Here is a 131,314-nt window from a genome sequence, read left to right as displayed (position 1 = left end):
GGCCATGGTCCCCTTCTCTCACAGGGACACTGCTCCCCAGGGCCCTGTCCCCTTCCCTCACAGGGACACTGCTCCCCTGGCCCCCGGTCCCCTTCCGTGGCAGGGACACTGCTCCCCAGGGCCATGGTCCCCTTCCCTCACAGGGACACTGCTCCCCAGGGCCATGGTCCCCTTCCCTCACAGGGACACTGCTCCCCAGGGCCCCGGTCCCCGTCTCTCACAGGGACACTGCTCCCCAGGGCCCTGTCCCCTGCTCTCACAGGGACACTGCTCCCCAGGGCCCCGTCCCCTTCCCTCACAGGGACACTGCTCCCCAGGGCCCTGTCCCCTTCTCTCACAGGGACACTGTCCCCTTCCCCTTCTCTCACAGGCCCTGTCCCCTTCCCTGGCAGGGACACTGCTCCCCAGGGCCCTGGTCCCCTTCTCTCACAGGGACACTGCTCCCCAGGGCCATGGTCTCCTTCCCTCACAGGGACACTGCTCCCCAGGGCCATGGTCCCCTTCCCTCACAGGGACACTGCTCCCCAGGGCCCCGGTCCCCGTCTCTCACAGGGACACTGCTCCCCAGGGCCCTGTCCCCTGCTCTCACAGGGACACTGCTCCCCAGGGCCCTGTCCCCTTCTCTCACAGGGACACTGCTCCCCAGGGCCCCGGTCCCCTTGTCTCACAGGGACACTGCTCCCCAGGGCCTGGTCCCCTTCTCTCACAGGGACACTGCTCCCCAGGGCCATGGTCCCCTTCCCTGGCAGGGACACTGCTCCCCCCAGGGCCCCGGTCCCCTGCTCTCACAGGGACACTGCTCCCCTGGCCCCCGGTCCCCTTCCCTGGCAGGGACACTGCTCCCCAGGGCCTGGTCCCCTTCTCTCACAGGGACACTGCTCCCCAGGGCCCGGTCCCCTTTCCTAGCAGGGACACTGCTCCCCAGGGCCCGGTCCCCTTCTCTCACAGGGACACTGCTCCCCAGGGCCCTGGTCCCCTGCTCTCACAGGGACACTGCTCCCCAGGGCCCTGTCCCCTTCCCTGGCAGGGACACTGCTCCCCAGGGCCCTGTCCCCTTCTCTCACAGGGACACTGCTCCCCAGGGCCATGGTTCCCTTCCCTGGCAGGGACACTGCTCCCCAGGGCCCCCGTCCCCTTCTCTCACAGGGACACTGCTCCCCTGGGCCCTGTCCCCTTCCCTGGCAGGGACACTGCTCCCCAGGGCCATGGTCCCCTGCTCTCACAGGGACACTGCTCCCCAGGGCCCTGTCCCCTTCCCTGGCAGGGACACTGCTCCCCTGGGCCATGGTCCCCTTCTCTCACAGGGACACTGCTCCCCAGTGCCCCGGTTCCCTCTCCCTGGCAGGGACACTGCTCCCCAGGGCCCTGTCCCCTTCCCTGGCAGGGACACTGCTCCCCAGGGCCCTGGTCCCCTTCCCTCACAGGAACACTGCTCCCCAGGGCCCTGTCCCCTTCTCTCACAGGGACACTGTCCCCTTCCCCTTCTCTCACAGGCCCTGTCCCCTTCCCTGGCAGGGACACTGCTCCCCAGGGCCCCAGTTCCCTTCCCTGGCAGGGACACTGCTCCCCAGGGCCCCAGTTCCCTTCCCTGGCAGGGACACTGCTCCCCAGGGCCCCGTCCCCTTCCCTGGCAGGGACACTGCTCCCCTGGGCCATGGTCCCCTTCTCTCACAGGGACACTGCTCCCCAGGGCCCTGTCCCCTTCCCTCACAGGGACACTGCTCCCCAGGGCCATGGTCCCCTTCCCTCACAGGGACACTGCTCCCCAGGGCCCCGGTCCCCGTCTCTCACAGGGACACTGCTCCCCAGGGCCCTGTCCCCTGCTCTCACAGGGACACTGCTCCCCAGGGCCCCGTCCCCTTCCCTCACAGGGACACTGCTCCCCAGGGCCCTGTCCCCTTCTCTCACAGGGACACTGTCCCCTTCCCCTTCTCTCACAGGCCCTGTCCCCTTCCCTGGCAGGGACACTGCTCCCCAGGGCCCTGGTCCCCTTCTCTCACAGGGACACTGCTCCCCAGGGCCATGGTCTCCTTCCCTCACAGGGACACTGCTCCCCAGGGCCATGGTCCCCTTCCCTCACAGGGACACTGCTCCCCAGGGCCCCGGTCCCCGTCTCTCACAGGGACACTGCTCCCCAGGGCCCTGTCCCCTGCTCTCACAGGGACACTGCTCCCCAGGGCCCCGGTCCCCTTGTCTCACAGGGACACTGCTCCCCAGGGCCTGGTCCCCTTCTCTCACAGGGACACTGCTCCCCAGGGCCATGGTCCCCTTCTCTCACAGGGACACTGCTCCCCAGGGCCCCAGTTCCCTTCCCTGGCAGGGACACTGCTCCCCCCAGGGCCCCGGTCCCCTGCTCTCACAGGGACACTGCTCCCCTGGCCCCCGGTCCCCTTCCCTGGCAGGGACACTGCTCCCCAGGGCCCCGGTCCCCGTCTCTCACAGGGACACTGCTCCCCAGGGCCCCGGTCCCCGTCTCTCACAGGGACACTGCTCCCCAGGGCCCTGTCCCCTGCTCTCACAGGGACACTGCTCCCCAGGGCCCCGTCCCCTTCCCTCACAGGGACACTGCTCCCCAGGGCCCGGTCCCCTTTCCTAGCAGGGACACTGCTCCCCAGGGCCCGGTCCCCTTCTCTCACAGGGACACTGCTCCCCAGGGCCCTGGTCCCCTGCTCTCACAGGGACACTGCTCCCCAGGGCCCTGTCCCCTTCCCTGGCAGGGACACTGCTCCCCAGGGCCCTGTCCCCTTCCCTCACAGGGACACTGCTCCCCAGGGCCCCATCCTCCGAGAGACCCCCCCTTCCCCAGGACTCGCTCCTCCTGGGCATCCCTTTCTGCTGCTGACCCCCTTGTCCGAGCACCTCCTCCTCATCCTCCCAGGGACCCCTTTCCCAGGGACCCCATCCTCCAGGTGACCCCACCCCTCCTGAGGACCCCTTTTTCCAGGGACCCCATTCTTCCTGAGGTCCTCTTTTCTAGGTGACCCCATTCCTCCTGAGGACCCCTTTCCCCGCACCCCATCCTGTAGGTGACCTCGCCCCTCCTGAGGACTCCACTCTCTGGCTGATCCATGATTCCCCTCCCAAGAACCCCAATCTCTGGATGATCCCCCTTCCCAGGAACCTCCATCCTGCAGGTGCCCCCCTTCAAGGGACACCCCCTTCAAAGGATTCTTTCCCCTGGGTGATCCCATCCCTCCTGAGGAACCCCTTCCCAGGATCCCATCCTCCAGGTGACCCCCATTCCTCCTGAGGACCCCATCCCTCTTGAGGACCCCTTTTCCAGGGACCCCATTCTTCCTGAGGACCTTTTTTCCAGGAACCCCATCCTCCAGGTGACCCCATTCCTCCTGAGGACCCTTTTCCCAGCACCTAGTCCTATAGATGACCCCACCCCTCCTGAGGACTCCATTCTGTGGGTGATCCATGATTCCCCTCCTGAGGACCCCAATCTCTGGATGATCCCCCCCTTCCCAGGAACCTCCATTATCCAGGTGCTCCATTTCCAAGGATTCTTTCCCCTGGGTAACCCCATCCCTCCTGAGGACGCCGTTTCCAGTGACCCCATCTCTCCCAAGGATCCCTTTTCCAGGGACCCCATCCTCCAGGTGACCCCATTCCTCCTGAGGACCCCAATCCTCCAACCTCTGCCTGATCCTCCCTACCAGGGACCTCCATCCCCCCCTTCAAGGAACCCTCCCTTCTAAGGATTCTCTCCTCTGACCCCATCCTGATGCCTCATCAGCCCTAAAATCATCAGCCAAAGGAGATGAAAATGAGGAAAAAAACCCAATTACCGTATATTGAAGGTCCTCTGGGCACACTGATGGCAGAATGCACACGTGGCACAGGGCTTTGACACTTTTATAAGTTTAGCAAATCAGCATCATTGACAAGAGTCCCCAATTAGAAGTACAGCTGATGAAGGAATTCCCCTCTTGTTCAGCCCCCTGCTGGAGCCTCCCCCTTGCTTCCAGCCCCACATTGTATCTAAATACATGGGAAAGTGAAATGGCCTTGGCTGGCTGAAGAAGCGAGATTAGAGCAGCATTCCAGGAATGTGTTTGTCTCCCAAAGCTTTGGAGTTAGCTAAGAAACTAAATAACTATACAATAGCCAACAGAGCCACAAATACCTGAAAAATACATTAAAAGCGAAAATCTTGGGGCATCAATCTCTCCTGAGGGCTTCACTTGCAGGGACCGCATCCTCCAGGTGACCACCCCTTCCAGGGACCTCATCTGTGTGTGACCACCTCTCCCAGGTACCCCCAATCCTTTATGTGACCACCTCTCCCAGGTACCCCCAATTCTTTGTGTGACCACCTCTCCCAGGTACCCCCAATCCTCTGTGTGACCACCTCTCCCAGTACCCCCAATCCTTTATGTGACCACCTCTCCCAGTACCCCCAATCCTTTGTGTGACCACCTCTCCCAGGTACCCCCAATCCTTTATGTGACCACCTCTCCCAGGTACCCCCAATCCTTTATGTGACCACCTCTCCCAGGTACCCCCATCCTTTATGTGACCACCTCTCACATCCTTTGTGTGGCCACCTCTCCCAGGGACTCCATCTTTGTGTAGCCACCCCTCCCAGGGACCCCCATCCTCCAGGTAACCCCCTCCTCCAAGGGATCCCCTCTTCCAAGGATTCTCTCCTCATGGGAACCCCATTCTCCAGGTGATCACCTCTCCTGAGAACCCCCACTCTGGGCACCCCATTCTCTGGGTGACCCCCTCCTCAAGTGGATTCTCTCTCCTGAGGACCACACCTTCTGGAAGAACCCCCCCTTCCAGGGACACCCCCCTTCCACCTCCAGCACAACCTCAGTTAATCATGCCCTGGGTTGGAAATATGTGCTGGGAGATTTGAGGCTGGGCAGGAGCTGCCTCGCTCCATCCACTGCTCCCAGCTCCTGCCTGCATCCACAAGGTCACCAGGATTTTATTCCATCCCCCAAAATGTAATTAAAGCATTGAAAAGGCTGCCCTGAATAGCAACACTGAATTCCTGCCATCTACAGAGGGGTGCTGGTTCCTGTGATGCTTCCCACAGAGTTATTCCCCCTCTGGAATCTCTGTCACCCTCTGGATGGACCTTTTGCTGCCTCTGGGATGTGATCAACCCCACGGAGCTGTTTGTTCATCACCCTGTTCCCATCATTGGGAGCACAATCTGAGCAAAGCCCCACCTGCTCTGATGTTCTAAGTGCCTCCTGTAAGCTGCAGGGAGAGGCTGAGCTGAGCAGGAATCCTGAATCCTGCTCATCCATGCTCAGGAAAACAGCCAGAAGCTGCAGGGAGAGGCTGAGCTGAGCAGGAATCCTGAATCCTGCTCATCCATGCTCAGGAAAACACCCAGCAGCTCCTGCTCCAGCAGGGATTCACTGCTCAGATCCCTGCAGGGCTTGGGAATTCCTTGTCTGGGTTGGTTTGTGCACGAGGATCAGGATCAGCACAGCAGTGACCAAGCTCGGTAAGCACAGCATGGACTCCACGTTTTTATCTTGGAAAATGGAGATCAGGACACTGTGTCCTCATTTGGAAAGAAGAAAAGGCTCTCACAGCACAGTATTAAGTGAAAAGCACTGTTTTCCCTAAGGAGGTCTCAGCCATGCAGAAGCATTTGCATCCCCTCCTTCCCCCACAGCAATGGTTGGGAATATCCAGGGTTGAAGGTCCCAGAGCCCTCATTAGGCCCAAGCCCCACAGTGATGCCTCAAGTTTGAGCTTTTCTACTTTTCACATTCTGTGCTGCTTTAGTGTGTAGCTCTGAGCTTCATTTTAAGTGTTGGTGAGCTCTGTGCACAGAGCAGGGACACAAAACAATTCCTGCTCCAGCTGGGCACCAAGGACAAATGATCCAAATCTCAGCCCAGGAGCACAAACCCCGTGGGCTGGAGAGAGAAAAACAAGGATGGGACTGGATGGGCTAAAGCTGGAATGGGACAATGAACTGCAAGATGCAAATGGAGCAGAAATCCAAGGGAGAGACCCTGTGAGCACTGGTGCATTTTGGGACCATCTTGGGTGCAGCCCTGGCTGGGCTCTGGTGCTGCCCAAGGTGGATCCATGGAGGAGATGCTTTGAATAAATCCCTGCTTTATTCTGGAACTCTGCCCAGCCTCTGCTCCAGCTCAGCCTTCACAAGGCACAAATCTCATGGAAACTTTCTTTATTTTCCTTAGTTTCCACCTTAACCAAGAATATTAGCTCAAAGGACTCTAATTAAATAATTGCCAACAGAATACTGAGTAAATACAATGACATAACTATAACTTGAATAAAAAAACCCCCAGAACTTTTTATCTTCACCCCCCCAAGCATTAAACACAAGAAAAGCCCATCTGGGGCTGAATTCCTCTGGTCACTTTGTTGTGGTCTCTGTTTATACTTCAAAAGTTGTAACTGCTCATATTCATGTTCTACTTCTTCCTGGCCGAGTGGAAATTGGAATGAGAGGGTCTCCAGGGTTCCCTCCTGATGCTGGTTTGGCTTTTCCCTTTTTATTCTTTTCTGTATTCTCTGTATTCTTCACACATATATTTGTAACTCAGTATTGTATTAGTGGCTCGTTTTCCCAGTACTTTTCCATGGCCTTTCCTTAGACAAAACAGATTCCAGAGCTCCAAGCTCCAGGGGGCACAAGGCCCCAGTCCTGTCTTGGTTCTTGGGAACCAAGGCTGAGAACAACTCTTGGGGGTCCAGAAGATCTGGGGGGACTCCAGAGAAGGGGCCTGACCTGGGGAGAATTGAATCACCACTTGTCCTGCTCATTGGTGCTTTTTAACAATCGTGCTAATTTCCTAAATCCTAGAAATGTGTGCTCATCCCTGTAGGGGTGGGCCATGGTGCACAGCTTTCCATGATTGCTCCTGAAGGCCTTCATTTAAGATTTGCTCTTTTATTACCTCCTTACTAAAATTATTAATCAAGTTTCATTTCCATGTTAGAGAAAGGCAACATCCAAGCCACTCTATGAATCTGTGATTTGATGCTCTACTTGCAAAGTTTGTAACTCCTTGGAGTTCAGGGTATTTTAGCCCTACAGCTCCTCCTCAAGAGGTTCAAGCTACAACCCCTCAGGACAATTCATAGCAACAAAATGTGAGGGGTCTGCACAGAGCACAGGAGGTGAGTGCCCCAAAACACCTGGCTGTGTAATTTGGGAGGAAAACATCCTCTAAAATATCCCTGGCAGGTGGGTGAGACCCCCCTGGCACTGGGTGCTGCTGCAGCCAGGGAAACACCAAACAGAACCAGCACCTGAGAGTCCAATCCAGCCTGCAGCACAGGGAGAGAACCTCCAGAGAGCCATTAAACCTAAAGCACTGCACTGCTTTTCATCTTCAAAGCACCTTCAAACCAGCACCTAATTAATTTTTACAGCAGCCCTGTTTGCTCAGGTGCCTCAAACATCATCTCTGTTTGTGGGTACAAAGAGCCAAAGGTGGTGGAATTTGTTCCAGACCAAAAGGAGTCTGTGCTGAGGTGGAGGTGGCTGCTGTGTTTGCACCACAAACCTGTCCAGGTTACGCTTCCAAGCAAAAGGAGTTAAAGACAAAGAGGAGAATTTAATCTCTTTAAGTGGAACAGGGATCTAAACAACTCCACCAGGCAGTGGCACCAAATGATGGCAACTTCCAGTGGCTACAAGAAGGCTGAGGGCGTTGGGGTTGGTCCTGCTGGAGCAGAGGGAAATTTCTCCAGTCCTCATCACTCTGGGCTGATGGACTCTGTGCATCCCACCAGGGTCACAGCAGCACAGGCAGAATTGGGCCATCTCTTCCCTTTCTCTTTAAAGGATCTCCTTCCAGGGGGATTTCATTGAAATGGAAAGTTGTGCTCAGGTGCTCACCTCAGGAACTGAGCAAACAGGATATCAGGGAAGCACAGCTCAGTGCACTGCAGAGGAAACATGACTGGCTGAATTTACTTTCTTTCCTTTCTTTTCTTTCTTTTTTTTCCTTTCTTTTCTTTCTCCTTTCTTTCTTTCTTTCTTTCTTTCTTTCTTTCTTTCTTTCTTTCTTTCTTTCTTTCTTTCTTTCTTTCTTTCTTTCTTTCTTTCTTTCTTTCTTTCTTTCTTTCTTTCTTTCTTTCTTTCTTTCTTTCTCTCTCTCTCTCTCTCTTTTTTCCTTTCCTTTCCTTTCCTTTCCTTTCCTTTCCTTTCCTTTCCTTTCCTTTCCTTTCCTTTCCTTTCCTTTCCTTTCCTTTCCTTTCCTTTCCTTTCCTTTCCTTCTTCATTTCTTTCTGTGACTCAGCATTTTGAAAGTACAGTGGAAAAAGAAAAAACAAAAAAAGGGCATTAAAATGACAAAGGACCATTCCCAAAATCTTTGGAGCATCCCTGCTCCTGATGTGGAAAACCTGTGCTGGATGTGGGGCAGAGCAGGAGGGAGGTGCCTCCATCCAGCGGGGCGGGCTCTGCTTCTTGCAGGGAAATCTGGGAGGTTCTGTGCTGTGCACAACAACTTCAGACACAAATAAATGGCCAGCAAGGGAACATTATCCTGGTGTTTCAGGCTGCTGGATGTGGCCCTTCCATCCCCTCTCTCTGCAAGAGCACACCTGCTCTGACTGCCCTTCCCAGCCCTTTCAGAAGCCCAGGAATGCTGGAATGATTTTGTGCAGTGGTGCAGAAGCTGCAGGTAAACTGCAGCTGCTCTTTCACAGCTTCTTTTTGCTTTTTTATCAAAGCTTCTTCAGGGCCCTTTGGGAGCCAGAGGCCCATCTGAATTTGGGTTCATTGCTTGGATTCAAATGCAGAGAAACCCAAATTATATTACATTTTCCTTTGGACTTATGAACCAACTTTAGCCCTGTTCCTGCCTGTATCTTGTGACTGTTTAGAGCTCTTTTTCTTGTGCACACAGCTGGCTCAGGCACTTGCTGAGATCTTCTCCACATTTACTGGAAGTGATGTGTTTGCATCAATAAACCTGTGGGTAAGCACAAGGACAATGCATTTGCATCCTCTCCAGCCCAGATTCCCAGCAGGAATTCAGAGCACCTCATTTAGAGGACTCCCTTTTTTCTGGGAGCTGGAAAGAGGCTGAAATAAACTGTGCAAAACCCAAATTGCTCCAGCATTTACTGCTCCAACTGCAGCTGCACCAAACTGCAAAGGGTCCTTGGCCACTGTCAAAGCCGCCAGCTCCTGGACACCAAAAATATCCTGATATTCAGGCCCAGGGCATCATTAACAAGTACAATTTATCCCTGGATTTAAAGGAAAGGGCTCAAAACCCAGCTGAGAATTGCAGCATTTTGCACCTCTAGGAGTGATTATGCAAAATTCAGTTCTTTAGGAGTCAGGTTTGCTCACACCATGCAGGACAGGGTTTTACTCCACGCCCTCACCCCCCTTCTGGAACAACATCCAGGCTGGCTCAGAATAAAATTTCATAAAAGAAATTTCAATCTTGGCCTAAGACTTGGCACAAGGAGTCCCAGCCCAGAATAGATTTTTATGGGAAGTTAAAAACCTCTGGGAGAAAAAAAAACCAACCAAAAAACAAGCTTTAAAGTGAAGCATCAAGAGAGCTCAACAAGAGCCAGGGCAGCAGTTCAGTGCACAATATATATACATTGTGTGCAATGCATATAGAATGCCATAATTACACCCAGATGGGTACAAACATAGATTCACTCTGGCCATGAGTAATACCTCATGATTGCAGAAAAAAGAAGCCAAATGCCTATTTTAAATCAGAAGAGTTTGAGAGGGGAAAATGTGACCTCTCCTTGATGGGGCTGTGACAGAAAATGAGTATTTTTTTGTCAGAACCACTGTTGAGTGTGGCACTATCCCCTGGTCCTGCAGCCACCTGCCCACCTCCAGCTGTGTTCCCTTCCCAGTGGTTTTCCTGGTTGGATTATTAAATATGATTTCCTGCTTTAAAAAAGCTCCTGGCTGGCTCTGCACTGCAGCACACTCCAGATATCCATGTCAGTTAAAGGAGGAGAAGTTTCCTGCTGTCATCCCAATAAAAAGATCCCTTCAGACAGAGGTGTCACCTGTCCTTGTTTAGCACTGGAGCTGCTCAGCCTCGTTCCACCATGTTTTAGAACTTTTTTGCAGTGGGGCAAAAGATGCCTTCAGTTTGAGCTTTTCTATTTTTCAGGTTCTGTGCTGCTTTCGTGTGTGGCTCTGGGCTCACACCAGGGGATGCTGAGCTCTGTGCACAGAGCAGGGACACAAAACAATTCCTGCTCCAGCCGGGCACCAAGGACAAATGATCCAAATCTCAGCCCAGGAGCACAAACCCCGTGGGCTGCAGAGAGAAAAACAAGCAGGGTGGGACTGCAGGGGCTAAAGCTGGAATGGGACAATGAACTGCAAGGTGCAAATGGAGCAGAACTGATCCCAGGGAGAGACCCCGTGCCCGGCCGTGCATTTTGGGACCATTTTGGTTCATCTTGGGTTCATTTTGGGACCATTTTGGTTCATCTTGGGTGCAGCCCTGGCTGGGCTCTGGTGCTGCCCAAGGTGGATCCATGGAGGAGATGCTTTGAATAAATCCCTGCTTTATTCTGGAACTCTGCCCAGCCTCTGCTCCAGCTCAGCCTCCTCAAGGTATCAGTTCCTGCTCTTTTTTCCTCTCCCTGGCTGCTGATGTGGCCTCTTTTTCTGTCCCTAAATATCCAGGTTTCTCCTTGCCTTGCACACTCCATACTGGGAATTTTGAGGCTGGCTGGGACCCCAGCATTGCATCCACACTCAAAAAAATCATTCTGCATCCCTGGGGATCCAGAGCAAAGAGTAGTTTAGGACTAAACCCTTGACTAAGTTGTTGAATGAACCTGCAGCTCATTTTGCTGAAGAAAGGGTGGCATGAAGGAGTTGGGGACAAACAGTGAGAAACTGAGTCCAGAGGGCAGAGCAGTGCCTTGAGGTGAAACCCTGCCCCAAATCCCAAATCCCAAATCCCAAATGCTGACATCTTGTAGGAGTGAGGGGTGCAGGGGACTTGGGGGATGGCTGAGGTCACATCTCCACCAGTGACCCATGCAGGGACCCATGCAGTGCCACCCAGCAGTGCCACTCATCAGTGACCCAGCAGTGTCACCCAGCAGTGTCACCCGCCAGTGACCCACACAGTGCCACCCACCCAGCAGTGTCACCCACACAGTGCCACCCAGCAGTGTCACCTACCAGTGTCACCCACCAGTGTCACCCACACAGTGTCACCCACACAGTGCCACCCAGCAGTGTCACCCAGCAGTGCCACCCACCAGTGTCACCCACCAGTGTCACCCACTAGCATCATCCAGCAGTGCCACCCACCAGTGTTACCCACCAGCGTCACCCAGCAGTGTCACGCAGCAGTGCCACCCAGCAGTGACCCACCAGTGTCACCCATCAGTGCCACCCAGCAGTGCCACCCATGTAGTGCCACCCACCGGTGCCACCCACACAGTGACCCACACAGTGCCACCCAGCAGTGCCACCCAGCAGTGACCCACACAGTGCCACCCAGCAGTGACCCACCCAGCAGTGCCATCCACCAGTGTCACCCACAGAGTGCCACCCAGCAGTGTCACCCAGCAGTGCCACCCAGCAGAGCCACCCACCAGTGACCCACCAGTGTCACCCACCAGTGCCACCCAACAGTGTCACCCACCAATGTCACCCAGCAGTGACCCACCAGTGTCACCCACCAGTGCCACCCACTAGCATCATCCAGCAGTGCCACCCACCAGTGTCACCCAGCAGTGCCACCCAGCAGTGCCACCCACCAGTGACCCACACAGTGCCACCCATGCAGTGCCACCCAGCAGTGACCCACCAGTGTCACCCACCAGTGATCCATGCAGTGCCACCCAGCAGTGCCACCCAGCAGTGCCACAGCTCCAGCTCCCCAGGCTGCTGCCCCACCTCTCTTGCCTGGGAAGGAGGGAAATCCCTCCCCAAGCAGGGCCAGGCAGCCTGGGGGCTCCTGAGTGGGAGTTAAAGATGTCTTGACTTCAGGGGAGCCTTGATGGGGTCATTTTACCCCCCTGGAGCTGCAGGGTGACAGGGCTGGGCTCTGGGGGACTGGGCAGAGTTTGAATTCCCTTTACTGCTCCTGGCTTTGGGATGGAGTCACTGGGCACTCAAACAATGCCTGCTGAGTGAGCTGCAAACGTTAAAGCCAGGGGGGCTGAGGGTGATGGATCTGACCCTAAAGATGGAGCAGCCAGCCAGGGGGCTGAGGGTGATGGATCTGACCCTAAAGATGGAGCAGCCAGCCAGGGGGCTGAGGGTGATGGATCTGACCCTAAAGATGGAGCAGCCAGCCAGGGGGCTGAGGGTGATGGATCTGACCCTAAAGATGGAGCAGCCAGCCAGGGGGCTGAGGGTGATGGATCTGACCCTAAAGATGCAGCAGCTGCTGTCCCTGCAGGGCTGAGCAGGCTCAGGGCACTGCACAGAGCCTGGAGCTCGGGATGTGACCCTGAGAATGCACAGACACAAAAGGGCTGGGGCTGAGGGCTGCTCTGAGTGCTCCCAGCTGCCCCAAGGGTGCATTTGGGTCCATTACTGCAGCAAGGCAAGCCCAGAGTGTGTTACACACAGAGAGGGCACAAAGGAGCAAATGCAAACGCTGAAACAACCCAGCAGTGTTTGCAGCATTAAAACCCACACCAGCAGCCAAGGAAAAACCACCACACTCAGCTCTGTCCCAAAGTGGGACAGGGGGATGGGACCTCTGACTTTCTGCAGCAACACAGAACAAGGTGACCACAAAAAGAGATGTAACTGGTAAAATTTCAGGTTTTTTCTAAGAAACAAAACCATGCCCAAGAACAGGAGTGCAAGGCTCAGAGGGAAGGACAAGCAGTTTAAGACAGGCCATGTAAAAACACCTTTTCCCCCAACCCCAAATCAATGATTTTAGAACGGTGAGGCTGCCTTAGTTCACCTGTGCATTCATTGCATATTTTTCTAAAAATTTAAAATTCCTACCTGGTTTTCCAGCTCTGTCCTTCCTCTTTAGGTTAACACACACAAACATCACCCTCACCCCTCCTGGAAGAGCATGCTGGACTCATCATTATTGCCCAGCCAGATTTATGGCTCTAAAACTTTCTTATTACTAAGCTGAAAGTCATTTTTATTTACTGGCCTCTGCCTCTTTTATGAGCTGCATGTGCTTCTTGGATCATTTTATCCTCTCAATTCAGCTCTTCAGCTAAAGAGAGATTTTACCAGGATATCACCCTGTGTGTGCTGGGGCAGCACAGTTTCTTTAACTCCTGAGAATCCCAAGTTCTCCTGGGTTTTCATCCATCAACTCAGGGAAAAACTGGGAGTTAAGGGCTGCAAGAGGAGGAGGAGGAGGAGACTGAGGAAATTCAGACAAAAGGTAAGATGGGGCTGAACTGCAGGGGCTGTGTTTGGCTTTAAATTCCTGCAGGCTGCAGCTCCCGGGGAACAAAGGAATGCAGGATATCAGCGGCAGCACTCAGACCCCGAGGAGCAGATGGTGCTGCTGCCATCAGCACAGCTCATTGTTTCTCACCTCCTCTCTCCCCCAGCCACATTCTCCTCCCCAGCATCTGCACCCTCTGTTTGCTTTGGTTTTGCTTCCAGCTCCTGGCCCAGACATCCCTTGGGAGGGTCTCTTTTCCCAGCTGGGAGAACTTCCTGCACTTTATTCATCCTCTGCAGCAGAGAGCCAGGGCCTTTAGGGTCATTATTCCAATTATTCTGAATTTCCAGCTTGTTCCTGTGCCTTAGGAGCATTGGGGAATAGTTGAATTCTCTTGTCCAGCTGCTCTGTGGGGACTGGCCCCTACCTGAGCTCAAAAATAATGAGAAATTTCATAAGGTTCTGTCCAGAGGATGGGATCACACTTGATATTCACTTTATATTCGAATAGACAAAGTTTTGGACAACTCTCTTTTACTTCATTCTAAAGAGTCTGCAGACCACTTTGCAAATCTGGAAAATAATGGGGATTGTTTTCTGTACTGGCACAGTTTCTCCTAGCAAGATATAGAAGAGAATAAATAATAAATAATATGTCATTGTCTCGTTGCCTCTCACAGTACAGACCAAGCCAAACTTCTCTACAGCTGTTCCAAATCATCCTTCCTTCCTCACAGCTCCCATTCCCATGAAGGAGGGGATGGCTGAGAGCAGAATAATCAAATAAAAACATAAACCAGAACCAGAGAAACTGAAATAGCCACTGGATCGTTCAGCACAGGAGCTGCTGGAGCCTGTCCCACCTCCTGCTCCATAAAGTTGGATCACCAAGCTCCTCTGCTTGGTTTCTCCATTTGCAAAGTGCATTGTTTTGGGAAAAAACAGGGCTTCTGTCTGTCCCTGCACAGGGCTGTCATCCAAAATACACAACAGCTTCAGAGCAAAACCTATGGCCCCTTCTCTCCCCATGACATGCTGGGAAAATCCTGATTTAAGCCTCAAAACCTGGTTTTGGTGTTCAAGCATGCACCAGGAGGTACCACAGGTGTTCTGGACACAGTTTTGCTCCTGTTTCCCACCACCTGTAACAGCTGAAAATCCCACGTGAGCAGCATCCGGATTTTCCAAAGAATTCCTTGTGAAGGGAGATGGAGCAGGGGAAAACACCCTCCTCCCCAGAGAGATGGGAGAGGGAAACAACCCCTGGCAAAGCTCCTGCAGGAGGGAAGCAGGAGAATTTGGGGGTGCTGGAGGTCACTGCTGTCATGGACAGAGCCCTGGGCTGAATTCCTGGCCCAGTGTTTGTGTTCACACAAACACTGACACTGAAGCCTCCAATTGTGTTTTCCTGGACAAACCCAGCTTGCCTCTCGAGCTCCCTGATCAAACCAAGGCTGGGAACAGCCTGGTGTCTAAAACAAACAACATTTTCGGGGCAAACCTCCTGTTTACAGACAGAGAGAGGAGATTTTTCAGCAGTGAAACCACAGAAATTGTTTGTCCAGTTTCTCAGCTGCAAATTAATTCCTCAGCAATGAAAGATTGAGTTAGGAGGGGGAATAAATAAATCAGAACTCATAGAAAATTCAAACTACAGCAGGCAGGGAGTCCTAAGGAAGAGAGTTATGGCCAGACCCAGATGTAAAAGTTTGAGTTCTTCAGTCAGCTGTGCAATAACTTTTTTCCTTTTTCCTTTTTCTCCTTTCCTTTCCTTTCCTTTCCTTTCCTTTCCTTTCCTTTCCTTTCCTTTCCTTTCCTTTCCTTTCCTTTCCTTTCCTTTCCTTTCCTTTCCTTTCCTTTCCTTTCCTTTCCTTTCCTTTCCTTTCCTTTCCTTTCCTTTCCTTTCCTTTCCTTTTCCCTTAATTATTAACTATTAATTAATTATTAATTATCTTCTTTTCATGGGCCATTGGATCATGCCAGTGCATGGCTGATCCAATCCCATCATCCCATGGGGGGATGCTGCGCCCAGGGGAGGAGCCAAGCATTCCTACCTGGATCCAATCTGAGCTTTGGGACAGCACAGCAGCCTTTGCCCAGTGCATTCCCAGAGGAGCAGCTTCTGCTGCCCTGCATTGCCAGAGGGAGCCCAGGCCCATCTCCAGCAGCCCTGGAGCTGCAGAGGAAAACTCCCCCCTTGTGCAGGATCCCTGCTCCAGCAGAGCCACAGCTGGCACTGCAGGAGGGCTGAGCCCCCATGGGATGGGGCTGTGCCACCACCCTGTTCTGACTCTGCATTTTTATTTTATTTTTATTTTTTCTAATAAAAGAACTGTTATTCCTGCTCCCACATCTTTGCATGAGAGCCCCCCCTTAATTGCAAAATTATAACAATTTAGAGGGAGGAGGTTTGCATTTTCCAGTTCAGGAGAGGCTTCTGCCTTCTTTAGCAGACACCTGTTTGTTCCAACCAAGACACTCGGGGTGAGCTCACTCCATCTGACCTGCCTGCAAAGAAAAAAATTAAAAAATATGGATTCAGAACTTGCTGATGGCAGGGATGCAGGCAGGGGTGCAGGGATGCAGGGATGGATGCAATAACGGATACGATTTTAAGAGGTTTGAAGTGGTTTGAAACAGTCTGAAGGGATTTGAAGCTATTTGCAGCAATTTGAAGCGATTTGAAGCAATCTGAAGAGGTCTGAAGCGGTTTGAAGGGATTTGAGGAGACTTTAGGCAGTTTGAAATGGTTTGAGGTGGCCTAAAGCGATTTCAAGTGATTTGAAGTGATTTGAAGAGATTCTAAGCAGTTTGAAACGGCTTGAAATGGCCTAAAGCGATTTTAAATGATTTGAAGAGGTTTGAAGTGATTTGAAGCCATTTGAAGCAATTTTAGAGCGGTTTGAGGTGATTTGAAGCGGTTTGAAGTGGTTTTAAGCACTTTGAAGCGACTTGAAGCCATTTTAAGCGGTTTCAAGCGGTTTGAAGCGACTTGAAGCGGTTTCAAGCAGTTTGAAGCGATTTCAAGCGGTTTCAAGCGGTTTGAAGCGACTTGAAGCGGTTTCAAGCGGTTTGAAGCGATTTCAAGCGGTTTCAAGCGGTTTGAAGCGACTTGAAGCGGTTTCAAGCGGTTTGAAGCGATTTTAATCGGTTCGAAGCGGGCGAACCCGGCCGCGCTCTCCGCGCCCCCTGCCGGCGCCTCAGCAGGGGGATGTGAGGCCTCAGGACTACAGCTCCCATGCGGCCCCGCGGCGGCCCCGCGCGTGCGCAGTGCGGTCCCCCAGCCCCCCCCCGTGCGCGCCGGAGGCCGGGGCGGCCGCCCCGGCCCATCATGTAGGTGCAGCCGCGCCGGCCCCGCGCCAGCCGCGCAGGGACCCCCCCCCCGCTCCCCCCGGCCCGGCCCGGCCCGGCGTGGCCCGGCACGGCGCGGCCCGGCGCGCCCCGAGCCCCGCGCCGCCCAGGCGGGAGCGCGCGCGGCGTTCCGGGGGGGGAGCGCGCGGCTCGCATCTTTTGTGTGTGTGTGTGTGTGTGTGTGAGCGCGCCGGGCGGCTCGCCCCTCGGCGGGGCCGCGCTCGGGGGACGGCTCTTTGTGCGCGCGCCCTGCCCCCAGCCCGCCGGGGGACAATGTCTCAGCCCCGAGGTGAGAGAGCGCGCGTGCACGTGCAGCCCGCGGGTGGGTGCGCGCGTGCAACGGCCGCGCGTGCATGCACGTGCACGCTCGTGCACGCGGCTGCGCGGGCGTGCACTCGCGCTCGTGCAACTTGCGGGGTTTGGGGAGCGGGGGGGGGGGGGGGGGGCGGCCGGTGCGCGCGCGCAATCGCTTGTGCAACTTGCGGGTGCACGCGCGCAACCGGGCACGCAGCCGCGCGTGCAAACGCGCGTGCACGGGCGCGCGTGCACGGGCATGCACGGGTGCGTGTGCGCGCGCGTGCACGGCTGCGGGTGCACGTGCGTGTGCATTCACGGGTGCGGGTGCATGTGCATGTGCATGCACGGGTGCGGGTGCCCGCGAGTTTGCACGCCCGCCTTGCCCGGGGGTCACCGCTCCCGGTGCAGCTCCCGGTGCAGCCCCCGTTGCACCCCCGGTGCAGCTCCCGGTGCAGCTCCTTTTACACCCCCGGTGCTCGCAGCCCCCGGTGCCCCTCGGCTGCCTTTGGCACGGCCCGGAACGAGCGGGGGGTGTCGCAGCAGCAGCTGCAGCCGGGGCTCGGGCGCGGGGTTAAAACAAACTTTTAAACAAGTCCGCGAGGGAGATGAAAGGTGAAACTGGAGTGGAGTTGCCGGGAATTAAATATATACCTATGTTTCCATGGGAAAGTATTGTTCTCGTGCCAGCGCTGAGATCATTTTCCACCCATTTCTCTCCCCCCCCCCCCCCCTTTTTTTTTTAATATTTGGTAACTTTTGGTCACACCAGCACGCCCCGAGCGTGCAAAAAAGGCAGGAATGGAGCGTTTGGAAGTGCAGGAATTGGGTATTTGGGAGCTTCAGAAAGGCAGGAATGGAGCAGTTTGGAACTCTGCAAGAACGGGAGCATTTTGGAGCTGCAGGAATTGTTTAGGAGCTGCAGAAGGGCAGAACTTGTGAATTTAGGAGTTGCAAAAGGGCAGGAATTGTGCATTTTGGAGCTGCAGAAGTTGAGAATTTAGGAGTTGCAAAAGGGCAGGAATGATGAGTTTTGGAGCTGCAGGAATTGTGCATTTTGGAGCTGCAGAAGTTGAGAATTTCGGAGTTGCAAAAGGGCAGGAATGATGAGTTTTGGAGCTGCAGGAATTGTGCATTTTGGAGCTGCAGAAGTTGAGAATTTAGGAGTTGCAAAAGGACGGAAATTGGGCATTTTGGAGCTGCTGGAATTAAGCATTTTGGGGCTGCAGAAAGGCAGGACTAGAGCATTTAAGAGCTGCAGGACTGAAGCATTTAGGGACTGCAGAAGGGCAGAAATTAATAATTTAATTGCAACAGGGCAGGAATTGGAGGTTTTGGAGCTGCAGGAGTTGAGTATTTTGGAGCTGCAGGAGCTGAGAACTCAGGATTTGTAAAGGGGGAGGAGTTATGCATTTTGGAGCTGCAGGAATTGAGCATTTTGGAGCTGCAGAAGTTGAGAATTTTGGAGTTGCAAAAGGGCAGAAATTTGGCATTTTGGAGCTGCAGGAGGTGAGTATTTTGGAGCTGCAGAAGTTGAGAATTCAGGATTTGCAAAGGGGAGGGGTTATGCATTTTGGAGCTGCAGAATTTGAGAATTTCGAAGTTGCAAAAGGGCAGGAATTGGACATTTTGGAGCTGCAGGAATTGAGAGTTTGGGAGTTGCAATAGGGCAGGAATTGAACTTTTTGGAGCTGCAGAAGTTGAGAATTTCAGAGTTGCAAAAGGGCAGGAATTATGAATTTTGGAGCTGCAGGAGTTGAGCATTTTGGAACTGCAGCTGAGAACTTAGGAGTTGCAAAAAGGCAGGAATTGGGCATTTGAGAGCTGTAGGAATTGTGCATTTTGGGGCTGCAGAAAGGCAGGACTAGAGCATTTAAGAACTGCAGGACTGAAGCATTTAGGAACTGCAGAAGGGCAGAAACTAATAATTTAATTGCAACAGGGCAGGAATTGGACGTTTTGGAGCTGCAGAAGTTGAGAATTCAGGATTTGCAAAAGGGCAGGAGTTGAGCATTTTGGAGCTGCAGAATTTCAGAGGTTAGGAGTTGCAAAAGGGCAGGAATTGGGCATTTGAGAGCTGCAGGAATTGAGCATTTTGGCGCTGCAGAAGTTGAGAGTTTGGGAGCTGCAAAAGGGCAAAGCTGAGCATTGAGGAGCTGCAAAAGGGCAGGAGTTGAGGCCTGAGGAGCAGCAGGAGGGGATTTGGGAAGGGGACAGCAGTGATTTATTTCTGCCAGCGTGGTGGTGGTGGTGGTGGCAAAGAGAGCTGGCTCTTTGCTTTTTAACTCGCTGCTTATTCCGGCCTGCCTCTGCCTTGTGCCCTTGCAAGGGCGGGGGGGCAGGCTGGGAGGAGGTGGAGAATTTAATATTGCAAAAATGCTGCGGGAATGCAACAGGGAGAGAGCTTTAAGGAGGAGTAGCTGTGGCCATTCATTGTGAAAATCCATGCCCATGACACAGATGCAGCTTTTGGAAGTGCTTGGGTTGGATGTTACAGCTTGGCTCTCCCTGCATCCTGCAGCCCTCACACATATTTGGGATTTTGGGGGTGAGAGGCAGCGTGTGGCACAGCAGGAGCAGGTCCCAAAGTGAGTTTGGAGCTCGTGTTGTGTTTATTTATTTATTTATTTATTTATTTATTTATTTATTTATTCATTTATTCATTTATTCAAACTAAGCCTTCCACAATAATCCTTGCAAGGGAGGACGTTGGGAATGAGGTGCCTGCACAGCTCTTGCCACACAGTTTTCCTTTGTAAAAGAAAAATGTAAAGTTGTTGTATAATTTATTCCTAATTTGGGTTTGCTGCAGTCATCTTTTCCAGCCGAGCAGGGAATTGTAAAAGTTTCCGATGCAGAGAGCCAAGGAAGTTTGATAATGCAGGATTGAACCCGGGGGTACCCAGAGCCCTCTGCCACTGCCGGGGGGGACAGGGGGTCCCCAAAAAGCCTGGGGGTGGCCAAGGCTGAGCGTGCAGAGCGGTGACAGGCAGGGAGCTGTGCTGGTGGCCCTGCAGGGGTGCTCAGTGTCCCCCAGCAGGGCCTTCTGCGTCCTCCCCAGTACCAGGAAAAGGGAGGATGGAAGTAGCCAACCCACAAAACATGATCTCAATGAATGGCATCATTCTTGACTCCCTTTGCCGTCCTCCTCGCTCTCTGCAGCACCAGTGCCTGCATTCCTGGCACAGATGACTTTTCCAAGCTCAGCTGTTCAGGCCCAGCTTTTGCTCAGGAAGGGGTTTCAGCTCTGGGCTTTGCAGCAGAGGTGTCGTTCTTTGGGATGATCTGAGTTTTGGGATCAGCTTTCATCGTGTTGCACGGGAGGTTCCTCAGCAGCTCTGTGGAAAGTACAGCCCAGAGCCTCAGCCAGCTGCTGAGCCCTCTCTCTGCTTTGAATCCTTTCCAGAGTTGTTCTGAGAATTTGCCAGAGATTAATTTTTTTTTTTTTGATGCAGCGTGGCAGGGGAACATGTGAGCAGCAGAGTTGTTCTTACTCCCTGCAAGGAATCTCACCTGGTTCAGGTTCAGGGAGACCCTACCTGTGCTGTGCAAAAAAATGGAGGGGGGGGGGGGATCTGCTTCCTGCACAGTCTGTAAAGGGTAAAACTCCCCCTGGAATTCAGAAATAACACTTTTCTTCTGGCCCTTTCTGCAGCAGGAATGAGCAGATGCCTCCAGCATTGTGCTCTCGTGGCTCTGAGCCACCTTACCTGCCCCTGAGGGTCCACCCAAGTACAAAACTCACCTGAAGTCAAAGACAGCCCTGCATTTCACCCTCTGCCTGTTCATTCCCTCTTTCAAGCTGCAGACTGGTATTATTTGTGGGATGTAGCAACCCACAGCAAATCAGCTTTTCCTGAGCACAGCAGGTTCCTGCAGCTTGTTCCTCACCTTCAGAGATGGGGCTGCTCTGGCCAGGAGGCCTTGGTGTTGATGGGAGCTCAGAAGTTGAATCCTTGCCCAAATCCAGCCCATTTGGCTGTCATGACTAATAGGATATTATTTTGGAAGAGGAGGGGGGAAAAAAAAAGAGGAAGTCCATATTCATTTCAAGCCAAGCACAGTTTGAGGCTGTAAATCTGGACTCTGGTGACAGCAGATATATTCAGGAGTCTCCCAAAATCCTTCCAACAGGGGGAATTATTCCCTGGCAAAGCCCACATGGGAGCAAACACCTGCAAATATGCAAATTTCTCCATTGCAATAAGAAAAGGGAAGGGGGAGCAGTACCCAGGAGAGAGCACTGATTCATAAATGCACTGAAATGATGTTTGAACTAAGTATTGCTGCCTGTTGATCTCACACCTAAACCCCAGGCTCTTGTTTCAAACACAATTTTCAGCGCTCCAGCTGCAGAGGGAAGCTGAGATTGTGAGCAGCACATCCCACGTGATGCTGGCTGAGCATGCACCCTATGGACTTTGACCAAAGGCCCTGCACCTAGTCCAAATACCAGAGTTTTATGTGAAACACTCATGTTTTCCCCAGCCAGAAGTCTCAGTGGAGCAGCTGTAAAGCTGAAATATTCCTTGTTGTTGGGTTTTTGGGTTTTTTTTTTTTGCAGCCCTAGGTAGGTGGCAGGTTGTTGCTGGTGTAGGATTAACCTGCAAGCAGCTCCTGTGGGTTGTGCAATGTGAATTTTGCCTCATCAGCACCACCTCAGCTTCTCCCCACTCACACTCTGCCATGACACAGGCACTTGGCAGGGGCACAGCAAAGCTGTGCCACGGTCAGCCAGGTGCAAGCCTAGCAAAGCCTGGACTAGCAGCAAATTTCAGCTGGAGTTGATGATTTATTCTTAATTAATTTTTTTAAGGGTGCCCTGTTGAATTAGTTTTAGTGCTGGAGGTGCCTGTGTGCCTGCTTTGGGTTAAGAGCGGGGCAAATATTTATAAAGAGGTTTAAAAATCTCATGCAATGCCAGGCTAGAGGAATTACCCAGCTTGGGAAGAGGAGAATGTGGCTGGGGCAGAAAAGTGGCTGGAGATGAACCAAAGCTGTGCCCAGGTGAGGGCTGAGACACCTGGGTGAGCCCCTGCTCTGCCCTCAGGATGTGCTTGTCCTGTCCCCATGTCCCAGCAGGTCCCAACATGTCCCAACACCACTGCTCAGGCCAGCAGCTCCCTGCTGCCACCCAGGAACGTATTTAATATTTAAAAGCTCCAGCTAGGAGCAGTTCTAGCAATAAAAGTGCAAAGTTGCAGGAAGAAGGGAGCAGAGAGCTGAGTGCTCCTGCCAGGCTCCTTTTTATTGTGGTGTTTAAGTCCCCAAAACCTGGGGGCTTCCTTAGGGCTGAATTCCCTCCCCTGACACATCCACAAGCTGCTCAGGTGGGGCAAATGATGCTCCATGAAAACCTCAGGAGTAATTTGGGGACATGAGACACTTCACATGGAACATGGTTACTGCAGGTTTGAGATTCTGGGCCCCCTGGTTGAAAATACACAAAGGGATTAAAAAGTTGCCTTTCCCCCCCCAGACAGTGCCTGTGTTTGTTGTCACTTGGCTTTTTCTCTTGCTGAAAAGAGCTGTGACAGCACCTCTAGGAGCCTCTCCAAAAAGGATTGAAAACCAACACACCTGAAAAAAGCAGGAAAAAGAAGAAGTGTGGGAGTTGTGTTGGCACAGGAGTGGGGATGCTTCTCCAGCCCTCTGCAAATGCTCTTGGAGGCCCAAAGCTCCTTAGCCTGGTTCTTGTGCTGGTTCCCAGCCCTGCCCCAAGGGATTCACCCCATGAACTTTCATTCCTGATGCTGCTCCAGCTCCAGAGGCAGAGCTCTGCCCTTCCCAGGGGGTGCAGGCACAGGGCAGGTCACAGCTGTGATGGCAGCAGTGGCACAAGCAGTTCTGGGCAAGAATTATTCACCAGGAGTCCCTTCCTGCTGTCTCTCACGTTTTTGGGGACCATTTTGGGGTGCATTTACAAGTTGGCAGCATCATTAGATGAAATCTTGAGTCAGCCTCCAGTAGCCAGAGGAATTGCAGGAGTGTTCTTTTGGTTTGAGACGTGGACAGAGCTATAATTAAAGAGAATAAAAATCTGTTTCATTACCTGTGGAGTTCCTTAGCTCCCTTCCTTAGGGCCTGTCTGGGAGCAGTTTAAGGGATTAGCATTATCAGCTGGAGCAGTGGTAGCAGGGAAGCAGATCCAGGAGGCTGGAGCTGTGCCACCTCAGATATTATTATGGTCTGTGGTGGCCAAATGGTGAAGGCCATTGGGTGCCATTTCCATAGCTGCTCATTGTGCAAAAACTGGGGGTTTTTTTGGATTTTTTTTTTTGGTTTTTTTTTTCTTTGCTTTTGTCTTCCAAATCCACAATATTCTGCACTTGACAAGTGTGAATGGAAAACTGTCTGCTGCTCAGTGGCCTTGGCTCAGTGAAAAGCAAGTTTGGAGAGGGGAAGTCTCAGCCTGGTGCTTGTAGGGCTTTCTCCTGCCTCAGAGCCAGAATTAAATCCATCCTTCCAATCTCCCCATCCTTTTGAAATGGGGATTCCAAACACAGAGGGTTCATCCCACCAGGACATGGGGTGCTGAAGCATTTCTGAGTCTCCTTTCCTTTGGCCATGGTGCATTGAGATGCTGCACATCCTCTGTGGGAGCGGCAGGAATCCTCTGGTGCTGTCAGAGCTGTGAAAAATCCCTCTGGATCTGCATCCCAAGCTCAATCAGGAGCCTGGATTTGGAGGGACAGGGTCAGAGATGGCATCAGGAGAGGCTCAGGGCTAGGAGCTGCTCTGGCTGCATCCCCTAGTTGATGTTGGAGCAGTGCCTGTGGCTTTTTGGGCTGCAGAATCCGAGTCCTGTGAAGCCCAATGCAAACAACCTCTGCAGCTGGGGTAGGGTTTCAGATTTGTAAGAGAAAAAGCATTTTTTTTTCCCCTACTCTAGCAGGAAAACTGCACAGAGCTGAGCTGATCCAGTTTCTTGCTGGTGCTGTTTTGTTAGCCTACTTAGCAATTTTATCATCAAGGCTGGGTTTTCTTAGCCTGCACCCAGGCAGATCAAAAATCGTGAGAAGAACTGAAGCCACTTTTACTGCATTCAGATTAAAAAAAAAAATATAAAGAAAAACCCCAGCAGAAGTTGCAGATGAGATGCCAAAGATAAGGCAGCAATAGAAAATCAGTGCAGGAGTCAACACTTGACTGTGTCTGCAAGAAGAGGCCTTTAATGAAGGCTGAATCAGCACGGACTTGGGAGCTGCTTTTGAAGGAGAATCTTTTTTTCTAAACAAAAATATGTAATTGCACTCCATGAAAAATGCTTATCAGTGCCAAATGGCCCCAGAGCGTGGTGTGGCTGCTGTGTGCAAGTCCCAGGCCTGGTGGTTTTTGTGCCTGTGCTCCTCCTGCAGTGGGGGCTGATCCCTGACTGCCTCACTCCTGGCTTTTCACAGGGCTTATTCCACACTCAAGCAACAAGTTATAAAAATTACAGCTCCTCTCTGTGGTATCATTCCTCCTATGAATGTTTATTGCTTCTGCAGTAGTTCAAGGTCAGATATAGAAAATGGCTCAAAAGTCTTTTGTTGTTCTGAGTGCTCTAAAGTGATGGAAGACCCAATCCAGCAAAGATAAACCTTTCCCAAAGAACCAAAAGGGAAGGGACAAAGACTGTTTTATAAAGGCAAACCCAGCATTGATTCCTGACCTTTTAAAGTAGGTTTGGATTAGATATTAAGAGAAAATTACTTCCTGTGAGGGTGGTGGGGCACAAGGACCTGTAGATATGATGGTTGTCTTGGCATATTCCATAGATCCTAAAAAACTTAGATTTTAACTCCGTTCACTATTTTATGCCTTATTTTAGCCAAGAACTCCTTGTCTCAGCCTGGTTTCTCCTGGTAGGTTGTTAAGGGATTGTGGTTTCCATCTCTTAGGAGTTAAAATGCAGAAAGCACACGGTGCCTACAGAGGCTGTGGCTGCCTGGAAGTGTCCAAGGCCAGGCTGGACAGGGCTTGGAGCAACCTGGGACAGTGGAAGGTGTGAGATGAGTTTTAAGGCCTCTTCCCATTCCATGATTGGGTGATTTTTCCCTGGATTTGCTCTGTTCTGTGTGCTCTCACACCTTTGCTGTGCAGCAGCCCCAGGCAGAGCCCGCTGCAGTCACTGCCTCGAGTCCCTGCAGGTAGGAGGGGAACAGTCCCTGCCACAATCCCTGCCACAATCCCTGCCAAAATCAGGGCACACAGGCTCAGAAGGTCCTTTTGGCAGCAGCTCTGCCCTCAGGGTTGGTTTGTGCAGCCCCAGGCACAGCCCTGGGCACGGCTCTTGCTCCTTGCAGGGCACCTCTCCAGCGCTGGAGTCAGAGCCACACTTCCCAGCTTGGATTTCAACCCCTTTCTCCTAGGGCTGCTTTAATTGCCTGCAATTAGGGTCTCCAGTGCTGCAAAAAAAAGTATGAAGAAATAAAAGCCAGTCTGGCTTTGTGAGGGCTGGGATTGATTTCTCCTCTCAAGCAGCTGATGCTGTGACCTTTTCGAAGGGAGCTGTCAGCCTGGGACTGTGGGGTTTGTGCATGTGACTGCCCAGGGTTAAAGCACAAATAGGGGATGTTTAGTTTTATCCCAAGGAGAGGAGCACCTGTAGGAGCTGAGAGCAGCTCAAGGAGGAGACAGGGACTTCACATGCTGTCATTGAAGTGCCAAAACCCCAAAAGTAGATTTGTTTAAGCACTTGACCAAAAGGCCTGGAGCAGAAGTCCAAGGCACAGCGCTGAGGGTTCAGGGGGTCACCCCAAACCCTGCAGAAGAAGGTCAGGGTCTGGCCAGAGGTGCAGACACAGCTCTGACCATGATTTCCTCACAGCTTTGGCAGCAGCAGCAGGACAGGGAAGCTGTTGCAGCAGAATCTGAGCAGCACTGAGGTTTGGGATGGGGAGATGAGGATAAATCCTGCACTCAGTCCCCTCTTGCAGGTTTGCTTCTCTGAAGAGAAGGATGCTGCTGGTTAATGCAGAAGTTCCCTCCCAAGCAGACCTTGGTACTTAACTGTGTTAATTAAATGCTTTCAAAAACCACAAGATTGACCTTCACTGCTTGCCCACAGATTTTTCTCTCATTTAACAAGCAGAGGGCTGTCAGAGTAGCCTATTAAAGGAGAAGAAAGGCAATGCTCTAATACTGTTGGGTTTTGACCTGTTCCAAAGTGTTTTTCTGCTTTTTAACTCCTAAGAGATGGAAACCCCAATCCCTTAACAACCTACCAGGAGAAACCATGCTGAGACAGGGCTGAAATAAGGCATAAAACAGTGAACAGAGTTAAAATCTCAGTAAGTTTTTTAGAATCTATGGAATATGCCAAGACAGCCATCATATCTACAGGTCCTTGTGCAGCAAGTGAGCTCTGTTCTGTGACATGGAATTGTCCTTTGGGAGAGACCCTCTGGAAAAAAATAAAGTCAAATAACAGAGGCTCTGACTTCCTTACCTTTCCCAAGGACACCAGCAATTTGCTCATTGCTAATAAAACTCTGGAACACATCTACAGAAATCTTTGGATCCCTGCCAAGCAATCAGTTTTATAAATGAAGCAAAAGAGCAGATTGTGCATTGCAGGGAAGGACATCCCACATCCCAAAGCAGCCCCCGACTGGAGGGAGAGCCCAGAATAGCCCCTGGCAGCTGGGGAGGGTGACACAGATGCTGCATTCAGAGATGATGAGAAACAAGTTGATTTCTGGAGGCAACAAATGAAGAAAACTCTTCACTGAGAGGGTGATTGGGCACTGGGATCACCTGCCCAGGGAGGTGGTGGGGCCACTGTCATGTCACATGTCGCTCAGGGCCATGGTTTAGTTGATGAGGAGGTGTTGGGTCATGGGTTGGGCTTGATGAGCTCAAAGGTCTTTTCCAGCCTGGTTCATTCTGTGATTCTGTGAAGTGAGACCGGGCTGAATTCACATGGTTTGGCAGAGGGAAGGAGCCCAGGGCTCGCACCTGTGCATGTCCCTGTGGGGGGACAGCAGGGGAATGCGCCCTGGCCATGTCCCCTTGCTCAGAGCCACCTGAGCTGGGCAGCGCCTCAGGCTTCCTCAGCTCCATTCGTGTCCTCAGGCCATTTATTGAGACAGGAAATGCTTAAGGTACCTTTGTGCAGTGAACAAATGGGTTGGTGAAAGAATTTTGGGAGGCTTTGAGGTCACTTAGTGCATGTTTTTGTTTTTGTCTATATGTGTAGAAGGTTGATGTAAAATGCTATCCAGAATACAATGTGAAGTTCACTTTAGGAGAGACAAATAAGCCTCTGGCCAAGGCAAGTTCAGCTTGAAATGCAGGAGAACACTGTGACAAAAATGTATCTTGGAAGTGGAGTTTTAATTTTTCAGCAGGATCTAAAATTCTAGAAAATAAATATGTCTTCTACACAGACATTTAAAATCAAGTAAATTCAGAAGAGACTTTCAAGGAGCCTGCCATTCCTTTTTTTTTCCTTTAGAGCCAGCCATGTCTTTCTTTTTTTCTTTTTTTTTTTTTTCCCTTTAGAGCCAGCCATGCCTTTTTTTTTCCCCTTTCTTTTTTTTTTTCCTTCCCCTCAAAAACATTTGGTGCTTCCCCCGCAAAAAATCAGGAGCTTTCTGTCTGATAAGGGGCTGGAACAGCTTCCTGCAGTAGGAGAGAATTTCTCCTCTGGCTCTTCCTGCACAGAGCCAGAACAATGCCAGCACTTCCAGCCTCTCTTTACCTCGGATAATCTCATTTAGGGTCCATCCTGTGCGAGCATCTCCTGCCAAGGGGGGCTGCTTTTCCAGCAGTTTGCTTTAAAAAAGGTTTTTAAAAAGGGTTTTTTAAAATGGCATTGCCACAGCAGAAAAGCAGGAGCAATCCTGAGGTTCACTCAGGGCTGATGCATAGCAGGGCCCTGTTTGGAACTGGAGGGGCTGAATAATTTTTTTCTTTTCTCTTAATGGAGAGGCTAAATAGGATTTTTTTTCATGTCTTCATCCTGAAAGTGCACGTGGTAAACTCAGAACATGTGAATCCTTCTGCAGGACTCAGTGGGACTGAATGTGCTTGGTTGGGGTTGAGCTCACCCATAAAAGAATTTACAAGGTTGGGATGTATTTTGTCCTGGTTGCTGAGTGGGATGGACATTATGGATTTGTGTTGATGATTTATTTCATCCTGCTTCTCTTGGTTCCTTTTTTCTCCCCGTTTCTGCTTTCCTTTTGCCCCAATTCTGCTTTATCTGCTCATGGGAAGCAGTCTCCTTTTTGGGAGTGTGTAAGTGAAACTACAGCCCCAGACCTCACATGGGGAGGAGTTCTGTGCAGGCTTTGGCAGAAAGGCTCCTAAAGGGAGGTTTGTATTTCCAGCTTCTGCTTCAGAGATGTGACCTGGTGGGCTTTGATCCCTGTGGACATATGCAGAGAGGAAAAAAACAAACCTGCCCACTTGTGTCACTTTATTGGGAGGACAAGAGTTGCTGTCACAAGTCTGTCACAGTGCTGTGCTGTCATGGATTTCTTCAGTGTGTTTTCCAAACTGAGATAAAACTGCATGATAAAACCTGGGGAAAGGCTTTTGTTCTTGATAAATGCCTCGTGTTCTTTATGTGCCAGACAAGCAAATGTGCCTTCCTCAGCCTGGAGGAGGATGAGGAGAGATCTCAGCACTTGCAGCTCCAGCCCTGGGTGCAGCTCCAGCCTCTGCTCTGTGGGACAGGGACAGGCAGTGCTGGGGCTGTGTCAGGGCATTGGGATGGATTTTTAGAACAGGTTCTTCCCCCAGGGAATGGGCACAGCTCGAGGCTGCCAGAGCTCTCAGGGACAGGGTGGGGTTTTGGGGTGTCTGTGCAGGGCCAGGAGCTGGACTGGATAATCCTGAAGGGTTCCTGCTGGGTCCCTTGCAGCTCAGGTTGTTTTTAGGATTTGAGGGCATTTGAGAGCGTGTGCTGGGAGGAGTGGAAGGCAGGATTGGGCCAAGCCGAGCTGCAGGGTGGAAAACCAGTGAAGGAGGTGGCTGGCAGGTCGTGCTCTCTGACCTCTGGCTTAAACAGGTTTGAACTTGAAAAAGCTTCCCTGGAAGCTGCATCCACCTTGCCCTGCTCAGCCTGGAGCTCCTGGAGCTCCCTCCTGTGCCAGCAGCACCCAGAGCTGCTGCTGCTGCTGCTGGAGCAGCTCCAGTCCTTGGCTCTCTGTGCCCCTGGGCTCCTGAGCAGCCCTGGTGGCTGCTGGCAGTGCCACAAACAGGAGGGAGATCCTTGCCAGGAGCTGGGCCAGTGCCCAGAGCTGCAGGGTGCGACACAGAGGGGTCACAGCTTTGGTTTCCTGCATTTCCCATGGCTTCCCCAGCAATGGTGCTCCTGGATGGTTTTAAAGTGCCCCACAGAGGGGTCACAGCTTTGGTTTCCTGCATTTCCTGTGGCTCCCCCAGCAATGGTGCTCCTGGATGGTTTTAAAGTGCCCCACAGAGGGGTCACAGCTTTGGTTTCCTGCATTTCCTGTGGCTCCCCCAGCAATGGTGCTCCTGGGTGTTTTAAAACAGGTCCCATAGAAGGGTCAGAGCTTTGGTTTCCTGCAGTTCCCCTGGCTCCCCCAGCAGTGGTTTTTTTAAAGTGCCCCACAGAGGGGTCACAGCTTTGTTTTTTCTGCAGTTCCCCTGGCTTCCCCCCAGCCATGGTGTTCCTGGGTGTTTTTAAATGTCCCACAGAGGAGTCACAGCTTTGATTTTCTGGGTTTTCTGCAGTTTCCCTGGTTTCCCCCAGCAATGGTGCTCCTGGCTGGTTTTAAAACAGGTCCCATAGAAGGGTCAGAGCTTTGGTTTCCTGCAGTTTCCCTGGTTTCCCCCAGCCATGGTGTTCCTGGGTGTTTTTAAATGTCCCACAGAGGAGTCACAGCTTTGATTTTCTGGGTTTTCTGTAGTTTCCCTGGTTTCCCCCAGCAGTGCTGTCCCTGGATGTTTTTAAGTGCCCCACAGAGGGGTCACAGCTTTGGTTTCCTGCAGTTCCCCTGGCTTCCCTCTGGCAATGGTGTTTTTAAAGTGCCCCATAGAGGGGTCACAGATTTGTTTTTTCTGCAGTTCCCCTGGCTTCCCCCCAGCCACGGTGTTCCTGGGTGTTTTTAAATGTCCCACAGAGGAGTCACAGCTTTGATTTTCTGGGTTTTCTGCAGTTTCCCTGGTTTCCCCCAGCAGTGGCGCTCCTGGCTGGTTTTAAAACAGGTCCCATAGAAGGGTCAGAGCTTTGGTTTCCTGCAGTTTCCCTGGTTTCCCCCAGCAGTGGTGCTCCTGGGTGGTTTTAAATGTCCCACAGAGGAGTCACAGCTTTGGTTTTCTGGGTTTTCTGCATTTCCCCTGGTTTCCCACAGCAATGGTGCTCCTGTGTGTTTCAAAGTGCCCACAGAGGGGTCACAGCTTTGGTTTTCTGGGATTTCTGCAGTTCCCCTGGCTTCCCACAGCAATGGTGCTCCTGGGTGGTTTTAAAGCAGGACCTCCAGGTTTGCTGGAGGCATTGCCAGCAGAGGGAGCTGGAGTTGGTTCCTCCCCTCTGTGCTGGTCAGAGCTATAAATTTGCTTAAAAAAAGGTTAAAATTGCTAACTGAAAAGTAAGAAAGAGCTTACTTGCTTATTTTTATATCTCAGTTATTAAATATGATTCTTTATGCAAGTAAGCTCTTGCATCCTTAAAGAATAGCAAGAGAGCTGTGTGATGGTGTGGCACAAAGGCAGGATAACCAAAGCTTTGACCTTCACATGTCGAAATTTAATCACAGTATTTGGCTGAAGCTTTGCCAGAATTCCCAATGACAGAATGCAAGGAGGCAGATCCTTTCCCACCATGCCAGAGCTGCTGGTCTTGTGGTGTTCCTCTCATGAAGGAAAACTCTGGGCAAAGTTGCCACCTAATTCCTGACCTGCACATGGATTAACCCAGCCCTCCTGCTCATCAGGGCCTTCTGCAGAAGGTGAAGATGCTCCATAAAGAAATAGCTTGTGGCACATCCCTCTGTTTCCATGAGTATTCCCATTTGGCTCTCAAAGTTATTGATATTTAATAAATCACAGAATGACCAAATCAATGGGCACTTTTCTCCCATTTTATCCCAAGGTATCTTTACTCATGAGCAGAAAATTTTAACACCCAAATTTTACATGCAGAGCATTAGCAGGAGATATCTGCTGGCAGAGCAATTGAAATGCCCAAATTTACAATATGCTGAACAAACCCAATCTGTGCTTGGTGAAACAAAGCTCCTGTGGCTGCCTGGATCCCCTGGGAACAGAAATAAAACTGCACCTCACATTACCCTGGTGGGATTTAATTCCAGCCTGCTGGGAGCGTGGTGGCACCAGGACAGGGATCCCACAGGGAATAAAAAAAAAAAGGGAATAAAAACCAGGGAAGGTGCTCAGTGAGCAGAAACATCCCTGGGGGGAATGGGGCTGCATGGAATTGTGGTGGTGTTCACAGGGGTCCCAGGCTGAGGGAAGAGATGAGAATTGTGACTCCATGTTTCAGAAGGCTGATTTATTCTTTTATGATATATATTATATTAAAAGAGAATTATATACTAAAACTATACTAAAAGAATAGAAGAAAGGATTTCATCAGAAGGCTTGAAAGGAAAGGAATGATAATAAAATCTTGTGACTGACCAGAGTCTGAGACAGCCGGACTGTGATTGGTCATTAATTAGAAACAACCACATGAGCCCAATCCCAGATGCACCTGTTGCATTCCACAGCAGCAGATAACCATTGGTTACATTTCATTTCTGAGGCCTCTCAGCTTCTCAGGAGGAAAAATCCTAAGGAAAGGATTTTTCATAAAAGATGTCTGTGACAATGGAGCATAAATCTCTGTGCAGGCTCCTCTGGGGACAGTGACAGCCCAGAGGGGCTCCCCAGGTGAGCCCTTCCTGACCCAATCACACCCTTGTGATATCCAAGCCCTGCTTTTCTGCTTTTCCCAGGTTTAAACCTCCTGACCCCTTTAGGCTCAGCACTTGCCTGTGGTGCTGTTCACAGGAGTCCCAGGACGAGGGAAGAGATGAGAATTGTGACTCCATGTGTCAGAAGGCTGATTTATTCTTTTATGATATATATTATATTAAAAGGAAATGATGTATTAAAACTATACTAAAGAATAGAAGAAAGGATTTCATCAGAAGGTTTGAAAGGAAAGGAATGATAATAAAATCTTGTGACTGACCAACGAGTCTGAGACAGCTGGATTTTAATTGGCCATTAATTAAAAACAACCACATGAGACCAATCCCAGATGCACCTGTTGCATTCTACAGCAGCAGATAACCATTGGTTACATTTGATAAAATGTGTCTGTGACAATGGAGCCTAAATCTGCTGCTTTGGCACTGCTGGAGGTGTGGGAGGTGTCCCCCGTGCCTGGCAGAGCCCGGCCCCTGCTGTGCCCATCTCCTGCCAGGTGCTCTTTGGCACAGGAAAACAGACACAGAGGTAGGGCAGCAAAAGCTGCCTCATCCTCCAAATCCTCCTGCACAAAAGCCCTTTTTGTTCCCAGGGTGAATTCCAAAAGCTTTTCTCCAGTTTTGATCCCAGCAAACTCCCACTGCAAGAAGACAGGCGAGGGCTGAAAACAAAGTGGCAGCAAAATGAAAAGTTCCTTCTAAAAAGAAAAAAGCCCAGCCAGGGCTGGAGGCTCTTTTCTGACAGCTTCCCTGGCCTGCAGCTCCTGTGGATTTCCTGGTTTGAGATGAGCAGGGAAGAAAGCAGGCTCTGGGATGGGGAGGCAGGGGTGCTCTCGGCAGAGGGAAAATGGGGATGTGATTGATGGTTTATGGTGTGCTGCTGCCTGGGGGAGTGCCTGCCCAGAGCTCCAGCGCTGGGATTTCTCCTGGTACAGGGGAAGGGGGAGGCCATGAGGCTCAGTGGCCTCTGTTGCTCTGTGGGATCTCCATCACCCTCACGTATTTCCCAGAGCAGCAGGAGGATGTGGCCATCCCAGTGCTGGAAGGCACCAGGGATGCAGCCCCAGCTCCTGTGACCCCGAGGAGCAGAAAACCAAGTCCTTTAGGAGGATACTTCTAGAATGAGCCTTGAACCTGATTCCTTGCAGCTTCCCTGTGGTGCAGCAGTGGGTGATTTTTAGGATTTGAGGGTGTTTGATGGGAGGAGTGGAAGGGAGGCTTTGGCCACCTGTGAAGTTAAGTTGCTGGAGGGGAAAGCAAATTTAAGCAGAGGAAGGTGAGAGGGATTGAGAAGCTTTGGTCCTGGTGCCTGTCAGGCTGTTGGAGATGGCCAAAGATGGAATTCTGCATTTTGTGGGCTGCATCCTTTGGCAGCTGCTGAAATGCTCATCCATGGAAGTCCCTTGCTCTGCTGGATGTGACTCAGAGCCCACAGCAGCAGAGGTGGATTAGCCTGAATTCCTCACTGCACACACCAGGCAGAGGGGACACACAGACAAGGCTTGTGCAGCTCTGGGAGTTGGTGAGATCCTTGTGGGTCCCTTCCCACGGGGGTGTTTGTGACTCTCCATGTCACCCATGGCCATGCATGGGGTTATTAGGGCTGAAATTTGTGGGTGCTCCATCCCTTGCAGCACCATCTCCTCCCATCTTCATCCCAGGGGTCTGAGGCTCTGCCTGCTCCTCACAGAGCCCCTTGAGCAGCTGGGGTGAATCAGGAGAGAGCTGAGCATTCCTCCTGAGCAGGAGGGTGTGTGGGATCCTGTGGGATCCCCAGGGCTGCTGCTGGGGTCGGCCTTGCCCCAGGTTTGGGTGGAATTCCCTGGGATCAGGTGCTGCTCCTGCAGGGTGGTGATGCCACTGGTGATCCCCTTCCCACGGGGATGTTTGTGGCTCTCCATGTCACCCATGGCCATGGATGGAGTTATTAGGGCTGAAATTGGTGTGTGCACCTCCAGGTGCTCCAACCCTTGCAGCAACACCTCCTCCCATCTTCATCTTCATCCCAGGGGTCTGAGGCTGTGCCTGCTCCTCACAGAGCCCCTTGAGCAGCTGGGGTGAATCAGGAGAGAGCTGAGCATTCCCACTTGTAGCAGCTGGGAGGAGGCTGTGTGGGATCCCCAGGGCTGCTGCTGGGGTCAGCCTTGCCCCAGCTTTGGGTGGAATTCCCTGGGATCAGGTGCTGCTCCTGCAGGGTGGTGATGCCACCCTGTGGTGTGCACAGGGGTTTGGGGGGAGCTGTGCCCTTTCCCCCAGGCCACTGGAGCTGGGTTCAGCACAGTGTTGCAAGAGGGATTTTCACATTCCCACCAACCATGGCCTGTGCTGAAAGCTGCAGGCAGCAGAGCACTCCTGTGTCCCATCAGCACCCATGGATTTGGGGCTACTCTGCAGCTGCTGGCTGGGTAAGGAGAAATAAACCCAGGGCACCCAGGGCAGGGTGGCAGGGCAGGGCTCTGGCTGCCCTTGGCACCTCTGCAGGTGCCAGCACCACTGCTGGCAGCAGCTCAGCAGCAACAGGACCAGGGGCTCCACACTGTTCCCTGCACAGACTGGAAGTGACTGGGCTGGGGAGGGACAGTCACTGGGGAGGGACAGTCACTGGGGAGGGACAGTAACTGGGAAGGGACAGTAACTGGGAGGGACATTCACTGGGGAGGGACATTCACTGGGAATGGACAGTCACTGGGAAGGGACAGTCACTGGGAAGGGACAGTCACTGGGGAGGGACAATAACTGTAAGGGACAGCAACTGGGGAGGGACAGTAACTGGGAGGGACAGTCACTGGGAAGGGACAGTAACTGGGAGGGACATTAACTGGGAAGGGACAGTAAGTGGGGAGGGCCATTGTCTGGCAAAGCTGTTTGTTGTCACCTCCCCATTAGCATCATGTGGCTGCTCTCTGCCGATCCCTGAGTGTACAAATGGGCACTCAGGGCCCCATTTCCTCTCCCCCCTTTCCTTTCTTGCAGGCCAGCACTGGAATGGGGTAGAGGAAATGGGACAGAGCCCAGTGGGAAGTGCAGTCCATGGTGCTGGGATGTCCAGGCCAGTGTGGGAGCCCATGAAACTGCTCAGTGAGGTGTCAGTGACTTCCCCAGGACACAGAGGATCCTAAACACCCATAGCTGTGGGATCATCTCCACCAGCCTTCATCTGCACACTGGCCCTGGCTGCTGGTGTCCCACAAAACCTGCTGGGTGGCTGCTCCAGCCTGTGATTATCCCAGAGCTCCCTGCAGGAGCTGTGAGGGGCTCAGGTCTGTTTGGTGGTGGGTTCCAGAGCTGCCTCAAAGCTGTATCAGCTGCCCGGGGTCCCTGCAGCCCCCTCCAGGGCATGTCTTGCACAGGGTCCCACCTCTGATCTCTATCTTTGCACTCAGCGGGTCTGAGCTCCTCTGAGATTTGGAAATGCACTCTTATCAGAGGGACAGACAGACCCTGGTAACCAAAATGTGCAGATAAACAAGGAGAAATGGCATCCTCTGGTTTCAGTATTGTCAGGAGTGACCCAGCAGCCTGCAGCCCTTTTGCAGGGTGTGTTAAGAGGAAAATGGGCAGAGTAAAAGAGATTAGCCCCAATCAGGAAATTACCTTCAAAATGGAATTACTGAAATACAGAGCTTGCTGAAAGGCAGGCAAATAGCTCCTGATATTTGCAGAGTTTGATGACATTTCTGTCCGTGTCTGCACCACAGGAGCCGCAGATTGAGTCTGCTGGAGTCCTTCTTGCAGAGCTCCCTGCTCTGCCTGTTCCAGCAAAACAGTTCCAGTTTTCTTCTGCTGCTCTTCAGAGCTTCTCCTGCTGGAGGCCGGGCTGAGGCAGGCACCAAGCCCTGACCTTGTGATTTTACCTGGCAGCAGAGCTGCAGATCTTTGTCTGGGCGGTGTGGGTGCCTCAGCAGGGACACAAATAACCCTGGCTCTGCTCAAGGCTGCCCCAGCTCAGCGGGTGCACCTCACCTCTCCCTGCACAGCCCTGCTATTTTGGTTTGGAGCCTCTCCTGCCCCGAGTTTATTACAGCTTGTGGGGCTGAGTCAGAGCAGCGAGTGCAGCCCTGAGGTGGAGAGAGCCTGGGGCAAGGGGTGGAGCTGGGACAGGGGTGGCTGCTGGGGCACATCTGGCTGTTAGGGACACGGATGGGTGCTGGGGCAGGGATGGGTGAGTGTTGGGGACATGGATAGGTGGGTGCTGGGACATGGATGGGTGCTGGGGACACGGAGGAGTGCTGAGGACATATAGGGCTGCTGGGGATGTGGGGGTGCTGGGGACGTGTGGGTGCTGGGGATATGTGGGTGCTGGGGATATGTGGGTGCTGGTGCATATCTGGATGCTGGGACAGGGATGGGTGCTGGGACACATCTGGGTGCTGGGACATGGATGGGTGCTGGGGCAGGGGTGGGTGCTGGGGACACAGGAGTGCTGAGGACATGGAGGGGTGCTGGGACACATCTGGGTGCTGGGACACATCTGGGTGCTGGGACAGGGGTGGGTGTTGGGTTCAGGGATGGGTGCTGGGGCACATCTGGATGCTGGGAGACATCTGGATCCTGGGGCACAGCTGGGTGTTGGTGCACAGACACATGCTGGGACACATCTGGGTGCTGGGGCACAGACAGGAGCTGGCCATGGCCACCCTCAGGACAGGACGGTGAGTTGCATCCCCACCATTGCCTGTGGGTGCTGATGGTGTCATGGGGAGTTTGGGATCAGCTGGTGCCTGGTGAGTGGGGTCGCTGTGCCAGGCCATGCCAGGCCATGCCAGGGATTAAGCTGGGATGCCAGTGCAGCATCCTCTGCTCCTGTGGTGTGCCAGGGTTTCAGGGTTTCCTGCTGTGCTCTCTTGGTACACGTTGTAAGAATTCACCACAGCCATGAAAGTGCTCCTGCCTTCCCTGCTGCCTGACCCAAACTATGACTCCTAAAGACAGAAAGGAAAATAAATAATGCTTTAATTCATGCACTAAGGTGTGAGTTGCAGTGTGGACCCCGTGGGGCTGGTGCTCAGGGCTGGATGTGCCAGCAGCTCCGTGGCACCCAGAGCAGAGGAGGAGAGGCTGGAGCTGGGAGCCACCTCAGCCCCAGGAGCGTGGCAGGTTCAGCTCCATTCCCCTGCAGCCCAGAAGTGTTGTTAAGGAAACACATCTCAGTTTTGCTGTTTCCAAGGAGCTGCTGCAAACAGCCACGAGGCAAGGCACAGATAAAGGAGGTGTGGGGAATGTCCCTGTCCTACACCACCATCCCTGGGCCATCTCCATTGGCTTCCAGCACATCCAGCTGCAGTGGTGGAGGAGCAGCCAGTGGCACTTGGCCACCTTCTGGCAGGGCTAAGGGAGAGCAGCTCCCTCAGGTTTCAAAGAGAAAAATAAAGCACAAATCCACCTCATCCCGTCCCTTGGCTTTTTGCTGGAAACTTCTACAGCTTTTAAATGTCTCTTACATATTAAATTCTTTTTGTGGCTTAATGAGGGGTCCTAAACCAGATTTTCAGACCCACTTTTCTGTATCATTGGTGCTTACATGAACACCTGGATTTTGGTTTTCTCCAGAAATTGGGGCTTGGCTAAAACTCTGCATTTACAAACTGGATGGTGGGCACAGCTCAGCCACTCACCCAGCCTGTCCCTGGCACAAAGGGCATTTAGGCACCTTTACCAGAATGTTGCCAAGGCACACAACCCAGCCAGAGGGGCAGAAGGGGTGAGGGAACTTTCTAATCTGAACCTTCCCAGGCACAGCTTGGGGCTGTTTCCTCTCATCCTGAGATGGAACCTGCAGGAAAGGCTTTGTAAAGGTGGCACCTTCTTCAGCACCAGTTCAGTATTTACTGTGGGGTTTTGGGGTTTTCTTTGCTAAAAGAAAGTGGATTTTAAGCTTGTGCCTCCCCACCACGGTCACCAAACCACTGTCACCAGCACCCCCCTCCCTGTCACCTGCAGCTCCATCCCAAAGGCATTTAAATCCAAAATCCATCCACAAATTTCAGCGGGTTTCACCTCTTTGGAGCCTGTGGGAGGAAGGTGGTGGTGCAGAAATCACTGTGGAGGTGACACGTGGGGATGTGGCCACCAGGGTTTTGTAGCCCAAAACCCACCACAAGTGGCTGCTTGAGGGATGTTCCCCTTCTTTGTTCTCTGGGAGGGCTGGGTTTCCATTTCAGCTGGAGTGGAGCCAGCAGGAGCCCTGGTACAGCTCCAGCAGCAGGGCTTCTCCTCAGGCCCACTCACTGAGAGGAGACTTTGTCATCTCTGTGTGTGTTTTCATTTTTCAGCTCGCAGGGAGCCCCGGGCTGTGCTCGTGGCCCTTGTTTAGTCAGGAGTGGGCAGGGTCTGACCCTGGGGACACCAGGAATGCTCCTCTCACACTGGCCTGGGATGTCCCCACGTGTGGGGGAAGAATTGGATTCCTTGGGGGAGAGACCTGGGCAGGATTGAAGGCTTCAAGCCTTGAGCACTGGGCAGTGGTGATGAGCTGGGGCAGGTGACAGACAGGACATCCCCAGCCCTCAGCTGTGCCAGGATGCTCTGAGAAACAGCCACAAGAACTCACAAATATAAACAATGAACCCACGAGATGATTTGTAATACTTGCTAAAAATATTTTTTTCACTTCTTTGTTCGTTTTGTCAAAATATATTTAAATACAAGGTTGCTACACCTACAGCAGCAGTTGCTCATGGTGACCCTGCTCTGTCCTGGGTGCTGCTTTGAGATATCTCAGTGTTTGTGTCCAGGAGGGTTCACAAGTGAATTTCTCAGAGATTTGGGTATTTCCAGGTGTCCTGCAAGGCTTAAAGTTCTCTTTGGCAGCACCAAACCCACCATTGTTGTTGAAATGTGGGCTGGAGCAGAGCTGTGGATAAAAGAAGCCCCTTGCACTTGCACACCAAGGCTTTGCATGAGGAACTTCCTCCTGCTCAGCATCTCCAGGGTGGCTGGGACACAAATGAAATATTCTTAATTCCTTGGTTTTGCCAGAACCATCTGGGTTGGGAGTTTTGCACCTCAGCCATGGCCGTGGGTCCTGTCCCTCTGCAAAGTGGCGCTTCAGGATCAGGTCAGACTTGGGTTGTGGAGCCTTGGGAGCTGCCAAAATTCACTTTTCTTCCATGGGAACCCACCAAACATTCCCAGTTTGCCCTCGTTTTTGAGGTGGGAGTTTGCTCACACAGAGACTGCAGCTGATAGGGGAAAAGCAGATCATTTAGCTTTCAAAACCTTCCAAGAAATCACACAAAAAATCCTTGGGAGAGACAGGAATCATAAATGAGCCACTTTTATCTCCTAAAAAATGGGAGAAAGAGGCATTTCCTGCCTGTGAAATTTTACCAGCAAGTTCTATGACTAAGAGTGTTGCTTGAAAGGAAATGTTGCTACATGGCTATTGAACACATTTTTAATAATAAATTGTGGTGAAGACAGAACTAGTTAATATCCTTTGAAGGAAATAGGAGCTTTTTGTGGCAAGGAACCATTTATTTTGGATTATATCATAAAAAGTTTTTGACTGCAGTGAAAAGTCTGGAGACTGGGATTTTCCTTCAGAAGTCAAAGTTTATTTTCTGTTACAGCCCATGTGGGCAGCAAATTCTTCTGTCCTCCCTTTCTTTGTTATTCTCTGCTCTTTTCACTGAAATTCTGAAGTTTCCTTTTTCAATTAAATATTGCTGTTTAATTGAGGGGGGTTAAAGCACCCATCCCTGTGCTCTGTCAGTGGGAAGAGGTTAAGGAGCCCCTTGGAAAATGTGCTTTCCTCCCCTCCCTCAGGAACTGGCTTTGAGACCTTCACAGGGAAGTGTTTAATGTGTTCTCATTGAGTCAGGGTTTTTTTTCCTGTCCCAATTTTGCTCTCAGGTCTGGTTTGGTTCTTGGGGTTGGTTGGGCCCTGCAGGAGCAGTCGGGGTCGGTTCTGGGGCACAGGAGCTTCCAGGGGTGCTGCAGCCAAGTGCTGCCATCAGAACCCCAAAATCAGGGAATCATCGAGGGTGGAAAAGCTCTCCAAGCTCATGGAATCCAAACAAGAACCCCAAAATCAGGGAAGGAAAAGCTCTCCAAACTCATGGAGAGCTTGGAATCCAAACAAGAACATGGAATCCAAACAAGAACTTCATGGAGAACTTGGAATCCAAACAAGAACATGGAATCCAAACAAGAATCCCAAAATCAGGGAATCATTGAGGGTGGAAAAGCTCTCCAAGCTCATGGAGAGCTTGGAATCCAAACAAGAACCTCATGGAGAGCTTGGAATCCAAACAAGAACATGGAATCCAAACAAGAACCCCAAAATCAGGGAAGGAAAAGCTCTCCAAGCTCATGGAATCCCAACAAGAACCCCAAAATCAGGGAATCATTGAGGGTGGAAAAGCTCTCCAAGCTCATGGAGAGCTTGGAATCCAAACAAGAACCTCATGGAGAGCTTGGAATCCAAACAAGAACATGGAATCCAAACAAGAACCCCAAAATCAGGGAAGGAAAAGCTCTCCAAGCTCATGGAGAGCTTGGAATCCAAACAAGAACCTCATGGAGAGCTTGGAATCCAAACAAGAACATGGAATCCAAACAAGAACCCCAAAATCAGGGAAGGAAAAGCTCTCCAAGCTCATGGAATCCAAACAAGAACCCCAAAATCAGGGAATCATCGAGGGTGGAGAAGCTCTCCAAGCTCATGGAGAGCTTGGAATCCAAACAAGAACATGGAATCCAAACAAGAACTCCAAAATCAGGGAATCATCGAGGGTGGAGAAGCTCTCCAAGCTCATGGAATCCAAACATTAACCCAGCATTCCAAGGTCACCACTAAACCACGTCCCCGTGTCTGTTCAGGAGTGGTGATGCCACCACTGCCCTGGCCACTCTTCTGGAGAAATTCCTCCTTATTTCTAATCTGAACCTCCCCAGGCACAACTTGGGGAAAAACCCCTCAATTCTCTGCTCCCAGGAGCTCCCAGTCCCACACAGGAAAAGCAAAATAAAAGCAGCAAGGTCATGGAGAGCACAGAGCACAGCTTGAGGCTGTTTCCTCTCATCCTGAGAGGGAGCTTGCAGGAAAGAATTTCCAGGAAACTTGCTTTGTAAAGGTGACACCTTCTGCAGCACCAGTTCAGTGTTTACTGTGAGGTTTTGGGGTTTTCTTTGCTAAAAGCAAGTAGATTTAAGCTTCTGCTTAATGTCACAGATACCCTGGAAGTTTCGTTTATCAAGACTGCATTCTGGAGATGTCTCTCAGCATCACTCCAAACCAGGCTTGGTTCTTTCTCCCTCAATTATTCTTCAAACTTGGCTTTGGAGTCAAGTGCTTGTGGATGTCTCCATGTGCCAAATTGCAGGGAGAGCTCTCAAATGAGCTTTAGCTCGAAGGCTCAGGGACCAGCAAAGCTCCAGGGCTTGTTTACACAGAAAATTCATGTTTTTCTGGGTGCTGGGGAGCAGATGCACCATCCCATCTGCTGAGCCACCAGCAGAGCCCTCTGCAGAAGGAGCCACATTTAGACTTGGAGCTGTGTGTGGTGGTTCACCAGGGCTTTCCTTATTGCAGATCCCCAGGGATTGCAGGAAAACCCCTCTGCGCTGCTGGGATGTGCCCCAGGCTGGAGCCCTGTGCTGCTGTTTGGTGTCTGAAGCACCTGTGTGGATTCCTGGTGCCTGCCATGGGTGGCTTTTGTCTTTCAGTCCCTGACTCTGTTATTGAACCACCTGCTTTGCCCAGATTTGCAATCTCCAAAAGCTCAGTTTCTGTGTCAGGTGGGGCTGAGAGGGGCCACAGGCAGCACAGATAAACACACATGGTGGTTTTGTCCAGGAAACAAAGCTAAAAATAGTCATGATTCACAAAAACACTCTGGAAAATACTGGTTTTCTGGTGCATGGAACAGGTACCATCCCATTTTGTGTGTTATTAAGCTGCCCCCGCATTTGGAGCTCCTGTGCAGATGATTTTAATGCTCCCCAAGCTGAGTCTGCTCTGGCAAACTGGAGGATTTTATTTTGACACAGAGACACTTGCTTGGCAGTTCCTGTTGAACAGAACTGATCTTCAGACTTCCAAATATTCTTTTCCTTTTTTTTTTTTTTTTTTTTTTTAAAGCCTTTTAAGTGTGTTTGTGTTGGGGGAGAAAGTCATTGGTGTGAGCTGGACTCCTGAGTTCTGGAGTGAAGGGGGATCCAGGTTCCTGCATCCCCTGCAGCCTGCTGGGGTGGCTCTGCTGCTGATTTTGGGTTTAAAGCAGTGACATGCTCAGGATTGCTGGTGCTTCCTGCAAACCACTCACAGACCTTGGCCCCAGAGGCTTGGAGGGACCAGTGCTTTGCATGTTGGAACAAAAGGAGCTCAGAAATTTGGCCTGATCCAGTTAAAAGCCATGAAATCGCCTGATTTCAGCCCAGGATTCATTCAATAACCATAAAGTCAGCACAGCCCCCACCATCCACACACCTCTGGCTGCTGCAGGTGCAGATCCTGGCCATGGCAATTCCCATTTCCCATCCCTCCTCCTGCTGCCATCATGAAATCCACGTCTTACTCGAGCTGCTGTTGTTGCTTTCTTCTTTCTTGAAAAGAAAACCCCAAAGAATGGTAAATTCTGCCTGTGCCTTGGCAGCTCCGAGGCACGGACAGATTGTGCTTCAAAAAAATGGCAAAGTCTCAAAATATTGTATTCTGTGAAGAAGAGACAAGGAAAATAAACTCCCCAAGATGCAGATTTTATTTCCCTAGGAGGAAAGGCTTTTGGTGTTTATTTGGGTTTGGCTTTTTGCTCCCTGGTTCTGCTGACACCACCCGTGAACCAAGATAAGATTCAACACTGCACAACCTGTTCTGGGTGCAGTTCAAGTCAAAATTCCCAGTGGATTCATTTTCTCCCTCCCTCCCACAGCAGGTTCCTGAGCCTGGGGACAGCACACAGGGTAGTGCAAGCAAAGCCTTGAAGGATAAATGGAACAAAGTGAATAACAGAGCAAATTTGTGCCCGTTTCTTGTTTGATTTCGGTCGTGCCAGTGTGACTGCAGCAGAGTGAATCCTTGGGGTTTGCCAGGAGGAGCTGCTGAGTGTTCACAGGGACAGTTCAGCCCTAAAAGAAGCAGTTAGTTCCTCCACAGGCAGTTTGGTGGATTTTTTGTGTCTTCTTTTCCTCTGCAAAATCAGTTTGAAGATGCTTTTCCTGTGCCTGTCTCATTTCCTTGAGGATGCAGAGAGAGGCTGGGATGGCAGCTTGGGAAAGGCCGGAGGAGCAGGGAATTTGTTTGCAGGGAATTTGTTTGCAGGGAATTTGTTTTCCTGCACTGCCAGACCTGTATTTTTGAGATTCCTTTTTTAGGATAACATACCAGCATCCAGAACAGCTCTCCCATTGAACATCCCACAGATCTGAGGTGCTCCTGGCACAGCTTGGGTAGGAGAGGGAATCTGGAGCACCCAGCACCAGAGAACTCTAGAAATCAATGTGGGTCCCCAACAATGCTTTGGCCTCCCAACCCTAAATTCCAACACAACCCAAGAAGGGCAAAAAATCCCAAATTTTCCACCCAGAGTCCCATTCCAAAGAGTCCCATTCCAAAGAGAATTCATCCTGAAATGAAAACTCAACAGAATAAAAATTTGCTGAAGATCTTCAATGTTCAAACCACAGATGGAGGAGAACTCTACAACCCAAAATGGTTCCTCGATCCCCACCATGACCCAGGAAGGGCCAAACCCCAAGATGCCCCCTCAAAGAGCCCAAATCACCCCAAAATCCCCACTAAAATTTGGTCTTTGCAGGATTTCACTCCTGGGCTATGCTCCTCAGCACGTCCGTGACTGTGTAGGTGAAGGTGGTGAAGCCCAGAATGAGCAGAACCCAAAACCCCACCAGAAGCCAGGAAGGGCAAAAAACCCCAAATTTTCCAGCCAGAGTCCCATTCCAAAGAGTCCCACTCATCCTGAATGGAAAACTCAACAGAATAAAACTTTGCTGAAAATCTTCAGTGTTGAAACCACATTGGCCTGCACTGCCAGACCTTTATTTTTGAGATTCCTTTTTTTGGATAAGGTGACAGCATCCAGAACAGCTCTCCCATGAAATGTCCCACAGATCTGAGGTGCTCCTGGCACAGCTTGGGCAGGAGAGGGAATCTGGAGCACCCAGCACCAGAGAACTCTGCAAATCAACGTGGCTCCCCAACAGTGCTTTGGCTTCCCAACCCTAAATTCCAACACAACCCAAGGAGGGCAAAAAATCCCAAATTTTCTACCCAGAGTCCCATTCCAAAGAGTCCCATTCCAAAGAGTCTCATTTCAAAGAGTCCCATTCCAAAGAGTCCCACTCATCCTGAATGGAAAACTCAACAGAATAAAAATTTGCTGCAGATCTTCAATGTTCAAACCACATTGGCCTGCACTGCCAGACCTTTATTTTTGAGATTCCTCTTTCAGGATAACATACCAGCATCCAGAACAGCTCTGCCATTGAAATATCCCACAGATCTGAGGTGCTCCTGGCACAGCTTGGGCAGGAGAGGGAATCTGGAGCACCAGCACAGCAGAGTTTGCTCCTCACTTCTGCCTCTTGGATACAACCAAAAAACTGGAAGGAAAGGGGTCAAAGAGCAGCTCTGCTCACTGTAGGAATTCCCTCACTGGTTTTTAGAGCAGTTTTTGCTTCCTTACACACCAGCTTTTACTTTTTGGGAAAGCTCAAGAGCTGTGCTTTGTGCTCTCCATGACCTTGCTGCTTTTATTTTGCTTTTCCTGGGTGAGCGTGGGAGCTCCTGGGAGCAGAGAATTGAGGGGTTTTTCCCCATTTTTTCCCCTGTGTGCATTTACAGCTCTGTTGATTTTTAGTCCCAGCAGTGAGTGTGCGTAGGGGTTTCCAATAAATGCTGTTCCCACGAGGTGTCAGCTGGGTTCTTGCAGCCTGCCCCATCCTGGAATGACTTTGTCAAATTTCGTCCATTTTTTGGAGCAGATGAAGAAAAAAAATACTAAAAAACACCAAAAAACCCACTAAAATTGAAAAAAAAACCAAAACCCTCCACCAAAACCCCAAACCCAAACAACAACAAAAAATCTTTAAAAAAACCCCAAACAAAAACAAAATAAAAAAACCCGCAACAACGGCAACAGCAACAAAACAACCCAAAACCAAAACTCTAAAAAAAAAAAAAGCTAATCTGAATTGATTAATTGATTCATACAGGTCATTTTCCATCCTGGTTGCTGCCCTTTGATCCAGCACCCCTCTGGCACTGGGATGCACAGGCATCTATTGATGTGTCAAAAGGAAAAACAAATTCAGACATGTATAGGTGAACTTTGAGAGAGAGGATTGGGAACAGAGAGGGAAAATCCTGCTTAAATAAAAGAGTAATTAATAGAAATGGTTAGATTAAAGTGCTGCATACCTCAATTAGATGCTTGTGCCATTTTTGGGGGGGGTGGAACAAATTATAGGTCGAGTATATGGATGGACCAAATTATAGGTGAAGTTTGAGAGAGAGGGTTGGGAACAGAGTGGAAATCCTGCTTAAAAAAAAGATTAATTAATAGAAATGGTTGGATTAAAAATGCTGAATACCTCAATTAAATTGTGCCTTTTTGGGGGGGGATAGGCCAAATTATAGGTGAAGTTTGAGAGGGAGGGTTGGGACAGAGAGTAAAACTCGTGCTTAAAAAAAAATAAGAGTAATTAATAGAAATGGTTAGATTAAAAATCCTGAATACCTCAGTAAGATGCTTGTGCTTTTTGGGGGATTTTATCACCCAGGCAAGCAGGCAGATGTTTCCCTTGGGGTTTGGTGCCATGAGTGATGTTTCCAGGTTGTTTTCTCCCAGGGGCTGGATCTGTGCAGTCATAAAAGGCTTCTTGTGTTTCTCAGCTCAGAAAACTTGGCTGGTCAGTGGGAATAGAAACAAATGGCTTTGAAGCCTCCAAACTTGAATTCTCCTTTATTTTTGCTGGGTTTGCATAACTGTAGTGACCAGGAGATGAAAGGTGCAGTTAAACAGAATCACAATCTGCACTTTCAGATGCAATTTTCAGAAGATGTTTCATCCTGCCAGGGTTTGAAGTTCTGTATCTGGAATGGTTTTAAATCTGAGAAGTGTTTGAAGGGTTCCTCTGTGGGTAGGAGCAGAAATACCTTTCCCTTTGCATGTTCTCCTGGCCTGCCTTTGCCAGAGCTCTTGCCTGTTTTCTGGACCAAGTTGGCAGGCAGAGCTCACAGGTTTTAATGAAACCCTGCTGAACAAAGGCACTTTCTGTTTGAACTCTGTGCCCTGAGTCTGCCCCACCAGCCTGGCTGGGCATTTCTGTTAAATGAGCTCAACAAATACAGACAAGCTGTGTTTTGCAAATTAACCCCAAACAAATCATCCCAAACAACAACAACCACCAAAAAGTGCCTTTCTTTAACTCTGCCTCTTTCTTGTTTTACAGGCAAGAAGAGAAACCCTGGGCTGAAAATTCCTAAAGAAGCATTTGAGCAACCACAGACAAGCTCCACGTAAGTCTGCAAGCGCTGGGGCAGAATGAAAAGCAAACCACGAAGCCCAGCTGCCCTCCAGCCTTGGCTGGCACTTGGATGGAGCTTGGAGCACCCTGGGATGGTGGAAGTTGTCCCTACCCATGGCAGGGAGTGGAATTAAATGACATTTAAGGTCCCTTCCAACCCAAACCATTCTGGGATTCTGTGACAATTTCTCAGCCCTTGCATTTCCCAGCGGGTCTCAGCCCCATCATTCAGTCTCTTGTGCTGCTGGACGAGGCAGTAAAAGATAAAAAGATAAAGAGCAGAGGAAAAAGATAAAAAAAGAAAAAGTTAAAAGCCAGAATGAGCCCCCAGTTTCCACTGGTGTGGCTCTTTGGCACCAGTTTGAGCAGCAGGCATTTGGTCAAGGCATGAAACTCATGCCCTTCCCTGCTCAGCCTTGCAGAGGGAATCCCTCTGGTTTTAGTGCCCCTCGTGCATCCCCAGCCTGCCTGGCTTTCTTTGCTTCTGTGGTTTGAGTGCTTTTAGCCTGTCAGCCCGTGCTGTGTGACTGAGGCGATGATTTACAGCAGCTTTGGATGCTCCTGCCCATTTAATGCACTTTTCATACAGGCTGGCAGGGATTTGGTGCTTGCCTGGATTTCACAGTGAATCCCTCTGGGATCCTGCGGGGGCAGGCTGGGTGTGAGAAATGCCAACTCCAGTTGCTTTTTTCCCCTTTTTTTGGGGTGACTTTGGGGATCTGCTGATCCTGCAGAGCCAGGAGGCTGCTCAGGGCTGCAGGGAAGATGTGAGGGGATGGTTTGGGGGCTGGATTTAGTCACTGAGGGAAAATTGATCTTTGTAGGGAATATTTCAAATCTTTTTCCTTTCTTTTTCATGCAGGCCACCCAGAGATCTGGACTCCAAAGCCTGCATCTCTATTGGTGAGGAGGTAAGAGTGAGAGACCTCTGGGACCAGAGACCATCCTGGGCTGGCTGCTTGTGCTTTGCTTCACTTCAACCCCGCAGAAAGGGCAGAAAATTATAATTAACGTTATAATTTATATATGTTAACATATTTTATATATATATATATATATATATATATATATATATATATATATATATATATAATATTTATATATATAATAAAATATTTATATTTATATATAATTTATTTATATATAATTAACATTATAATTTATCTATGTTAACATATATTTTTATATATATCATATTTATATTTTATATAATTTATTCATATATATAATTAACATTATAATTTATATATTTTAACATATAACTTATATATAATATTTATATTTATATTTATATTTATATTTATATTTATATTTATATTTATATTTATATTATATCTAATTAAAATTATGATTTATATATTTTGACATATAATTTATATATAAAACATTATAATATTATAATATTATAATTAACATTATAATGTTAATAATTGTTATAATTAACATTATAATGTTATAATTAGCATTAAAAGCCCATTTTACCTGAAAAAAAAAGCAGCTGCTGGAGGAATAAAAGCTGAGAAGCTCCAGCCTGGGAGCTCCTGAGCTCTGGGGGTTTGTGAGCCACGTGCAGGCAGAAATACCAAAGTGACCCCTGGTTTTTGTGCTCCTCAGGCAGGGCTGTGTGGGTGGGAGCTGGAGCTTGGCACTGCCCAGCATCACCCTCTGCCTCCCCTGGCACGTGGGCTCCCTGCATATTTTCCACCATGGAAATTCCTTCCTTGCTGCACTGAGGTGCAGCTAATCCCCTGGAAATGACCATTATCCAGCAAGGGGGTTGCTAACAGGGTTGTTTTACTCTCCTCTGCAGTTCCTTTGCTGGTTGAAAGCCTTCACCCAAAATATTTCTCTTTGCTGATGTTGAAGGTCATCTCCTCCAGGAGTTGAGCTCAGGGTGGATGTTCCTGCCCTGGAAGGAAATTATTCTGGCAGCATGGAAACCAATCCACCTGGATTAAAAAATATATCAGGGAAAAAAACAAGCCCCAGGACAGTGATTTTGATAGGAGGAAAAGGCAGAGCAGAATTCAAAAAAAAAAAAGCACTTTTAAAGCTGGACAATAAATATGCAAAAGATAGGCCTTGGTGTCAGTGGGGTAATTTATGCAGTGAAATTCTAACCTAGTAACGGTTTGAAATGCCTGATTTTGGAGGCTTTCCTTTCATTTTAGGTTTTGTGTTTGGAGCAGAGGCTGGGAGGTGGAAACAGGGTGCAGCAGAGGGGCAGAGCCAATTCCTGCTCCAACAGGAAGGAATGGCCCTGCCGTGCCAGCCCTGCCCAGGATGCTCCGCAGCACTGAGGGACCAGGGGGCCCCAGCGAGGTCCCTCCCACCCTTCCCCTGCTGGGACTGGGGTGTTGTGACACCGGCCCATCAGCAATTTCCCTCAGAGCTCTGTGGCCACCATGGTGCTGGCTGATTGCCCTGCATTATCTTTTTAATTATATAAATATACATATACAGATATATACAAATATAAATATAAATATAAATATAAATATAAATATAAATATAAATATAAATATTTATTTATATTTCTTTATTTATTTGTTAATTGTATATTTAAAAAAATATCTTTATATGTATGATATACAATTTATCTATTAAATCTATTATTTAAGATATAGAAATATAGTATTTTATTATTTATATAATATCTATCTAGTCTATATACTATAATTTATCTATTTAATATCATATTATTTAAAATGTGTAAATATAAAATAAATAAAATATAAAATTATAACAAAAATATATAAATGATATATAATGATAATGAATATTATTTTTATTTTATTATTTATAAACTATATGTAATATATATAATTTATCTATTAAATATTATATTATTTAAGAGATATAAATATAATATCAATATAAAATATATAGATATATAAATTATATAACTATATTGAATATTTTATTATTTATATAATATCTATGTAATCTATATACTATAATTTATATATCTAATACTATAATAATATTTAAAATATATAAATATAAAATAAATAAATAAAATATAAAGTTATATAAAAATATTGTATACTATATGTTATACTTAACTATAATGAATATTATTTTTTATTATTTCATTATTTATAATCTGTATGTAAAATATATAATTTATCTATTAAATATTATTTAAACTATATAGGTATAAAATAAATAAATATGAATATAAATATGAATATAAATATAAATATAAAGTATAAATGTATATTATATAAATTATATAACTATATTGAATATTATTTACTATTTTATTATTTATTTAATATATATATTTATTTATTTTTATTTTTATTTATATATAATATATATAATTTATATCTGTAGAAACTCCCAAGCTGGGGAGGGGATGCACAGCAGGGGGAGGATGTGCCAGGCAGGGCTGCACTGGGGGGGCTGCAGGGCTGCACTGGGGGGGCTGCAGGGCTGCACTGGGGGGGCTGCAGGGCTGCACTGGGGGACAGCAGGGCTGCACTGGGGGTCAGAGCACAGCACAAACCCTCAGGGCTCTGCTGCCTTGTGTCCCCCAGAACTTTGAGGTGAAGGCCGATGACCTGGAGCCCATCTCGGAGCTGGGCCGGGGCGCGTACGGCGTGGTGGAGAAGATGCGGCACATGCCCAGCGGGCAGATCATGGCAGTGAAGGTACCCTGAGCTGGGGCATTCTGCCCTTCTGGGGGCTGGGGTGATGGGCAAGATGAAACAGGAAAGCCTTATCAATATGATTGTCTGGCAAAAGATTTTGAGAATATGGAATTATAAGCGAGATTGAAATGAAAGCAAGCTTTGAGATCCCTCAGTTACTGAACAACAGGAAAACAATGGTGTGGCCAGCTGAAGGTGATCCCCTTTTGATGGAACAACACCCTCTGCTTGCAGACAGGCCCAAGGGTCAGAGCAGACCCTACAGCTTGGCAGAAGGGGCCCAAAGAGGAGTTTTTAGGGTTTAAAATGTAACACAGTATGGTAATGGAATGATTCTTATAGGCTGTATGGAAATGCTGTAGGATTTGTATCTTGGACTAGATTGGTTAGTGAGAATTGGAATATTCAACACAGAAGATGATTTATTGTATTGTAATGGGAACCTCGCTCTCTTACCCTCTTATCCTCTCATCCTCTCTCCCCCTCTCTTCTCTCAGGCCTGCTCTGAGCTGTGCTGGCAGCTCCCAGCAGGGCCCTGCACTTGGGCCATTGCAATAAACCCCCAGTTCCACAACCAGAAGAAGATTTATTGTATTGTAACAGGAACCTCGCTCTCTCATCCTCTTTACCACTCTCTTTACCTCTCTCTCCCTCTCTCTTTACTGCTCTGAGCTGTGCTGGCAGCTCCCAGCAGGGCCCTGCACCCAGGCCCTTTGCAATAAATCCCAAATTCCATGACCTGGCTGCAGAGATCTCTCATCTCCGTCCATCCTGACCATCCTAGATACAGAAAAAAATAAAAGTAGCTACAAAGGTGAACAAGGAGTTTAGAATGCAGTACTGTAGGGTGGTGTCTCATAACATGATTGGCTAAGAAAGCTCACACTGCAGCATGAGTCCATAAGACAAAATGTTGAAGGATTGGGTCAATATTGTATTTGCAGGGACCCTCATGGCAGGAAGGAATCATTAGTCTGACTTTATGTTCTGAGAAGGTTAATTTGTTATTTTATGATGCTATGTTATATTAAAGAATACTATACTGAACTATACTAAAGAATACAGAAAGGATACAGACAGAATGCTAAAAAGATAATAATGAAAACTCCTGACTCTCTCCAGAGTCCTGACACAGCTTGGCCCTGATTGGCCAAAGAGTGAAAACAACTCCCAGCAGAATGCAATGGAACAATCACCTGTGGGTAAACAATCTCCAAACACATTCCAAAGGAGCAAAACACAGGAGAATCAAATGAGTTCAGAATTGGTTTCCTTTTGCTCCGAGGAGTTTCCCAGGATAAAAATCCTGGGCGAAGGGATTTTTCAGAAAATGTGAATGTGACAGATCAGACCCATAAACGTCCTTGTGAACACCTCATGGGTGCTGGGCTGGGGACGTGCCTGTGACAAAGTGGTGGCAGAGGGGCGGCACAAGGGGTGCTGGGGGTGTTCAGGTGTGGTGCCAGGCCCTGGGGCAGCCAGCCTGAGCTGCTGTGTCCTGCAGCGCATCCGAGCCACGGTGAACAGCCAGGAGCAGAAGAGGCTGCTGATGGACCTGGACATCTCCATGAGGACAGTGGATTGTCCCTTCACTGTCACCTTTTACGGGGCACTCTTCAGAGAGGTGAGGCTTCCTGGGGCTCAACTCCCACTTCTCTGCACTTCCTGCAGCTCCCAGGGGTTTAATCTCCACCTAGACATGGAGGTTTTAGTCCCGGCCTAAGGATGTGGCACTGTGGTTTTGGGACAGCCTGGTCCCATAGTGTTAAAATTGCCCTGGCTTGGTTTCATCCACGTGAAAAGGAGGATTTATTGAAGAGCTTGAAGCACAGCTCTGCAGAGCTGAGCTTTTCCTGGCTGGGCATTGGGAACCTCAGTTCCTGATAATTTTCTGGGCTCCTAAATCACCGTGGCTCTGCTTTGGGAAGGGGATGCCCTAAATGGTAGGGAATGTGCACGGCAGCACTGAATTCCAGAGCAGGGAAAAGAGAGCCCAGGACAGCTTTGAATGGGTTTAAAAAAACAAAAAAAAAAAAAGGGAAAGGGGAAAGGAGAAGGGAAGGGAATTTCAAGGAAAGGGAAGGAAATTTCAAGGAAAGGGAAAGAAAGGAAGGAATAGGAAAGGAAAGATGTTTTGTTCAAATCTCTGGGTATCTGCTTGCTTTACTCTGCAGGGAGATGTGTGGATTTGCATGGAGCTCATGGATACCTCACTGGACAAATTCTACAAACACGTCATTGACAAAGGCCTGACGATCCCCGAGGACATCCTGGGGAAAATCGCAGTCTCTGTGAGTAGCAGCAGGGTGAGGAGGGCAGGGAAAGGGGTTTCTCCTCTAAGCCAGGCCCTGCCTGAGCTGAGCTCCCTGCTCTGTGGGCACCAGGAGGAGGCTGGTCCATGTGCCAGCCCATGTGGCCATTCCCATGCCTGGTCTGATGTTATTTGTAAGCCATAAATGTGCCCATCCACACCCAGGATGGAGAGCTGTGCCAGTGTGAGGTGTGGGGAGGCTCCTGCAGCTCCTTCATGGTTTATAATCCATAAATGTGCTCATCCACACCCAGGATGGAGAGCTGGCCCAGTGTGAGGTGTGGGGAGGCTCCTGAAGCTCCTTTATGGTTTACAAGCCATGAATGTGCCCATCCACACAAATAATGGAGAGCTGTGCCAGTGTGAGGTTTGGGGAAGCTCCTGCAGCTCCTTCATGGTTTATAATCCATAAATGTGCTCATCCACCCAAATGATGGAGAGCTGAACCAGTGTGAGATTTGGGGGAGCTCCTGCAGCTCCTTTATGGTTTATAAGCCATGAATGTGCCCAGTGTGAGGTTTGGGGAGGCTCCTGCAGCTCTGAATGTGCCCATCCACAGACATGATGGAGAGCTGGCCCAGTGTGAGGTGTGGGGAAGCTCCTGCAGCTCCTTTATGGATTATAATCCATAAATGTGCTCATCCACACACATGTTGGAGGTTTATAATCCATAAATGTGCTCATCCACACACAGGATGGAGAGCTGAACCAGTGTGAGGTTTGGGGGAGCTCCTGCAGCTCCTTTATGGTTTATAAGCCATGAATGTGCCCAGTGTGAAGTGTGGGGAGGCTCCTGCAGCTCCTTTATGGTTTATAATCCATAAATGTGCCCATCCACACACATGTTGGAGGTTTACAAGCCATGAATGTGCCCATCCACTCCCAGGATGGAGAGCTGGCCCAGTGGGAGGTGTGGGGAGGCTCCTGCAGCTCCTTTCCCTTCTCACTGAGGTCCTGGAGCCCTCAGGAAGGTCCTGGGCACCCACCAACCCTCAGGCTGCTGGCAGGGTGCAGGACTCCTGGGGGATGTGGTTTTCCTGCCCTCCTGGCAGGTCTGGGGGTGAAGCCAGGTATCATTTCCTCCTCCTCGTGGTGCTGCCAGCTGGGACTGACTCTGGGTTTGTTGTTTCAGATTGTAAAAGCACTAGAACATCTCCACAGCAAGCTCTCTGTGATCCACCGAGGTGAGTGCCAGGCACACCCTGCCCTGCTCTCAGCCTGGCAAGGGCTCCCAAAATACCCCAGATAAAGTCAGCTTTTGACAGCAGAAATGCTCCCCAGCATCTCATGACTTCAGCAAAACCCAGGCAGAGGAGATGGCTGCTGTTTGCTCCTTAAAGTCTGCCTGCTGCTCCCAGTGTTTCCCTAAACCCATGGTGTGCTCCATCACCTGGGTGAAATTCAGCCTTTTTCCCTGACCTTGGAAAGCCTTGGAGCAGGCTGTGCCCAGGTTTGTGCCCCTTCTCCATGGCTCTGTGCTGGTGTGCAGTGGGAGGGGATGTTGGAGGCCTGGTTGCTGCTGAGAATTTGAGATTTTCTGTGCTGCCAGGCTCTGACGCCCAAGAGAAAACTGCATTGATGTGAGGCCTTGGAGCAGGCTTCCAAAATTAAATTATAGCACTGGGATTGTGGGTGTGGAGTTTGAATAGAAGTGTGTAACATCACAGGGTGGAAAATTAGAGTTTAAGCTTTTAGAATATAGTAATATATATAAAGTTTTATATATATACGTGTGTAAGTTTTATATATAAAACTCCACAAGGGATCTCCCTGCCAGCCTCATCCTCCCATCCTCAGCCCTTCCATGAGCTTCCCTTTGCAGCAGAGCAGTCTGACACCTAAACCAGCCTCAAATCAAATCATAAATCCCCTCCTTAAACCCTTCTTATGCTTTCCCCTCTGGAGGGTCTCAAAGCTGCTGTGCACACTCTCAGAAACAAACCTGCAGTGGCTGCTTGACACCTTTATTTTTAAAGGGTGCTTTTCAATTTGTCCTGAGGAGGAGGGAGTGTGTGAGTGCCTGGGAAGCAGCAGAGTTCAGCTGGAGCTGGCAGTGGCACTGCCTCTGTTCTTCCTGTGGCTGGGGCAGAGTTTCTGCCTTCTGTCTCACTCCCAGGAGGTGGAAATCCCTCCTGGCTGCTGGGTTTCTGTGTGCACTGGTTTGATTTCCAGAGAAAATTGTCTTATTTCAGCCTAGTGACAGATGGGTGGGGATTTTGGATACCTGGTTGCAGGATGCTGATTAGAGAGCAGATGTTAACGAGCTGTAAAGCCACGGTTCTAATAAGCAGGGCTCAAACACAGCTCCTGGCATCCTTCAAAGGGTGTTGCAGCTCTTCCATTGAATTCTTTATCATGTGGAGACACAGGATCTTCAGCACAGATCTTCAGGATCTTTTGCTCCCTTTGGAGCATCCCAGAGAAAGCAGGGTCACCTGTGCTGGAATTCCATTTGGGATTAGCCTCAGAGAGAGCTCCCTGCTCTGCAGGAGAACACCTCTGTGCTCCCCTGGCTGTCACCTCCTGCCATCTCTGGGTGCCTCAGTTCCCCTTTTGCTGGGGATTGGAGCTGCCCTCAGGAGCCTGAACACGCAGGGATTTGTGTGGCCACGATGGGAAGAGACAAATCTGGCAGCAACAGGGAGAGGAGAATCTGGCCTGATTTCCATGGGGTGGGGAGCTCCCACTCTCCTGCTGCTGCTCACGCTGCAGTCAGGCTTTGTGTCCTTAAAACCAGAGCCCAAAGGTGTCTGAGCCTTTGATCCTTGTCTCAGTTTGCTGCTCTCTCCTGCCCCTGCAGCCCTTTCACCCTTTCCTGCCCCACATCCTTCCCCCGTGGGTTTTTCCTTTTGCTGGCATGACTCCAGACCTACAGGGCATTGCCAGAGCTCCAGCCCTTTGCAGACACCCCATGGAATCACCTCACAGGATCACCTCACAGGATCACCTCACAGGATCACCTCACAGGACCAGCCCATAGGTTCATCCCACAGAATTACCACATAGATCACCCCACAGAATGACCCTATAGAATGACCCCACAGGATGACCCCACGGGATCACCCCATAGAATCACTGCACAGAATCACCCCTATGATCACCCCACAGGATCACCCTATAGAATGACCCCACGGGATCACCCCACGGGATCACCCCGCAGGATCACCCCATAGAATCACCCCACAGGATTACCCTATAGAATGACCCCACAGGATCACCCCATAGAATCACTGCATAGAATCACCCCTATGATCACCCCACAGAAACACCCATAGAATCACCCCCCAGGATCACCTCACAGAATTACCCTATAGAATGATCCCACAGAATCACCCCATGGGATCACCCCATAGAATCACTGGCACAGAATCACCCCTGTGATCACCCCATAGAACCACCCTATAGAACCTCCCCCCCAGGATCCCCCCCAGCCCCTTGGAGCTGCTCCCTGTGAGCTCCCTGCTGTCCGTGACCATTCCCTGAGCACTGGGATGTGCTGGTGGCACTCAGAGTCACCTCCTGCTGCCCTGGCTCAGGGATGGGGTGTGTGGGTGCAGGGACACTGCCAGGACGCTGCCAGCCCCACGGGGCTGTCACTGCACACCCCACAGCACAGCCAGTGGCTTTTGGCACACCTGGCCCTGCTGGGCCCTGCTGGGCTCTGCTGGGCTCCTCGTGCCCTCTGTGGCTGCTGTGCCTTGGCCCAGCACCCCCAGGTGACAGTGACTGTGCTCTGTGTTCCTTCTTGCAGATGTAAAGCCCTCTAACGTGTTGATCAATACGCAGGGGCAGGTGAAAATGTGCGATTTTGGGATCAGCGGGTACCTCGTTGACTCTGTGGCTAAAACCATGGATGCAGGATGCAAACCCTACATGGCTGTAAGTGCAGCAGCTGCCTGGGGAGCAGCCAGAGGAGCAGGAGCCTGGGGGGAAGGAGCAGCAGCACCTACCCTGGGGATGCCTTTGGGGAGCCTGTGTTTGTGTTTTCAGGGACCCCTGTGGCAGGGAGGAGTGATGAATCTGACTCCATGTGCTCAGAAGGCTCATTTATTATTTTATAATACTATAATATATTAAAGAATCCTATACTAAAGAATACAGAAAGGATACAGACAGAAGGCTGAAAAGATAATAATGAAAACTCCTGACTCTCTCCAGAGTCCTGACACAGCTTGGCCCTGATTGGCCAAAGAGTGGAAACAACTCACAGCAGAATCCAATGGAACAATCACCTGTGGGTAAACAATCTCCAAACACATTCCACATGTGAGCACAACACAGGAGATGGAATCAGATAATTATTGTTTTCCTTTTTCTCTGAGGCTTCTCAGCTTCCCAGGAGAAGAATCCTGGGTGAGGGGATTTTTCCAGAAAGTGTGAATGCCACAGTAGCCCTGAATTCAAGGGATACAATTCCCTTGGGAGGGGAGGCAGATCTGATCTGATGGCTCATGGCTCAGGTCACATCTCCTGGGCATGCCCTCCTGCTGCCCTCTGGCCTGCCTGTGACCTTGGGGAAGGTTCTGGAATTGCTCCCCAGTGCCTGGTTGCCCCATGGGGACAGCAGTGCTTAGCATGGGGAGGAAAAACACCCAGGGCTGGGTGCCTTGGGCTGCTCCTGGGAGCTGCTGTGCAGGATTCACCCTTTGTGGGGCACTTGACCTCAGCAGAACTGAGGCTTGTCAGCCCTCGGTGCCAGCTGTGTAGGGCAGCTCCACCAGCCCAGCCCTCGGTGCCAGCTGTGCAGGGCAGCTCCACCAGCCCAGCCCTCGGTGCCAGCTGTGCCAGGGCAGCTCCACCAGCCCAGCCCTTGGTGCCAGCTGTGCCAGGGCAGCTCCACCAGCCCAGCCCTCGGTGCCAGCTGTGCCACTTTCTGTGCCCCATTTCACTGCCTGCCCTCCCTGTGAGGATGGGAACCAGCACCACCAGGAGGGTGAAGGGGCTGTGTGGGCCAAGGGGGCTGGGCTGGCCCCTGAGAGACCCTCCCTGGGCATGGGCAGGGCACTGGGCACATCCCTGCTGCTCCTCACCCCCCTTTGTGTCTGTTGGCAGCCAGAGAGAATCAACCCAGAGCTGAACCAGAAAGGATACAGCGTCAAATCTGACATCTGGAGCCTGGGCATCACCATGGTACGGTCACCTGGGGCTGCCAGGGTCACCTGGGGGTCACCTGGGTCACCTGGGGCTGCCATCACCATGGCAGGGTCACCTGGGGATCACCAGGGTCACCACTGCTGTCACCTGAGGATCATCATGGTGGGGTCACCTGGGGATCACCATGGTACAGTCACCTGGGGCTGCCAGGGCTGTCACCTGGGGGTCACGAGGGTCACCTGGGGCTGCCAGGGCTGTCACCTGGGGATCACCATGGTTGGGTTACCTGGGTCTGCCAGGGCCACCAGGAGTGCTCGGTGTGGCTCATGGGTTCATTCTCCTGCCCACAGCGGCACTGGTGGCACAGGGTGAGAAGGGGAGGAGCTCAGGCGGGTGGCACAGGGTGGCAGGGGAGGAGCTCAGGCGGGTGGCACAGGGTGAGAAGGGGAGGAGCTCAGGCAGGTGGCACAGGGTGAGAAGGGGAGGAGCTCAGGCAGGTGGCACAGGGTGGCAGGGGAGGAGCTCAGGCAGGTGATCCAGGGTGGCACAGGGTGGCAGGGGAGGAGTTCAGGCAGGTGATCCAGGGTGGCACAGGGTGGCAGGGGAGGAGCTCAGGCGGGTGGCCCAGGGTGAGAAGGGAAGGAGCTCAGGCAGGTGGCCCAGGCTGGAGGGGAGGAGGAGGAGGGAGGAGCCGCTGTGTCAGCCCTGCAGGCGCGGAGCTGCCGGGAGATGGCAGCATGGGCTAAGGCAGGATGGGTGCACAGCCCGCACTCCCTGCGCTCACAGAGGGAGCAGGGACAGGGGGGATCCCAGGCGGTGTTTTGGGGAACCCATCTGCTCCCAAAGCCCAGTTAGCTGTGCAGGGTGGGGCTGGTCGAGCTGGCAGCCTTTCGCAGGGATTGTGGCAGGGGTGACAGGGGTGGCCTGTGGAGCTGCCTGGGGTTCCTCCTGTTTGCTGGGCGGGGATGAGCAATGTGCTGTGCTGAGGAAATCACGGAATCCCACAATGGTTTGGGTTGGAAGGGGCCTTAAAGATCATCCCATTCCACCCCCTGTCATGGACAGCAACAGCTTCTACTACCCCAGGCTGCTCCAAGTCCTGTCCAGCCTGGCCTTGGGCACTTCCAGAGATCCAGGGGCAGCCACAGCTGCTCTGGGCACCCTGTGCCTCACCACCCTCACAGGAAACAATCCCCTCCTAATATTTTCTGCTCCCCTTCTGATCTATATCTCTCTTCTTTTAGTTCCAAACCAATCCCCCTTGCTCCATCACTGTTTGCCCATGTAAAAAGTCCCTCTCCCACCTTTCTGGAATCGCCCTTTAGGCACTGCAAGGGGGTCTAAAATCTCCTTGCAACGTTCCCATCTCCAGGCTGAACAACCCCATTTGTGTGGAGCTACAAAACCACACCCAGGGTGGGCATGGGGCCATTCCAAACCCCTGGGGTGGGTGGGTGGGTGGCTGTGGGGTGTCCCCCTCCTGACAGAGCCATCCCAAACCTGTGGGGTGAGTGGCTGTGGGGTGTTCAAGGGGCTCTAAGATCTCCTTGCAATGTTCCCATCTTCAGGCTGACCAACCCCATTTGTGTGGAGCCACAAAACCACACCCAGGGTGGGCATGGGGTCATCCCAAACCCCTGGGGTGGTGGCAGGGGGGTGTCCCCTCTCCTGACAGGGCCATCCCAGGCCCCTGGGCTGGTGGCAGGGGGGTGTCCCCTCTCCTGACAGGGCCATCCCAGACCCCTGGTGTGGTGGCAGGGGGTGTCCCCTCCTGAGTCCCCTGTGTGTTGCAGATCGAGCTGGCCATCCTGCGCTTCCCCTACGACTCCTGGGGCACCCCCTTCCAGCAGCTCAAGCAGGTGGTGGAGGAGCCCTCACCACAGCTCCCAGCAGAGAGGTTCTCAGCAGAGTTCGTCGATTTTACCTCGCAATGGTAACAATTCCCCTCTTCCCCCTCTCTTTGCTTGGCCCTGCTCACCCTCAGCACGTCCCCACAGGCAGCTCTGAGCCCCAGTTCTGGGCAGAACCTTCCCTGTGCCCTCGTGCCTGGCACACAGCAGTGTGGGGAGTCTGTCTGAGGGGGTTTAGGAGGGGGCACAGGGGGTTCAGGAGGGGACACAGGGGGTTCAGGAGGCTTCTGGCTCTGAGTGTGGAGGGACAGCAGGGTGTGGAATGGCTGTGTCCTGTCTGGGGGGATGTCACAGGAGGGACAGCCACAATACACAGAGTGCCACCATACAACTTCAGAAAGCTTCAACCCATGCAGAGAAACACCAGAAGGCTTCAAGCATCCACACACCCGTCCTTGTTGTTGTTTAGCCCAAGCTTTTGCACCCCTGATGTTCCTGCACTGCCCCTGTGCCCTCTGCTCCCTTGGGTGGTTGCTCAGCACACCTGGGCACTCCATGGCTCATTGCTGTCAGTGCTGCTCACCTGCTGCTCACAGCTGCACCCACTGGGGATGAGGCTGGGCCACAGCCCCACTGCCAATGACCCCAAATTGTGCCACGCACAGCCCAGTGACCCCAAACTGTGCCACACACAGCCCCATTGCCAATGACCCCAAACTGTGCCACGCACAGCCCAGTGACCCCAAACTGTGCCACGTACAGCCCCATCCCAATGACCCCAAACTGTGCCACACACAGCCCCACTGCCAATGACCCCAACCTGTGCCACACACAGCCCAGTGACCCCAAACTGTGCCACACACAGCCCAATGACCCCAAATTGTGCCACACACACCCCAGTGACCCCAAACTGTGCCACACACAGCCCAATAACCCCAAACTGTGCCACACACAGCCCAATGACCCCAAACTGTGCCACACACAGCCCCATCCCAATGACCCCAAACTGTGCCACACACAGCCCAATAACCCCAAACTGTGCCACACACAGCCCCATCCCAATGACCCCAAACTGTGCCACACACAGCCCCATCCCAATGACCCCAAACTGTGCCACACACACCCAGTGACCCCAAACTGTGCCACACACAGCCCAGTGACCCCAAACTGTGCCACGCACAGCCCAGTGACCCCAAACTGTGCCACACACAGCCCAATAACCCCAAACTGTGCCACACACAGCCCAGTGACCCCAAACTGTGCCACACACAGCCCCACTGCCAATGACCCCAAACTGTGCCACACACAGCCCCATCCCAATGACCCCAAACTGTGCCACACACAGCCCCAGCCCCAATTAACACAGTGTGGCACACACAGCCCCAGCCCCAATTAGCACAGTGTGGCACACACAGCCCCACTCCCAGTTATCACAAACTGTGTGCACAGCCCCATCCCCATCCCCCCAGACTGTTCCTGCAGGGACACAGCTCTGAGGGCAGGTTTTGCCCCGTGCTGGCCCCCTCTGCCCAGTCTCTGTCCCTCTCTTCATGCCCTGGGGCTGCTGCTGTGCTTTCCCCAGCCCTGGCAGCAGCAGCAGCAGCAGGAGGAGGATTTGGCTGTGCTGTAGGACAGGGCTGGAGCAGCCCTGCACAGGGAACTCAGCCCCTGCCCTCACTGTGGCTCCCTGCAGGGCTGGGTGTTCCAGGAAAGCCCTAAAATGCCACCCAGCCCAGTGCCAGGCTCTGCCACAAAGGATGGCAGAGGGACAAACAGAAATGTGAGACTGTTCTGAGCTGCCAGCACCAGGGCCAGGGCTCTGCTGTGCCCCAGGGAGGAGCTGTCAGCTGCTGCTGCCTGGGGACTCTCAGTACCCGTGTTTAGATTCTTCAGAGTCGTGTTCCAGCCTGTTCCCATGTCCCTGAGCCCAGCTGCTCAGCTCCTGCCCCACGCTGGGACCGTGCTCGCAGGGCTCTGAGGATGAGGGAAGAGAGGAGGATCTGGCTCCATGTTTCAGAAGGCTTGGTTTATTATTTTAAGATATATATTACATTAAAACTATACTAAATGAATAGAAGAAAGGATTTCATCAGAAGGCTGGCTAAGAATAGAACAGCAAAGAATGATAACAAAGGATTGTGGCTCAGACTCTCTGTCTGAGCCAGCTGGGCTGTGATTGGCCATTAATTAGAAACAACCACACGAGACCAATCCCAGATGCACCTGTTGCATTCCACAGCAGCAGATAACCATTGGTTACATTTTGTTCCTGAGGCCTCTCAGCTTCTCAGGAGGAGAAATCCTAAGGAAAGGATTTTTCATGAAAGATGCCAGTGACACCACGCTGGGGACACCTGCCCTGCCCACTGTGCCCTGGCTCTGGGGGAGCTGCCTTGGAAAATCCCTCCCACAAGGTGCCCCCCGTTCTTGCCAAGCCCACGCTGAGGATTTGGAGCAGCTGCTGTTGCTCCAACAGTGCTGCTGGCTCTGCTGCTTCCCTGTTGTGCCAGGCAGGCTGCTCTTCTCTGGGGATTTGCTTTTCCAAGCTCTGTGTCCTGCAGCTCGGGCTGTGGCTGCTTCAGGATTTACATCCACAGCCACTCTGGTGATTCCTGTCTTTGCAAATCCTGTCCTCCAGGGTCACTGGAGATCCCTCACTGCCAGCAGAGTGGCATGGGCTTGGAATGGTGAACTTGGCACCAGTTTTGTGCAAAGGGCTTGGAATGGTGAACTTGGCACCAGTTTTGTGCAAAGGGCTTGGAATGGTGAACTTTGCACCAGTTCTGTGTAAAGGACTTGGAATGGTGAACTTTGCACCAGTTTTGTGTTGTTGGGGTCTGGGAATTCCTTCTGACACCAAACCAGGTCACAGCCACTCTGTATCAAGGCTGGCTTAGGACTGTGTTTATTCATCTTCTGCCTGAAGTCTGATCAGCTGTAGGCACTGCAGGAAGGTCCTGGGATATCTGAGTCAGGATCACATCCCAATATAACTCTTCATTCCTGAAAATTTACATTGATTTCAGTAACTTATCACCAGATTTCCTGCTATTAGTAACCTGGGCATGAATTGGTTTTGTAGAGGGTCTAAATTAAGAGAATTGCACCAAATCTGGACACAGCTAACCTTCAAATTCACCTTGTCTTGGCTGGGGCTGCTCCTGAGCTGGGAGGATGTGACACATCCCGAACCTTCGGGCCGGCGATATTGGCACGTACGGGCCCCGGGTTCCTCTGTTCATTCACAACATGACACTAAACACGAGCCCTCTACACACAGCAAGCAGGAAATATCTATTCAGTGTGTGTCCTCTGCTTCCTCTGGGCCCCAGCAAATCCTAGCAGAGGTTCTCACTTTTGTTTTGCTCAGTGTGACACCTTTTCCCCGCCACCGCCGCGTACGTGTGCGAAGATCTTTTCAAGTTGCTCCAAGTTTCTTTCCCCTAAATACACTGCCAGGAAGTGAGTAGAGATTACGTCCTGTCTTTTAAAAAGCTATTTTCTGCTGGAGGGAAACCAAAATAACTTCCAGCTACAACCCTCCAGGGCCATCTGTTGTAGGAGAGGAGAAAAAAAGGATGTCCCATGGAAGCGTCCCCGCTGATAACGGCGCGGTGATAAACAAACAGCTGGGCACGTGCTCTGCAGCCACTCAGTCGCTGCTCCCAGGCACAGCTCAGAGCCTCAGTCCTTCCCTGAGTCACTGGCCTGCTGGAGAGCACCCAAACTCCCACTTGTGCCTGGCCCCCAGCAAGAGGCAGCGTTTTGAGTGGTGGTTTTGGTGGCTCCAGGTCTCTCGGTGGACCTTGAGCTTTTTTACCCAGCACTGTCCCTGTCCTCAACCCCTAAATTGTTTCCTCAGCATGGAGAAGTAGCTGAACTTGTTCTGCAGTCTTTAAACCCTAATTTGGTCATGGTGTTATTTTATTGCAGACAGAATGTCAATTCTAATTTTGTTTTTTTCTCTCCCCAATTAAAGCTTGAAGAAGAATTCCAAAGAACGGCCAACATACCCAGAGCTTATGGTGAGTGTGGCTGCATCAAGCAGTGTGTTCAGAGCTGGAAAGGGTCACAGTGAGGTGCTGAAGGCAGAGATTCCAGTACTGGTGGGGTTTTGGGCTGCTTTGCATCTCTTTTTTCACACCAGATGGGAGAATTGTGACACTGGGAGGGTGGCGTGGCTGCAAAGCAGAGATGCTCTTTGAAATCTCAGCCAGCTGCTTTTCCACCTTTTTTGGAAATCAAGGGAGAAAATACATGTTAAAGCAGGTCATGGACAAGAATGAGGCTGTGAAGAATCAGTTGGTGAGGCTCAAATCCTTCTGTGGGGTTTGTGTGATCAACTCCAACTCCTCAGTGTGCCCCAGGTGCTCCACAGGAGCTGCAGGAGCCCGGTGGCCAACGGGGCTTTGCTGCCCTGGTGCTTTGGAGAGGAGGATTTTTGGACAGAATAATTCCTGGATGTTGGGGACAGGGATGAGTCTGTGACTAATAACTCCAGTTATTGAATTTCATCTGCTGCCTAGAGACTGTTTACTGGGAGGGATAACTGAGGAGTAACCAAGGAGGAAAATGCCAATAAAGGCTGGTGACAGGGGAAGTGCAGGGCACTGCTCTGGGCTGCAGCTGGCAAGAACAGATTTTTCTGCTTGGGCTCCAGAGTTTCATGGCCTCCCCTTCTCTCCTGACTCTCTGGTATTGATCCTGGTGCTCCTAAAGGCTGGTAAAAAGCAGGAGAGCTCAGAAAGTTGATGTTTCACTCCTGCAGGCATTTAATCCTTTTTAACTCTCACACAATTCACAGCTTTCTAAAAGCAGGGAAGTGCCTAAATTTGTTATTTCTGAAGATCCTGACCCTGCATTCCCACCCCTGTCCAGTCTCAGTGTCAAGATCACCTGGATTAAGGGTGGAAAGTGCTGAGGGATTTCTTTAGGCACTCATATTCCCTACCCCACAATTTTTGGGATGTACATTCTGCCACCAGAGGGTCAGACCCATCACCACCTCACACCTTCTGCTCAGAGGGGAGAAGGGGCAGGTTTAAGGTGGTTTTTACCTGCAAGTCATGCTGGAAATCCACCACCCTGAGCTGTAAGCAGTGGATAATTCCCGTGGCATTTGGTGCTGGGCCCTGTAATGCAATTAAACTATAAATAGATCTGATTGACACACAGCTTGCCCCAGACTGGTTTCAAACAAAGAGAGGCCTGAGATTTATGGCTTTTTTTTAAAAAAAAAAAAACCAAACTTTATTTTTTTGGGGGCTATATCATTGAATAGATCCATCTGTATATTTTAAGCAAACTTCTGAACTTTGCCAAATGGCCTTTTATCAAGAAAGGTTCACTGAAGCATCTCTGGCTGCTGCAGCATTAATACCCATTGGCAAGGGAGTGCATTTCTATTGAATTAGCTTCTTGGATCACCCCTGCAGAGTACCTCAATGCTGTGGTATTTTATGGCTGACATGGATGTTGTGAGGTCCTGTGGTTGAGGGTTGCTGTTCTGTTGGGGTTTTTTCCTCTCTCTCACAGCATTAAGTTGTGGTGCTGGATTGGACTTGTCATTTAGACCAAGACTGCTCCCTTGCTTTCCTGTGGGATTGAGGTTTCTCATGGAAAATGTGACTCTGTGCTATCTTGAGCATCAGGAAAGCTGATAGGGCTGCTTAATTTCATTTAAAAACCCCCTTTCCTCAGGTGAAGTGGAGCATGAAACTACTGTGGCAGTGGTGGCGTGCACAGCCTGCCTGGCACGGGGCTCTGTGCCATCTCAGGGGCATTGCTGCCACCCCTGGCACATTATCTGGGTGTTTCCAGGCTGTGCCCTGGGCGTCCCTTCAGTGGGGTGGTGTTGGGAAGGAGGAAAGGTTGACAGGAAAGTCTCACAGACCTGTGTGCTGGGCAGAAAGATTTTTGAATGTAGAGTCTGATGAAGGAATAGAGATGGAAGCAAGTTTTGATATAGAAGAAAAGAATTGCTGAGCCAGCCTTGCTGGATAACCAAGGAGACAAAGGGTATTTTATGTTAGTTAGAAGGGGTTTGTATGGCTTAGAGCAAAGGATAAACCCACCCCAAACAAGAAGATGTTTTTACCAGGCAGAAAGAGAGCACAGGCAAACAAGGCAGCAAATGTGGCAAGTAGAAAAAAGGTCTCAGAATTTTCCACTGCAGGAAAACTGAAAAACAACTTCTGGCTTAAACTGTAATGTACTGACTGTTAGTGATTGGAGAACAGTGACATGAATATGGTAATTACAGGAGTTATGATAGGCTGCAGATAAAAGTTAAGGGATAGATTGGTTCTACTGCATGAAGATGCTCAGCAAAGAAAAGGATAGAATGCATTGTAACCAAAAGAAAAATTTATAATGCAATGTAACCAAAAGAAAAGTATAGAATGCATTGTAACCAAAAGAAAAGGATAGAATGCAGTGTAACCAAAAGAAAATGATAGAATGCATTGTAACTAAAAGAAAAGGATAGAATGCAATGTAACCAAAAGTATAGAATGCATTGTAACCAAAAGAAAAGTATAGAATGCAATGTAATCAAAAGAAAAGTATAGAATGCAGTGTAACCTAAAACTGAGCTATTCCTATGTTAATAGCCATGGGCATTATGACAATTCCTAGAATTGGAAAATCTCTGCCCACCTAAGGAAAAATGTCATGGATGTTTCAGAACTAAATCCTGCTTTCAAAATTGTTGCTTGAGATTCATTTCTCCTCATGTTTTCCGGATTCTTGGTGGCTATCTTGGCTAATAGCCCTCCCAGCTGTTCTTGCACCTCCCAGACTAGCTGTGGGAGTCCTTTCATGCTCTAGAAGAACAAGTTAACAGCCTCCCCATCCCACCTCTTTACATTTTTGCACAAGCCCAGACACCCCTGAGCTTTGATATGAAAAATCCTTGGTCCTAGCAGTGTTTCATCCCACCTACTCTGCCACCTTTGGGACATTTTTTTTTTTGGTTTGCATTACTGGGCTAACATGAAGCAAAATGTGTCATTAATTATTAAGCGAGCAAAGCCATGAGGCTTCTTCTCTTTTGTAACCAAAAGAAAAGTATAGAATGCACTGTAACCAAAACCAAAGGGTCTCCAGGCCTGCCTGCAGCTGTGGGCACAGCTCTGTCACCCACCACCCTGGAGTGCTGTAACCTCTTGGATGGCATAAACTGCATTTTGTATACATTAAACTGCATTTTGTATAAAATAAACTGCATTTTGGAGAGCCCCTGGAGTCCCACACCCCTCATTTAGGCTCTTAGAGGGTGTGAAAGCAGGGATGTCATGCTGGGATTATAACAAGACATTGGGGTCACCTCAGAGTTACTCGGGACACTTCAATTCCTGTGACTGTCTGACCTAGGGAGACCTCAAGTTTTGCCTGGATCTTTGCCTCAGCCCATTCCAGCCCTGTTTCCCACATAATTGTGCTTCCTCTTCCTTACTGGAGTGTCTTTGGATCACTTCCCAGCCACTCTGAGCTGCCTCATCTGTGACTTTGCACTCAAGCCCACCTTGAAAAATCTCTTTTCTTTGCTCTTCTTCTCCCTCCACTTGGCCACTGCCAGGAAACAGCCAATGCTGAGGGGCAGCTTGGAAAAACCCTGGAAACCCCAAATTACCTTTAAAAATCTGACTCAAAATGAGAGGACTGGAAATCAAAGCCTTGTACAGAGCAGAGATCACTGTGAGCCCTGCAGGGCCCTGGCTGCCTTTTGGTTCCCTCTGACCCCCTCCATACAAATAAATCCAATTATCTGCCAGGACAGCGGGTGTCAAGCAGGATTTTGGGGGTTTTTAGGTGGGATCTCAGCTTGGTGTGTGTCTGAACCAACCAAACTGAATTTCTGGTCCTGGTGGAGAGGGGTTTTGTTGCTCTGGGTGGGATTGGGTTGTGTTTTTCCTCCTCACCCGTATTTTTCCATTGGTGCTGAAATGTCAGCAGGGTTTTCTGGCAGGCTGTCTCCCCATGTTGGTCAGGATGAAGCAGTTAAACACACAAGAGGGGATGGTTTTCCAGTTGGGGTGGCTTTCCTGTGTGAAGGAGCCTCTCCTGCTCTGAGGAAGGGCAGCTCAGGGAGGAAATGAGGCTCAGGAGTCGCCAGAGGGTAAAAATACACAGACAGAGCTGAGGGAAAACCACTGCAGCCAGCAAGGTTTGCCCTGCTCCAGCTGGATGGGTAACCATGGGCTGTCTGGGGGGTGTTTTGGGGCACATTGAGAGGGTTTTCTAAGCCTCCCCTTTCCTCCAGTGCTGCCCACTGAGCCCTGCCAGGTGCGGCAGGGTCTGGGGGAATCCAGCCTGCTCCAGCTGGGTGGGTAACCATGGGCTGTCTGGGAGGTGTTTTTGGGGCACATGGAGAGGGTTTTCTAAGCCTCCCCTTGCCTCCAGTGCTGCCCACTGAGCCCTGTCAGCCAGGACAGGGCTTGGGCGAATCCAATCAGCAAGGTTTGCCCTGCTCCAGCTGGATGGGTAACCATGGGCTGTCTGGGGAGTGTTTTGGGGCACATTGAGAGGGTTTTCTAAGCCTCCCCTTGCCTCCAGTGCTGCCCACTGAGCCCTGTCAGCCAGGACAGGGTCTGGGGGAATCCAGCCTGCTCCAGCTGGGTGGGTAACCATGGGCTGTCTGGGAGCTGTTTTTGGGGCACATGGAGAAGGTTTTCTAAGCCTCCCCTTCCCTCCAGAGCTGCCCACTGAGCCCTGTCAGCCAGGACAGGGCTTGGGCGAATCCAATCAGCAAGGTTTGCCCTGCTCCAGCTGGGTGGGTAACCATGGGCTGTCTGGGGAGTGTTTTGGGGCACATGGAGAGGATTTTCTAAGCCTCCCCTTGCCTCCAGTGCTGCCCACTGAGCCCTCTCAGCCAGGACAGGGTCTGGGGGAATCCAGCCTGCTCCAGCTGGGTGGGTAACCATGGGCTGGGGGGTGTTTTGGGGCACATGGAGAAGGTTTTCTAAGCCTCCCCTTCCCTCCAGAGCTGCCCACTGAGCCCTGCCAGGTGCGGCAGGGTCTGGGGGGAATCAAGGGGGCCATCACAATTCCATGGAGCAGCCCTTGTGCTCCCTGATTTTCTCAGCTGTAAAAACCCAATATTACGATGCTAAGGACAAAACCTTCTTCACTGTCTAGAGGATTGTCTGCAAAGCTTTTATGCTCATTGTGGTGAATAATAAACTTTGCTGTTTTTCTCTCTCTTTGCTTTCCCAGCAACATCCTTTCTTCACCCTGCACGAATCCAAAGAGACAGACGTCGCCTCTTTTGTCAAGCTCATCCTGGGAGACTGAGAACTGGACTTGGAAAAGAATTGCCCTTCTGTGGACTGGTGGGTGCAGGGGAGGGGCACGTGGCAGGACTTGTCATGGAAGCACCAACAGAAAGTGTTTTGTTTTGCTTTGGTTTGGTTTTATTCTGAGAAACCCCCGCCTCGCCCGAGTTTTTTGAAAGGGTTCTTTGGTATCCATAGTGACATAGAACGAGCTGGTTAGTGGAAATGAATTTTAATAAGGTTGGTAACCTTAAAACAAAAAGAAAAACAAAACAACAACAACAACAGCAAAATTTTTTTTTTTGAATGAGTGATTTACATATTTAATGACAGTCGAGGTTCCTCTTCCTAACTTGCTCCTCATCCCCCTTCCCTTCCCCTTGAACCAGAATTTGCTTTGTCATGGTAATAGGTGCTATGGTAGTCATGAAGTTGTATGTAGATTTATATTTTGTCCCTTCCATTATTTTAATATTTATGTTAAGTGCTTGATGGAATAGATTTCTGTTTTATATGAGGATGAGTGCGTGGTGATGATGATGATGATGATGATGATGATGATGCAAAATGAGGCCACAGCAAGCAGCACTTGTAGGGCTTTGCTGAGGAAGAGGTGTCTGAGAGGAGGAGAGAGCAGAGGAGAAGTGTCCCTGTTGTGGAATACATTTAATGTGCATCATAAAAGGAATTGATGAGCAAGACTTGCAGCTCAGCTGCTTGAGCTGTGCTAGGGAGGAAGGCCCTGGTGTCCCCTGTGTCACCTCCAGACACACACTCTGAGTCCAGCCATGCTTCCCAGCCCCATCCCACCCCCTGCCCTGCTGGAGAGGCAGACTGGGAGCTCTGGAGTCCCTGGGACAGTGGCTGGGACAAGGGGAGGGGAGGAAGGAGGTTGTCAGAGAAGTTGCACAAAGAGGAAGAGGAGGAGGAGGAGGAGGCTGCCCTGGTCTGTGCCCGCCTGCCCAGCAGCGTTGCAGTGCCCGAGGCTCCCTTGGGCTGGGGATGAGCTGCTTTGGGCCTCAGTGGGAGCTCCTGTCTCCTCCTGGGGTCGGACAGGGTGCACAGGGTGTGACACACCTGAAGGATGGGATGGTTTAGTGCTGCTTTCCAGGGCTCCTGGCACTGCTTTGGCAGCGATCCCTCCCTGCTGCCCGCAGGGTCTGGGAGTGCCAGCGCTGCCAGGAGCCCCTGCTGGCACTTGGACTGGGCTGTGTCAGCCCCAAATGGGCTCCACCAGCAGCACTGGGCTCTGCCCCGGCTGCACGTGGGAGCTGCAGCCTGGGAAACCACGCAGGGACACCACAGCCCACCCTGCCCAGGAACTCCCTGCTGCTGGCCAGGCCCTGGGGCAGGAGAAGGAGGCTGGGGAGGTGGGACAGGAGCTGGAGGTTGCTCTGCCCTGCTGTCAGTCACTGTGTGAGCAGGGGCTCTGTGAGTGTTGCTGAGCCCAGGTGAGGCTGCTGGCTCCAGGTTAATGCTGCTTTGAGCCACACCTGCCTGAGCTCCTCTGCCTTTGCCCTGGCTCCTTCCCCCAGCCCTGCAGTGGGGCCTCCTGTGCACTGTGGGCGGCTGCACAAGTGCCTCGTGCCCCTGCCCGCGCTTCCATCCCCACCCCTGGCTGGGGCACGGCCCCTCAGAGCCAGGTGTGAGCAGAAACACACCCTGCCCTGCAGTGCTGCACCTGAGAGCAATGGCATTGCACCCTGCCCTGCAGTGCTGCACCTGTGAGCAATGGCATTGCACCCTGCCCTGCACTGCTGTACCTATGAACAATGGCATTGCACCCTGCCCTGCAGTGCTGCACCTGTGAACAATGGCATTGCACCCTGCCCTGCACTGCTGCACCTGTGCAGGTGTCACTGAACCTGTGCACAATGTCACTGAGCCTGTGCAGGGTGTCATTTAACCCTGCTCTGCAGTGCTGAACCTGTGCAGGTGTCACTGAATGTGTGCAGGTGTCACTGGCCCTGTGCAGGTGTCATTTCACCCCACTCTGCCAGGGTAGCAGCTCCAAGCTCTGCTGGTGCAGGTTGGAACAGCCTGAGGGGATTTTGGGAAGGGATCCCCTGGCAGGGCAGCGTTCAGAGCAGGGCTCTGGGGTGGTGGCACCTCCAGTGCTGCCAGGGCCTGGGCTGCCACTGCCACTGCCACCACAGCCTGGGGTGTCTGGCACTGCCACTGCCACTGCCACCACAGCCTGGGGTGTCTGGCACTGTCACTGCCACTGCCACAGGCTGGGGAGCTGCAGCTCTGCCCTGGGCTGGCACTGATACTGTCACTGTCACTGTCACAGCCTGGGGTGTCTGGCACTGCCACTGTCACTGTCACAGCCTGGGGAGCTGCAGCTCTGCCCTGGGCTGGTACTGGCACTGTCACTGCCACTGTCACAGCCTGGGGAGCTGCAGCTCTGCCCTGGGCTGGCACTGACACTGTCACTGTCACTGTCACAGCCTGGGGTGTCTGGCACTGTCACTGCCACCTCAGCCTGGGGAGCTGCAGCTCTGCCCTGGGCTGGCACTGACAGGCAGGGCAGCATTTCTGTGATTTCTCAATGCTGGTGCAGAGCAGGGGCTCGCAGAGGGCTGGCAGGAATCAGGCTGCCATTCCCAGGTCATTGGGGCTTTAGGGAGGAGGTTCCCCTTGCTCAGCCCTGCCCCAGGAGCCTGCCCAGCCCTCGGGGAAGGACAAGCTCCACGTCCCAGCCTGTGCCCAGGGGAACCTTTCAGGTTACATTTTGTGGCGGGTGAAACACGAGGATGTTTTACTTCACAGTGTAATTTTAAGAGGCCTGGCCTGGCTCATGATCTGCCCTCTCATATTCCATGGTGTGTGTGTGTGTGTGTGTTTTTGCTCTCTCTCACTTTCTCAGAGTCACAGAGCTGTTTTGATTGATTGTCCTCAGCTGCAGCTGAAAGTCCAGCCAGCCAGTTTATAGACTTGGTTCCAGCATCAATTCTCACTTTGAAAAACATGACATTTAAAACCACCCTTTGGTTTTCCTACATATGGATCTGATGCTTTTGTTCAAGATTGTTTTTGCTGCTTTTCCCCTGCAATATAAGTCTGATTTGGACGCCACATCTCCTTGACCTCAGAGCACCTTCATTTCAGTGCCATGGTAATTGACAGGTTGAATTTATGAGACACTGTCAGGGCTCAGTATTAATAGCAGATATTAATGTCACCAGCGTTTTCCAATGGAGAATTAATGGCAGTGCTGTCTGTAACCCTCTGAAAGGATTCCTCCCTGCCTCCACACAGGCCCTGCTTTTCTGCTTTCTGCTCTAATCCCTTGGTTTTAATGACATTACAGTAGGGCACTCAGCAAATCCCTCCCCTCCCCTTCCCTGCTCCTTCTCCACGCCTTTGCTCCTTTCCAAGCGGTTTGTGTGAGCCCAGAGTAAGTGTGGAGCTGTCTGAGGGTGGGAGGTGCTGTGAGAGTGCCCAGTGCTGAGGGGAGCTGTCCCTGCATCCCTCATGGTGGACACAAAGCTGGGCCTGACCCAGGAATTCCTTAGAGAGAAGCCTGAGCTCGGTGGCTGCAGCTCAGGGAGGAGAGCCAGGCACTCCTGTGTGCCTCAGAGCCCTGCTGGGCTGCAGGATGAGGCTCAGGCTCTTCTCTCTGCTGTTTAATTGGCACCTCTGTCAAGATTGAAAAGCCTTTGGTTGCTGCTCACGTTCTTTGTTTGGCCAAGAAACCTTTCCTGAGAGCCTGGCCCCCTGACCAGCCCAGGGATGGAGGATTAGGGATGTTCTTCACCAAGGTGTTGTGTGCTCACCCAGCACAGGGTTTGGGATTGCCCCACACTGGGGTTTTTAGAGAAGCAGGTCTCAAATGCCATCAATCTGAAAGAGCCCCAAAGGCAGGGGGCAGAGAGAGAGCAGAGCTGCTGGGGGCTGTGGCTTTGCAGGGCAGGGAGGGCCTCTCCAGGCTGCCACATCCCCAGGGACCCCAGGTGTGATGTCCCTACTCCTCCTCCTCCTCCTCCTCCTCCTCCTCCTCCTCCTCCTCCTCCTCCTCCCCTCACTGCACAGCCCCTGCAGACTCCAGGATGCTGCAGGCCTTGCCATGGTGGAGCTCTGAGGTGTCGCTGGTAGCAAAGATGTTTTCTGTGTCCCCAGGAGCCCTTTGGACCCTTCAGTCTGAAAGAGGAGCTGGAGGGCATTTTCTGGTTGCTGTTTTTAACCACCAGGTTCATGCTGCTGCACTGGGTGCAATGCCCATCTTTGCTGGAGTTCTTCCAGGTGTACAAACCTTGACACAGATATCTCTGTACTGTATTTCTCTGCTTTTCCCTGACTTTTGATGAGTTTACTGGTGACAAAGAGGCAACTCTGACTTGTTAAAGAGGTGAAACTTCATGTCTGGAGGCAGGTGTGTGATGCAGGAGGGAGTTGATGGGTCCCTACTTGAAAAAAAATCTCTAAAAAAAAAAAATCTCAATTCTCAACCCTGCTGCACCTTGTCCAGGTGGGAAGGGGCTGAGGGCACAGCCTCAGCTGGGGTTTCTCCATGCTGGTGTGTACCTGCACATTTCCCTTCTTCCCTACACCTTCTGGAAGAGGAAATCCTGCTTGGTCAACACAGCATTGCTTCAGTGGCTGCTCTGGTGTAGTTCAGACAAGGCTCCCACCAGCTCCCATGTTTAATAAATCCTTTTTACTCAAAACAACCCCCCAAAAAGCCAGCCAAGATGCTCCATGTTTTTTTTTTCCCCCTTTCCATCTTGTTCCTGTTAGAGGAACTCTGGGGGCCTGTCTTGGTGCTTTCACTCTTTCACATGCCAAAGATCCCTCTTAGTTATGCTCCTGCCAAACCAGATCTTACAGCATTGCCTCTGAAACCATCCACTTCCCTGCTCCTTGGGGTTCCTTTTGTTGCTGTTGCTTTTTCATTGCATTTCCTTGTGTTTATTGACATGTCTATTGTTGAGCTTCCTGGACACATGCAGCTCTCTTTTTTTGGGATACAGGGAAAGACAAATAGTTGCCTTCACTTGTGTGCCCCTGCTGTTGGGGAAATACTGTCAGGGCTGTGATTCCTCCAGATGGGATGGCTCATGTGGAGCTGGGGTCATGGAGGGTGTAAACTGGCACTGCTCCACTGCCTTGGCTGGAGTAAAGCCAGTTTGGTCCAGCTGAGAATCTGTCCTGAGTGTCTAAACAGTTATTACACACTAATAAAGATTAATGAGCACAAATCCCCACGGATTAGACATAAAATGGCAATTTTGCTCATTAATCTTTATTGCCATGTTGTTGGTGGTGGTGTTAGAGCAGGCTCCCCGCTCTGCTCTGGGTGTGCCCAGAGGAGGGGGCTGAGCCTGGGGAGAGGAAGGCTGGGCAGAGCACACAGAGCACACCAGATGTCCACATTTCACACCCTGTGTCCTGGTTTCCTTGAAAGCCCTTAAGCAGCAGCAGAGGATGGATCCCAGAGCTTTCCTGCTCCTCTGGCCTCTGGCCCATAAAACCCAGGTTGTTTCTGGTGAGAAGGGATCACATCTCCTCATTAATATTTCAGCTCAGCCTTTGCTGGAGCAGATGGAGAATGTGAAATTTGCCCTGTGCTCTGCAGAGCTGGGAGATCTCCCCTGGCTCATGGCTGGAGGAGTGGCAGCTCTGTTGAAGGCTGAAAGGACTCTGCTCCTTCACACAACCCCATTCCATAAAAACGGTGGCTTTTGGTAATAAATAGGGCCAGAAAAAGCTGCATCTCTGAGCTGAGGTGTTTGCAGATGAATAAACACAGCCAGGAGCTGCTGGTGCAGTGCTGCAGGCACAAAGCTCCATTGCTGGGTAAATGGAAAGGGCTCTGAGAGTGCAGTGAACTTCAAGGGTGGATGGAATGGCCTGGGGACAGAATGAGTGCTCTGTGGGCAGCTGCTGTCAGCCCTGTCTGCCAGGGGGCAGCAGGAGAGGCAGGACACAGCCTGAGAGCAGCCTGGCTGCCCTTGCCCTCCCCACAGCTTCCTTCACACCCACATTTGTGGGTCCCACTCATCCCCAGAGTAAAACCTAAAAAACCTAAAACCCAAAAGAAGCCCACAGGGGAGAACCTGCAGGTGACCCAAGGCACGCTGCTGCTGCTGCTGCTGCTGTGTGGCCTTAAAAAAAGGGAAAAGCCTGGAGAGTTTTTCCCTTTTAATAAAAGGGAAAAGGCCTGGAGGCCTCTGGAGCTGAGAGAGAAGAGGGGAAGCTTTCAAGGTGGTCTCCAACCAGCTTAATGTGCTGGAAATCCCCATTTTCAGGCCAGCAGGAGGAGGGAGTTCCCCAGGGACAGCCAGGGAGCAGCTGGGGCTGCAGGATGGTTGGGGATGGTTCTCCCTCTAGGAGAGAACATTCAGCCATCTCAGAGTGTCCCAGAACACCCCAAAACCTTCAGCATTTTTATGGTTTTGGGGTTTTTTTTTCAGGGTGGATACTGTGAAAAGTCAGAAAGGGCCAGGTGTCCTTGATTTGTGTCCTTCAGAGCAGCCCTGGGATGCTGCAGAGCTCTGGGACACCTGACAGCCTGGGCACCTTCATATCCTTATTTTCACAGCAAAATATTTCTCATCTTTTTATTTTCGTGGGCAGGCAGCAGGAAGGGGAAGGGGCCTGCAGTGCATGGAGTGCTTTGGGGGAGGAAGGAGCTGCCTGTCCTCTCCAGCTCCCCGCGCCCTCATTCCCCAGCTGGGAATCAGCTGCACAGCCGCCCTGCAGGAGCGTGTTTGCTGCCCTTTGGGGATGCTGGGCAGCTCTGGAGCTGCAGCAGCCCTGCTCTGAGGTGGCTGAGCCCAGCCAGCAGCCAGCAGGAGCCACAGGCCCTTCCTTGGGAGGCTCCTGGTGTTCGGAGGACGGGGCGAGCGTCCAGCGGCCGCGAGGTTCTGCGGGGATAAACCGGGAGAAGTTTGGAAGTGGAGATGGAAATCTCAAAAGCTCAGACATCCTTTGGCCATTTCCAAAGCTGCCTGGTGTTAGCCAGACCTGAAAACCCTTCCTAGGAGTTGGATTTTGGAGTATTTTGATCTGTTACTTTCGCTTTTGGGCTTAGCTAAATCCAGGAAACTCGCAGTGGTGTAATTTTTGAATCAAGACTAAACACACCCCAAAGTATTCCTGAACCCATCAGGAAAGCTGCTGCTTGGTTTATCTTCCAGGAATAATTCAGGCCAGCTCAGGCTTGAATTCAGTCTGGTTTTGCCCCTAGATAATGATTGTTTTTGAGGAAATAATGAGAGCAGGCCGTGATCTTTCCAAAAGGCTTTGACCTGACGCACCAAGCTGTTCCAAGAGGTGGATGGAGATAAATTCAGTGAGAGGGGCCAATGTCTGGAGGCTGGAAGAGCAGCCTGGAGTATCCATGGCCTCCAAAAACTCACACAGACATATTTTCCCCAGGAACTGTGGGATGGAGGTGTTGGGTTCTGCCATATCTCGGGATTTTTCCCTCTAGGAGAGAACATTCAGCTGTCTCGGGGTGTCCCAGAACACCCAAAAACCTTCAGCATTTTTATGGTTTGGGTTTTTTTTTTTCAGGGTGGATACTGTGAAAAGTCAGGAAGGGCCAGGTGTCCTTGATTTGCACAGCCAGGGTGAAGAAATGTGGATTAAGTGCCTGGTAAAAGCCAAAAAAGGTGTGTTTAAAGATAAATCCCAGTCTCTGTCACAGCTGTTGAGCCAGGATCGAATCTTCCCAAATCCAGGTACAGCTGCAGAGCTCTCCATCCATTTTGAGCCCAAATTTAGTCCCAAATCCTGCATAAACACCTACAGCATGGACTGTGCCTTCTGGGGGGCTTCTTGCAGGCTGGGGCTCAACATCCAATATCCCCCAAGCCAGGATTTGACTTTGAATTTTCCCTTTAAAATCCATGTGTAAAGTGAATTTCCAGGGCTCGGCTGCTGTTTTTATTTTGGTGAATCCAGTGGTTTGTGCTTGGTGAGAGCTGTCCCTGTGCCAGGGGCTGCTGGAAATAGTCACAACATCCAAAAGAGCTGGAATTCTGCATTTTTAAATAGCAATACAACGAGGGGAAGCTGCTAAATGGAGCTTCTTGTAAGCTGGACATGTGTTGGAGTAAAATTTGTCATTTCTTGTAGGAAAAAAAAACCTAAACAACTCTCTAAAATTGTCCAGAATCTTCAATTTAAGGATTTACAGTTTTATTGGCAAAGATCCACGTTTAGCATCAATATATGGGATTTCTAGACTTTCTGTCTTAAGGTGTGAAGTCTGCTTTTTCTGGAGATGGTGGGAAACCTGTAACAAGAATATTTCTACATCATTTTGGCTGGGAAAAAAACCCCAAACACCAAAAAATGAGCAAAAAAAATGGAAAAGCATCCAGATCCCAGTGGTCTCTGGTGTTGAAGAGGGCACATGAACATGTTAGGAAGGAGAAGACTTTCCAACTTGCTGTAATGCAAGTCCTTTTTTACTTTATTTTTAGGATTTTTTTTTTTTTTTACAGTAACATCATTTGGTTGCTTAACTGTGAAAGTCTCTGCTTTTCCATCCCTGTGGAAGGCTGATATTCTTTCTCATGTTCTTCTTATTTATTATTTATCCCTTTCTGGTACTATCCAAGAGGTGCTGAAGGTATCTCCCAGCCTGCCCTCGAGCCATGTGGAATCCCTGTGGTTTCTCCTACCAGCTGGGATGGCAGTAGACACCTAATTATGATTTTAAATTATATTTATAGCAACTTAGATGATTTTTCTTTTTGTGTCCTGGTTTGCTCTAGAATTAGGGATGGGGATAAGGAATCTTGTTTTTAAAAAATTGTAATTTTTTTTTGAGTTTTCTTTTAACATCTTGGGGGCTTCTGGAGAAACCTGCTCACTTTTATGTTTTTAGGAGGGAAGAACGAGGTGGGTTTCTTGTTCCTTTGGGAGGGGATTGAGTAGCACCAGGGTTCAGTTTAGCTGGTAAAATGCTCTGTGTCCCATCATTAAAACCACCCTGAACTCTGACAAAACAACCGCTTTCCACCTGGAAATCAAAATCTGGTTGATGACAAACTTGGTTTGTCCAAGGCTCGTGCCAGGCTTTTCTCTGTCAGATTTCCATGGAGTTTGCTGAGCCCTGGGTGCTCAGGATGGGCCAAGGCAGGGCTGGGGACAGCCAGGTGTCACCTCTGGCATGGAGGACACCGGGTCCTGCAGGAATAACCCAGCAATTCATCTGCAGCTTCTTATTCTCCAGGGGATGTCGAGGGGAACCCCTGAAGTGTGGGAGAGAATCAGGACTGGGGGCTCAAAACCCATCAGGTTTTTGTTCTTTTTATTCCCTTTCTCCCCTTGGAAAGGTGCTTCCAAAGCCTCCCCAGCCTTTCTGCTAAAGAATAACAGAATCCGAGAACCACAGAGTCATTTAGGGTAGAAAAACCTTGAAAATCATCGAGTCCAACCAAAAACTCAGCACTGCCAAGGCCACCACTAACCCATGTCCCCAAGTGCCACATGCCCACACTTTGGGCCCTTCCAGGGAGGTGACTCAAGCCCTTCCCTGGTGCAGCTGTTTTCAGACAGCTCACGCTGCTTCTCTGGTTTGTTTTCTTTCCCCAACGTATAAGAAACGTTGGGTAGCAGAATGTGGAATTGATTAGAAGTTCATAAAGCAGGGACCTCAGAAGGATGTGGGTATAAATGCTTTTCAGGCATCCGAGGTGAACTTTAAATGGAGCTTTGGCCCTCATTTGCTTTCTGCTTTTCAAAATCCATTTATGAGAAAGTGGAGCTGTCAAAGCCATGCATGAACTTTGCCTTCTTGCAAATAACTTGTCTCAAAGTAAATTGTCCAAATGCACAAGAAACTTGTCTCAAAGTAAATCCAGTAGCTCTACAAAGCTGGAATTGTGTGCATTAGAGGGTGTGAGAGGTGTGTGTGGGTGTGTGTGGTGTGTGTGTGTGTTGTGCTTGGTGTGCAGGGAGTAACTCAACCATTTTGAGATTTACAAAAACACAATGCAAGTGCTTTTAGAAAAAAAAAAAAAAAGAAAAAAGGCAGCGTAAAATATTTATTTCTTGGCAGAAGTACATCAAGACCACATCTCCCATCCTTCTTTTAATTGCTTGGTGTTTGTTTGTGTTGTCTCAGGCTTTTCTGGTTTCCTCTGCAGGGCTCTGTCACCTCACACAACCCCTCTGTCAGCCAGGGCACGGGGCAGCTCCAGCCCCTCAGGAGAGCCCTGGGGTGCAGGCAGGGAGCAAGGGCAGAGGTGGTGCTGGCTTAAAGGCAGCACAGAGCAACGTGGGTGATTTTCAGTTTTCAGCCTTGTGGAGGGAGCTCTTTCCTTGTGAGAATCCAAACCACCACAGCCTGAGGCAGCACCCAGGTCACAGCCTTGGGGAGGGTGCTTGGCCAGCCAGAGCAGCTTGGAGGGGGTGAGGTGGCACTGACAGAGCTATGAGGTGGCACTGGCAGGGCTCTGAGTGGCACTGGCAGGGCTCTGAGTGGCACTGGCAGGGCTGTGAGTGGCACTGGCTGGGCTGTGGGTGGCACTGGCTGGGCTGTGAGTGGCACTGGCATGGCTGTGAGTGGCACTGGCAGAGCTATGAGGTGGCACTGGCAGGGCTCTGAGTGGCACTGGCAGGGCTCTGAGTGGCACTGGCAGGGCTCTGAGTGGCACTGGCTGGGCTCTGAGTGGCACTGGCTGGGCTGTGGGTGGCACTGGCAGGGCTCTGAGTGGCACTGGCAGGGCTGTGGGTGGCACTGGCAGAGCTATGAGTGGCACTGGCAGAGCTATGAGGTGGCACTGGCTGGGCTCTGAGTGGCACTGGCTGGGCTCTGAGTGGCACTGGCAGGGCTCTGAGTGGCACTGGCTGGGCTGTGGGTGGCACTGGCAGGGCTGTGAGTGGCACTGGCAGGGCTGTGGGTGGCACTGGCTGGGCTGTGGGTGGCACTGGCAGGGCTGTGAGTGGCACTGGCTGGGCTGTGGGTGGCACTGGCAGGGCTGTGGGTGGCCCTGGCAGAGCTATGAGGTGGCACTAGCTGGGCTATGAATGGCACTGGCTGGGCTGTGAGTGGCACTGGCTGGGCTCTGAGTGGCACTGGCAGGGCTCTGAGTGGCACTGGCAGGGCTCTGAGTGGCACTGGCAGGGCTGTGGGTGGCACTGGCTGGGCTGTGAGTGGCACTGGCAGAGCTATGAGGTGGCACTGGCTGGGCTGTGGGTGGCACTGGCAGGGCTCTGAGTGGCACTGGCTGGGCTGTGAGTGGCACTGGCTGGGCTGTGAGTGGCACTGGCAGGGCTGTGGGTGGCACTGGCAGAGCTATGAGGTGGCACTGGCAGGGCTCTGAGTGGCACTGGCTGGGCTGTGAGTGGCACTGGCAGGGCTCTGAGTGGCACTGGCAGGGCTCTGAGTGGCACTGGCAGGGCTGTGGGTGGCACTGGCTGGGCTGTGAGTGGCACTGGCAGAGCTATGAGGTGGCACTGGCTGGGCTGTGGGTGGCACTGGCAGGGCTCTGAGTGGCACTGGCTGGGCTGTGAGTGGCACTGGCAGGGCTGTGAGTGGCACTGGCTGGGCTGTGGGTGGCACTGGCAGGGCTGTGAGTGGCACTGGCTGGGCTGTGAGTGGCACTGGCTGGGCTGTGGGTGGCACTGGCAGGGCTGTGGGTGGCCCTGGCAGAGCTATGAGTGGCACTGGCAGAGCTATGAGGTGGCACTGGCTGGGCTGTGGGTGGCCCTGGCAGAGCTATGAGGTGGCACTGGCAGGGCTGTGGGTGGCACTGGCTGGTTGGCAGTGTCCTGTGGGCTTTGCCCATGGTCTGGAGCTGCCCTGTGCGGGGTGGGTGCTCTGAGCTCCTGTTCCCAGCCAGGTGCAGACGCTGCCAAGTCCCACCAGTCAGGCACTGCCAGGCTCACTGCTTGTCCCTGTCCCCAGAGCCCTTCTGAGGTCACCTGGCTGCCCACCTGCACGTCCCCTCCCCCTGGCTCCACCTGCAACACGTCCCTGTGCTGCCTTCACCCATCTCTGCTGTTCCTGGTGCTCTGGGGATGGGCAGGGGTAGCACAGTGACAGTGGGACTGTGTGTAATGTTTGAGAGGCTTTTACTCCATGTTGTTGTTTTAATGAGATGCTTTTAGGATCCGTGCTGAACTGGTATTCTTTAACCTTCACTGCCACAGATTCTTTCTTCCCTTCCCTTTCTTCACTTCAGTCAGATTGGCAAAATACATTTGGCTTTAAACAAAAAAACAAAACCCAACCAACGCCAAACCCTGCTGATGGGGTAAGTTACTCCTCTTTACTGTGCTTTGATTTGATTTCTCAGGATACTCAGAGGTTTTCCACTGCTGCTGAGAGGGGACAGTTCACCTTTTTGGAGACTTCAACCACTGTAACAGTTTTCCAGATGTGTGTGTGCGTGTGTGCGTGTGTCAGCCAGCGCTGTGCGTGCGTGTGTTCTGCTGAATATCGTGTGCATCTCTGAAATGCTTCAAACAACTGCCTGGAAGTCAAAAACCAACCACCTCTTTCCAGTCATATGTTTGCCGTGACTTTTCATAACCACACTTGAAACTAGTGGTCTTGGATGGAAATATTCAAAGAGCAGGGCATCTTTATAGCAATGGTATGTCAGTCGAATTACGGGAAATGTACACAAAAATAAATAAATGAAATTTAAAAGTAACATTCTCTCAGCCTACCTGTGTTTCCCTCAGTGGAAGTGTTACCAGTTGTGTCAGGACACGCTTTGGGCTGCTTTTGCCATTCCCATGGGAGGTTTTTGGGGATCATCTTACTCCCAACAGCTTATCATACATTACTGAGAGCTCAGGAATGCTCAAGCTGCTCGACAGGGATAATTGTCAGCGCTGGTTTCCCTTTCCCTGCTCGGGCTGGCGGGGGCAGGCGCAGCCACATCCCGTCCAGCCCACATCAAAGGCACGGCCCGCAGGGACGGCAGCAGCGCCTTCCTGCCCCCAACCCTCCCCAAAATCAGCTTTTCCAGGGGTTCCAGGAGACCCAGCCCCGTGCCCAGCATTGATCCAGGCTGGGCTCTGCTGGGTGGGAGGCTCAGCACCTCCCGGCAATGTGGCCAAGGGCCGGGTGCCGGGCTGGGCTGCAGGACAGATGTGCTGCTTTGCTGTGTTTCTGCATTCCCCTGCCAGCCCCATCTCTGTTACCTGCCTTTCTTCCCAGGGTGGCTCTCAGGCCACTCTTTGTCCTTTTGTCCTGATGCAGGGCCAGTGTTCACCCTGAGTTCATTGTGTGAGCCAAACCGCTGTGCTGGAGTGGAGCGTGTTGGGCTGGTCGTGCTGAAACATGAATCGCTGCTTCCCTCCTCCTCCTGTAAATAAAATTATCCTTCCATTTATGTTAGAACTGCAGAAAACAATATCCCAGCTCCCTCTGCTGATCCTGCAGTCCCAGTGAGGGCGAGAGCACTGGCTGCAGAGCTGATGTGCTGCGCAGCGAACTCCAGAGACCCAGCCTGGTTAATGAAAAGCTTTGAGGGGCACGGGTTTGAAATGCAGCTTTGTAATGCAATTATTTGGGTTGATGAAATAGCAGATGCTGTTCCCTCTGCTTCCCCTGCCTGTTTCATGTATGAAATTGTGAAGTAATTCCTAACATCACATGGAAGTGAGGAAGAGAACAGGAAAAATTGAGGTGTGAGGAAAATCAATGTTTGCCACCTGGAAGAAGCACGGATGCCTGGGCTGAACACTTTGGGATTGCAGCAGGAATATTATAACCCAGCAGTGGGAATGCTGGTGATGCAGAGATTGCCATAAAAATGTCTGAAGGGAAGAGCTGCAAGAGGCACAGACCCATTTCTGAGAATCCTAAACTGAACAGCTGCTGAAGCTCTCCCTGCGCTGCACGTGCGTGTGTGTTCTGTTTAAAAGGAAGAAATTAAGAGCCATATTTTTATTTTATCAAATCAAATTACCCCTGTATGCTCGGAATATTTATGCATCAGTGCTTTTTTTTTTATTAGGGCTTTATCTCACTGTAATCAATTCCAAATACTAACCTATTTTTATCGCTGTAATGCAGCAGTAATTTATAAGATGTAGACGGAACGCACACGAGATGCCAAAAGCAATTTTATGGAGCCTCTTTTGTTGTCATCTACAATGCATCAGCTCTTGCCTTCAGCCTCCCATCAATTTTAAAAGCCCCAAGATGAAAAAAAAAAAAAAAAAATAAATAAAAAGGAGCAAGTACAGCGGAGCAGCTGCCAAGGCCTGGAATAGCCTGAGATCTGTGTGCACCTTTGGGATGGAGGTTGATTGAACACGGCACAATAATGAAAACTGTGCTGGGCTTTGTAATGCAATTATCTGGGTTGAAAATGGCAGATCCTGTTTCCTCTGCCTCCCCTGCCTGCTCCATGTATGAAATTGTGAAGTCATTCCTGTGTTATCCCAGCTAACATCACAGGGAAGTGAGGAAAAGGACAGGGAAAGTTGAGGTGTGAGGAAGAGAAGAGGGAAAGTTGGGGTCCTTGGGGCTGAATTGAGCTGCCCTTCTTCATCTTTTTTCCTCTCCTTTGGGAGCCCGCCTGGATGGGCACTAGGATTGGCTTCCAAAGTGCAGATATGCCAATGAGCATTCCAGAATCCCCATCCCAGTTCCCACACCAACCAGCTGCCTTTGAGCAGCTTCCACCAAGCTCATGTGCCCCTGAGGGGCACCTGCAACAGGAGCAGCCACGGTTGTGCTCGTGGTTGAGGTTCTCCAACTCTTTCCAGTCAAGATCTTGCCTGTCAGACATCGCTGCTGCTCTCCCAAATTTTCCTGGTGTTATCACTCCAACACAATTTTGGTTCCAGTTTTGGCTGTCTGGTGCTGGGAGTGATGGTGAAATCAATATAATCATGATGAGACAAGTGGGGATGGCTTCAGACTCACAGAGAGTAGGGTATTGGGAAGGAATTGTTCCCTGTGAGGGTGGGCAGGCCCTGGCACAGGGTACCCAGAGCAGCTGTGGCTGCCTCTGGATCCCTGGCAGTGCCCAAGGCCAGGCTGGATGGGGCTGGGAGCCACATGGGATAGTGGAAGGTGTCCCTGGACTGGATGATCTTTAAGGTCCCTCCTGACCCAAACTATTCTGTGAGTTCATAAATCCGTGAAGATCTTGCAACGTTTTTGAAGCATACACTGCACCCAAAGGTGATGCAGTTTATTGATGTTAAACACACAGATGTTTAATTCTGTTCCATTTACTTGCTGAATCTTACTAATAGACACTTGGAAGCACCTTCAGACTAAAAGCACATCCCATTTAATACCCAGTGATTGCCTTTAAGGCATGCATATAAATAGGTCTCTTTCAATAGGCTTCTATTAACCACAGGCACTGAAAATAAATGGAGGAACATTACAAAGCATTGACAAATTATTGATGGCAAACATTACCAAGCCACCTTTGTTGTTTGCCTGCCCCTTTCATATTGGAGGGCTTTTGGGAAATAACAATCAAAGCAGCCCCTCCTGCAGGAATCATTACTAAAGCATTTTGCATGCAGATTACTTCAGGCCTCAGCTCCGCGCTCGGCTGGGTCAGGAGAGGAAGGCCAAGATTTGCTGATTGAGATCAGATGGCTGGTGGCGAGAAGGAATCTAGATGACTTAACTGGAGGGATTAGACTCAAGTCTTTTGGCTTCCACTTGGCTGTTTTATAAACTGCACGGCCGGGCCGCGTTCCCTCGGCGTGCGCGCGCTGCGCGCGGGGCGGCTCGGGGCACCAGCCAGTCCCTCAGCGCTGGCAGGGCAGCCCTGCTGGGTGAGAAAGGCAAAACCAGTGCAGGTGGAAGCTAAAATTAGCCCCAGAGCTCCAGCCCTTGCACCTCCAGCCAGGCTGAGCCCGCAGCGCTCTCCAGCCCCGCCGCGGTTTGGTGGGTGATGCCGCAGGGCAGAGCCGCTCTTCCCAGAGCTCCAGACACTGTTCCCAGAGCTCCAGCTGCTGTTCCCAGAGCTCCAGCCCCATTTCCCTGCCCTCCCCATGGCCTCTGAGGTACCCAAACACAAGCAGTGTCCCAGCAGCTGGCACCTGGCTGCAGGGTAAGGAGCCATCAGAGGTTTTTGTTGCAGGCAGTTTGAAGCCTCACCCATTGGATGAATCCCCACGGGAGCAGATGGAGCTTTCTCCTTTCTCTCAGAGCCTAACCTTTAATTTTACAAGGCTGATTGAAACCAAGAGTGGAAATAAAAAGTCAGAGCTGCTCTGTTTTCCTTCCCCTCCCTTCCATTATCTTCTTTCTTTTCCATCCATCTTCGTTTCACATGCCTCTCGGATTGCGTCCCCCTGGTTTCCCAGTTATTTATTGACCCAGACCTAATTCCTTATTTCCAGAAATGTGTCATGAATCCTGCCTTTGAGTCATTTGCTTTTTTGCTTTCCAGGCTCATCTCTTTGACCACGTTTTCCTGTGAAAGATAAGGATGTAGGGTTTGTGGAGTAATCGCAGCAGGATGCCTGGGCTTCATTCATGGATCTGTTGCCACTGGCTCATTATGGAAAATTAGGAGAGTTATTTCACCTTTCAGTGCCTCACCTCAGTGTCACCATCTGTAAAACAAGGCTCGTAATTGTTATCTCTTCCTCACAGGAGAACTGGGGAGCTTCACTAATGACCATCTGCTAAATGCTCTCAGAGCCTCACATGAACATTTCTACTGAAGTGCAAATTATTATTAGAAACCAGGGATTGTTACTGGATTGATATCAAATCATTGTCGACAGCTTCTCTGCAGGGAAAACTTAGGCACAGCCAACAAGAACAAGCTGCATGTTTTGAAGTTGTGCAGTTGATTATGTTGGCTTTCATCTTCTGTTAAGAGGATCCTCTGCCATCTGAACTCTCTGATCTCTGGGAACACAATTCATCCAATCAATCTGGAGGAAAATAAACCTCTGCAGACAAAAACATTAAGTATCCACCTGAGATCAGATGAAGATGGAAGATGTTAATTAATTCCCAGCCCCCAGCCCTTAACTCTTGCACAGCCAGAGCTTCCCTGGCCCAGCAGGCAGTGCTGGGGGAGAGCACAGGACACATCCATGGCCCATCCCAGGCTTGCAGAGTCTCCTGGGCTCCGTTTTAATTGGAAACATGCAAATATTTAATGATTAAATTGGTGCCACTGAGGGCCCCTATGGACAGTCTGGGGGTCACGTGCTGATCTCGTGGTCCACTCGGAGACTCCATGTGCCAGCAGAGATTCCAGCTGTGGCTCCATTCCAGATGTGGTGGTTTAACCCCAGCCCCAGCAGCTCAGCCCCACAGAGAGAGAGAGCCAGAGGGGTAAAACTGAGAAAACTCTTGGGTTGAGATAAAGACAGATTAATAATTAGAGCAAAAGCCACACATGCAAACAAAGCAGAACAAGGAATTCATTCCCCACTTCCCATGGCAGGCAGGGGCTCAGCCATCCCCAGGACAGCAGGGAGGACAAAGGCCACCACTCCAAATGTCCTCCCTTCCCTCCTCCTTTGTTCCCGAGCCTGACATGGGTGGCCTGGGGTATCCCTGGGGTCACTTGGGGTCAGCTGTCCTGGCTGTGTCCCTTCCCAGCTCCTTGTGCCCTCACTGGAGGGGTGAGGAGCAGAAAAAGCCTTGACTGTGCAAGCACAGCTCAAAAATAACAGAAACATCCCCAGGTTGTCAACCCTGTGTTCAGCACAAACCCCAAACACAGCCCCACAGTGGCCACTGGAAGAAAAGCAACTCCATCCCAGTCAGAACCAGTCCAGCAAGGAGCCATCCTGGGCTGAGGGACATCCCTGCACCTCTGCTGACCCTGACCCAGTGAGTTTTCTCCTTGCTCAGCCTCAGTGCTGGCAGCTGATGGGTTTAGTTGAACCTGGAGCTGACATTTAGGACATACAGACAAAGAACCCCCCTGGGACCCCTCTGGGGTGTGCCCCATGTGCCCTGGAAGCTCCACTGGAAATATTACAGGGTGTTGGTTACAGTCTCACTGCAGTGAGTTCTGCAGTTCTTCACCAACAAGACACAAAATGGCCAAAATCTTTTGCTACAAGGTCTTTTAAGGCCAAATTATCCAAATAAGAAATGACACCTAAATTATTTTCACTTTTAACCCAATAACTGATCACTCAAAGTCCACAATGTGGACTTTTCTGTCCAAATACACGAAATCACCCAAACCCATGGAGAAGGAAGAAGGTGAAGGAGAAGGTGAAGAAGAAGGGGAGAAGAAGGGGAAGAAGAAGGTGAAGAAGAAGGGGAGAAGAAGGGGAAGAAGAAGGAGCAGCCTCCACCCTAAAACCTCCATCTTGCCCCATATCTATTACTGAATTCTAAACCCTTAAACTCTGATTTTTCCACCCTGTGATATCACACACTTCTACCCAAACTCCACACCCACAATCCCAGTTCTGCCATTCCATTTTGGAAGCTTCTCCACAGCCTCAGGTCAGTGCCGTGTTCTCTTGGGGGTCAGTGCTTGGCAGCACAGAAACTCCAAAATTCTCAGCAGCCAGAGCTCCAACCACAGGGAGCCAGAGGAGCCTCTCACCCTTTTAGTGCCTGGCCTCATCTGCGTTTTTCAGGAGCTGGGGATGAGAGGGGAGGATGCCTGGAGGCTACAACCCATCACGGGGCATTCAATCGGGACAAACATCCCTATTGACAGCAGAAATGGGGCTGGGGGCTGTGAGGAGCAGAGAGCTCAGCCCTGCTGTGGCACCAAACCTGACAATTTACAGCTGGAGAGGTTCAGGAACAGCCCCCTTCCCCCACTGACACCATGATGTGCCATTAGGGTCACTGTCCTATTTTGCAGGGTTTAAGTAAAATAAATATGGTTTTAATGATGCTGCAGTCTGAGAGCATCATGGGTGCTACACTCCCACAACCAAAGCGACACTGGGGAAAATGGGTGATGTTTTTGGGATCTGCCAGGGGAGCATCAGCATGGAAAATTGATGACTTTGGGATTTTGAGAGGTGCCAGAGGAATATCAGCATGAAAAATGGGTGACACTGAGATTTTGGGAGCTGGCAGGAGAATATCAGCAAGGAAAATGGGTGACTTTGGGATTTTGGGAGCTGGGAAAACGGGTGACATTTTTGGGGATCTTCCAGGGATAAATCAGCATGGAAAATGGGTGACACTGAGATTTTGAGAGCTGGCAGGGAAATATCTAGATAGAAAATGGGTGACTTTGGGATTTTGGGATCTGCCAGAGGAATATCAGCATGGAAAATGGGTGAGACTGAGATTTTGGGAGCTGCTAGAGGAATATCAGCATGGAAAATGGGTGACTTTGGGATTTTCGGAGCTGTGAAAATGGGTGACATTTTTGGGGATCTTCCAGGGATAAATCAGCTTGGAAAATGGGTGACACTGAGATTTTGGGAGCTGGCAGGGAAATATCTAGATAGAAAATGAGTGACTTTGGGATTTTGGGATCTGCCAGAGGAATATCAGCATGGAAAATGGGTGACTTTGGGATTTTGGGAGCTGTGAAAATGGGTGACATTTTTGGGGATTTTCAAGGTATAAATCAGCATGGAAAATGGGTGACACTGAGATTTTGGGAGCTGTGAAAATGGGTGACATTTTTTGGGAGTTGCCAGGGATAAATCAGCATGGAAAATGGGTGACTTTGGGATTTTGGGAGCTGCCAAGGGTAAATCAGCATGGAAAATAGATGACTTTGGGATTTTGGGATATGCCAGGGGAATATCAACATCCCTGCACTGCACTGGGTCTCTGGAGACAGGACTTGATTCTCTCCAGCAGTGCAGAGCGTGTTGAAAATGGAAAAAAAAAATAAAATAACCCAGTAATTTTTTAATTAAAAAAGGATAATAACCTCTTGTGTTAAAACTGTGAAAATCAGTCCTCTACATTTAAAAATGGGCTTGTAAAAGCATATGTGCCTTTTGGCTATTTCCTAGAATATATAGCTTTGGTCACATGGCTCTCATTAAGACACCAGAAAATGTTGTAAACTGGCATTTATAAGCTCACCATAGGAAATTTCTGTATTTTTATTTTGAATTTATAATCCCACTCCAAGATTTGCTGAAAGATATAAAACTTTACTTGAGGTTTTGGAAAGGGAATGATGTCTGAACAAAACAGTCTCCTTTTGGTAAAAACTCCCATCTGTTCAAGTTCTGACATGTTCTTCAGGCAAATAAGATTTTTTTTTTTCCCTACATGTATTAAAAAAACCAACAAAGCAGATCTGGCTAAGAGTGCAGTCACTGATACTTTAACTGTTAATATTTCATAACATTGCATTTTTTAAAGGTAAAATTACTTGAAATACATATAAACACACTCACTCCCATCTCTGCAGAGCTGAGGAGGCTGCTGGATCCCTGGGTGAATTTAACACCGAAAACAGGGAAGTTTTGGTCACAAAGTAAAAAGGAACATGAAAATCAAGGGAGATTTTAACCCCATTTTTTTTACACTGAGGTTTGAATAACACCACCCCAGCTTGTAAATAGTATCAGCAGATGGAAACTCCCCTGTTTCCCCCGAGCTCACATCTCTGGGCACGGATCAAAATTAGAAATAAAACAAACTGATTCACTCCTACAACGCTGAAACGAGGGTTGATGCCCACCATCCCTGAAGATCCGAGGGATTTGGAGGCAGCAGGTTGTCAGAGCAGCCTGCAGGGCTGGTTCCAGCAGCTCTTTCCCAAGCAGGCTGCAGGTGGCAATACATTTATTCCTGATGCTGCCTCTGCCTGAAAGCTCCGGGAGGAGGAGGAGGAGGAGGAGGAGGAGGTTGCTCTCGAAGAAGGAATCCATGGGCAGGGAAATCTGACTGCAGGGAAAGGGGGCAGGAGTGTTGGAACCCTGGTTATTGGGAATTTGAGACTTTCTGTGCTGTCAGGCACTGACCCCCAAGAGAGCACTGCATTTGACCTGAAGCTGTAGAGAAAGCTTCCAAAATTAAATGATAGAACTGGGATCATAAGTGTGGAGTTTAAATAGAAGTGTGCAATATCACATAGTAGGAAAATTAGAGTTGAACCTTTTAGAATAAAGTAATACATATATATATATAAAGCAATTAATACATATATATAATGTAAAGCAAGATAGAAGTTTTAAGGCAGAAGCTACTCCTTCTTCTTCACCTTCTTCTTCATAAGTTTAGATAGTATTATGTAATTAGATAAAAAAGTCCACTCTGTAAGCCACAAGTAGTTAGTTATAAAGTTAGAAGTAAAAATAATTTAAGTGTCATTTTTTAGTTAGACAGTTTATCCTTAAAAAACCTTGTTGAGAGATAGGGCTCAATTTTTAGTTTGTTAGCGTGAAGTGCTGTAGAACTCACAATTTGTGAAACTGTAATATAGATAAAAACTAATAAATATCTAAGTCTGAATAAGAAATACTCTCTAGCACATTTAATCCCAACCCTGACCAAAAAAATATAAAACTCAACATCGAGGCGGAGATCAGGTGGGTTTCCTCTTGGTGGGAAGGGCTCCTTTCTCCCTGTCACCCTCCCAGCCTCTCCCCAGCCCTGGAATTTGTGTGGTGCCAGGAGCTGAGTGGAGAAATCAGCTGGCAGATGGGCAAAATACATCCTGAAAGTGGAAAAAAATGAAATGAGGCATTTTAATCCCCCTTCCCTGACCCCACTGTTGAGCTGTTCCCCCAGGAGCCAGAATCCAGACTGGCAGCTCTCCCTCCTTCCTCAAGCAAGATCAGGCAGAGTAAAACTCAGATTAATTAATGAGGTGATGATTTATAACATCTCACAGTGTCCACACAGCAATCCCACTCCTGTGGGTGCTCCAGCAGGGCTTTCTCATCTTTTTGGGGTTTTGCTGCTCAGCCCTGGGGCAGCATTTTAAATCCTGGGAGATGGAGGGGACAGCCTGGCACAACAGCCTGGGAATACTGGAGGGGACAAAAACCCCTTTTCCATGTGGAGAAATGCTTCTGGAAATGGGGCAGCTGTTCCAGGAGGGCAGGAAAAGGCTCTGATGTCACCCAGGAGCTCGGGCAGAGCAGGGATTTCACCTGCCTGAGGCACAGGGGTCTGTCTGGATGAACAAAATGAGGCTGGGGAAGGCTCAGGTTCCACAGGTTCTTGACATCATCCCAGAGGAGGGACTGGTGCTTGCTGCCTTTTTGTGTGGGCTCTGAATCTTTCATCTCTCCTCTGGAAAATGGCCCTAATTTGCTCTGCTGTGGGAACAGGATTATTATTAAATGGTGGCAGGGAGTGAGTGCTTTCAAATAATATTGCAGAGCACTCGCTGTGCTCTCCTCAGAACTCCAGCAACAGCTTGGCCAGCCCTGAGTGATGCCACGGGTAATTCCCCAGGTGGAGCATGCACAAGAGGGCCAAAAAGGCCCTTTTTGACAGGAAACAATGCCCTGTTTCCCTGTTCCACTCAAAAAACAAGTGCTTGAAGCAAACCCTTGGTGAAGCAGCCCAGTGACACAACTCTGGATGTGTCACTGCACCTGGAAATACTCCTGAGAGCGTTCCCTGCACGCTGAGGCCTCACTCTGCTTTCTCCACCTCACCCTGAGCTTTTTTTGGGGGGGTTCCCATCACCCCTGAGCCATATCTGTCCTCATAGACTCACCTGGGTTGGAGGAGACAAAGATCACTCAGTTCCACCCACACCTTCCACCAGCCCAGGCTGCTCCAAGCCCTGTCCAGCCTGGTCTTAGGCACTTCCAGGGATGCAGGGGTAGCCACAGCTCTAGGAAATCCATCCCAGCCCCTCATCACACTCACAGGGAGGAATTCCTCCCCAGCATCCCATCTAACTCTACCCTCTGTGGGTCTGAAGGCATTCCCTTTGTCCTGTCATTCCTCACTCCTGCTCTACATCCTTCTGGGAGTGAAACCTGCTCATTAACACCAAGATTTTATTCAGGCTCTGAAACCTGCTCATTTACACCAAGATTTTCATCAGGGTCTGAAACCTGCTCAGATTTTAATCAGGCTCTGAAACCTGCTCCTTAACACCAAGATTTCAATCAGGGTCTGAAACCTGCTCCTTAACACCAAGATTTTTTTAATCAGGGTCTGAAACCTGCTCATTAACACCGAGATTTTAATCAGGCTCTGGGTGGTGGATGGGCAGGACACCTCAGCAGCCTCCAGCTTTCCTTTGGGAGCTTCCAAACTGAAGAACAATCCTGGGGTGAGCAGCTGGGGATGGAGATTTCCTTGGAAGGAATTTCTGTGCTGACACCAGGAGGATGGAGGGGACAGACCCAGACCCAAAATGTGGGTGCTGCCTCTCTTCCCTGAGCCCATCCCAGGGAGCAAAAGGGGAAATCCAGCAATACCTCTGGCTTATCAGTGACAGGACAAATTGATACCAGACTTTTATGAGGGTGGGGAAACGTCTCTCCATAAAAAGAATCTAAATTTACCATCGTGTTAACAATTCTGTAAGAGTTTTTGGCAACTCCTAATGGAAATTTCAGGAGCAGATGGAAATATTTGGAAACGTATAGAACACATGAGCCTGCAACATCCATTTTTATTTTCTCATTGGGAGTGTGGAGTGGTTTCAGGTTGCCTTTAAATTTTTTTTTCCTTTCTTTCTTCTGGATGCTAAGAAAAGCAAGACGGGAAGCAGGAGAGGATGGATATAGGCAGGAGGGGTTTTTTTTTTGGTGTTGCTCACTTGATTCCCCTGTGTGGTCTGTGACAGATTTGAGGGAATGGCACCAGCATGAACAGCCTGGTCCTGGTTTATCTGGGAGCTGAGCAGGAATGGAAGGGCACCTGTGAGGTCCAATTCACCTTTTCCAGGTTAATTTAAGGTGGATTGCCTGTATCCATCTCCCAGGCAGCACGTGGGGTTTAATTAATGAGTGTAAAACCAGTCCCAGAGTTCTCTGATGGACGATAATGTCATGGACTGCCCCTGATGCCCAAGGGCACAGCCTCCCTCGGAGAGGAAAATCCCTGGACAACACTGAAAAGGTGCATCAAATATTTCCAATCCCTGCTGCCCACAGGGCAAGAACAGCTTTTGCTTTTTAGGTGTTATAACCCATCCTAGAGCAGGGAGTTTGGTGCCGCAGGAGGGGAATGAATAACAGTAATAGACACACACAAAAGCTGAGGGGAAAAAAGCTCCCAGCTGCCAAATTTCTGGACCTCTGCTGATCAGGAATAATCAGAAATGAAGGAGTTTTTCCACTTCTCTGCTGTCTGAGCAGCACAAGGGCCAATGCACGGCCTTCCCTGCTGCTCTGCTCTGCTCTGGTGGGTCAGGGTTTTGTGTGGGGAGCTCATCTGGAACCCGAGGCGTTTCCCGAGCTGTTTACATTGTCCCGCTTCCACCGGAGCTCGGCGGCTCTTGGAACATCCATCCCTAAAGCCTTTAATTAGGAGAGACTTCTGGGGCTGGTGGTCGAGGCTTTTATTGTGCTTGGAAGGGCCCGGAGCAGAGGCCCCCGGGCCAGCAGCGGCTCCACAGCGATCCCAGCGCTCCAGGATGGGGCTGGGGCAGGAAAGGGAGGAAACGGAGCTGGGTGATGACAGAGGGGCTCCTCTCACAGCCACCCGAGCAGCCCTCGGGGACAAGGAGCCTGCAGCCCCCAATATGTCCTGCAGAGCTTCCCCTGCACCTCCTCAGGAACCGCGGCCTTGCCCGGCACTGCTGTCACCCCTGGGCTCTGCAGGGACAGGGGCAGCTCGGTGACATTGTCCAGGTCATCCCTGGTGCCTCAGGGTTCTGCTTTGTAATTTGTAATCTGTAATCCTGTAATTCTTCAGTGTGTAACTCTAAACTCCATGTACAGTGTGAGCTGCTGCTTTCCCATTTGGGGCAGACACAACAATTCCCTTCCAGGCCTGGCAATCAAAGGCACCTCAGTGCCTCAGGCCCTGAGATGGAAACAAAAGGGAGTTGGGGCAGCAAACTTGGGGTGAATGACTTCATTAGCTGGAGCTGTAATTGGAAGATGAGCCCCCAATATGTCCTGCAGAGCTTCCCCTGCACCTCCTCAGGAACCGCGGCCTTGCTGGCACTGCTGTCACCCCTGGGCCCTGCAGGGACAGGGGCAGCTCAGTGCCATTGGCCAGGTCATCCCTCATGCCTCAGGGTTCTGCTTTTTATATTTTCATCTATTTGTAACCCTGTAATTCTTCAGTGTGTAACTCTAAACTCCATGTACAGTGGGAGCTGCTGCTTCCCCAATTTGGGCAGACACAACAATTCCTCTCCAGGCCTGGCAATCAAGGACACCTCAGTGCCTCAGGCCCTGAGATGGAAACAAAAGGGACTTGGGGGCAGCAAACTTGGGGTGAATGACTTCATTAGCTGGAGCTGTAATTGGAAGATGAACCCCCAATATGCAAATGGAGCTGATAAAAAAAAACGGATTAAAAAAAAATGATAAAAGTGTCAGAACCCGTGACCCCTTGTCCATTTTGGGTGGGCTTTGTCTGCCCTAAATGTACCTGAAGGCCCTTCAATAAAATAAACTGCTTTTTATTCTCTGAATTCTGTCTAGCCTCTGTTTTTAGGTAGCCCTAAAAGGCACCATCCCTGCTGGCCCTTGCCTCCTCTGTGCTCAGTTACACACTCAGCCCATCCCCTCTCTGCTTTCCCTGCTCAAACCCTTTTTCCATAGCGGGATTAGCGCGAGGGGTTCGGGTTCAATTTTCCTGCCTGTTGGCTGTGAGACAGGAGCACGCCTGCCCAGACCTGCAGAAGTCGTTCAGGTCCTAAATCCTGTCGGTTGTGTCCCTTCCCAGAGGTTTCTGTGGCACAGGAGCACGGGCTGGGGAGCGTGGCAGGCTCGTGCCCCTCCCGGTGCTGCGGGAAGGTGACACTGGTTTGGTCCTGTCACCTTTTCCTTGGCCCAGAGGCAGAGCCACAGCACCTTCAGGATGCCATTTCTCCCTGGAAAAGGTGCCTTGTAAAACACCCAGGAAGCATTTGGAGTAATTAACCATGCACTCTTCCTAATTTTGCTGTGATTCCATGCATGACAGGGAAGCTGTTGGGATAATTCCTTTCTTATTGATTAGTAGGGAATAATTGGGTTAGAATACCTGATAAATATTCAGAACACACTTGCAACTGCTCTGAGAAGGTTGGAACCACATGCTCATGCAACTTTACCAGATGTTGTGTATTCCTATTTGTACCAAATCATAAAAAAACCCCAACAAATTCCTTTTTTTTTTATTTAAAACAGGCATCAGATATAAAAACTGAAATTAATAAGATTCTATGGGTTGAAAATAACATGCCCGTGAAACCATCTGATGGCAAACATATTAAAAAAACTTCTGTTTTCTTTGCAGGCCACTTTTTATGTCTGTAAGACTTGATGTGAAACCACTTGAAGATAAATGTGAAAGCAACCCAAATTCATTTTATTTGCAAGCGTGAGGCACCCAGGTAGGACATTAATAATAAAAATCAGTTGGGTTTTTAAAAATTAATCCTTTTTTAGTCAGCCAAGGAAGGGGTGTTATTCATAATGCAGGTCTTGCCTGGACCTGTGACTCAGGAGCTGGCAGTGACTCTTCTCTTCCTGCTGTCCTTCCTCTGAGCTGCTTCACCTTTTGGTCCAGACCTTCCTGGATGAGATTTTATCAGCCAAAACTGTTCCCATCCAGCTCTGTGAACATGGAGTGAGGGCTGGGGGAGCTCCCACCCGTGGCCGCCATCACTGAGAAGATGCTGGGGGAATAAAACACCTCTGAGCTAAAAGGGGAGCCCCAGGAGCTGAACTGGAAGGGCCACAGATACAAAAATGAGACAAAAAAGGGAGTTTTCTTACCCTGTGGGCTGGACCAGCTCTTGATCTCTGATCCCTCTGTCCTGTCTTTTATTAAATCCATTCCTAGAGCTGCATCAAGTCCCTCCAGTGCAGCTGGAGCTCTCCAGATTTTTCCTCTCCACTTTGGTCTTCTCCTGTCAGCACAAATACTCCAAGGCAGAGGGGACAAGTGGTGTTGGAAAACAGACAAATGAGAAAATAAAAAAAAAAAAAACCAACCCAAAACACAAATTTCCCCTTTCCTTGGATGTCTGGAAAACTCTGACCTGCTGGGGGGATGGAGGGAGGTTAAACACCCTCCAGGTAGTAGGGTAAGATGAGCCTCCCCAGGCTGAGGAAAATGATGCTGGGTGCTGAGTGTTTGACAAAAAACTGGCTCGAGTTACACCAAATTGTTTCCTCATCATCAGTCAAAATTACCATTCCCTTCCTCCTCCTCCTCCTCTGTCTCCTGAAATGCAAGAAGATGAAAAGAAGAAGGGAGGGGGACAAGAGGAGGGGATGGGGACAGCTCAGGAAGTTGGGGTGGGGAGCTCTGACCATTCCAATGCCTGCCCTGTTCATCCTGCAGGGGATTTGGGAAGAGCTGGGGCCGAAGCCTTGCTGAGGCTTCACACCTGGACTTTGCAGGGGGGATTTTTCTTTTCCCAGCTCCAGTGGATGCCAGAGTGCTTCCCTCACAAAGCCCAGCTGGGGTGAAATGCAAAATTCAGCTTTGCCTCCCGTCCCTCGTGCTGCAGGCTCTGCCCAGGGATTGCTGTGGCTGCTGCTAATTCACGTCAAGGTCTACAGGAATAACCATGGAAAATACTTGGCATGGCTCAGGCCCCCACAGAACACAATTAAATATATCTCACTATTATGCTTTGTCTAAAATTATAGTCCCTAAATACCTCTCATGCCTCTCACAGCTGGTGGGTCTAAATTTAGGGGTTCCCTGTGAGTGGCATGGTGGGATCAAGCACTCTTGTGGGAGGGGACACTCAGGTCAATCTGTGGCCACAACATTTTGCTTTCCCAAATCCCTCTGTGAACTTCCACAGCTGCTTGAAGGCCCCTCAATTGTGCAGGTGTTGCACAGCCACTGGCACAGCTGGGAATGGGGTTGTGGTTCTCACTCATCCCACTACTCACCCAACCATCCCAGCACCCCTGGGCACAGCTCTGCCCCTGCCCAGCAGCCCCAGGGAAGGAAAGGGCTCTTTCAACTCCTCATTTCCCAGTGGGACTTTATTTTTCTTTCCACCACCTCTTGACCTTGGATGTGGAAATAACGTCCAGAGAGCTGAGAAAGTTCTCAGCATCTTCTTTCCTTCCTGCAGACATCAAAAGGGGATTGTGGGCTCCATCAGAGATTACATCATGGCTGGTTTTGATCCTCTCAGCAGAGGAGACATAAATCTTCTTCCTTTTCTTTCTCTGTTTGGGTGTCGATTCTTTCCTGTGTTCTGAAGTTTCTCAGGAGAAAATGTAAACGGGTTTCATAAGCTGATTTTCTGCCCACAGATTTTTACCTTGGTGATTCTCACCATTGCTGCTGGGTGGAAAAAGGATTGACAGGGGTGCAGAAAGGGCAGCAGGAGTTGTAACAGTGCTGATTCAGTAGAAGCCCAGCTGTGCTGCTGTGGTGTGGAGAAGCCCCCAGCAGTTTGGTAATGCTGGTAATGCTGGTGTCAACTTTTCAGCATGGCCAGGCTCTCCAGATAATCCCTGTCGTGGACATCTCTGGCATTAACTGGGGAAGCCTCACTAAGACTGGAAGTGCAGGGCAAAAAATCAGTATTTCTGATTTTACTGCAAGGAGAGAGCCTGGGCACCCCATTCCCACAGAGCTCCCAGTTTGGCTGTGGAGCTTCTTCCAAAATCTGCTGGGTGATGGAGCAGAAATGGGGCCCTGGGGTCTTCTCAGGTGAGGATCACCTGGCCAAGGACTGTTTAAAGTACCCAAAATCTTACACCTCTACCTGGGAGCTCCTTTCCCAGAGGGGTCTGCTCCTACCCCTGCCTGCCCCAGGTTCCTCATTCAGAGATTCCTTTCCATCCCTGATGGAGGTTGGAGGAGGGAGGAAGGTAAAAAGGTGAATTTCACAGACCAGGAGTGAACAGGGCCAGATCTGCAGCTGCTGGAGCTGTTCTTGAGCTGCTCCTGGAGCTCCTGTGTCCCCAGCAGCTTCACCTCCCATGTCTCATCCTCTGTGTGAGTGACTCCTGCCTGGACAGGCTCCACTGGGACAATACTGATGGGTTTGTGATGTCTTTTTAATCTGCTGGAGAAGCTACTAAGTAAATATATTCCACAGAGGAATTTCTCTTTTCCCATGTGCGTGTCGGAGAACTCGCTCTGCAGGCAGCACCAGGGTGTGGGCCTGGTCACCATCACCATCATCATCATCATCATCATCATCATCATCATCATCATCATCAAATCACAGAATCACTGGGGTGGGAAAAGAGATTCAGATTGTTGTGTCTAACCACTCACCCAGCACTGCAAGGCCACCACTAAACCCTGTCCCCAAGTGCCACATCCACACATTTCTGAACCATCCAGGGCTGGTGACCCCAGCACTGCCTCCATCCGTGCCCAGAGCTGCCGTGCAGGCTCAGCTCGGCCTCCAGCCCAGGTGTCCAGGCAGAGAACACACAAACTGCACGCAGCAGCCCCCTGGGGACACCTGGGAACACGTCCCCTGTCACAGCTCCCTGCCACAGCTCCGTGTCACAGCTCCCACCCCTGTACAGGACACCCAGGAGGGGACACACAGCCTGGCATCACCCACACCAACCCTTCCCTGGGCTGCTTTCAACCTCCGCAATGCAAAAATTTCACTGATTTACAGCCAGGAGCGTGGAAAAGAAAAAAAAACACCATGGGAATGGGGCAGGGGGGAGGGAAGGTCATTCCAGTTTCTTCCTGCTTGCAGCTTTCAGATCCAGGATATGGCTGAATGGCAGCCTCCACGCTGCATTTATTTTTAAGCCACTGATAGCTTGTGGAGTGACCTCGCTGTGCAGCACCAACATCAGCCAAGGAGCTGTTTTTTTCCGGCCCTTCGACGTCAGATTGCTTCCTTTGACACCTCTGAGAGCCAAAAAATGGGAAGCATTCTCTTCCCAAGGTGACTTTATTTTTTCCCCCCTCTGTGATAGCGCTGCTGGGGCTCGCTCTCAGGCTGGGGGCTGTGGAGGCGTGGATGGCACTGCCCTGGGGACACGGCCCCTGGGGACAGCTGGAGGTCACTGCTTTAGGGCAGAGGTGCCTAAATTATCTGATCTTTAGGAAAAAAATTGCCTTGGCTGGAGCCAGAGTTGGGGCAACTTGACCTTCATTTAAAAGACTCTGGAATGCACTCGTGATTTTTTTTTTGCATTTTTTTCCTTTTTTATTTTTCCTTTTCAGGGCAGCTGGGGCTTTCCAGGATATCCCAGCTCCCATGTCCATAACCTGTTTACTGAATTCTTAGATTTAGTTTCCCAAGCTCATTCACAACTTAGTGCAAACAATTGAGCGCTGCTCGAGGATCTGAACACCAGGAAAATGCTTCAGCCCCATTTCTGAAAGCATTTTAAGCACAGAAATAACACAGAAATAACACTAAAATATCCCAGAGTTTATTTGTGACTCCAGCAAATTTCTTGCCTAATTTTGCCTGTTCCTAAACCATGGCTTTGCTCTGAGTTCCTGATTACACCCCACGTTATCAGTGTGGGAGATGTCTCTGTCCATTCCTCCACTGCAAACTGGAACAGAGGAGTTTATTATAAAATAAAGATGGAACTGGTTCAGCTCCAGGTGCAGGTGCAGGTCCCAGTTGCAGCTTCTTTTTTCAGAACCTCTGTGAGCAGCCTGGTCTAGTGGGAGGTGCCCCTGCCCTAGAACAAGATGAGCTTTAAATCTCTTCCAATCCAAACCATTCCATGATGATTCCGCCAGAAAATTCCTTGGAATTCAACAGGAAGATTGGCTGGAGGACACCATCATGTGAGTAAATGAAACTGCCCAGTGCTGCTCTGCACAGACCTCCAGGGCTGAAAAGAGAGGAAAAAGGGTCCCAACCCCCAGGCTGGGACGTGCTGGGTGCCCATCCCCAGCTCTGCTTTGTCTCTGTCTTGCCTCCAGCACCTCAAAGCCACAAAAATCTGCCTGACGGGGATCCTTCAAAGGCTCTTCCTGCATCACTCACCAAGGAGAGGGCACCAGGGCTCAGATAGGGATTTCTGAGCTCAGAAATGTCAGGAGGAAGCGATGGACTCGGAGGAAATTCTTGCGACGGTCTCGGAGGAAGCGGGAGATGTGAAAATACACGATGTATTTTCCTCCCACAAGCTGTGTGCTCTGTTTTTATTATCATAAACCTGGGCCTGGAGGATGTCAGCTTGTTTATTTATTTGTTTAAATGAGGTTTCGCTCCTTGTTCAAACATTCCCATGTTGGCAGCTGCTGCTCTGCCAGGCCCTGTCCTCCCCTCCTGGAACCAGGGACGTGCCAGCCCAGGCAGTGTCTCCAGCAGGTGGGAGGTGCTGAGGGTGGGGGAAATATTTGGGTATCCCCCCCCGGGGTATCACTGGACACTCCTGGGATGGTGACACCACCATGTCCTGGCGCGGCCTCGCCAGGCTCAGGCCTCCTCTCCAAACTCTTGGAGTGTAATCAGGAATATCCCATTTGCTGGCCTGTCCCCCTGAGTTACCATCTTCCTTCTCCTTCCTTGCCACCTCCCCTGTGCAGAGCAGCTCCTGCAGGTGTGTGCTGGAGGGGGGTTCCACCAGTGCCCACTTTTCTGTCGTTTGGAGCTGTTCTCTGGAAAATCACACTGCACTTCTGCATCCTGAGGGCTTTCCAAGGGCTGCCCAGGCAGTGCTGGATGTTGTGGTGGTGATGGCCCCTTCCACCCTGAGCTCCCCCAACACCTGGGGCTGTTTCCAGGGAGTCTGAAGGATTCCAGGAGCCCCAAATAACATTGTGCTCAACCCAGGTCCTGCTCTCCCCACTATGGAGGTGAAGGGGACTTTATTTATCACCTCACACTGCTCATCCCAAGACCCTTGGCTGGGGGGCTCCTCCCCTGGACATGGGGCTTGTCCCCCTGGCTGATCCCGGCCTCTCCCACGGGGTCACTCTGCCAGGAAGCCGCTCTCACCCCGGGGAGCCTCGGGAGATGCACCTGGGAGGAGAAGCACTTTGCTGGAGGAAGAAAACAGGATCTCACATATAAACAACATCCTCAATGGCTCAGCAAGTGAGTCGCTCTTTCCAGAGCCTGTTTTCGAGCTGCTGTCGTGTCCCCCATGCCCCACCCAAGCTACAAAGGGGAATTAAACCAAGCAGGAACCACCAGAGCCCCCAGGATGGGGCTGTCCCTCTGCTCCTTCCAACCATCCATCCCTGGATGGACCCAGTGAGGGCAAGTTCTGCGGAGATGGAGGGTAAGAATAACTCCTGCCTCCTTTCCAGAAGATGTTTGGGGCTGGAATGTACCTGTAGGATGGGAATTCCACCTTCCAAGCTGTTCATGATTAATCTAAAACTTACTTGGGGCTGAAATAGGCACATAGGACAGAACATCTCTTGGGACAAAGCTGGGGCTTTCCCAAAGACTCACCTGTGCTCCTTCCAGAGGATTCCTCACCAGGAAGAGAGTTTTTCTGGATTTTGCATCCAGGTGGTAGAATCTCCACGTTTCTGGAATGAATTCTCTGGTATTCTGGACTCTTTGGTCATGGCACCAAGCAGAGCACCCCCCACACACACTGAATTTTGACTAATTAAAAAAAAAATAAAGCAGACAACTTTTATTTTTCACCATTTATTCCTTCCTCCTCTCCACAAAGCTCAGATAACTGAGGACAGCATTCCTGTCAGCCCAGTCAAAGCTGATTGTCAATCCCAACCAAAGCTGCTTCCCCAAGGGATCCCACTGGACCAACTGGGGCATGAGGACATCCCAAAGGGTTAAACTGCTGCCCAGCACAGGAAACCTGCAGGCAGAGCCAGATTCCCAGGGAGGAAACCTTGTGTTTGTGGTGTGAGAGAAGGTGAGCGCGGCGTTACCGCGGCTCGCGAGCGGAGCAGAGGTCAGCGGCGTATCCTGCTGCAAACTTCCTGAGCGACCTCCGAGGAGAAAACAACAACCCTGGCGTGGCATGGCATGGGATGGGACGTGGAGGGTTTGTTTTTCCACTCTGATCACCTTGGACCTACTTTCTCACCCTGGCTGGTGGTTGCACGCTCTGTCCTGCCCCAGCTCCAGCTCCTCCTGCGGCCCCAGCACTGGATCCGGGCATTAAAATATTTTTTAAATATTTCTCTGGCATGACTGGTTGTGTTTTTATGCCCTGGATTGGAGTAGAGAGGTAGAACTGGAGAGAAGGGAGGAAAATGAACTTTTCATGCTCTTTGAGAGCTCAGGAGGAGCACAGGAGCCCCACAACAGCTCAACAGAAGGAAAATCCACCAAAACCTCCTGTACTGTCTTTTTTTTGCTTCTGAATCTCAGGACAGGGAGCAGAAGGCTGAGGAGTAATTGTGGGAATGCTTGGGGAAAACAGCAGTGGGACTCAAAGTGTCTCCCTGCCTACCCCAGCCAGCAAAAGGGAGCAAAACTTGGGAGAAAAGTCCCCAAAAAGGGAGCAAAAGTTTCTCTGCTGCTTCATCCATCCCTGATTTGCATTAAAATGAAGGTTTTTACAGTTGGGTGCTCTTGCAAATTAAAAAAAAACAAGGTAGAAAATGCCCAGTATTTTATGCCAAAAATGGTGTTTAGATAGAAATGGCTTAGAAGTTTCGAAGCTGAAGTGGGATGTAAATATTCATATTTCAATATCCATAAAGTGTGAGAAATCATTTCATTCAGTGCAGTTTTTCTGTGTGCTTCTCTAGAAAATATTTGGGAGATTGAGGAGGCTCCTGGAGTTTGAAATTTTCTTTTTGAGGACACGGATCCAACACTCAAAGAGGACGAGCTCAGATCTCCCTTTGGGTGTCTGTGGGAGGAACATCCCTGGTGGGATTTTAGTGGTGGTTGAGATGCTAGGGTGTGCTGTGACACTGCCAGGTGTGTCCTCCTGTCCCCACAGCCAGGTCCTCCTGTCCCTTTCCTTTTTTCCACCTTCCCTGTGAGGCTGGGGAGGCCCTGAGGCTGCCCAGGGCAGCTGTGGCTGCCCCTGGATCCCTGGAATGTCCAAGGCCAGGCTGGACAGGACTTGGAGCAGCCTGGGACAGTGGAGGGTGTCCCTGCCATGGCAGGAGGGGGTGGCACAAGATATTTTTAAAGATTTCTTCCAGCCCAATCCATTCTACAATTCTGTCATCCATTAACCATCCTGTGAATGATCAAAGATGGGAAGTCCAAGGATCCCAGGCCCAGCTGCTCTTGAAGAAGCTCCAAGAGACTTCCAGGCTTCCCAGCACCCACTGACACCCCAGGGGTGGCCAACTCCAGCAGACTGAACCAAATTGCAATTCCTTCTTTTCCCTTCCCTTGGGATGCAGCCACAAGACCCATCCCTGGGCCACCACCATGGGACTTCCTGCGCCCAAGGGCTGGACAGGGACAAGCTCTGGAGGCCAGGGATGGCAGCAGTGGCACCCCTGGAGCACCACTGATTGGTTTTGCTAAATTGGAATCTGCTGATCCCGGGGGTGGTTACACAAAATGCCAATTAGGATGCGGTCAGCATTGTTGCACGGAAATGTTTTCCATTGTATTTTGCTGTCAGCAAATGCTGGTGTGAAACCAGTCTGCAGCCCTCATGTGGCCACCACGAGGAGGTTGAGGAAAGCACTGGAGTCTCCCTCCAGGAGGATTTGTTATCCTGGTCACCCAGAGTGGGAGCAGCATCTTTCCCATGGGCAGAGGGATGGAAAATTTTGTGTTGGAAAGGACAACCCTGTAGGAGTGTCAGGGGGTAGGATGGTTGGGATGGACGGAGATGAGAGATCTTTGAAGCCAAGTTTGGAACTTGGGGTTTATTGCAAAGGGCCAAGTGCAGGGCCCTGCTGGGAGCTGCCAGGCACAGCTCAGAGCAGGCCTGAGAGAAGAGAGGGGCAGAGAGGATGAGAGGGTAAGAGGGTAAAAGGATAAGAGAGCGAGGTTCCCGTTACAATACAATAAATCTTCTTCTGTGTTGAATATTCCAATTCTCACTAACCAATCTAGTCCAAGATACAAATCCTACAGCATTTCCATACAGCCTGTAAAAATCATTCCATTACCATACTGTGTTACATTTTAAACCCTAAAAACTCCTCTTTGGGCCCCTTCTGCCAAGCTGTAGGGTCTGCTCTGACCCTTGGGCCTGTCTGCAGGCAGAGGGTGTTGTTCCATCAAAAGGGGATTCCCTTCAGCTGGCCATGCCATTGTTTTCTACTTGTTCAGTAATTGAGGTATCTCAAAGCTTGCTTTCATTTCAATCTCACTTATAGTTTCTATATTCTCAAAATCTTTTGCCAGACAATCATATTGATAAGGCTTTCCTGTTTCATCTTCCCTAACACAACCCCACAGGACCCACCAAGGACCCACCAAGGCTTTCCTGATGAGTGCCCCCAGCTCTTCTCATCTATGAACGCTGCCTGTTGCCTCTCCCAGTCGTGTTTTTCACACCATTTCTGTGAGGATAAAGTGCTGAGTCACAGGAAACAACTTCCAGTCGTGTTTTTCACACCATTTCTGTGAGGATAAAGTGCTGAGTCACAGGATCCAAGGAATCCTGAGCAGAAGAGCCGCAAGGGACTCCTGTTTGTTAAGATGTCTGGGATGCTTCCTATTAAATAATAACAAAATGCTGCAATAATAACTTGGCAGCTCTCTGCCCCCGCCAGGCTGATGCTCAGAGTGAGTTTGCCTTCCTAAAATTCCTTTAAGTGTCTCGACAAATTGCAGGGGAGGAAGGAAGGACACTTCACTCCTGACTTTTCCCTGATGAAGTTCTTTTAGTGAGCCTTGAGAAGATGGGGAGGAGGAGAAATTCCTCTTTGAGTCATGTTCCTGGCAGTGGCCATGGTGGGTGCACAGTGGATTTGAGGATAAAGCAGGGACAGGTTGTGGATCCCAAAGATCTGGCAGGTGCAGATATGTGGTAGGGGCTTTTTTCACTTTGTGGGGAAGGATTAAAAACCCCCCCTGTGTTTAAAAATCAAAAGCAAAACTGCTGTCAGCATCTACTTTTGCATCTCAGTTTCTGGATCTCACGTAACAGTCTTCAGCTATTTTAACTGATGTATAATTATAAATCAGTTTTAATTTATATGTAGTTTAATGAGCATTAAATAAGTTTTCATGGGCATATCTTGTGGATGTTATTGTCTTTTCATTGTTAATTAGAGAAATTTGCCTGCTGGGTTCATCAGAGCAGCTCTCCTGGCCTGGGTGCCACCAGCTGTCCCTGCACACCAGGCTGGCTCTTCACAACTCTCCACAGCTGGAAAATCTTCCCAAAATGCTACAATTTCCCCCCTGAATTCAGGCTGCTGGAAGTTGAACCAAATAAAAGATCAGATGCATTGTGCTGACCCCAGAATGAGTTTTGGTTTGTTTTGTTTTTTGTTTTTTTTTTTAAGTGAGGAATGCCATACAAAGGGTTTGTTAAAATGTTACTGCTTCACTTTGGAAACCCTCCAAACAATCTGATCTGAAATTCCAGCATTTCAGTCCATATTTGCCACATATTCTTCATTTCTGCTTTCCCTCCACTTGCTCCTTAAATGTCAGGGATTTTTATGTTCCCCTTGAGGTCACCTGTGTCAGGGGGACACGGATCTCCCCTCTAACAGGAGAATAGAGAGGTTGGTTTGGCTCATCCCTATGCAGTGAAGGCTCTAAAGACATAAAAGAACTTTAGAATGAATCTACAAATAATGGGAGGATCTGGAAATTATGGGAGAGGGCAAAACTGACCCTGGGTGCAGTGGGGAGGTTTTTTAACCATCAGAGCAAGAGGGGCTGGAGGAACCTTCAGCCACAGAAGAGGAAAATCAACCAAATGTTAAAGGTGGAGCTGAATCCCTTTGAAAATGTGTGTGTGCAGTGGGATGGGGTGCAGGGGTGCAGTGCCCCTGCACATGCCTGGCTTCACAGCAGGCCCAGAAATGGTTCCAAAACCAAAAACTAAACAAACATAATCATTTACTCTGTCCTAAACTGGGTTGCAATATGGTAAAGGGCAATTTACCACTGATTTAATGGGATTAGGATTTTTTTCCCCATGAGCTCGTGCCTGTCTTTTTATATTATCTGGAGGATCAGTGTAGAGTCCTGAGTCAGGAAAAGAGCTCCCCTCAATCTATCCCTTGCTTTGACTTCAGACTGATCCATGCATGTGCTTAACATTAAGGTTCTGCTTCCAGGCTGTCCTGAATAATAGGCTCGAGTGTATTTTGAGAACTCATTTTTACTTTTTATTACAATAATAACTTCTGCAGTGACATGAATTCCAACAGGGAGCCCTGAGGAATAACATCCCCTTCCAAATGGTTTTCCTCTTTACACTGGAATTAGAGCACATGTGGGCAGAGCAGCCCATTACAAGACAAAGCACTTTCCAGAAGGTGAATTTTCCTCAGCCTCACAGCAGTTCCTTTATAGTCAAAGATTAATTCTATTACCAAATTCTGCTCCTGCAAATTGCAGTCAAATGGATCATTAATGAAGGAAAGCAGGGACCCTGCTAAGGAATTGCTTGTGTAGGGTGCAGCTCTTGGAGGTGCTGAGCTCCTGGAGCTTGGGTTGGCCTTTCTTTCCTTCTTTCCCTCTTTCCTTTTCAGATTTCCCACTGGGATTCCATGAGATGAGGTGTTTGCAAAGCTGTCCTGCTGCCATTCCGACAGGATATTGCACTGCTCCCAGAGCAGAACCACCACAGGCGCTCAGCCTGGGCTTCCACTGAGCAGCCACCCCCAGGGCACCTGGAGATGTCTCATAGTTCCCTCTGTGCCTAATGGGAATTGCCATCCAGGCCCTAAATACACTGACACTGCAAAGCCTGCCTCGATGGGAGAGAGGAACAGCCCCAGGCAAGGCCGGAAAACCAAGGAAGGTGGAAAACAACAGGAACTCCAGGGAAAATGCTGGGGCGATGCCTCAGGCACAAGGTGGGGTTGTTGGGGTGTCTGTGCAGGGCCAGGAGTTGGACTTGTGGGTCCAGTCCAGCTCAGGATATTCTGGAATCCTATGGAATGCAGATCCTTCCTCTGCCACTCCTGGAATTGGTTGTGGGGTGGGATGAGTGGTGGCTCCCCTGGTGTGTGAGGAGGAGGAGAGAAGGACCTCATTCAACCAGGGTCACTCCTCTTGCATCCCTTCAGCTCTGCCATTCACATTCCTAAAAATTCCTCTTGATCCATGGCAGATTTTAGACCAAATTTGCTTTTTTTGTTGGATTTTTTTTTTGTTTGTTTTTTTTTTTTAGAAAGATTCCTTTCAGTGTAATCTAAGAGGAAAAATCAAACATTTACCTTCAGCCTGATGTTTTATCTCCCAGTTCTCAGTGTTCTGACAACCTGAGCCACGTCTGCTCTGCAGGAAGGAGGTGATACACTCAGCTTACTCACACTCCCCTCTCAGTGTCTTCAGGGGAGAGCAATGATGACAAGATTTCCACTTAAAACCAAGCTGCAGAAAGCAAAACGAAATTCAGACTCAGCTCGTTTTATCTGTGCTTTAAAAAAGAAACAACAACCCCCAAAAAAGCCATTTAAAAAAAACCCACAGCAATGGGAGAAATGAGCAATATTTGCCAAATAAAATAAGTCACTCTCTGCTTGCATTAGTCAGGAGGAGAATAAACTTTTAGATGGGCACACAGTAAAACAACTCCCCAAGAGTAATTGGAAAACAATGAGTCAAGATTCCTGCTGGAGCTCGAACTATGCTGTGATTTCCTGGGAAACAGCACCTTGCTGCTGGTTGGTACCTGGTACCTGGAAATGGGGAGTTATTTAAACCAATTTTTTACTGCAATCTACACAAGAGATGGAGCTGATGCCACAGGTTGCAGCTTTTCTATTTTTCAGATCCTGTGCTGCTGTGTGTGGGTCTGAGCTTCATATTAAATGTTGGTGAGCTCTGTGCACAGAGCAGGGACACAAAACAATTCCTGCTCCAGCTGGGCACCAAGGACAAATGATCCAAATCTCAGCCCAGGAGCACAAACCCCGTGGGCTGGAGAGAGAAAAACAAGCAGGGTGGGACTGCAGGGGCTAAAGCTGGGATGGGACAATGAACTGCAAGATGCAAATGGAGCAGAACTGATCCCAGGGAGAGACCCCGTGCCCGGCCGTGCATTTTGGGACCATTTTGGTTCATCTTGGGTTCATTTTGTGACCATTTTGGTTCATTTTGGGTTCATTTTGGGACCATTTTGGTTCATCTTGGGTGCAGCCCTGGCTGGGCTCTGGTGCTGCCCAAGGTGGATCCATGGAGGAGATGCTTTGAATAAATCCCTGCTTTATTCTGTGACTCTGCCCAGCCTCTGCTCCAGCTCAGCCTTCCCAAGGCATCAGAGTTTGGGTGGGAGTTCAGTGCTTTGTGTCTCTCTCCTGTTTCTGGGATCCCACCTGGGCACGTGGTGCCAGAGGCCGAGCAGGAGATGCTGGGGCTCACCTGAGGAGCCCATGGTGGTGCTGGAGAGCCTTTCCTGCCAAACTGTTCCTCTTTCCCCAAAATCAGAGAGACTTCTGGGCTGGATAGAGCAGAGCAATGGCCAGTGGAGCATCTGTGAGCCCCCGGCAGTGCTGAGCGCTGGGGAGGAGGAGCAGCTTGTGGTGAGGAGCTCCTGGAATTCCCAAGGAAATTGCTCATGCAAACTGTGCTTTGCAACACCAACTTCTGGGGAGTTTTTCACGGTGATGGTTTCACAGGGAGGCTGTCTTTGCAGAGGTTCTGCCAAATTTTCCCCAGGACTTTTTCTCTCTTTGTTGTATTTCTCAGTATCTTTGGGATTTCTCCATTTCTTTGGGATTTTATCCCAGAAAACAAAGCTGTGTTGTCAGCAGCTTCCCAACCCCCCCTGCAAGATGCAGTTGCATAAACTCAGGTTTAGATTCAACATTTAGCAAATAAATTACATTTCCCAGCCCTTTGAATTCTCCTGGAGAGTTAAGAGGAGTTTAAGGAGTTAAAGGGAGGCAGCATCCTCCAGTGCATCTCCCTGGCTGCTCCAGCACTCCCAGTGCACGCTGGAGACCCCAAAACCATCAGGACCTCATAATTACTGTTCCCATTCTCCCTGTGGGATCCCAGCCCACCTCCAGGGCATTTTCCAGATACTTCCCATGGCAGCTGGGGGCTCCAGAGGGCTCCCACATTGCTTTTCCCAGTGGAAATTCCCCACTTTCCACCTCAAACATCCCTTTTTGAGAGCCCAGGGATCTTCCCCCCGCTCCTGCTTGTTGCTTTGTGTATTTTGGCAGGTGCCTGCTGCTTCTACAATGGAGAAGCTTTTGTGCCTCTCCAGACAAATTCTTTGTAGGTGCAACTCCAGCAAAACCTTTGAAGTGTTGGGCTGAGAGGTCACCCAAGGAATGTCCATGTTTGTCATCAAGAATTGGGGCCAAGTCCTGCTCACCTCCCAAAATAACGCCTTTGAAGTCGGGAGAAACGCTTCACAGGCACAAGGGGAAATTTTGGGCACTGGAACATGAAGGTAAATTTCACATCATGACCTTTTATTCTTTTTCTTCTTAATTTACTATCTCACAGAAGATTTGATTTTCCTCCCTCCTTTCCCCCCCCCCCTCCTCCACTTTTTTGCCTGAATTTGACACCGATGTTGGTCAGGCAAAAAGTCAAACACCCAATAATCATTGGAAAACAGGTCCAGGAGAGTTCAAAGGGCTGGGAAATGTAATTTATTTGCTAAATGTTAAATCTAAACCTGAGTTTATGCAACTGCATCTTGCGCGGGGGGGGGGTTGGGAAGCTGCTGACAACACAGCCTTGTTTTCTGGGATAAAATCCCAAAGATACTGAGAAATACAACAAAGAGAGAAAAAGTCCTGGGGAAAATTTGGCAGAACCTCTGCAAAGACAGCACCAGATGCCCCCAAAGAGGAAATTACAACATATGGCAGCTGTGGTTTTTTTGGTTAAGCAACTTTTTCTCAAAGTTCAAAGCATCTGGGGAAAGTAACTGCTAACAGGGTGAGACAGATTTATGGAGCCCACACATGGCAATATTTTGGTATAAAATTAGTAAAAAATTATTAAATCCCCGAGATGAAGAGATTAATTCCTCTGAGTTTGCATTCTTTGAAGAGCAATCATATTTTGACTTTGTCAACTGGAAGAATTGAGTAATTTCTTGGATTTACTGATCACAAGAGTTGTAATCCATAATAAAAGTCCAGACAAAGCTGCCAGATCCTTTGTTTCTCAAAGGATTTGGGTAATGAGTTGATTTGGCATTAACAGAATGCATCCCAGACTGCAACCCCATGCCCTGGATCTAAAGGGGGGATTCAGGAAGATGAGGCACTTAACCAAAGCCCTCAACATCTTTTTCTAATATGGGGAAAATGATTGTTTGTATGAGTTGCTGGATTGGTCAATTTGGGAGAAAGTTTTTGTATAAATCTCTGGTGCATGGCATGAGCACTGCCTGGACTTAGGTAGCCAGGCTCCAATGAGATATAAATATATCAAAACGTATATAAACCCCTAGAAATGTCCTTTTTAACCACAAATAGGACAATTTGCAGCAGTTCCCACTGCAGGTTTGTGTTTATTCTCTCTTTTTACAGCACTTCTGTGGTTTTATGCTTTGTGTTTCAGTGAGAGCCAGAAGAGACCCTGACCATCTGCTGCCAGACTCAGGGCTTTAAATGCCTTGTTTAGAGCTAATAAAGCCCTAAATTAAATTCCTAAATGAAGTTAAAGCTCCTGGAGCTTGGGGAGGCTGTGGGTACCTGCAGGGATGGCAGCACGAGGTGTTTCCCTGCCTGGTTCCCTCCCTTTGCAGCAGCTCCTGCTCCTCCAGTGCTGGCAGGTGCTGCAAGCCAGATCAGGGAAATGATGCTCCTCAAAATTAAACCAAATGTTCTTTTGCTGCTGGGCTCTTTCTGAGCCAGCTCCATCCCCAGGCTGCTCTGTGGTGCAATCTCTGGCTGTGCTGGCGCAGAGGAGCCTGGCTCAGGGTGCTGGGAGCTGAGCAGAGGGCTCAGAACCAGCCCCGAGCACTCCAGAGTGTGAAATCATGGTCAGGAGAAGCTCCAGGGGTTTGGGGTTTACTGTCTTTCCCCTCCCTCCATGTCTGCACCGAGTGCAAGGGGTGACACTGTAACAGGAATTATTAAATCAATTTAAACCTTCCTGGATCCTTCTCCAATCCTCGTGGTCCAGCAGGGACCTCTCTGCAGCCAGCTCATCACATGAACTTTCTGTCAGATCTTCCAGGAGGCTTTGGGTTTTCGTCCCAAAACCTTTGGTGGGCCTGACCCACGCTCTCACACTGAGTTAACCCTTCTGCTGGTGAGGCAGGGCAAAAAACCTGCAGGTACCCCAGAATGGGGAGGGATGAGGAGATGCTGAATGTGCTTTTTAACCCTTTCCTCCTTCTGACCTGCCTGTCCTGGTATGTAGTGGCCATCTCTGGTGTGAAGTGACCATCACTGGTATGTAGTGGCCATCTCTGGTGTGAAGTGACCATCACTGGTATGTAGTGGCCATCTCTGGTGTGAAGTGACCATCACTGGTATGTAGTGGTCATCTCTGGTGTGAAGTGACCATCACTGCCATGTAATGACCATCACTGGTATGTTGTGGCCATCCCTGGGGTATAGTGACCATCGCTGATGTGCAGTGACCATCCCTGGTGTGCACTGACCATCTCTGGTCTTTAGTGACCACTCCTAACATGCAGTGATGACCCTTGACATACAGTGGTCATCTCTGATGTGCACTGACCATCTCTGCAGTGCAGTGGCCATTTCTGGTGTGCAGGGACCATCCCCGATCTTTAATGACCACCCCTGCTGTGCAGTGGGTATCTCTGATGTACAATGACCACTCCTGACATGTAGTGACCATCCCTGATCTGTAATGACCATTCCTGGTGTGCAGTGATCATCCCTGGTGTTTAGTGACCATCTCTGATCTTTAGTGGCCACCCCTGACATGCAGTTGTCATCCCTACAGAGCACTGACCATCCCTGCAGTGCACTGACCATCCCTGGTGTGCACTGACCATCCCTGCAGTGCACTGACCATCCCTGGTGTGCAGTGACCATCCCTGCTCTGCACTGACCATCCCTGCTCTGCACTGACCATCCCTGCTGTGCACTGACCATCCCTGCTCTGCACTGACCATCCCTGCAGTGCACTGACCATCCCTGGTGTGCAGTGACCATCCCTGCTCTGCACTGACCATCCCTGGTGTGCACTGACCATCCCTGGTGTGCACTGACCATCCCTGCTCTACACTGACCATCCCTGGTGTGCACTGACCATCCCTGGTGTGCACTGACCATCCCTGCAGTGCACTGACCATCCCTGGTGTGTAGTGACCATCCCTGGTGTGCACTGACCATCCCTGCAGTGCACTGACCATCCCTGGTGTGCACTGACCATCCCTGGTGTGCAGTGACCATCCCTGGTGTGCACTGACCATCCCTGCAGTGCACTGACCATCCCTGCAGAGCACTGACCATCCCTGGTGTGCACTGACCATCCCTGCTGTGCACTGACCATCCCTGGTGTGCACTGACCATCCCTGGTGTGCACTGACCATCCCTGGTGTGTAGTGACCATCCCTGGTGTGCAGTGACCATCCCTGGTGTGCACTGACCATCCCTGGTGTGCAGTGACCATCCCTGCTCTGCACTGACCATCCCTGCAGTGCACTGACCATCCCTGCAGAGCACTGACCATCCCTGGTGTGCACTGACCATCCCTGCTGTGCACTGACCATCCCTGGTGTGCACTGACCATCCCTGGTGTGCACTGACCATCCCTGGTGTGCAGTGACCATCCCTGGTGTGCAGTGACCATCCCTGGTGTGCAGTGACCATCCCTGCTCTGCACTGACCATCCCTGCAGAGCACTGACCATCCCTGCAGTGCACTGACCATCCCTGGTGTGCACTGACCATCCCTGCTCTGCACTGACCATCCCTGCTCTGCACTGACCATCCCTGCAGAGCAGTGCCCACCCTGGGGTCACCACACCACAGTGCCCCACACACACCTGTGGCCAGGGACCCTCTGCTGCCCCATCCCAGGGGCACACAGGTGTTCCCACATGGAAATGGCACTCCCAGGAGGCAGGAGAGGCTGGAGGAAGCCGCAGTCACGCGAGCTGCCTGTGGTTTGAGGAGCAAGTGCCAACATCTCTCACTCTCACTGTCCCAGCATTGCTCCCAGGGCAACCTGATCTGCCTTTAATCTGCTCTGACCACAGGACAAATGGTTTGAATAAAACCCTGCCTGAGTCACTCCACTCTGGCTTTTGGGGGATGCACTGAGGAGCGATGGTTTGCTCTGCCTGAGTGACAACATCAATGGAAGAGAAACGTTTTTGTTGTATGGTAAAAAAGAAAAAAAAAAGAAAAAAAAAAGAAAAAAAAAGAAAAAGAGACGTAGAGAAATTTGGGTGGGTTGTTTGTGCGTGATGAAAGGAAAATTAAGGGAAAGAGGGAAGTGACTTTTCTTGGAAGAGCAGGTAAAAGTAGGAACAGATAAACAGCTGTCACAGGGAGGGTGAGTTCACAGCTGAGCTGTTTTCTGAGAGCAGGTAAACATCCATGCATTCACTGAACCATGGGTTCACTGGGGTCCTGCCTCTGCCTGGGCAAGGAGAGGCAGGCCCTGAGCAAGGACAATGTTCCAGGAGAGAGGAAAACCAAGAGAAATGTCCTGTGCTCTTGGTGGCACAGCTGGCTGCGGTTCCCATTGGTATTTGACTCATGGCTTTGTGGAGGTCATGGATTGGGCACAGGGATCAGAGCCAGTCCCTGCCCAGGCTTTGGTTTGCAGTAAAATGTGCTGGAAGCCCCTGCTCTGGCTCTTCCCTATCACCACATCTCATCCAGGCCTTGTTGTCACAAAAATCCCCCTGAGAGCTGTGCAGTCAGACTTGGCTGGGGAGCCCAAGCGCTTCCATCTCATCACCCTGAGCCTCGTGGGAATGTGGGAATCTGAGCTCCTCTGAAGGCTCTGAAGGGATCAAATCCTGGCAGATTTCACACAGCACAAGCCACAGAGCCCATGGGACAAGCTCTGCCTTTTCCCCCTCTTTCCTTTTTAATGAGAACACTTCTAATGATTTTTGGGGAGCTTTAGGTAATATCCAGCTCTCAATGAGAATAAGAAATTCCCACTGATTTTTTTGGGGGTGTAGGAGGGTTTTCATATCCAGCAATGCTTTTGCAAGGAAGGATTTGCCGTGTGGAGCATTCTCTGCCCGTGTAGATCTTCTCTACAATTCCTTGTAGAAAGGATCTCCCCACCTTTGCTGGTCTGGCAGCTCTGGACATCCTCCCTGATTCCCTGCAAAAGCCATCAGGGAGTGGAGCTCGAGATCCCATCACCATTTTCTCAGGACATGTGATTGCACAGTATTTTTAGGGTCATTTCTCTGTTGATTTTTATCAAAATGCTGTTCAGGACACATTCCTAATGCCCAGAGATCCAAATGAAAATTTGGACTATTGGTGCCTTTACAGGAAGCAGTGCAAGGAGAAGAATGTTCCCTTTGATGCTGATCAGTTGTGAGCGTGGCCGGGCCCTTTTGGAGCTGATTCTGCAACTTCTCCTTTAAAAGTCAGAAAATTGTTTTCCCAGCATTTCAAATATTATGGGACACAACATTTTGGTGGGAAAGAAAAAGAAAAATGGGGAAAACGTGGTGCTTTTCCACTCTCTGAAAGAAGTCATAGCCTCAAAAAATGGATGGCAAGTGCAGAATTGAAAATGCTGAACTCCAACCCCACAACATTTGCAGATCCAGTGTCAAGGAAGAGGCTCTGCCTGGTTTTTCAGCTCTTTCCCATTTGTAGCTTTGCAGACACGGGACACACTTATGGATTTGTCTTCTGTGGTGTTTTGGGGTTGTAAACAAAACAAAGTCAGCAAAGATCACAAGATCCCCACGTACTTCCCTTGATTGTCTCTGGATTACGTTGGTGAAGGTGAGTCAGTGTTTATCGATATAAAAATATAAGAAACAATGCAGGATCAGAGCACTCTGTTTTCCCACGTGTTCATTGTCCTGTCACTCGCTGTAAAATCCCTCTGATGGGGAATTCATGAGGGGACACCTGGTTTTTTGGCAGAACCTGCCTTTTATTTTTAAATTCTAAGTATTTTTAAGTATTCTCTGAACGTGGTTGCAAAGGCAGGAAAGCAAACCCTGCCCTGGCAGGTGGGAGAGGCGAGATGTTTGCTGGGCAAAGGCAGTGCTGGTGCTGCAGATCCAGAAAATCCAGGCTGGCTGCCTTTAAGGACTGAACTAAGGCTTCTTTTGTGTTTTATCTGCAGTCCAGCAGTGGGAATTTGGGATACCCCTTCCCACAGGGCTGCTAAAGGGGGATATCAGTGTTTCTTTACCCTATAAAAGAGAAAATATCCCGCCATGATGCTCAGTGCAGTACTGAAGTGTTCCTTGTGTGTTTGCAGGGCTTATTTTTTCCATCTCTTCTTTATTTCCTCACTCATTGACTGCTCCAGTAGCCCGAGACACTGAAATCTTGCAGCCAGATTTCTAATTTGAGAATCTCTTTGCTGTTACTACAAGAGCAGCCGGGCTCTGAGCAACTCCCCCTTTCCTCTGCTGCTCCTCAGAGCTCCTGGAAGCAGAAGTTCTGTTTTGCAAGATGTTTACACTCAGCAAACACACGGGGAAATGGTCATTTGCAAAGCAGCTTTGGCCAGAAAGCAGCAACAGCCACACCAGTGAGTCCAAAAATAGCTGGAGGAGCGAGGAGAGGGAAGGAGAAGCGGTGAAGTCTCGAAATTTGTCACCCAGTGGGAAAAACAAACTCGCTGCCCACGTCTTGTTTTGTGCCTGGCAGACAGACAGACAGACAGACAGACAGTCCCAGCTCCAGGGGGTGAATTGCAGAGCTAAAAGGTGACATTAGCTCTGTTTTGGAACAATTTGGCATCACGTGTAACCTGGGAATGCCGTCAGCTCTGAGTGAACAATCCACGGGGACAGAAAAGGCAAACGGCTGCGGGTGGGACCTGTCACTTTTGGATTCTTCCTTTAATTCCGAGTCACTTCCCAGCCCCAGGACCCGGGAGTGATCCCACAGCTGCTTTGGGGGTGGTTTGTTTGGTTTTTTTGGTGGTTGTTGTTTTGGCAGGCAGTGGAGCTGTGAAAGCTGAATCCAGGCAGAGCAGAAAGCACAAATTCCCCCTGCTCCTCACAGATGGATCCACCAGCCCTCCTCTCATTCCCGTGCGTGAAAAACATGTTTATTCTCTTGTGAAAATGTAAAAAGTTTAATGAAGGATAATAGGAGATAAGGATTGTAGAATAAAGGTTATTATGGCCAGGTGCATCTTGGCTGAGATATCTTCAGAGATACCCCTTAAATAGTTTTTCTTTTTCATCAGCCTGTTGCATATTCATAGATTCCAATGCATAGTAAAGTTGTTTTTTTTTTAAACTAATTTATGTATTCTAAGAATTGTTTAGTATGGTTCTTCTTTGGGTCTGCTTTTTTAGAGTGTGTGTATTTTTTGGTTGTGGTTTTAGGGTTTTTTTATTACCACTTTTAGTTTTGGCCCCAGCCCACGCTGTCTTCAGATGGGGAGTGCTGATAGTTGTGTCTTCTTCACATGTTTATTTTGTATTTATGTAGTAGGTGTCTTCTTCATACCTTTATTGGATGTTATCTCATCCAAGCAGGTATTTTAACATTTATATCAGCTATTTTACTATTATGTCTAAGCTTAATTAACAACAGAAATAAAAACTATATCTCTAGAACAAAATTACTTTAACACCACATTGAGAGGAATGACAGATTTGTCTTTACAAACAAGCTGGTGGATAAAACCAGCACTGAGAGATAAACAATGGGAAGGATTCCACTGATTGATGAATGGAAAAAAAGAGATTTGCTTTTACAAATAAACTTTAGGTTTGCTGATAAATGAAATTGGATATTGAAAGATGAAAGAAACAATGGGGGGAAAACCCCTAAATTCCATGAGAATTATAAGGGAGGGTTGTACATTAGAGGGAAATCTCTGGTATCAGGAATTTCGGGAAGTTTGAACCTCTCAAGTACCTCAGAAATGGGGAAAGAGAGAAGGGAAATGTGGCTGGAAATTGGGATAAAAAGGGAGGCTGCATCCTCCAAAAATGGGAGAGACCCCAGGGGAATGCCCCATGGCCTCTCCCTTGATTGGAACAAAGTAAAAAGGACTCCTCTGTCTCATTTTTGGACAGAAACATCTGATTTTTATGGATTAATTTTCCTGACAACACATATAAAATTTATTTTAATATTTGCAGAAAGCCAATATTATAATATGTATTTATGACACTGTGGAAGTGTTTCTATGGAGGGCATCCAAATTTATGACAAATTCTGCTCCTTTCCAGGCAAACAGGGACGTGGGGTTTGGGGGTGAGCAGCTTCCATCAGGTCTGCACTGCAGGGCTGGAGTTAGGGGTGTAAATAACAACCTGAGGTGGCAGAAAGGATCCTCTGGAGAGGGTCCTCAAGCCCAATTCCCACTGGATCCAATGTGTCAGGAACATTAATCCACAAGCAGCAGAGGTTTCTGTCCAAAAAGGAGACAGAGGAGTCCTGGAACTTTGTTCCAATCAAGGGAGAGGCCATGGGGCATCCCCTGGGGTCTCTCCAATTTTTGGAGGATGCAGCCTCCCTTTTTATCCCAATTTCCCGCCACATTTCCCTTCTCTCTTTCCCCTTCTCTGAGGTACTTGAGAGGTTCAGACTTCCCAGAACACCTGATCCCAGAGATTCCCCTCTAATGTACAACCCTCCCTTTTCATTTTTAATTCTTATGGAATTTAGGGGTTTTTCTTCCCCATTGTTTCTTTCATCTTTCAATATCCAATTTCATTTATCAGCAAACCTAAAGTTTATTTGTAAAAGCAAATCTCTTTTTTTTCCATTCATCAATCAGTGGAATCCTTCCCATTGTTTATCTCTCAGTGCTGGTTTTATCCACCAGCAGACCCACAGCTGGTTTGGAAAGACAAATCTGCCATTCCTCTCAAATGCAAGAGGGTCTGATGATGAGGATGGTGATGATGATGATGATGGTGACCATGGGTATGAGGTGAGGAGCAGGTTGGTCTCACCTCAGTGGAGCCTCATGAGATATTTGGGGTTCTTGGCATCATGCAGGCCTGGAGCCTCCAGGCTTGGAAAACAGGAGGCACCTCTTGATGGAAACATTTTTGTATCAGGTTCATCCCCACAAATGAGGAAATACCAAAAAAAAAAAAAATACCCATTTCTTGCTATTCTTTTAGCCAGCCTGCCAGGTGTGGGAGGGTCCTCAGAGCTGCATTTTCCACACCTGGATAATTTGTTTTATTTTCTCACCACCAGAGATGTCCTGAATGCAGAAATTCTGGTGCAACTGTGACATCAGATGGCTGGAGGTGACATTAGGATGCCATGCAGAGCATGACAACACCAGAATTCATCAGCACCACATCCCACCTGACACAACAACGAGCTTATCTTTTCTAGAATTATCCTCAGCTTTAAAAAACAAAACAGAAAATATGGGCCAGAGCAGCAAAATAATCTCAAAACAGGATGTTCTTAAAGTTTCCATCGAAGATCAGCTGCTTTTTAATTAGTCACCAGAGGGACAGAGAAGAAAGTTGCTAATTATGAAAACATCATAAAAATGCAAACACTGTGGCCCAGTTTTATGATGGCAACACCTTTCTGTGGATGCAAGAGTGAGCCTGGATTGGCTAATGAATGGAAAAATCTTGGGATTTTTCTTGAACCGCTCACCAAGAGGCATCCGCAGTTATAAAATCAACTATTTCCTTTGGAAAAAGAATGGAAATATTTGACAAAAATACCACCAAGATTGGTTGTTTGGGCTCATTTTGTTTTGTGTTTTTTTTAAATATATCCCAGGAATAATCAAGACGTGCAGTTTTTTGAAAGAGAAATCCTAAATCAAGATGGCTTTATTGAAAACTGTCGGTACTTTCAGCATTTTATGATGCCTGAAATCTTCTTTCCAGCTGCTTTTGTTTGCTGGTTCTGCCTTTTAAAAGGATTCTGTGATTCTATGGGTGATTAAGGCAGATAATGAGCTCCACTCAAGTTTGTGCTTTGGGAAATAAGAAGAGGAGAAGGGAAGGTGCCTGAGGAATTTCAGGCCAATGATTTAAGCTGGTTTCTCATTTAGATTTCTTGAATTTCGGAAATCCAGGCTGACCTCTCTCAGGCCTGACTTTTCAGAAATGCTCTTGGAAAATGAAGGTGCTGAGGATTCCTTTAAACAAACTAAAATTATGTCTTGTTGGGCACAGAATTCAAATTGTAATTCCCCAATTTTTTTACCAACCTGAGGGATCTAATAATTTAATGTTTCCCTGATTAAGTGTTTAAAAGTATTGTGCTTGTTTGTTTGTTTGTTTTGTAACTTTGAGGGGAAATACATTAAAATAGTCAAGAAAGAAGGAAAACAGCTGTTGAAACATGGCTTTCTTTTCTTATGAGAGCTGTGAGGGGTTTGACACCTATTTATGGGATCATTCAAAGAAATGTGGAATGTGGCAAACCCTCCCCAACCCAACTACACGGAGGTGGCAGCTCTGTGGCAGCTCCTGAGGCCACAGCTGAATAACTCAGCTCAAAATAACAATTCCCAAATATTTCCCTCTCAGGATTCAGTCCCACTGAGGGGAAAAGGCTGGCCTGGAAGTGCCCAAGGCCAGGTTGGATGCAGCTTGGAGCAACCTGGGATAGTGGAAGGTGGTGGAATGAGATGAATTTTGAGGTCTCTTCCAACCCAAACCATTCCATGATTGTGTTAATGCCCTCGAAAAGCTGTTGTAATTGCAATGGGTCTCCTTGGGAGGGAACTCCCTTCTCCTGAGCTGTGTCACAGATGTCCGACAGGCTGGTGAAGGATCCCATCCACGATGGGACTGTGGACAAGTCCACAAACTTTGTTTATTCCTTCATCATTTGTCATCGTTGCCTGCAAGTCTGTAGGAATCTGGTGGGAAAAGGAAGCGAAGCAAATGTGCCACTCTCCATCCATTTACCCTTCATAAAACAGCACCTGGGGCTTTGATCCCAAGCTGGGAGTCTGATAAAAATGATCTGGTGGGTCCTTCAGCAGGACTATGACAGATGAGGCCGGGTTCTCTCCCTGTTGTGTCCTTCAAGGCCAACACAGCCTCCAGCCCTTTGTTACAAACCAGAGTCTGTGCAAAGCTCCAAAATCACGTTTTCCGCACCAGAAAAAAAAATGTTTTCTGCAGATAAAACCATTTATTTTCATTATGGCTCTCAAACTTTTCCTTCTATGACACAATATAATGTATTTATTATAAAAAAAATACAACGAAACCAAAAAATTCAAAACAAAATCCATCCTGAACAGGAAACTCTAAACATTTTGTTCTGAAATAGTCAAAACAGAATATTTTGACATTGTCAGAATTTTTCCCCTCAGGTTCTCTTCCAAAACAAAATTCCAGAGGAAAAAAAAAACCCCAACATTAAATTATATTTAACTTCCACCTCAGCCTTGCAGATTCCAACAGAATAGTGGATTTTTTAGCAGGAAGTTTTGCAGTCAGCACTTCCACAAAACCATGCAGAACAAATGATCAGGTATTTTAGTTTGATGGGTGCTTTTATGGCTTTGTGTATAAATAAGTTGGATAGTAATTAATCAGATTAGAAACCTTGCTAAAGTCAGTTTGCATTTTAATTCAGCTCCTGCTGAAGCAGGAAAATAGATGCAGTGGGTGATCAGATTAATATTAATGAGCACAATTACCTCTCTGCTCCAAGGATGGCATCCTGGTAATGGTAATATCCTTGTTAACCAAGGAAGGTCGTGGAACTGATTTACACCTGTGTGGGGATGCAATGGAATTTACAGAAAATTAATTAACTGCTGATGTTGAATTCCAACATGAAAATATCCACGGATATTTTTATTTTTTCCTCAACAAGGAGTGATCCTTGAGCTGTGGGTCAGCACCTGAAGGTGGCCCTGGAAGGACCTGCAAAGTCTGCAAAGCTTTTCCAGGAATGGCTCCACGAGCTGCCTCCTATTATTGCACACATTTGGGTTGGAAACGGAGCTTTGCCAGAGGCAGGCTCACAATATTGCACAAAATTCCACCCAATGAGTGGCAGGCTATAAGAAAAACAATATTGATGTATTTTCCCCCCGATTTGTGGTTTCTTTTGTCCACAGAGTGTTTTTTGTCTCGCAGTGACGTCAAAGCAGAAATTCTCTTGCAAAATGACAACTGGAAAATAACCCTGAGAAGATATTGGATTTCCTACCTAGTAATTAACTAACTCGGCCTTAATGGAACCTATTATATATTTTACCAAGCCTACAGAAGATTAGTAAAACAAAAGTATTATTTTCCTTTGTATTGATTGCAGTGCTCAAGGCAGAGGCAGCTTAAGACTTCACAAGGAAGAGTTTTGTGTTCCTAAAGTATCCCTAAGCTCCATCATCATCCTCATGGGAGGTGACAAGGACCACACGTGTGTCACACACGGGGGATGCCCCAGGGTGGGGACAATGATGGTGACTCAGTTTGGTGACAGGGATCTCATCCTTCACAACACCAATTCGCTTTGTTTTAGGAGAAATTGCCTCGTGTTTTCCCAACTCTGCCCACTGCCTGTGGACAGACCCTCAGCTGTTTTTCCCATTTCCTGCTTCCCAAAATCAGGCAATGGGAAAAGCACTCCCAGCAGCAGTCAGCAGGAGCTGGGACCTGCTGCATCCCAGGATTCCAAAGGAGATGCTGAGGCAGGGATGCCATGGGAAGGTACCCACCTTTAGGATAGGGTGACCCAAAGAGATGCTCTCCCACAGATCCTTGTACTTTTATGTTAATAACCCCAGTTATTAGGCTAATAACCCCAGTTACATCTCTTTTCTCCTCCCCATTCTGGAAGGTTCCCCGTTGGTCTCCATTCCCTACCTGTAGGAACTGTAGGACCTGGACAGGATTATTTGCAGGCACTTTTCTGCTGACAGCTCCCCCCCTGGATCCCAGCTGCTTGTTACCCTATAACCCCACCTCTGTTCCCTTTATCCATTGGCCTCAGACCCGATGCTCCACCTCTCTTGTCCCATTTAAACCCACGTAACCCTCCTGTGTTACTGGCTCTTTGTCCCTGGACCCTCCAGTGTAGGGGCAATAAATACAGCTGGAACCCCACACCCGGAGCCCCTCCTGCTTTTTTTTTCCATTGACCTGCCCTCACCACCAGCAGCATGTGGTGGCACCAGTTGTGGGTTTCTCTGGGTCTGGATTGAAGGCACTTGAGACAGTAATTCATGTTTGGACTCCGGTGCTTATTATTTCTTATCAGTAAAACAGCCTCACAACCACGAGTTCAGCAGCTTTTCATTAGAGGGCACAAAATGGCCACAATCTCTTGTTCTAAGGTTTTTTAAGACTAAACTATCCAATTAAGAAATTAAGAGCTGACACCTGGATTATTTTCCCTTTTAACCCAATAACTGATCCCTGAAAGACCTCAATGAGGACTTTTCCACCCAATTACAAAATGCCACCCAAACCCATGAGGGAGAAGTGTGGGGGCACCAGTTGTGGGTTTCTCTGGGTCTGGATTGAAGGCACTTGAGACAGTAATTCATGTTCAAACTCAGGTATTTATTATTTCTTATCAGTAAAACTGTGAGTTCTGCAGCTTTTCATTAGGAGGCACAAAATGGCCACAATCTCTTGTTCCAAGGTCTTTTAAAGTTAAACTCTCCAATTAAGAGCTGACACCTGGATTATTTTCCCTTTTAACCCAATAACTGATCCCTAAAAGACCTCAATGGGGACTTTTCTGCCCAATTACAAAATGCCACCCAAACCCATGAGGAAGGAGGAGGAAGAAGCATGAAGAAGAAGCCCAGGACGACACCCTGTGCCCTCCATCTTGCTGCCATCCACAGCACACTAAAAACCCCAAAACCTCAATTTCTCACCCAGTGACGCACCTACACTGCTCTCTATAATCCATTTCACACTTTTGTGGGTTCCCAGTCTATCTTGAAGTCTTGGAAGCTTTCTCCATGACTGAGGGTCAGAGTCAGAGCTGCCCTGGGGGTCAGGGCACCCCAGAGCAGACACAGAAACATTCCCAGAGCCCTGGGTTTGCACAGCAGTGGGAGCATTGGGTGCACCCTGAGCTGTCCATCCCTTTCCAGAGTGAGACACTCTCAGGAAGGTGGTGGCTTTGGCAGCTCCTGCCAAAGGAGCCTTTGACAAACCCTTTCCACATGTGAGAATGGAGCTGTGGCCACCAGAGCTCAGGAAATGGCAAAGGTAAATGGTCCAGGTCACTCTGCCCATGGCAGGTGGTGGAACACGATGACTTGTAGGGTTCCTTCCAGCCCATTCCATGACTCCAGGATGAAAAGCAGCGTCGAGGAGCATTCCAAATGGAAAAGGGAGGGCTCCTCTCCACTAGTGTTCAGTGACAGCTTCAAACCTGTTCCTTTCCAGCCAGCCTGGCAGAGGTGCACTCAGATTTCGAGGGAGAGGAAATACAAAGTTCTTCCTCATCCAACCTGGTGCTTTCTCTTTAGCAGGCAGGCCCCTCTCCCTCTCTACAATAATTTTCCATGGTGTAGAATGAAACTTTATCTTCCATTCTTCTCCTCCATTCTAATAATAACAGGGAGACTTGGGAGTGTGGCTTCCCAAGTGATTCATTCACTGAACGCTGTTGACTGGGACTTCACACCAAAGGTAAGCAGCAATTTGGCTTTTTTTTTGTCAGAGATAACAATTCTTTTGCATGGGGATGAGCTCATTATGGGCTGCAGGACTGGGACACGATTATTTGCAGACACTTTTCTGCTGATAGCAATGAAGAGATGAGGCAAAGTAATGGGTTGGGGCAGAACTCATTAAATGTGGAGTCAGAACAATGGGCCCTCCCAGCCTTTAACTCCTTAGATTCATCTGGATCTTTCCATCTCCACATCCTCCAGCCACTGGAGACTAAAACAACAATGGGCTGAGGGCGGCAAGAAAAGCCAGGCAATTATTTCAGTTCGTTAGGAATTTAATGAAATTCTCCCCGTCTGAGGCAGATAACAGCACCAGGAGTGAATTGGGTCTCTGAGGCTCTGACGTGGGAGCCCAAAATGAGAGAAGATCAGTGAGTAACTGCTCCCCTCTGGGGGCTGGCTTCAGGAGGAGCCCTAAATTCAAACACTGCCATGCCTTGAAGGGTTTATCAGCATCTACCCACAGGTGCTTGGGGTGCCCACAATTCAGCCCCTAAACACAGACTCAGGCAGCTGTCTGGGCCTCACATTCAGCTGGTACAGGTTCTTTTAATGCCTCCTGGATTGCTTTACGTGTCTGTTTTTTTTTTTCTATTGGCCCTGCAAGTGCAAAAAGGCTGCTGCAATAGCCAATTCTTTCTCTTCTGAAGTTTACTTTATCATCTTTGTCTCATTACTGCCCATCATTTCTTATAAGTCCTTTATTCAGAAGATGAAAGTAGAAGGGTTTGGAAAGGGAGGGGAAAGAGAGGAAAAAACCTCTTCTAGAAAAAAAAGAGCAAATAATTCATTGAACTGCAGGGATTTTATTATTTATGCACCATACTTGGGAATACTAACATGAGCTGAAAGAGAGAGAAATTAAAATAGAGATGTCTCTGCTGTCAAGGGGAAAATTCCCTCAGCACCTCATTTCTTTCCCACCTCTGCCATGCCTTAGGGAGGAGGGTGCCCAGAAGAGCAGAGCCAGATTAGCAAATGCAGGCTGAGGGGACGGTGGCATTGGCTGTGCCACTGCTGTCACTTTGTCAGAACCCAGGAGATCCCTCTGGCTGCCCTGGAGGGCTTGAGCCCCTGATGGGGGCTCAGAGACCTTGGCACAGAGCCCAGGACCCCTGTGCCTTTGATTTTAACCCATGGAGAAAATTACCAACTTTATGTGAAGATTTACAAGCCACAAGAGTTTAAGCAGAATGATAGTTACAAAATTCTATTTTTCTACCTTGTTACAAGGTAGAAAAATAGAATTTTGGGATTTTTAGAATGGGGGTTGAGAAGCCAAGATGGAGGGATTTGGGTTTGCCTTGTCCTCCTTTCTTCTTCTTGGCCTCTACCTTCTGGGTGATGGTGGCACTTTTGGATTGGTTTAGAGGAGAAACACACTGTCTAACACGGGTGAGAGGTATTGGAAAATGATTGTAAATAATGTATGGGTAGTTTTTAGTATAAAAAGATAACACCACCTCAGTGTGCCATGGACCGACCTGCTGAACAGGCCTCAGCAGGTCAGAAAAAAGAATGTTATAGATAACAGAAAAAAGAATGTTATAGATAAAAGATATAGATATCTATTATCTATAGGTAGAGAATAACCAACCTTGAAAACCAGAGCTGAGGAATCCTGACTCCTTCTCCGATCTCGGGGCTGGGAAAAAGAGACTCCCCAGCACCTTGGGGGTCATCCTGATCACAGAGACCCCAGGATCACTCCTGCTGCAGGGCAGGGGTGGTGTGGCACGGGTGGCAGTGGCAGGCGTGGGCACAGCTCCACCCTGCTCATCCTCGCACAGTGGGAGCTCAAAATACCAATTTTGCCTTTCAGGAGCTTTTTCCTGGTGTAACTCTCCAATTCTCTCTCGTGCCAAACGTTACAAGAGCCATTAACAATTAACATTTCTGTCAGAGCAGTTTCAGGTGCCCTTTGCTGGGACACATCCCCTGAGTTCCCACATTCTCTCATTTCCAGGTGCCCAGGCTGCCTTGCACCTCAGATTTTGCCATATCTGAAGCTTCCCTGGACAAAGCAGCCAGTCCGGCCCTGAGACCCAGGGAAACACCTCCAACTTCTTTTATCAATTCCATCACAGTGCTGACCACAGCAAGTTTCCAAGGGTTTTTACACTCCTGTCTGAGCCTTTTTATCCCTTTTTTTTTTCTTTCTGTTCTCTCTGCAGTTAATACAAATTATTTTTTTCCTTAATAATTTAGCTGAGGTCCCATGGACAGAAGAATTTTGTCCCCCCTGCAACTGCAACCTGCACTTAGAGGTTACTCAGGGGTCTCCACTGAGGGAAGGGAAGATGATGAAGACCTGCAAACCTTGAATGTTCAGTGAGCAGCTGCGTCCTTTATAGAGAATAAAATTCACAATTTCACTGTTTTAGGATCCTCTTCATTTTCCATCTGCTTGTTGAAATTCAGCCTGAATCCCAGCACTCACACCCAGGCAGGGACCTCAAAGAGGACACACTTGGAGGTGTCTGAGGGATGGCTTTGGCCTGGGAGTGACACCCACCCTTCTGGCATCAGGGACAAGCAGGGGGGATGCTGCCCCAAAACCCCACAGCCCCAGCTGCAGGTTGCACACACAGCCCAGCAAAGAGGGGGATTTTTTTTTCTCTCTGTTGTTTCTTGCAGGTGAATTCTTCAGCCATCTGCAGAGAATTTTCCCTTCATGGCCAGGAGCACATGGCCCAAGGACTGGTGGGGGTGTGGGTTTAACTCCCCCCTTCCTTCCCCAGGCTGAACAAAACCTTTGATTGAGAGATCAGATCTGGGCTTTGCAAGAAAAGCAATTTTGGGGTGTATGTGTGAGAGTGTGTGTGTGTGTGTGTGTGTTTCTCTTTTCTTTCCATCATACTAATGAAATTTGCAGACACAGAGAGGAAACTGAGAGTTATTTATAGGAGTGAGAGGAATGTGAGGCCTAATTGTGCTTAGTCTATTGCTCAGTTTGTGATCTGTTTGCTATTACCCTTCCCAGTCCTGCTCACAGGTCCTGGGGGGGTTAAGTGGAACACAGACATCTGATGGAGGGAAAGTATCAGGTGGAAATATTTGCAAGCTTTAAGAACAAGTGAGACAAGGAGGCAGAGGAATTTTTGGGGTTAATTCAATTGGGAAATTAGGATTTGTTAAAATATTGTTTTTTTTCCTAGTTCCCTTTTCCCAGTTTCAAGGTTTCTGTGTCCCTGTCTGTGATGTGCTGGGGGTGCATGCACAGGGTGAGGGTTTAGGAGCTGAGGCTTTGCCCTCCCCTCCTTTGCCTCCCTCACCACTCATCCCAGCTCTGAGAGGCTGGGGATAAATGGCTGAAATGTTCTGTAGGAACAGAGCTGGTGAATCCTTGCCCTTTTCCATGTTGTTTTACACAGAGACCTCTCTAGCTGGCCCCTAACCCACTGGAGCAGCCTTGCTGCATCCTTCCCACTGCATCAGGAGTCACTCTGCTGCCCACAGCCCCCTCTGTGTGCCCTTTGCTGTCCCACATGTGAGAAATGATCCTCACTTCTAAAAGATTAAGAGATTTATTAAAACCTTATCAAAAATACAACAGAAGGCTGAATAGAGAAATGTTGTAGCACTGGGAGCGAAGGATTTTTTCCCACCAAAGGAAAAAAAAAACAAAGGATTTTTTTGTGCTCATCCACACAATGGAGGTTTCACCTTTTAACTCTTTAGCCCCTCCCAAAATTTTGTCAATTGACTCCTTCTTCCCTGCCCAGTGGTGGGGATCACTTTGATTGGAGGTCAGCTGTTGTCCCAAACCCCATAACAACAACACAAGGTGGGGTAAAATATAACTATACATCTATAAAACTTCTCTTAACAAATACGTAACATTTGCCTTTTAATTGTGAGAGCCATCCCTGGCATTGCTCATCTGTCACACAGACATGGGGGACAAATGGCACCAGGGGCAAGGGGCAGCCCCAGGGTAAAGCTGAGCCTGGAGACATGAGCTGCTGAGCTGAGCCTCATGGAAAAAAGAGGAAAAGGCAGATGTGCAACCTGATACAGCTGCTAACATCTGCCAGGCAGGAGTGGAGCACCCCACAGCTCGGGACTGAGCTGCTTTCTGCTGCTTATCACCGTCCACTCGTGCTGGAAGATTCCATTCCTGCAGGTTTGGAGAGGCTCTGGAGGATCCTGTCACCTCTCCTGGGTCAAGGCTGGTTCCTCAGCTTTCCAGACAAACACTTTTCCCAGGATGTTTTGCCAGATTCCATGGTGACTCACCCTTGTCACTCCTCTTCACTGGGACAGCGACACTGAGAGGGAAAAACAAATGGTGTTTACTGCCATGCCCAAAATGGGCTTTGACACTGCCAGCAGGGTTTGGAAAGACAGAAATAGAGGAGTGATTATGGAGTGCATTGCAATTAAGAGACAGCCCCCAGGATCCTCCTCCAGAGGAGGACTGGCTCCATCCAGGCTGCCTGCCCTGCATGGGATGGGTGAAAAGCTGCTGGAGAGTTGTGAGGGATGCAGGGTTCTGCTCCCAGCTGGGCTCACCCACCAGCCTGGCCCTTCCCTGTGACCGTGTTCACAGGGGTCTGAGGATGAGGGAAGAGATGAGGATCTGACTCCATGTTTCAGAAGGCTTGATTTATTATTTTATGATATATATTACATTAAAACTATACTAAAGGAATAGAAGAAAAGGTTCTCCTCAGAAGGCTGGCTAAGAATAGACTAGAAAGGAATGAATAACAAAGGTTTGTGGCTTGGGCTGAGAGTCTGAGCCAGCTGGGCTGTGATTGGCCATTAATTATAAACATGCAAGATGGGCCAATCCCAGATGCACCTGTTGCATTCCACAGCAGCAGATAACCATTGTTCACATTTTGTTCCTGAGGCCTCTCAGCTTCTCAGGAGGAAAAACTCCTAAGGAAAGGATTTTTCATGAAAAGATGTCTGCGACGCTTCCCAAAAGGATTCAGGGACAATCAGTGGCAGCAAACCCAAGGCAGGGATGAGGAGCTGCATTTTTCCTCTTTGGCTGGTGAACCCCCAGCCTGCCCAGCACACACCCAGGGTTGGGACCATCCCCTGCTGTGTTCCCTGCAAGCAAATACAGAACAAGAAGGAAAAAGGCTCAGGATATACAGTGGCAGGTGACATTTTGGGCTGAGTCACTGAGAGATGTCCCCCGTGCATTCCCATGGGAATGATCCTTCTCCACCTTGCTGGCATTTCCCTTCAGGCCCTGCTCCTAACTCTCAAATAAATTGACTTCATGCAGTGGGAGAATGAAGAGCTGTCCTGGTTACCACATTTCTGCTAGGCCACCAAGGAAACACCGCTTTAGGGTGTGACATTTGGGGTTTTTGTAGGATAAACAGGAGGAAATACCGGGCAGGTGATCTGCAGCCAGGCCCTCCACTGAGAGTAAAACACGGGATGCCAGTTGGCCTCTGGCCAGTGATTTGGCCACTGACCAACTGGCTGACACTCCTGCCTTCCATGCTTCCCTCCTGGACCCCTTGGGAGGGGGTTTTACAGCAGCAATGAGTTTATTCCTGGGGTAAACAGCAGAGATTGGAGGGGAATTGCAGCAGGGAGTTCTCTTCCTGTTGCAGCGCGAGGAACCCACTGGGTGCCAACTGGATGTCAGCCCTCCCAACGTGAGGCCAGTTGGCAGCTGCTGTGCTTTTGTCCCTCTCAGGGCTGGCAGAGGGACGTTGGGAAGTGTGGGAATGGGGATCCCAGCAGCCCATCCCTCAGCAGGGTGAGCTGCAGGCCCAGCAGTGAGGGCATGCTGCAGGCAGGACACAGGGTGAGCTGTGCTGGGAGGCAGAGAACCAGCCCAGGGTTCAAAAGGGAATCACTGCAGCAAACATCTCTGCCTTGGGGAAAACAGCTTCTTCAGTTGGATTTCAGCTGCACATGTCAGAAAAAAGACAAGTCTGAAATCAGAAATTCAGCCTGGGCAATCTGCTCTGTATCGTGCACTGAATTGGCTCAGGGAGATGCAACAGTTGGCATCAGATAAATAAAACAGTTTGTTTTATTTATCTTTTTTGGGGGTATTTTTCTTTTTTTTTTTTGTAATCAATTATAAATCAAATTCTCTTATCTGTCTCCTGCTGGTAACAAAGGCTCTGCAGTGCCAGGTTGGTGTGTTTGTGTCATTATTTGAGCATGTGATGTCAGGGGTGTCACTGGCTGCCTGAAATCCCAGGCCAGGTTTTGGCTGCTCACAGCTACAAACATGCAGGCTTTGAACTTCAGCTTGCTGGCTTTCCCAGCATCCTTCCTATTAATTAGCCCTCAGGAATTAATAATTCAAAAGTCTTTCCTCCTGCTGCAGCCTTCTGACACCAGTGAGCATGGCTGTGCTGTTGTGGATAACAACGGTGAAATACTCACAATTTAATATCCTTGTTCTCTCCCAGCAGTGAGGCAGAGCCATCCCAGGCTCCCAGCTTTAAAATTCAGCCTAGCTCAGCTTAGACAGCCTCCCCCTGCTTTGGGTGCCTGAGCTCAGAGGTGGCTCATGAGCTTTGTCCCCATTGTGGCAGGGCCACCACACAAAGGACAAACCAGTTCCCTTTCTTTTCCATCCACTGCTGGAAGTCTGCAGGAAAAATGGGAATTAGGATAAATGCAGGATTGGGTTTGCATTTGCTTTCTGCTCACTCTGAATGGCCACTCTCACACCAGAAGACACAAGTCCCAGCAACACCTGGAGGGAATTGAGATGAAGGAAATCCCTGGGAGGGAATTGTGATGAAGGAAGTCCCTGTGATGACCAAGCAAGAAGAAAATCTCCTGGAAATCTGATGGACATCTGGGAATAGGAGTGCAAACACAGCACTGGGATTGAGGGAGGAGTGACCAGCCACACGCTCAGCTCCTCACACAGTGGGTGAATAAATCCCAGGGAGGACCAAGAACTTCCCCCAGGATAGAAGGGCAGCTCCGTTCCTCCCATGGACACTGGGAATGCTCTGTCCCCTCCATGGACACGGGGAATGCTCTGTCATGGCTCTGTCCCCTTCATGGATATTGGGAATGCTCTGTCATGGCCCCATTCCTCCCATGGACACTGGGAATGCTCTGTCATGGCCCTGTCCCCTCCATGGATATTGGGAATGCTCTGTCATGGCCCTGTCCCTCCCATGGACACTGGGAATGCTCTGTCATGGCTCTGTCCCTCCCATGGACACTGGGAATGCTCTGTCATGGCCCTGTCCCCTCCATGGACACTGGGAATGCTCTGTCATGGCCCTGTCCCTCCCATGGACACTGGGAATGCTCTGTCATGGCCCCATTTCTCCCATGGACACTGGGAATGCTCTGTCATGGCCCTGTCCCTCCCATGGACACTGGGAATGCTCTGTCATGGCCCTGTCCCCTCCATGGACACTGGAAATGCTCTGTCATGGCCCCATTTCTCCCATGGACACTGGGAATGCTCTGTCATGGCCCTGTCCCCTCCATGGACACTGGGAATGCTCTGTCATGGCCCCATTTCTCCCATGGACATTGGGAATGCTGTGTTATGGCATGTGCAGGAGCCTTGCCCTGAGAAATGCACAGGCTGTTCCAAGAACTTCCATGAAAAGAGCAACAACAGCAAAAAATGATGTAGCAAACACAAAGCAAAGGTCAGAGGGTGCAGCTGAGAGGCTTTGCTGTCCCTAAATCCACTCAGGAAGAGCTTCATGGCAAACTCCCCCCAGTGCTTTAGGTCCTGCCTGGTCTCCTTTGGCTGCTCAGTGAGAAATGTTAATTTTCCCTGTGTTATTCTGTCCACAGCTATGAATATTCACAATATATTGACAACATGGGAAGAAAAAAGAATTTGTTTAGTTAGAAAGTACCAAAATAAAAAGTGTCTCTTTGTTTAGGATGAGACACCTAAACTGCAATCAACAACTTCTCTTGAGTCAGAAACCATGAATCATCCTCTGAAATCAGATCACATTCAAGACTAGTTTCTCATGGTATTGCTGAGGAATTTCAGAAATTTCCATTGGGAATAGAGTTATTTCTTTAATCACCTCAAGGTTAGTTTGTTTAGTCCTATTTTTTTCTTGTATAATGAAGG

The 131,314-nt window shown here is 49.8% G+C and overlaps 1 protein-coding gene across 4 annotated transcripts; it reads left to right on the top strand.

Moving 5' to 3' along the window:
* The first annotated feature begins 16,884 nt into the window (after positions 1 to 16,884).
* On the top strand, positions 16,885 to 99,469 carry MAP2K6 (mitogen-activated protein kinase kinase 6). 4 transcript variants are annotated; one of them, XM_066566074.1, is made up of 14 exons: positions 16,885 to 16,992; positions 46,304 to 46,370; positions 47,241 to 47,289; positions 49,921 to 50,034; positions 51,539 to 51,658; positions 52,209 to 52,325; positions 53,478 to 53,529; positions 56,097 to 56,224; positions 57,398 to 57,475; positions 59,233 to 59,372; positions 63,269 to 63,314; positions 68,506 to 68,621; positions 94,807 to 94,903; positions 99,409 to 99,469. In XM_066566074.1, the coding sequence occupies exons 1-12, from the start codon at positions 16,977 to 16,979 to the stop codon at positions 68,581 to 68,583; spliced, it is 1,005 nt and encodes a 334-aa protein (XP_066422171.1). In that variant the 5' UTR covers positions 16,885 to 16,976; the 3' UTR covers positions 68,584 to 68,621; positions 94,807 to 94,903; positions 99,409 to 99,469. The 4 variants fall into 4 exon arrangements, with proteins under 4 accessions (XP_066422171.1, XP_066422170.1, XP_066422168.1 ...); XM_066566073.1 differs by lacking the exon at positions 99,409 to 99,469 and adding an exon at positions 99,120 to 99,220; XM_066566071.1 differs by lacking the exons at positions 94,807 to 94,903; positions 99,409 to 99,469 and adding an exon at positions 80,209 to 81,184 and having other exon boundaries at positions 68,506 to 79,849.
* The last annotated feature ends 31,845 nt before the right edge of the window (positions 99,470 to 131,314 follow it).

Source organism: Molothrus aeneus, chromosome 26 (assembly GCF_037042795.1).
Source record: "Molothrus aeneus isolate 106 chromosome 26, BPBGC_Maene_1.0, whole genome shotgun sequence".
Lineage (NCBI taxonomy): Eukaryota > Metazoa > Chordata > Aves > Passeriformes > Icteridae > Molothrus > Molothrus aeneus.
This window is presented reverse-complemented; position numbering and strand designations above follow the sequence as displayed.

Coding starts and splice junctions, on each gene's coding strand:
- MAP2K6 (XM_066566074.1), top strand. Junction 46,371..47,240: donor CAACCACAGACAAGCTCCAC/GTAAGTCTGCAA, acceptor TTTTTCATGCAG/GCCACCCAGAGATCTGGACT. Junction 52,326..53,477: donor TGGGGAAAATCGCAGTCTCT/GTGAGTAGCAGC, acceptor TTGTTGTTTCAG/ATTGTAAAAGCACTAGAACA.